Source organism: Halichoeres trimaculatus, unplaced genomic scaffold, assembly GCF_033239565.1.
Source record: "Halichoeres trimaculatus isolate MK-OKI-2021-1 unplaced genomic scaffold, fHalTri1.1 fHalTri1_scaffold_4, whole genome shotgun sequence".
Lineage (NCBI taxonomy): Eukaryota > Metazoa > Chordata > Actinopteri > Labriformes > Labridae > Halichoeres > Halichoeres trimaculatus.
This window is the reverse complement of record NW_027437182.1, coordinates 10,435,100-10,556,995: the sequence shown is the minus strand read 5'-3', so window position 1 is coordinate 10,556,995 and position 121,896 is coordinate 10,435,100. Positions and strand designations below refer to the sequence as shown.

The 121,896-nt window shown below is 40.3% G+C and overlaps 1 long non-coding RNA gene across 1 annotated transcript; it reads left to right on the top strand.

The window, feature by feature from the left end:
- Positions 1-792: 792 nt before the first annotated feature.
- Positions 793-89,833, top strand: LOC141789578 (uncharacterized). Its single transcript, XR_012598218.1, has 4 exons — positions 793-938; positions 7,822-8,071; positions 8,338-8,393; positions 89,764-89,833. It is a non-coding gene; the product is annotated as an uncharacterized LOC141789578 (long non-coding RNA).
- The last annotated feature ends 32,063 nt before the right edge of the window (positions 89,834-121,896 follow it).

Here is a 121,896-nt window from a genome sequence, read left to right as displayed (position 1 = left end):
ACATGTTTCAGCGACCAAGTCAAGACCCCAGAATCCCGTCTGCTCTTGGTTTACAGTTATAACTGCTTTTTCTAGGGTCTGGGAAATTAAGTTTCGTCAACAGCAGTTAATTTCAGCCATGCTATTATTTCCCCCAAACACAAAATAAGCTCATTGGTACAAAGGCGTCATGTAAACTTTAAAATTATGTATTTCAATCGAGTTGTCTGAATTTTTCTGTATTTAGATCTCCTCCTCACCTCTCAAAATAAAAACCTCTCTTGTTTCAAGTAATACAGGTAACAAACCCCCGCCAACTATTTACAAAAAAATAAACAAGTTTCTTTTTTTAGTTCTCTTATAAAAAGAGTCATTTGAATAAAACCTAACCTATTAAATTCTTTTTATTTACATGAAATGTATCTTCTTTCTACTTACGTCTGTAAAGCTTCATGTTTATAAACTTTGAGAGTAAACTGAGGCCACTCTCACTTCTGGCTGTTCAGAGGGATACTGGGCTGGCAATACAACTGCCCGGCTGTTAGCGACAATCCTGATTGGCCCCACTGCGACATGATTGATTAATTGTTTGCCAATAGGAGCTCAATACTCGAAGAAGCCCATTGGTCTCCAGAAGTAAGAAGCGCTTGCAGATTACACCTGTGACTCCAATGAGGTGGAAACTGAACATCAAATGTGGGAAAATTTGTTCAATTTATTGTAAACAAACGCACCCTGCAGGATGTATACGGAGGGGTGGGAAATAACTGTATCAGCCGACCACCGGGAAAAGTTTGGTTTGCTTAAGATGGAACCACCGTTCTTATCTAAAGCACAGTCTCCAGTATTTCTACACATCATGATCACACAATCATTCATATATTCAAGTGCCACCTTACGGACAATAGAGTATAACAAAAAGGGATCACGCGTTTAGCCGTTGTATGACCATTAAGAAGGTAGGGAGTCATCTGCATTATCTGAAAATGTGAAATTTGATGCTCTAGATATCATTAAAAAAAAGCTACAAGGTTAAAAATGAAACCGTCTGAACAACAAGACGATTTAACAGTGACACAAGTGCAATTTAGAATGAAAAGCGACGAAAGGCCACTAGATGAACTGAGCTAGCAAAGAACGGCCGTTGGTGTTTCGTTAAACTAGCCTATCACTACACTAGGCCTCCACCTGTTGTTGTTATACACCAGCTCAACACAGAAAGAGGAAAACTAGCTGTTTGTATCGTTGCAGTTTAAAAATACATTAATATATGTCGTTACAACAAGTTGCGACGTGGAAATTGCCACGTATCTACTTTGCATTTGCCGGTTAGCAGACAGTAACCCATGGTTGTGCCATCACAGTTGGTTATGCCTGCAGGCATAGTTAGCAGTTAGCAGGCCATGGGCTGCTAACTGCTAACTGTTAACCTTACTCTTGAATTTGATGTTAGGCTGAAACAGCTATTTTTTTTTAGACTTTACTCTTAATTTAGTTTTATTTATCATCTTCAGCCTCTGAGAAGGAGAACGAGTACATGAAAAAAAACAGCATAACACTTATTTTCCTGTCGCTTTAACTCTGATTTTCAGGAAAATACTCCTACTGTACTGTCAGTCTGTATTTAGTATTTAACCCAACAACCAGTGGTTCCAATTTTAACCCCATTTCTCACCAGCACTTCATCATAAGTCTTATCTTAACTGTAAACTAAAGTGCTAATCCTAAACCAAGCCCCACAGAAGGAGAGCTTTAAGATATTCTCATTTTGGTACGTTTGTATCTTCCTTTAACTGCAACAGTGCTTCAGTCCTCCTCAGTATGGAAACACGGAAGGAAACACGCACACACCAACATGTATGCACACTAATATCACTAACACACACATACACAAATCCAATGTCACCTCTGCCTCAGCCTGTTTTTTCCCAAAGGGTTTTATCAGAGCAGTGGAGGGCTGATTGGAGGAGGCAGCAGTAATGACTGCAGGTCATGAGGTCACAACCCTGTTATGATAACTAAACTCTGAGGTCAGACGCCTAAACCACAGCGTGCTCTGTCTGCTGATTATGTCTGATAACAGGATATGAATGCTGCCTTGTTATTATAACACTTCAATCAAAATTCATCATATATGAAATTTGGGTTTTGCTATTTTTTACAGCCAAATCTCCCACCCTGGTAGCAAATGAGCCTTGAGCTGGATATTTTCCCTTTATCTCAATTTAAGATGATCAAGTTTGGTTGTTGTTTAAAGCCTTTGAGGTGAGAGTATTGCAACAACAATACATGCATCATGACTCTAAATACAATTTGGACCAGAAGTTTATATAAAGGCCTTTTTATGTCTAGTATTTTGCAGGCAGGGTTGAAAAATCTCTTTTGGGTAATTTTACAGTGTTGAGTGCTGCCTTGTGTTTGATATCAGTAACCGGTTTATGGTTCTGATTTCTATGTATGCTTTTGGATCATAACTTTGCCTGTGTTAAGGTGATATGTTTATGGAGTCAAAGTGCACAGAAATACATTCAAAGTGGGGAAAAGTACGTATCTTGGATCTTGGCTTTATTTTCTGTAATGTGTCTGGTTTGATGTTTGCTGAAAACTTGCTCCTCCCTAGTGTGACATAATAAAAGAGAGCCCTTTAAAATATTGTTTGCAACCAAAAAATAGTGAATAAATGTTTTTATTCTGTTGAACCATGTTCATACATGCAGACAGACAGGTATGCTGGTAGTCAGGCACACAGAACAGGCAGACTGACATTCACAGACAGAGCACACATGTATAAATCTGGCATAATGCTGATTTCTACTTTCCCCAAAGAAGACTGCTAGGTTTGCAGAAAGGAAACAAGAATTATTCAATCAAACAGCTCTCCTTCCATATCCAGATTTGAGTCCAGCTGCATAAAGCTCGCCACATAATCCTTTTATCAAACCCTCCGATGGAATACTCTTATTGGAAATGCCCAGACGGAGAAATAATATTAAGGTCATTTCTATCTCTAGTTTATTTTCTCCTTTAAAAAAAAATCACCTCTGCTTTCCGTTTTTATCTTGAGACAATAATTACTTCAGGTTTGCAGGATAGAGACCTGACGGCTGATTATTTCTGCTCTCTGACCACTACGGGAATCTCTGCCCTCATCAGTAATAACTGAATCAAATTGTCCTTATTTAAAGCATCTCTGCGCTGTGGTTAGCCTCCGTCAGGCAGGTTGGAGGGGAAATGTAATGTGGGTCGGTTGGTGATGGTGGCTGCTGGTGCTAATATCTCTGAAGGGTGAGATAGAGAAGCTGAGGGAGCTGCTCTAGTGTCCTGTCAGCGTTTTACAGCTTCATATCTCTGCCCTCTGGATGGCTGTGTGAGGGTTTGAGTTGGTTTGTGCAGATCAGGATTTTCTTGTATTAAAACAATATTTCCGAGAGGAGGGGGATCACTTCACTTCTATCAGCTGTTTTACTCATATTGCATATTCTTTATGCAAGTACAGTTGGTTGCTGACATGCTCTTGTAATAGAACAATAGTGATGGCCCTTAATGTTTTCTTTTTATATCTTGCCCTCTGCTTTTGACAGTTAATGATTCAAGTGAGGAGTTTAGAAGCTGTTTCTACCCTCCACTTGAGCAGTAAACAAACTGCTGGACCACTTTCACTTTGACATATCGAATGAATTTTGTGAGATTCAAACAAACAGTTATAGCCTAAAAGATTAAATAAAATTGATTCATTAAAAAAAGTAACTATCAACTTTGATCATTCACTGACCTTTAACCTGCTACCTTCAGCAGATGAGGGATGGGTACCTTTCACATGAAACGATATCGTACTGATGCCCAATACCTTGCAATCAGTACCGGTACTCGACAGTACCAATTATTGGTACTTTTTTTTGTTTTTGTGGTAGAAAATGATCAATTTGTTTAATAATAAAATGTATTATTTTAATGTAACATATTTATTCTTCTACATATGACCTTATAATGCTGTGTTAATGTCAGGCATGGAAATCACCTACTCTTCCACTCCCTCACAGTCTTTTGTTTTTTTATTAATCTGTACCAGGTACTTTTGACACAATTTGGTCAGTACTTTTAAAAGTACCTAATTCAGTACCCATCCCTAGTATTGTAACTCTTGAAGTGGCACTCAGTGTTTCCTGGTAGGTCTAGTCTGAAAAATCTCCGCAACTGTTGGATGCATCACCATAAAGCAGGGGTGTCCAAACTTTTTTCAACGAGGACCACATTTGAATCTGTGAAATTCTTTCTAACAATAAAAGTAACAAATGAATGCTCTGCTTGATGAATATTTCTTTCAGTGATTTCTCTAAAAGATTAGTCATCAAATTCATGATTCAAGGGTTTTTATTGTGAATTTACTATGTATTTATACAAGGACTTACCGAAAAATCAAAATGTTGTTACTCTCTTCCAACAATATAAATAAAAAGATTAGAGTATAAAAAATTGTAAAAGATTCAAACACAAGAACATGAAATACAGCAACAGATAAGACACAAGAAAACTACCCTTGTACACGATGCAGTTAGTGCAGCATTGTAATGGTATAAGACACAAAGATGTGGAAACATACTTGTTTCATTATGACAGACTTTTGAAATCAAACCTCAACCTAACCCTCATTTGTCTGTTGATGTCAGATGATAGGTGGTCAGTTTTTTGTGAAGTTTTAAAGATCATTTTGACCTTCAAACAACATTTTTAGCTCAAAATGTTATTTGTCTTGAATTTTTAACATTTGTTTCTCACCATTTTCTGCACTATTTCATAACTTAAATCTAGTCACATGTTGTCACATGTGCTTTTGAACTCTGGATGTTCATGGACCATGATAGACACATTCAGAATGTACAGAGCTGTAGCTTCAAACAAGCATCCTATGCACAGTCCAGATGTAGTTTAATGAGATGTTACTGGATAGGCTTTGGTTTTGTTAGTGCACTTGACAAAAAATGTAAGGACCATGATTGATGCATTGTGGGATGAGTGCTCGGGGTGTGACTGGCCGCCAGACTGGACTTTGGACATGCCTGATGCAGAGTCCTGCACTGGGTTGGGTACCCGCAAAAACAGCTGATTTGCGGGTGGTTTTTAAAAACTTTTTTTTCCCGGGTTTGGATCTGGGTGGAAAAAATAACATGCGGGTCGGGTCGTGGGTTTTAGCTTGACACATCAAAATTAATATAAAATAATAAGAATACAAAAAAAATAAAAACGTAAGTTGTAAGCTGGTTGTAGGGCTGTGACCATATAGACTGTAAAAAACACGGACCTCATCCGTAACTCAGTACCATGATGGAAGGCTGAGCCACGCTATCCAGTTCTTATAATACATCCATGGTTGTGACATGATCACGGCTCTTAACTGCTGAGCGTCACTTAAGACTGAACAGAAAGTAAGTCTACTATTACACATGTAAAGGTCCTTTTAGAGATTAAAGTTTAAAAGCATTAAACGTAAAAAACGAGTGGTTTGTAGTTGTATGTGAGAAGATCTCCAGAGGGTTGATGATGGAGCTGAAGTCAGGCTTTTATTGGAAGAGTTGCTTCATTCAGGTGCGTTGTTTACTCACTGGCATCTGAACTATGGCGATATACCGTTCAAGTTTCAGACAATATGACCCGAAATTATTACTTTAAATAAGGTTAAGGGTCGGGCTGCGGGTCGGGTTTCAACGGGTCGGATCGGGTTGCGGCACTAATCGGGCTGATGGGCAGGTTTGCGGTTTGGGTGCGGGTTTGTACGTCCTCTGGTCGGGGCGGATCTTGAAAATTGGACCCGTGCAGGACTCTGGCCTGATGTAAAGCTTGTTGCAACATTTAAATTCCTGTTAGGGTTGATTGCAACAAACCCTAGCACCATCAAAATGTCAGATTTGATAGGATGAATGATAACATTGCTTCAGGAAATGATTTGTAAACAATGCTAGCATGCTAACATGAAGCCAAATCTTGTGAGCTCTTGCTTGTTTCTGCTGTTGTTTTCAGAGTGTGTACATGGAAAAGAACCTGGAGTAGAGTGCGGTCCTCGGCAAAGGCTTCATTAGAGATTAGATAAATTTAATTCATTCCTACTGTGAGACAAGAGCTGTACTTATGTTCACATCCTGTTCTTTCACTTGGTGCATTGCAAACTGCTTGTTGGCTTGGCATAGCAGTTATTCATTCCTGAGTCATACCGTCAGGCTCCTTTCAGAGTGTGAATCAGTTTTCGTTATATCAGAAGAAAAGACAAACAAAGCGGAGGCTGAAGTACGAGTTGCGAATTGACGAATGAAATTGACGAATGAATTTCTTTCTATAAAAGATGTCCAGTTGTTTTGAACTTTGTGATGCTTACTGTTTTATTTCCCTGACATGGCCTGGACCTGGACTCTGTGGACTCAGGAAATAGCTGCTCCCCCTGTCCATTAGTCTCTTTGAGCAGGAGAGGCTGTGCCAGGTCCTGGACCATTACTCCATCCTACACGCTGCAGTGTGTGATATGATAATGGGATAACAAGTCATAGTTCACTTTCCAATGGCTGCTCCTCAGCTCAAAGTATGTGTGTTTGTGTGTGTAAGCGAGGGCTCTGGAGCTGATTGTGTGTTTTTTTTTTGAGTGTGTAACTACAGGCCTATAATTATCCTCCTGAGGAAAACAAGTGCAGAGTGAGTGGTCCATTGTGGAAACAGGATTATAGCCTGTGAAAGAACAGAACGCTCCATGCTTTGTGCTGGCTAATGTTTTCAAGTTCAGTCTGAGCTGTTTGATTGGAGCTGGATGTGTGTGTGCGTGTGTGTGTGGGGATCTGTTTGAAGTCCAGTGGTCAGAGTTTGTTTCTTTCTAATTTCCATCCTGTCCGTTCTGCTGAATATAAAACTTTGTTGTCAAGGAATGTGGCCTTGTGTTGGGCCAGGGCAGGTGGTTATTAATATGACAACACACTCTCAAAGGATGCTGCACTTTTTCTTTTGCAATCAGGCATCTCATTTAGTTTGTTTTGACGAAGGTGTGCAACCTAGAGAAAGAGAGAGTGAGCATGAGGTGTGGAGACAAGGCGAGTGAAGAAAGAAAGAGAAAGAAAAGAGAAGGCAGGCTTTTCTGTCTCAGAGCTCCCCGTGTCAGTCGTGTAAGAAAGCCGCCAAACCAATAATTTTGTCAAGTTCTTTTTTTAGCGGAGCGGCTGAAGCGTCTTTGGATTGCCACATGTATAAAGGCAGCCCATATAAAGCCATTCACAGCACTGAATGAACACGCCATCTGTGGGGCTTTCTTATTTCCTCTTCTCTTTTCTTCCCCTCCTTTTTCAAGCCTTGTAATCAAATTTGAGCAAAATCAAATGGCGGGAGGATAGAGAGAGAGCAGTTGTGGGGGGTGTGGGAGGGAAGGAGGGTTCAATGAAAGTACCTTTTGTTGGTCTGAAACGAGCAAGTAATTTACAAAATGCCCTCCCTTTGTGCAGGGGGCTAAGGGAAGAAAGAAATCAGTAGCTTTTAGAAGCTAGGCCTTGCGCTGCGACGGGCAAGATAATGAAAGCCGTCTTGTGTTTGTGGGCTAGAGAGCATCTCAAAGGCAGACCGGGCCCCGGCTCAGGGTTAGCTCGGCTGCTGAAAAAAAAACAACACTCTCCTCTGTGTATGTGCGTGTATGTGTGAGTGTTTGTGTGTTTGGCAAAGAGCGGCAAAACAGGACGACTGTGCCCGGCTACTCTTGGCAGAGACACTCCGAGGAACAGACAGAGTTGTCGATGCTGAGGAGAGAAGAAGGATGAAAGAGTAGATTCACCGGCACTGAAGGCTGCTGATCTCCTCTTACCTGTTGTCCTGCTGCAGGTGCGTGCGGCCAGCCCCTACATTCAGAGGGGCAACACCTCCAGAGGGGAGCGATGAAGATGAAACACCCTGCAGGGAGCTTTGTGGTGACGGATAACGATGATCAGGAAAAGATATCAGACTGTTTCTTTCCAGGACGTCTTGGAGTGGGGCAGCTCATCGCTGGGGCACTTTACACTTTACCTGCATGGATCTGCTGGATTATTACCTGAGTGACACCTTGGCAGACTGCTGCAGTGGATTATTACAGGTCAGACCATTTGGAATAATGGTGGATTTCTTCTTGTCCAAACTAAACTTAGCATTAACTTGTTGACTTGAGAAAAAGAAACAGAAAATGTTGAACAGGTTATTTACCTGTGAGGCTGTCAAAACAATAATAGCTTCAACTGACTTATGAGTTTTATTTATTATCTTATTATTTCATGCAGAGGCAGTCCCTCTTAGAGATAAGATGATTAGTTAGCACAACATGTCATTAAAGTGTGTTTAATGTCCTCTGTCTCTGGCCTACAGGTCGTTCAGAGGGGACAGGCTGTTACCTGAAGTCTCTCCTAACGATTCGTTTACTGGTGAGTCCTGACAATTTTCAGTGGTCATTTAAGTGTTTTTCCCTTTCCTCTTCCTCCATCACTTTCTCGCTATCTCCGTTTCTATCTCAACCCTTGAAGTTTTTTCACTGTGTATCTCTCAGGCAGACACCACCTTAATTCCACTTAGTTATTGTATATCATAAGCCATCTTAGAAGTCTCGTGTCATCTTAATCTTGAAAAGATGAATTTCTTTCTTGCCTTGGCCATAAAGTACCTTGTCTTTACAGGTGAGTTCACTCTCTTAAAGTATGCAATGAAAAATTATCTTGTAATATTTGTTAAAGTGCTGCTGTCATTTAAAAACAACAATCCATGTATTAGTTAGTGTTTGAATTGGTTTTAATGGATTCGCTTTACAATTTCCCAAAGCACAATATGACTTTTTAATTTCTTTTTCAGAACCAATCATCAGTCCAAAGACTCTTTAAAGTCATTTCTGCTATTTAAGAAGCTATACGCTAAAAATGTTTAACATCAGACTGAATTTTGGGGGTATTTTTTTTCCTTGAAATGGACTGTTTCTCACTATAAGTTTTCCTTTTCTCTTGCTATGTTGCATTGAACTTTTAAAGTGCTTCTGCAGTGCAAAAAATTGTTGTCAGTATTTTATTCCTTTTTTTTTAGAACTTTCAACCTTGCAAGAACAAGGAGCGATTGCAGAATTTTAAAAAAGACAGTTATGTCTTTGGCGGGTTATCTTCTTTGCCAAATTTTAACAGACGTTGGAAATCGATGGTTTGTATTAATCGTGATGCGACGCTGCCATAGTGAAAGTGCAGTGCTGGTTTGACTGTTTTGAAAATATCCACTGAGGATGCACCAATCCAATGTATCAAAATCTGGATACAAACACTGATACCTTTGGCATTGGCCGATACTGATCTCATCTGATTTGATCTGATACCAGTTTTAATTTAACAGTCTCTCTTCTTTAAAATGAGCATGAAATGGAGAGTTGTTTTAGCAACTTCAGAAATTTCTAACTTTGTAAACTAAATTTGAATTGTTGGTATTTTTTTACATGGGATTGTCAATGTGTAATGAGTAAATCTCCAACTCTAACAGGAATTGCAGTTAAATGGTAAACCTCAGCAGTGGATGAGAGAGGATTTAAACTGTCATTGAAAGTCACTGTCAGAATATTTGGCGAAACAAAAGTGTAAAACACCTCCAAACTGCCGAGGAGTTGTAAATGTCCTTCTTCACATTGTTCTGGCTCTGCCTGGCAAAAATGCACAGACTTACAGATGCTGATGACATAATACTTGTGCATGTCTGTTAGAAACACAGGAGATTGTGGATCTGAGGATTGGCTCTTTGCTGCTGATTTCTGGTCTAACTTTATGAGTCTGTATCAGCACCTAATACCAGGAACATCTCAGCGCACCCCTCGGATATACATTTACTTAAGTGCATCAAAATCAATCCTCAGTTCCTGCTACATTTTAAATGAACTGGTTAAGTTTCCAAACAGCTGTCAAATGGAAACATAAAGCAGTACATGGGCTGATATTGTACAAAAGATGGACTGACTATTAACGAAAGTGTAAAAACTCCTTTAGTGTATCTTTCCCACTCAACTAAATACTTATCAAATCTTATCTTTGATTAGAATGGAGAATTTTCACCATCTTGAAAGTCCATGACAGACTTAACAGTCACTTCTGAGTATTTGTTTGTCCATATAAAATGTGCTAATCCCTGCTAACAAACCTCCAATGTATTCAAATCCAGGGACAAAAAGCTAATGATGACTCACTGGGCCCAAGAGTGACAAATCAAAACTTTACTACCAGGTATTCACTTATACACTCACCATTTACTCAAAGAATATTTATTAACAAGTCAAAGCGATTCATCACAAGCGCAATGCTCATCAGCAGAGTGTAAAGTTTTGTGTAGGTACAGGCAACAGAAAACACCTGCAAACAAACTTTTGTGATGCAGTAATAATTGGTAACCCACCCAGTACACTTCTTCCATCAGCTTGGTCAAGTCACAGGAACTTACCGGTTATACGGCTGTAATTAGAGCACTTGGTCTGCAATCTACACTCCCTGTGATTCATTTACATTACTTCTTACTAATGAAATTCTGTATGCACTCTGCTAAAGTTGATCTCACTATCAGTAAAGTTTCACACTTTCCCTCCTATAAATAAGCTAACGTCATTGAAATGAGCTGATTCCTCTGCTGGCATATTGAAATGTCAGAATTTGCACTGGAACAAATACACTAGTTAATATTCACTTGGAACAGAATGAGAAATAAGCTATCTTGGTGTTGCCACTCACTGATAGGCAGAGCCTCAGTCTGTCAAGACGGTTCTACTCACTTAGTCACACGGCATGCATCGCTGCTTTAATTGTTAGCAACAAACAGGCCAACCCCTCGATCCCCAGCACAGGTGTGTGAGTGAAGGGGGAGAGAGGTTGACACTAGCTTTGACTTTCTCGTCTCTGAAATTTAAGTCCCATATAGTATTACTTGAAGACTAATTTACTTCATATATTTCACAAGATCCTACATCTTCATTTCAGAGCTACGTTTGCAAGCTATAGATGTTAGAGTTGGCATAATTATTAAAAACTCCTTTGCATTAAGGAAACTTGGGGAAAAGAAAATCTATCTAAATCATTTAATTAAAATGTATACAATACTTATCGCGTTTGCAGTTCTTATTTTTTAAATAAAAGATTCCCAACCCACTGCTGTAACATCCATGTTACTTATGCCATGTGCACGCACTGATAGCACTGGATGCTAACAAACGTTAGCCAATTAACCCACCAACAAAATGAGATGGTGGTTGACTTCGAGCAGCGAGAAAGTCTGTGCTTCTTCTACATTTGTGCAAATGAGCATAATTTGTTGAACCTCAATCATAAAAATACAGAAGTGGAGTCATGTATTTCAAAACGGATGTTGATTTGGATGAAGACAGTGGGTGTTGATAGCTCATCTCTATTTTTATTTACCAACTATCAGTTGTAATCAAAATGACCTAGAAGCTGTATAACCTCACCAATGCTAACGAACCTACTGCTTGTGTGATGAATCAAACAGCTGTTTTTTTTGTACATGGTTGCTGTGTTGATTTTGTTCTTTTTCAAATAGATCACTCCAGGGTTAGATTGGAAACATGGAGGAAAAGATCTTCTCGTTTTTTTCAGCTGCTTGACTCATCAAGTGGTAGACTTGTTATGATTGATGCTGTAAAAAAACCATTAGGCAATTCAATCACCCCTGTTAGTCAGTGTAAAGATAGTGATAGGCTAATGCTACTCAGTTTCTCCAACCAAAAAAATCACAGCATTCAAGTTCTGTATTTTTGTGTAGGGTGTCTGTTTGACGAAAATACCCACCAACCCAGATGTTAAAGAGGCATTGCCCCCCTTGCTGCCCCAAGTCCAACTCATTGTAGCGTCCAGTGCAACTATCAGGCATGCCATTACTTGCATCATGATAAAAGGAGATTATGGGGTTATGACGCACATACAGTCCTGCAATGGTGTTGGCTTTAACCTGCTTTGAAATATTACAGTGTGACTACAAAAGACCCAAGGAAAAATGCACCAGTTTTCTTTTCTTTATTTATGACATGCCAAGCATATAAGCCATAGGAGTCAAAACAACCTTCGTAACTGCTATAATTGCCCAGCACAAGAATAATGCAAGTGTGCTTTCTAAGTGGCATTTCAAGGTTAAAAGTAGAATTCCTGTGACAGAAAAACAAAGAAAAAACATAAATAGGAATGTTTTGTGCAACTTTGACTGGCTATGACTGACTGACTATGACTTTTAGTACCATACCATGATATATACTAATTCCAGCTGTACTGTGTTGTTCTTTCACCTTCAGCAGAGTCACGTCATTTACCATATACGGTAATAGCCTCCTCTCTATTAAATCCTACTAGTTATTACTCTCTGCCAGGTTAGCAGTGTGTGTTGACCTGTACAGCTCCCTGAGGACCCTCTAATAACTGCTAATGGGCTGTTAAAGTAGCGAGAGGGGCCCCCACCGATCAGCACAGGATGGTCGGGTCTCACCGCCAATTACAGCTCATCGAACAGGAGAGGCAGAGGGTTGATTTCATCTGTGATCTGTGAGTGTGCACCTGTGTGTGTGTGTGTGTGTGTGTGTGTGTGTGTGTGTGTGTGTGTGTGTGTGTGTGTGTGTGTGTGTGTGTGTGTGTGTGTGTGTGTGTGTGTGTGTGTGTGTGTGTGTGTGTGTGTGTGTGCATCTGCCAGTCAGGCTCCTTTTTCACCATGCTAGCTGTGCACAAGCAGTCATTAGCAGCAGCAGCCCGTCATTAAGCCCATCATTTCCTCTGTCTGCCAGCTGACCTACTGATTTGGACAGCTTCTGTACTTAACCCATGAACTCTTTCCCTGCTCAACACATGGAGCAGTTGGTTTGTGTGTGTGTGTGCGAGTGAGTGTGAGTGTATTGTATGTGTTTATAGATGCAGCACAGCTTTTTTTCAGATGTAAAACATTCAGAATACAATGAGCTCATTTACTGTTTTATGTTATTTATGATATATTTCCCTTGTTAATGTAACTCTTTGTATTTGTACTTGGTTGTTGCAGATAGATTCCTTGTCTTTACTTATCTAAATAACCATGAGGAAATGTTAGTTCAATACAAACCAACTTATTCACTGCAGATTTAATTAATTTGATCTTCTATTTTGACCCTTGCTCAGATGAAGATTGTGTGACAGGGTACATAAGATGGAAAGATGTGGAAAGATTGTCCTTTTGTCAAATGTAATGTGCTTCCATTTTATGTTTGATGAGGCTTAGACAAAATTAATTTTTACAAAACTTCATAAGAATACAAAAAAGTCAGAATGCTGCTAAAAGATGAATCATTGTTTTCTAAGTACAAAAACAAAACATTTAATTAAGATCCTTGTTTGTTCATAGATTTTAGTTTAAATAGCTGTCCATGCCTGTCAGATCCCACTTTTTGAAAAAGGAGGGAGGGGAAGCTGATTAAAACATTTGCATCACTACATGCCATTAGCTTAGCCTTCTCAGTGCAGTTACTCCCACCTAAAGAAGGCCCTGTCTCTTGGGTCAAAGAGGAGTGAATGTGCAACTTAAAAGGAGTGCTATTTGAGTCATGGGGGCACATTTGTTTGCACCACAGACCTGAAATATCAATTAATCAATCTTCATTTATTTAGATCCAAATCTCAACAAATGTTATCTCAAGATGCTGATCAGTAACTTTAGATGTATAGGACATTTTAACTGCAGATTATTATTGATCTTCCCCACTAGTTATAAAATATTAACTGTGTTTTTTCTTTTTTAAATGTAAATTCTTCAAATGTATTAGGTGGAGACAAAAACCATAGCCAGTAATGTGAGCTATTCTCCTCATGTTGAGTGGCGGGGCAGCACCCTGGCACCCTCTATTGACTAACAGTTACTGCAGTCCAGTCATTTTTGATAGGCAAATCCATCAAAATATACATCTGGAAATACTGCAGCAATTAAAAAAAATATGTCAAAACATTACTTTTCTTTTGTAATTTAAAGTCAGAAAAAAATAAATACAAAGTTAGATTTCGTGCACAGATAAAACCGTTCATTAGTATAGAAAGATGAACAGTTTTTAAATAAGATAAACATGGCAGCTTGTATGTACTTAAACAGTATGGTCGTAGATAGAAAGCACTTGTCCGGTGGTTTTCCTGTAGCTCTGCTGTAAAATAAAGAGAACACGACAAACAATATGGAAAGCAGGACCCTTATGGTGGAAAATTATAATGCAGTTTAGTATGAACCCTGGACTGTTTTCTTTCAATTTTCCTGTTCATACTCTTTAAATCTGTGTTATAATTGTAAATTCCTTTTCTGTTTTTAAGGCAGGCTCTTTTTTCATTTTCAAGTAACGCTGAAAAAGAAATATGTTTGATCAAACAATGAAATCTGGTTTCTAGTAATTTCTTACTTTTTATATAAATTTCTCTCAGTTGTCATGGAGGCTCAGAGGAAATAACACAAAAGACGTGTTTTTTTTTTTTTTTAACATAAAAGCAATCAAGATACAGAACATCACATAGAATCACATTCAAAATTGAGCCTCTGTCAGGTGTGCATTTTGTGATTCCAACCTGCTCTGCAATATACAGGTAAAAAAAAATATATGTATCAAAATGCAATTTCTTTTTCACTTGACAGGGTTGTTTCCCCGCTGTCATGCTCCCACAAAGGCTTCCTGATTTCAGACAAACTCTGTAGCACCTTCACTTTGATGCTCAGTTTGTGTCTGTTTGCCTATTCCTCTTTGAAAACCTGCTGTAGAAAAAATGTATGTGTAATGAGGCTTTAAACAGGTGTGTTCTGGTCCCCCTCATTTAAATATCCACTAATACCTCCTGACTTCTCCACTTCTGGGATTAACCTCACGCTACTTTGTCTTAGCTGCCACTCACAGTGTCTCCCAGGAAGCCTCCGAGCAGTGATAGAAGCTGAAATTAGGGAGCTTTCTGCCCCAAAGCCGCTGCATTAAGGCAGCCCTCACCTTGGCCTGCGGGAGCTGTGTTAGCCGTACTGCTAATCCAAAAGCTAGTAAAAGTCAGCCAGAGACCTTAAGCTAACTAAAGCTACCTCTGCTCTACCTTGTCTTCCAGAGATAAGGTAATGAGGATACAGTGTGGGTTAAGGTGAAGTTTGGTGGTCGTGTGTTTGAGTCTCGGGTAGTAATGGATGACCAGTGAATATCTGGGTAAATACACTGACTCCCAGGTAGGAGGAGGAATCAGAGGGGTATTGTCTTAAAACGATAAGGCAATGAGAGGCTTACAGAGTTGTATCGGTGAGGTTGGAGAGACTCACACAGTAATACCTGCTATCTAGATGGGACACCACAGCTTGGGCCCTGAGCAGGCTAGGCGGTGTTAATATTCCTCTTTTGTCTTGTCCTGATAAGCTAATGAGGGTTATAGTGAGAGGTGATGAGAGTGTTAAGAGCTGCATTAGTGGACGAAGAGGAACAAGGGACATTCAGGCTGTTAAACTTCCTGGTTAGATACTATGGCAGTGTTGAAGCTTCAGGTGCTGGTCAGAAATCGGGAGTTGTGTCGTGCTGATAAGGAGGAGAGGGCAAGGTAAAAATTATGAGGGTGCTAAAATGAAAGATTCATTACCCAGGAATTGTCAGAGATTTACCAAAAATAACCTGTTTGAAAAAAGTCTTGCCCAAATCAGCCAGGCTAAGAAATTGTAAAGCATTTTCTTTTCTGTTGATATCGTGATAGTCTCGGAAGGGATGGAATTGATACCCCTTTCCAGGGATCTGCCTTTGACTTCTTCTGTCTCACACTAGTACCTATTTATGTCTGTAGCTGTATGGAGGTGTAGAGATAATGCAGCATCAGGTGAGTTTTTTGCAGTTGCAGAGATGTGGAAGAAGATGGCACTTAAGGGTTTGGAGGGTTAAGTTGCTAATATATGGAACATTTACCGCTGCTGATAATTATTTTGGTTATCTTATTTAATCCCACAAATTTTACAACCCAGTCTAAATGAGGGACGGGTACCGAATTAGGTACTTTTATAGGTACCGACCGAATTCTGTCAAAAGTACCGGGTACTGTTTCATGTAAAATCAAAAGGTACCATGTTTAGGTACCTAAATGCATACTTCTGACTGTGAGGGAGTGGAAAGGTAGCCAATTTTCCATGCTGGACATGAACACAGCATTGCAAAGTTATTTAATGAAGAATGAATACGTGTTGTCAAAAAAAAAAAAACACATGTATTTTATTACTAAACAAATTGTAATTTTTTACCACAGAAACACAAAAAAGTACCAAAAATTGTTACCACTGAGTACCGGTACCATATCGTTTCAAATGTGAAAGGTACCCATCCCTAGTCTAAATGCCCTCTTTACCTTTCAAAATTAAACCATATGCATAAAAAGAGTAAATTATGGCAGTAAATGGGCAAAATAAACAACATTCTAATGAGGCATCTCTTCTCTAAAGCTTAAAAAAACGGTTGTTTACATTCTTAAAAATCAAATTGTTGGTTGAGTGTTTCCCACTCATCTGCTTTAGACATAAAGACTCTATTTTCTTTTCCTGTTTACATCCCACACTAGTGGCCCTTCAAAAGCTTTATTTATGAGTATAGTGTAGATGAAGCAGCTGTGATTACTCCTTTTCAAGCGAACCTTTGTAAAACAATCACACTTTTCATCCTTACAAACTCTATACTTCATTCACAGTGTCATTACACAGCTTTTTATGCTCTTGGTATTACCTTGACTACCTTCAATTGGTGTTAAAGGTGGAGATGGAAGGGGACTAATTCAAATGTTCTTGGTTTTCTTGACTTGCATGACTTCTCTCAAGATAGCTCATGTTTCTTTCACTAAGTAAGTGGCTGGAGCCAGTGGCTTTATTCAGTTACTGTTGTATTATGTGAAAATGAGTTCTTACATTTCACATTTCGCAGTTTTACATAAACGGGAACTTAACTTGACTTTTTTCTTGCTTGAAACTTCTGGCAGTGATGGCAGCACATCACAACTATAAACTATTCATAAAAAGATGTTTATTAGACATATCAACCATCTGAGACATGCTCTTACCAGCTATGATAATCTCACGTGAACAACAACCCCTTTTATCATTAGATCCCCAAAATATATTTTTTTATTTTTGATTAGCTTGTTGTGTCTTTTCAGTTGTTTACGGAGAGACATGCCATTCTATGATAGCTTGCTTATAAAATTAACCCTGATCAGTAGAAAATAAGCTGTCGTTTCCCCTATTTACCCCATCTTTAAAAAAAAACCCATACACACAAACACCCAGAGTGACGTTGTGTAGTAGTCTTTCCCTCTTTCATGATTTGTTATTTCAGGTTATTGAAACCTCATTGTGGGAAATAGAGGGCTGCAGCACTCAACACTCAACCAGCATGGCGTGGATAGTGGATTACACATAATAGGCTGACGTTTAATCTGAGAGCAGAGAAGTGGATGGAAAGCCCAGAGAGGAGGGTAAAAATCAATTTACAGCAGATTTTTGTTTTCTCTCCTTTCTCTATGTTTCACCTTTTTTTATATCTGTCTTTTTTTTTTTGTATGGAGGATAACTACGGTTTCTGTCATTGTCTTTTCTTTTCGTTCAGCACATCGTTGTCTATGATGGTGCTGTAGAAATAAAATATGACCCTAACTTTGTCATACGTTCACTTAAAAGGAAACTTGATGCGTTGGATTTGAATCAAGAGTATGACATGTAATGAGCCTCAGTGGCCAGAGGACAAAAAGAAAGTGACTGATGAATATGTGTGTGTGTGTGTGTGTGTGTGTGTGTGTGTGTGTGTGTGTGTGTGTGTGTGTGTGCAGCCTCCAAGATACGGGCTGGGTAAGCAGTATGTGTGAGTGTGTGTGGATCTATAACTAATGGAGCAGATGATGAGGCCTCATGTAATCGCCTGCAATCCATCAAACAGCAAGCTGACAGCATCACAATACACAGCCTGGGGAGAGGAGTGAGGTGGGGGGGTGAACACACACACATGCAAGACTACACACAAACACATATGCATACATAAAGTGATGTAAACACGATTTTTGTCAAAGAGAAATTTGAAACTTCTACATTTCTTCCCTCTAATGAAGGGTTCCTGATTTAAGTGTTAGCTTGGTGTGTAGCATTGTTGGTTCAACAGCTGCTGAGAGACATCTGTGTACAAAACAGACACCTAAAACACACACACACACACACACACACACACACACACACACACACACACACACACACACACACACACACACACACACACACACACACACACAGGCTTTATATGTTCTCTCTAGTCCTTCATCTGAGTGCAATTACAGAAATGGGTCCAAAACAAATTGATGGTGCAATAAAAAGGTGTTTCTTGCTTTTTACATGCGAGTACATTTTTTCTTAATTTCTGCAGAAAAATAGTGTTTGCAAAGACATGCCAGCTGTGAGCTTGAATAGACCTGTATTGATTGGAATGTGTGTGTGTGTGTGTGTGTACAGGTGTCTGTATGAACCATCATTTGTTGTTGGTGGTAGCATGTGCATGTCTCAAGGCCTTCCCGCAATCTCTCTCTCTCTCACACACACACACACACACACACACACACACACACACACACACACACACACACACACACACACACACACACACACACACACTCACACACACTCACACACACTCATACACACTCACACACACTCACACACACACTCACACATGGACTGGCACCCTGCTCTGCTTTTAGAGCCATTACTGTCAAACAGCTGTTAGCACGTCAAGAGAAGTGGTGTTGATGGGAGAGTTGGAAGGAGGGGGAGAGGCTGAGGGATAAATGGTCAGGGCCAATAGATAGATAGATAGATGGACGGATAATTGGGTGTAGAGGAGAGAGGGAGGGGAGCGAGGGATGAAGTGGTGTATGGATGAATGGTAGGGTGGAGAGGGGAGGAGAAGGAGGGGCGGCAGGGCCTTCTCTAAGTGAGGACAGATTGATGTGGGTGTCAGAGAGGACTCCAAAGAGGAACAGCCCTTTATTTGACAGTCAATTATCAGATAGACCCAGTGGCCTCGTAGTCCACGGCTGTCACCCTCATACAGTACATAAGTGGGTTTCAAACACTGGCTCGGCAACCAGAGGTGGACGACTGAGGGATTAATGAGGACTGAAGAGAAAAACACTGGTTTTAGTTGTTGAAGGTGTGTCAGTGGGAGTTTTTTTAAGTGTTCTGTATCATGTTGGAGCATGTCTGCTCTTTTCTATTTTACCCTCAGAAGATGGTCAGGCTGTGTTAGGAATATGAGTGAAAACGCTCCCCTTAAAAGACCCAAAAACATGAGTTGTTTTACAAGATTAGCTGATATGTGAGGCAGACAAGTGGATGCCTTTTTGGAGGGAGTGGAGTTTTGTAGCTCCTGCTTTTGTAAAATATAAGTGAAAAAGTAAAAGACATTTTTTCACCCCACATACCAGATTAGGGATGGGTACCTTTCACATTCGAAACATTACAGTACCAATGTCCCCTACATGGCAATTGGTATTGGTACCTTTTGATTTTATGTGAATCGGTACTTGGTACTACAGACAGAATTCGGTGGGTACCTCAAAAAGTTCCTAATTCGGTACCCATCCCTATACCAGACAGACCTTATATGAATAAAAAAATTCATATTAAAACACACAAATGGTACTAAAAGATAAAAAAAAACAACAACACAAAGCCCAAATGGTAGAAGAGGTTAACAAAGAAAAAAACAGATGGTGAACTCAGACTAAGAAGAGCTGTCTTAAAGAAGGTAATGATGTAAAAAATATGTCACCTCTAGCAATAAAGTTCAAACTTTAATGATCTAAATAAAAATCAGATTGCAGAAAGAAATGCTGACTAAATCTAAGGCTAAATTAACTCTCTTGATGATTTCCAAGAATATTTTAAAGTATCAAAACAAAAAAGATTTGTTCTTAGATTTTCACATCTTTATGAAAGTTGACAATGATAATAAGATGATTGAATCTGACTCGACATCCCCCACTGATACAGACAGACTATATTTCCCTTTTTCTCTCCAAAATGTTGTTGTCAGCTGTAGCTGGCACACGATTATTCTGTGCACTCGATGGGGATGGGAAAGTTTCAAGCAGCGCACAAGTGTGCAGCGTCCTTTCAGACAAGGTCAGCGGTAGTGGTGTGTGTTGCTATTGGCTAGCTGTGGCGCCTTATGATGAAGCCTCATGTGTGCTATTCAGTGCTTGGCCTTGAGCTGGGATGCCACAGACAAGCACTGTGGAAAATAAAGAGAAAACACATTTATGCTGATGAACTGTCATGAACGGTGGACACAAGAGCAGATATATGAATAGATATCCTGGCATTACACTTATAGTCACACACTAAATTATTTTATCATGTTTTTAGCCAAAAGGACACTGAGTGTAATTTTGAGGCAAAACAGGAAAAAACAAACGTCTTTACGTTCAGTTTAACACTGCAGGATGAAATTCAGGCAAAACATTCAAAGTCAAACGTTACTTTATTAAAGGGGTTGCACCTGTGCACGCCTTGACTGTACCTGCGTAATGTGTCAGAGACCATGGAGGCATTTTTTGTGGCCTGCATTGTCCATTGACCCAGAATAGAATAAATATAATTTCCTCAAACCACCCTCTGACTTCTAAAAAGCAAATTACCTAGTTCTTGTTAAATATAAATGTTCATGCCTGGATTTCTAAAGGTACAATGCATCAACGATTCTCTTGGAGTAGAAAATCAGATGTCCCTCTGAGTCTCTGTCCATGGTGCTGAACACCATGGAGCCACTGCATGATCTGCATGACTATACCAGAAATTTACCGATAATGGTGTATAAACTAAAATGAAAATAAACCAGTCATTGACTCATCCTTTTTTTCATCTGTTTTTAATCAGATTTAAACTTTACAAAGGCAAGATGGTCTCACTATTACAGCTTTTCTTTTTTTAATGTATTTATGTACACTCTTGCTTTCATGCCTGCTAATTTGATTTCAATACTGGTAACCAATTTTAAGGGATAAGCATTTTGTTCAGAAGTTGCTGCTAACTATTCACTGATTGGTGAAATAGTTCCACTCCCACCCTGCAGGTGTAGGGAGATAAAGATCCATTAGATAACGGTGCAAATCTGTTGTAGGCCAGTTAGTTACAAGACCTTTGTGTACATTCTAGTTTTACTTAATAAAGTTTGCACTCAACATAGTTTTTTGTTGTTGTTGTAAATATTCCTCCCAAAGCTTTTGGCACAAACACTTTATTTTATTATTATATGTAAGTTTTGTTACATAATGGAAAAAAGCTAACTGGGGCTGGTAGAAATGCCTGGAAAAAACATTTTGAATGAGATATTTGTCACATAAACTGTTAGAGAGAATGAAATGATTAAATATTTAAAAATCCAATTTTTGAAATCAGGGCCATTTCAGATTGCATCTAGAGGTATAAGATGAGAGTCTGAGTGTGAACTGAGAGGGAGTTTTTTGTAAAAACAAAGAGCAGACATTCAGTATATGGAGTTAGTCTGTGAAAGAATGTCAAACTTATGGTAGGTTTAAAAATTATTTAAACAAAAGATTATTTCACCTACATAAATGGAGATTTTTAAAAACGAATAAAAAAGTGAAGAAATAAAAAAATATCCGGTTGGGTGGATCCGTGTAGCGGTGTTAAACGGAGCTGGTGTTGACGCGATGACAAGCATCTTGCAACAAGTCACTGGGTGCTTCCCAATGTGCCAAAATGCAGTCTCCTATCTCCTCTCTCCTCCGCGACACCGGAAGTACTTTGTGAGCAGCCATATTGGAGGACATTCCAAAGCGCCAAATGTGCTCGGAGGAGAGAGGAGAGAGGAGAGAGGAGACTGAGCTGGAGGAGGCATAATCGAGGAAACACAAGTGCAGGCTTCGCGGAAGTCTTTTCACTGACAGACACGCCCCCTTGTGACGTATCAGAGCCGGCCACAAAGCGTCAGCTGTCCACATGTGTGAAACGTGAGCACCATGGAGCAAGATACGCTGTTTGAGTGTAAAGCCTGGCTCGCACTTCAGGCATCTCGCCCGATTTAACCCAGATTCGGTCCTCCCCACAATCAGGGAAGAAATCTGGTCGGGGACTAAAATCAGCCCCGACGTTCGGCGAAGATTATCTTCTAGTGTGAGCTGTTGACAGATGAATCTTTAGCCCCACGATCGTCTTACAGACTCGTCGGAGCCGCCCCGATAATTTTCAAACATGTTTGATATTTATCTGGATGATTACAACATTCATTCTCACTGAGGATGACTATAGATAATTAGAAAGAGCCCCAGAGACCGGACAACAGACAACAAGGCTTATAGTGAAACTGAAAGGCTCTGGGTCAGCTGACTGCGCGCTCCACTGGCTCACTCCAGCCAGTTCAATAATGCCTTTAAAAATAACACATAACCACGCCATTTTCATGCAGTAGCAAACTGTTGTTTTGTCAGTGATTGATGTGAGATCATGCCATTATTGGCTGATACAGCAACAGTTTCACCTCTGTCCCTCTGCGTGCGCGTAATGGATGAAAGGCACCGCTGCAGACAGCTCTGCTTCTCTCTCCTCCTGTCCCACCAGTGCGCTAAGCAGTGCTTATAGCAGAATAAACACATTATTTATCAACACAAAGTGGCCCTAATATAAGAATTAAAAACTATCAATCTGGGCCTGGGAAAACTTGACATTTTTCTTGTTCATTCATGAACATATTCATGTTAAACTGATCTAAAAGTGAATATGAATTTTCCGTGGTCGAGCGCCCTGTTGTTTACATTATTTTCCTTAATTTAGTTTCTCCCGTGCGTTCAGACCGGTTTATCCAGCTGTGACGCCGCCATCACTACAAGACTGACGTCATGTGACGCTCCGGAGGAGAGGACATCTCAATGCTCATAAAATGAACCTCCTCGTCTCCTCTCTCCTCTCTTCGTTTCCTCGCGTCTCTGGCATGCATCTCTGGTGGGCGGGACTAAGACGCAAGTGGAGGAGGCCAGTGGAGGAGGCGTGGATGGAACTTTGGAGCTTTGAGAAGCACCCACTGTGTTTGACTGCGCATGCTCATAATGTTCTTCTTCTATGGTTTTCAAATTTTGCTAACCTGCCACTTATTGGCCAGGCATGGCATTGCAGGCTTCAGAGGCGATCGTTTTCAGTTTGGCCTCTTCGTATGGACAGAGATATTTCTGTGGTGTGGACGGAGATTTTTTTGTAAACAAGGACAAAGATATCCGATCAAAAAAATATCCATTTACGTGTGGTTCAGACCTAAAAAGAATAAAGATTACAGTAAATTAGCCCTCACTCTGCATTTTGCAGCAAGAGGCAGAACTTTTTCTTTGACTTTACTTGCAGAAATATGTACCTCAAAACTGTGAGGTAACACTTTACAATCACAAAATAACACAATACACAATGAGACACAATCAAAACCAAACAGGACTCATAAAAACACAACATAAGCAGCTTCATTGAGATCTGAACTAACGGACTGACTTTACAGTGCAGGTTTTACATAATGGAGATACTTTATGGCAACTGGGATAATGACTTTCATAAATAATTTTCTTCGTACAGGGGTCTCTTCACCTTTTTCCTGGAGAAAAAGCTGCAGCTGTGTTCCCCTGGATGGCTGCTGTTATCTAAATATTATAACTCAGGAGATGGAATTCTTTTTTAAGATGACAGGACAGCTGAGTTAGTTTGCATCCTTTAAACATACTTCCAATGTAACCAGTTTGACAAGTTTGGACACAAAAGTTCATCATTTCTTTTTGAAGCAATGAGAGTAGTTGTTGTATTGTTGGTGTTCATAGAAACAAATCTGTGGGTTCAGCTTTGTATCCCCTATGACTTTTCCTGTTGTGTAGTTTGAAGTGTGCTTTGAGTATTCTTTCACTTTAGCTTGATGAGGATACTTACACCAGATTGGTTGATCGTTTTTATTTTCTCTTCAGCTGTTCTTGTTTCTTTTCCCTGATTCAGAGGGACATGAGTGCTTTTGGGACAACATACTCTGTTTTTTTAACTTGAAGAAAATGATGTGATTGTGGAAGACATGATCGAGGCAGTGTGAAAACAACAAAAACATGTATCTATCAGCAGAAAAATGGATGTGACACGCAGTAATATTTATGTGATGACCCATTACTATCAGAAAGTTAAAAGATTTAAATTCCATTCTGTGTTTCCCTCAAAGAAAAAGCATCAGCCGCGCACAGGGAACAGAAACGTCTAGACGATCTGTAGAGTGAAAACATTTATAAGCAGCTCATTTTGAGGAGGAGATCCAATCAACAGCTTTTAGAAACACGACCAAATGAGATCACAAACACGAGGATACGGCCTGTTTTGTCCTGACAGCTTTGCAGGGTTAATGTTCATTATGTGGAGTCAAATCAGCCGCTTCTATACATCACACCCGCTAATGGGTCTTAATTGATCTTGGTTCATCTTCTCGTCACTCTACCACTTTCTTGTCCCCGTGAGAAATCGTGTTGCTCGTCATTACTAGCTTCTTGCTCACATTTCCCAGAGCTTTTATGTTTAAGATCTGGGAAGCACATTACGTTTGAGTATCAGAGCATTTAGTCCTTCCACTGCGTTAATATTTTCCAAAGGATTTGGACAAACTATGCGTTTGATAACCTGTAATTGTTTTGTGCCTTTGTTTGAATCTCAGTCAGACGTGAAGCAGCATTTTTAGATCTGCTCAGTATTCCTCTCTAATTCCACGCTCACAGTTCTGCTGCATGTTGCATCTGTAGCTCCTTTTCTCTGCTCTGATTTTGTGTGAGCATTTGTTTGTTGTGTGCACATGTGTGTGTGTGTGTTGTGTGTGTGTGTATCAGTGGCGTGCTATCAGTGCCCCCTGCAGTAAAACCAAAGGGAATAAAGAGGCGAGGAGCGAGAGAGACACAGCAAAGGAAAGATAGCGAGAAAGAGAGAGGGAGAGGGACGGAGAACAAGAGGATCGTTTTCATTATCTCCGGCACACAGAGGAACTTAATCACACTCGTACAACAGAGACAGAGAGACGGAGAGAGGAAGGTCTTATAGCTAAAGCGTGCAGCCCGTGAGCTGAGGTGTGTATGTACAAACCGTGCAGCTAGGCTCACTCCCCCTCACACATAAAATAATACATTAAGTGTCTCTTTTTTCTGAATAAAAACCAGAATTAACCTCATTCAGCATCTAAAACCAGACAAGAATGGAGACAGAAATCCCTGAAAAGAAGCATCATCAGATGTGAGGATCGTTGGCAGAAAAATTTAAACTGAAATGATTAAAAACCACACGCTTACCAACCAGAACTTTTATTATTTCTGCACCTGTTCCATCAAATTATTCAATATCTCCCTTGATAACTATGTAAATTAGTTCTTTATAAATTAGCCTAATGCAGTCAAGAGTGATGTGTGGGTGACAGTAAATATTTACATTACCTGAAGGCTCTTTTAACCACACTTAAGTGACAGCTCATCATTTATGATGGACCAATATTTGATTCCATACAGATTCCATTTCCCCAGTCATTTACCTACATATTTGTTATTTAATAACTAAAATATTTGAAAAGAAGACCGTGAGCACAGCATATATTCTTCAATTCCAGGTATTTTTGACTTTTTAAGTCTTAAATGTTTAGCGCTGTGACTGTAGACTCTAGTGTTGATGTAGTGCTTTCATTGGTTTGTGTTTGAGAGGAAGTGATTTGAAAACAATTCTACAGGAGCTTCTGTTCCAACAGCTGAATTTAGGTCTTCACAGTTTAGTAGATGACGTTTAAGCTATTTTATTTCTTCACATTTTTTCTCTCTGAGCTTAAAACTCTTGATCCACCTCCTCAAATCTTTTTGGATTTGCTTCATTTGAATTAAAAAAAATCAAGTAGATTTGTTTTTTCATTGTTTCATCAAATTTTAGGCAGACCAAACACATGAAGTACAGTTCAGTTTCCTGTAATGAACAGACATTTTTATTGACAACAGTGCAGTTTTTTTTAGTTTAACTTTTTTGAAATATTTCGCAAAAAAAAAAAGAAAGAAAAATAAAAAAAAAGAAGAACATGAGTAGGAATCTGTAATTTGCTGTTCAGCTTACAATCCACTTATCTGTATTTTGTCAATTCTGACATTACTTTGCTTACATTACATTTCTGTGCCTTAAAATCGACCATCATGAGTTTGTAATTCTCCTCCCTTTTGATCAGTTTTAGGATTTTGTAGCTGTCTCTGTGGTTACTGCTTGAGGAAGACCTCTCCTCTTCTCTCCTCTCCTCTGCTCCGTGCCTGTTAAAGAGGCAGCTGCAGCTCCAATAGATGGCATCACAGCACTAGACTTCAGTCATCCTGCTCTGCTGTGCTCAGCTCAGCTCTGCTGAGAGAGGCTGTTTATGAGCTACAACCACTGCTATGTAGCAGACTTCAATTTATGATACATTAAAACAATCTTTTGAATTTTGAACTCACAAAGATTTTTCTTTTTAAATAATGGAGATAAAAATTTTGATCTACTCTTTTAATTAATGTAAATTTAGGTCTGAAAAATTCAGCTTTCTTTGTGGTTTATTAGATTTATGTTTATGTTGGAGAAATAATGACGTTGTTTTATCTTAGATATAAAAACCAATTTTGATTTATACATTTGTCAGTGAGTCTATTTTGTTCCAGTTTATTTGTTCTCCTTAGAAATTTGAGGAAAAATGTAGTTTTTACAGTATTTTTTCACATTTTATAAATATTCATTCTTCCTCTTTAAATGTGTTGACTTAATTAAATATGACACATAAAATATGACTCCATGTCGTGTCTAATTTGCTTGCTAATTTTATTATGTAGTGGCCTGTTGAAGCCACTCAGTCCTACAGCTCAGTGTGATACCTCTGACAGTTATGACTCAGGATTATAACCTGTGTGTCTGTGTGTGTGTGTGTGTGTGTGTGTGTGTGTGTGTGTGTGTGTGTGTGTGTGTGTGTGTGTGTGTGTGTGTGTGTGTGTGTGTGTGTGTGTGTGTGTGTGTGTGTGTGTGTGTGTGTGTGTGTGTGTGACCGCACCGTGTCTCTGTAATGTGATTAATCTCACTCCATTATACCTCCCTCATTTGTCCCACAATGCACAGCTTTATGGGGAATTAACACAGGTTTTATTGGCCCGTGCAATAAATCAGGAGCACCTCTCCGCTCACATGAAATGTTATTATTTATCCCGAAACGTTGACAGACGAAAGCGTTTCTGTCAGTTTGGCTTCAGCGCAGCTGTCCTTAAATCTGCCGCTCTCGCTTTCAACTGAAGATATGTGTGTGTCACTTTAACTGTAATGTGTTTTTGTGTGCGAGTCCCCTGCTGGTCTGTTTCACTGCAGACACTCCAGACAGGAGAAAAAGATAGTCAGCTCGGATAATGGAACGTTTCTCTACAGCAAATGTATGAAAAGGGGCTCCTGAAATGACAAATGATTGTGGCCTAAAAACAGGCGGACACAGAGAGTGAAGGAGAGAGGGAGAAGGAAAAATGTATTCATTAGAAATTACATGTGGATGGGAAGGAGCGGCGTGTTGGCTTTCAGTGTGGCTTGATGTGGTGATGTGAATTTGTGTTTGGTTGCATGGAGAGATCGCAAAGAGGAGAAAGAAAAACAAACATAGGCAAACATTTATTTGACTATTTTTCATGCTAACACACTGATGTTTTTCAAAGGCTGTCCTGCTGTCTGAGAGACGAGGAATTCACCTTCCTTTTTTGCAGAATAAAAAAACGCTGTTTTGCTGAGATAACTTGTGTTCCCTTAGAATATTTTTACACATTGAGACAGAATCAGAATGTTATATTTTTGTCCAATCAGATCAACCATAATTAATAACTACAGCATAAAGCACGTTGCACCAATTTGATTCTTAAAATACTCTGAGCTTTGTGCAGGGTGATTTGCCTTGCAAGGTCTACATCACCCTGCAACTCTGCATTATCAAAAATGTGAAATCTTACTGGATTTAGTATTTTCCCCTCAGATAGGTTACATATGAAAACTACGGCCGCTTCCTTTAGCTTCCTTTTCCCGTCATTTGATTCTGTAACTGTTGAGAGCAGACCAGTAGTCTTTGTGATCTCTAGACTAATGAGACCTCTCCTCACTCACCTCTCCGTGGTGAAGTCTCCGTCTTTATGTCTTTAAGCTGAAACACAAAAGCTTGGCTGCAGCGTGGTGTGGCCTCGGCGGAGAGCTGTGCTGACCATGGGTTTGATAGGAAACAAAGGAAGGAGAGAGAGAGAGAAATAAGGGTAAAATCAAAGCAGCATAAATGCAAAGTGTAAATGATAGGCTGTATTAGCCAATTACAGGGATGTAGGAAAGGTTTGATTTAGCAGGTTGCACCTTTGCATGCATGGAAGGAAAAAAGAACAATGCAATCATGTCTTTGCCGCGCACCTCCACAGATAAGTCTCTGATTAGCACAGGGAGGAATATCTGGAATAATATGAAGCACCAGACGAGGAGGGAGACCTTCACAGGAGAGAACGGAGTCGTGTACTATCCTGCTAACATCACCGCTCAGCCTAAAGGTTACAGCGTGGCCTCAGCTTCTCGGCGTGAACACAGATATTAATACTCATGTAGAAGTATTCTCAGTGCTGAGATAAGGAGAGACATCCTCAATCACATTTTTTCCTCTTTCAGAACAGAAAAATATTTCTTTTCAAACAGATATTTCTGCTTACCCTCTTGTTGAAGAATATTAATCACAACACACCTACAAGAAAATATAGAGTCAAATTGTAACACACGAGTAAAAATAAATTAATAAATAAAACTGTTTTTATGTTCTGGATGAATAATCAAAGTTTTTATGTGAGCCAAGGTTTTCCTTTTTGAAAGCTCATTTCTTTTTATTGTCAGCAAGCCCCAAAACAGCTCCAACTACATCTCAACACTGACACATGCATTAAGTACTGTTTGCTTGGTTGAGCCACCTTTTTTTTTTTTAAGATCTGTTCTTCTATTTCTATGGTTTAAAGTTAGCGTGGACATGAAGTCATTTCCAAGTGCACAGTCTAGTTTTTACCAAACTAACAACGGGAAGTAGGTTTTTTTAATCCTTCATGTCACGACTCCAACATCATTCTAAAACAATCTGATAAAGAATCAGAGCTGTATCTGTTAATCATTTCATCATTAGTTTTAACGTTTCCATAGCTACTTACACTTTTTGAATGTTCTTACCCCATAAAATATATCATTTTAATAAATATATACCCAATTTGTAAATTATAAATAAAATGGAGTGATCACTCTGCTGACACTCTCTTCATCCCCCCATCTTCATCTTCAGGCCTTGGACACAAAGAGCTCTCACCCTTCTCTTCTGTTCGTCTTAGACATCCTTTTTTCCATCTCTACATTTCCCCCATTCTTTCCATTAATTCATGCATCCACTCATCAGAGAGGCCTGAGGTTTCTGACTCATACCTCTCTATTCTACCTTACATTCTCTTCATTCCCTCCTGTGCAGGCCATTACTGCTACAGACTACCTGAAGGTCAGCGTTTGTATCAGAATGTATCCTCACAGCTACTCAGTGTAATTCTGAGAAGGATGATGATATATATAAATTGTATCCACTGATCACTGAAAAGAAAAGAAAAAAATAAATTAAGATAAGGGTAAGATAAGATATACTTTATTGATCCCCTAATGGGAGAGATTCTTTTGTTCCAGCAGCTTACATTAAGAGAAAGGAGAATAAAACAGTGTCCTTCCAATGTTATAATAAAGTAAAATAAATAGATAAATAAATTAATATATATATATAAAAGAGTGAAATGCAGAATATAATACACATGTGTACCATGGACACTATCCTCTTATGTATAGATAAATAGTTCCATAAAGGGGAAGAATTGCATGCATTCCTGAGAATGGCTTGTTGTAGGATTGTCTAAGTAAAGCCGGATGAGTCATGTTTCACTTAACAGGACCAAATGTGCTCTAAACTGTGAGAATTATTTATTATTTGCAGAGAAGTATTTGGTGTTTCATGGTAAGGTGTTTAATTAAAAAGTTTTATCATGATGACTCAAGTACGACTGGAGTTCTGATTTTCAGCACTTGTGATTTAACATAGGCTTGTCCACTGGCACCTTAGATTTGGACTTCACTTGTTGATACATGTTTTTTTTTTTTTTTTTTGTATAAGGCCCTCAATGAAGACCGAGTATGTTTTACCCTGGATTTACGTTCATAGGTCATCTTCAGCAGCAAGTCCTAACAGGACTGACCAGGATTGACCACAAATTGATTAATGTAACAGGACTTAACTTGGCCTCTTCTTGAATTCATCTTTGGTGACAAGACTACAACACCGATCAAATGATTTTCTTTTTTTTAAGTGATATGTTGTACATTGATACCGCTATTCGGAGAGGATAGGACCGTCAACACAGGAGGAAACCGGGTGAAAACGTCCCTCAGCGCTCCTGGGTTGACCATTACCAGTTGGTCAAGCCTGCACTCTAATCAGGATCATTTTAAAGATCCTTACACTTGTTATGTACCTGATTAAATTAAAGAGGCTGTGGGGAGGACCTGTTTTAATTGGACTGCAGTGACAATTGGGGCCCAGAGTTGTATGCACACTGTCCGGAAGATGAGACTCTTAGCAAGGCGCGTGTTTGTTTTGGAAATGTTCAAGACAACTTTTTTCTGGATACGGTGCCACAAGGTAAAGTTTTTATTAACAGTTATGTAGCCTTGTTGTTTGAAACATGACAACAAGCAAACTTTGTACCATAGTTTAGCTGGCTATATTAAGCGCTACTGGCAGCACCGTGTTCTGAGACATGTCAGATTATTGGTGAATCCTGGTTAGCTATGTCCTGCCAGTCATCTACCAAGCAGAGCTAACGTAACCTCACTCTTCATTTTATTGATAGACTCTCAAGCTTGAGAAGACCACTGTGGAATAACTGCTGCATGTATGTTGGAATGATTATTACCACAAAAAGTTAAACTGTCCTTTTTCTGTTGGACAGTTTGGCTCCCGTGTCCACCACATTTATAAAATGAATTGAAGAAATCGTTTTCAGCAGAGAAAAACGCAGATCTCTCCTCTTGCTACTAAACTTCATCAGCTGGTGTGGTGTCATCATGGAGACTTTGATGTGCGGTAAATCAATCTGTTCCTGTCCAATCTGATCTGGAAGCTATAAAGTAGCATTTAGGAATAACATATATTGGCACTGATCTCATTTTGAAGTGTGGATTATGATCAGGCATATATCTAGAAGGGAGACTTTTTCAACATCACTTAGAAACTCCTCACAGCCCCTTTAAGATTTACTGGGAAAACAGTTTTAAGTGAAGAAGGAGCTATTAACTATTTTAGGATTTATTTTTTCTGGCTTTTTTATGCCTTTTAATTAGAGGATATACAGCACTGGATAGAGAAGAAACAGGGCCAAAGTGGGGAAACAGGCCAAAAGCTGGATTCAAACCAGGGCCTCCCACTTGAGGGCAAACCTCATTGAGCGCGACCTCGACTACTGGCTATTTGACTCTTTTGGGATTTAAGCAAATGTTTACAGATTTAGAGGAAATGTTGCAAATCACCATCAATCTTAGACAAGAAAAATGTTGGCACGAACTTAGCGTATGAAAAGCTGCAGCTGTGAATGTCTTGGATGAAACCACAACTTCATTGTCTTAAAACAGTGTTTGCTTAGTGCTTAACTCTATCACAAAAGTTCTGGTCCTTTTCAAAAATAAGGCTGTTGTCTGCTACTTATTTTATAAATCTTCAGTAGTACCAAAGAGGTCAGATCACCTCTAGAAATAAACACTGAGAAATGAACTCACTTGTCAACATGAATAAAAATATGAAGTAACTCTTCCCTCAGCCTTAAGCAGGGGTGACAGGCTTTAGTATTCAGGGTGTTGAAACAACAACAGAAGAGTCATTTTATAACGATGTTATGTCAACGTTAGATAATTGGATTAGCCTGAACGACATTAAGGTAAAGTGTATTAAATGATTCGTGATTTCCATCTGCTCGATGATGTCCTTATGTAATAAAACACTGCGTCAAAGCAGGTCTAAAGACACACATACACACTCTTCACACACTATCAGAGACTACAGGAGTGTGTGCTCTCATATACACTTAGTGTATTACTCGCAGATCAAATACAGGCTTCCCACCTACTTCCCTCCCCAGAGGAACTGAGTGTGTGTGTTATTAACCCCAACACCACTGCTGCTTGTCTGCCAGCATTAACCCCATTATCCTCTCCTCTTCCCCCTCCGCTCTCCTCTTCTCCTCTTTTCTGCTCTCCTCTTTCTCCTGCAGCAGTAATGAAGTTCAATAGCTGCAGTTTTTCTCTCTTTCCCTCTTTCATACGCTTATTCGTTTCTCATTTTCCCGCTCTCTCCATCTCTCTACAGTTGTCTATGGCAGAGGTTAGACAAGCACACTCTGTCACTCCCTCCCTCCCTCCCTGCCTCCTTTCCTCACTGGGTCCCAGAGGTGCTTTCAGCTTAACGAGGCTGGATATCTGTTTCCTAAAATCAATCGTCTGTCTTAAACGAACATCCCCGACCATCTGCTTCAGGGGTTTACACACACACACACACACACACACACACACACACACACACCCACACACACACACACACACACACACACACACACACACACACACACACACACACTTCCCTCACAGGAGCTTCAGTCCCAATATTTGCAGAGTGTGTGATCCAGCAGGCTCCTCAAGAGCCCCAGAGAGCCAATGTAGGGGTCCTCCAGGGGCCCCCTCAAACTGACTGAAACAGGGGCCTCACACTTGGCCTGCTTCCCTCCCTCCTTCCTTTCTTTCTTCTCCCTCTGTCGCTTTCCTGTTTGATTAATCTCTAAATCTGTGTGACACATGGATGAGATTCTGCCAGAGAAGTGTGTGTTTTTGTGTTAAAATGTGTGAGTGTGTGTTTGAGGGGAAAAAGTGAAATGCATGGCTTATCCCTTCAACAAGCTGTTGCATTGTGTTTGGGTGGTAACAGTTGCACAAGAGGATGTGACAGTGAAACCATCATGCCTCTATTAGACACTCTCACATCTGCTGACCTGATGACCCTCCAGCTCAGTGATGCCCAAACTCTGAAGGAAGTTTTTGATTGTTTTAAAACTAGCTTCTCCTAAAAAACAAAAACAACAGCACAACACAACAGAACACTACACTACACTATACTACACTTTACTATACTATACTATACTATACTGTATAATAGTATATTATACTATAAGAAATAAAACAAAAAGAAACACTATGACACAATAAGATAAGAAAGGATACGATACAATAAAATAAAATACAATACAGAACAATTCATAACAAAAGGATTCAATACAGCGTGATATGAAAGGTTAAAATAAGACATAATTTGACAGGATAGGATTCAATACCATTTCTGTAATATGGTATAGTATCAATTTTTTCAGTTTTTTTCTTTTTCCGTTGCCAGGCGCTGCTCAAGTAGCTGCCTGTTGCAGCAGCTCTCTCTTCTTTGTCCATTTCTTGTAAATTTTTTCGTCTCTTTTTTGTCATCTTTGTATTTGGAGTGGACCATTACTTTGTATGGTTCATTGTTGGTCATAGACACCAAACTTTTTGTGGCTTCAGCGATATTTCTACTACTTTTCTCCTGTGTTTTTCTGGAGATCCTACATGTAACCATGACTACATTGTTTACATGTGAAATTAGCTGTTAGCAGCCTGTAGCATGTCAATGCTTACCAGTGTAAGGCGTGAAGATTTCCCTGGTGAGGAGGAGGAGGTGAGGACAACGTGCTGGTTCTCGGTGTGAGCTGGGAGGTGACAATGTGGACCTGTCCTTCCATTCATCGTTGTTGGGAACGTGGGATCTATCTCAGGTGGGATGGACGAGCTAGCCGTGCTAACCCAGTGGCAGAGGGGCTGTTGGAGGGCAGAGTGGCATCGTGCTGTTCACGGACGTGGCTGACGGAGCTAACATCGGACGCTGGCGCCTCATTGGAGGAGCTTCGCCTGCTGTAAGCAGACAGGATCCAGGAGACAGAGACTGAACAGACTGCTGGGGAGTCTCAGTCCCCGACCCTGTGGAGGTGGAGGCTGGCTGGGCTGGAGAGTGGTGGACGGGCTGTCGTCATCTATTTTCTTGTGGACCTTTTTGCACTTTCAATACACTTTCTTACTTTTATTTTCTTAAATGCTGCTGTGACTCCTGAATTTCCCCTCGGGGATAAATAAAGTATTTTCTATTCTTTTCTATTCTATTCTATATGGGTACAATACAATAAACTAGCCTATGATACGATACCATAAGATACCATAGGATATAATACAATACAACCCCGAAACATTGGGATATGATACAACACAATAGGAAAGGATAGGCTAGAGTAAGATCCAATACCTTATTATACAATACAATAGTTGTAGATAGGATACAATGCAATATAATACAAACAGTATGTGATTGGATTTGGTACAATACAGTCTGATACAATCTGGTATAATTTGATATGATAGGCTAAGATACACTTCAATATGACATTAGATCCAGTACTGGAAATGTTACTGTGATCTGTACCACCTCCACAAGGAGTATTGGAGAAAAAAAATGACGTAATCAAAGTGAAATCAAAACTGTTTGTACAATTTCATATGATGTGATATGATATGATATGATATATGATATGATGTGATATGATATGATATGATATGATATGATATATGATATGATGTGATATGATATGATATGATATGATATGATATGATATGATATATGATATGATATGATATGATATGTTATATGATATGATATGATATGATATGATATGATATGATATGATATGATATGATATGATATGATAAATTTAATGCATAAGTCTGGTCAAAGATATGTTTTGGTTATGGTCCAATGGTAATAATGGTGGACAATATTCACAACTTAATTACTCAAAACAAAGTAAAGATACTCATGGTTGAGGAGTTTTTCTGTTTAGTTATTACTTGAGTTAAAGAAGTACAAATAAATTCAAACTCTCAGATTGTTGTCACATTTTCACAACACATGAGTTCAGTCTAGAGTATGCATTGATTACAGATTTCTAGATTTCTAACAGTTTCGGCCTCTTGTTTTGAAGTCAAATAGCTGCTATGAGAACAGTTCAGAAGAAATAAGACAAAGAATTATAGTGTTCATGTGGTAAAGATAAAGAGTTGAATCTTTGATGAGAAAAAGGATTGTTCAAACTGATGATGGTGTGGATGTGTAATGAGCCATCCTCCCTCCGTTTCTTCTTCTCCCTCCTTAAGAGAAAACATATTTCCATTTTAAGGCCTTAAACATGATCAAAGGATCGGCTTAATATAATCAGTTCAAAACCTCATTTATTACTCCCTCCTCTATCCTTCCTCCCCCTCCTCATCATCCTCCCCCCTCCACTCTTGTCTTTTGATTCCCCCTCCATCCTTACGACACCTCTGTCTCTCTCTCCATCCCTGTCCTATGCCCTCCCCCCTCCCTCCTCCACCACCTCTCCATTTCATCACCTTGCATGTGTGTGTGTTCAGAGTCTGTCCTCAGCTCTATCAGGCCTGAAACAGGTGCTATATAATAGTAAATTAATTAGACGGAGAAGATGCGCCTTGTTCACTGCAAAGCCCCTTGTGGCCTGCCAGGATCTCACACACACACACACACACACTAAAGCACACACACACTAAAGCACACAGCCACCGGGAAAAAAGCCATCTGGGCAGGGAGAAGTCCCATGGGAGAGTGTGTAAATGTGTGTGTGTGGGTGTTTAAGAGATTTTGAGTGATTGGCCGTGAAGTTGACTGCAGTGGTGGTTTTACATGACAATTAACCCTATTAGCCCCGTGCTCAGTGAAAGTATGTGTGTGTTTATGTGTGCATGTGTGTTTAGGCATGCCTGATATATAGAGGTAGCCTTTAGCGACCAGACAGACAAAGTATTTTTAGTCAATAAGGAAGCAGAAGGCAGAAGGAGCACTTCCAGGACTCAGATGAGGATGTAAGTTTGAGGTGTTTTTTTGGATAGGGATTCATGCAGTCTTTGAAAGCCAAGAAGAGCAAAGGCACCCAGTCAAAAAATGTTGTTCTAATGGCAAAGTCATTTTGACCCTATAAACGCACTTTTACCCATTTCAGACATTCATCTAGAGGTCAGAAGTTTTGGCTTCCAAAACAGGCTAAGGACAAACAGGAAAAGCCTGCCTCTTTGCCTCATCCAAACTCTAACAAAGCTATGCAAGTTCAGCCTTTCCAATATGTCAGCCATTGACAATGAGTTTCAAAACTCTGTATTAGAATCAAATGGATGATGTCACCAAAACAATGTCCAGAGAAACACATTTTACCTGGAAAAACTTTGCAGCTAACAGGAAATACGTTCATGGACATTATCCTGGGTTCAGCCTGTGTGGTATGAAGAAAACCTGTTGTGTGCTAAATGATAGTGTGATTTCCAGGACAAAACAACAATAAGGTGTTCCAATCAGCTCATTGTTCGAGTGTCTTTCCACCTTTCAGCTTTTTTTGCAACTGAAATGGTAACATTTCCTTTCTCCTTAATCTGTTGTTCACCACCTATGTCTTATCCACCCACTTTTTTCCCCACTCCTCTCTTAGTCCTTGGTCATTTTTAATATCCCTTTGTTTTTTTTTAAATCCATGATAACGCCAAACCTCTATGGAAATTGTCTTAATTATAGATAGTTTTACGCCCCAGCAACATCATTTAAGATCATTAAACTATCCTAAACACACTCTTGCTGTACATGCCATGGTTTCTTGTATTATAAGACATTCATCATTTTTAAAGCTCCAGGTAAGAATGGAGCAAAGCTAACAAAAATTGAAACTGCGCACAAAAGCATGCACATAAGAAAAACCCAAACACAAAACACTGATGAAAGCATGCAGAAGAGCTCAGCACCGATGTGACAGCCTCGTCTGGAATCAGCACAGACAGAGACGGACAGACAGAGATGTGAGAGACAAAGCAGACAAAGTGACAGTTGAGTGTTTGATTGACAGGACCGTCTTTTGACTTTGGGTGTAATTACTGCGGGGGTGGGGGGGTTGGAGATGAGGGAATATGGGAATACAAAAGAGGCTTGGGGGAGGACGGGGAAGGAATCTGGGGTTTAACCGATACGAGATTGAAAGGGTGATGCAAACTGTTGGAAGGGGGTGAAACTGGTAAGAGCCTTGATCGAAAATCTTGGTGTTTGACCGTCTATTTTGACAAAATAAAGAAATATAAAATAATCTTTACCTTTTACTTTGACAAACTTCAGAAATGTGTATCAGAAACAAGTGGGAGATGTCACTGTCCATATACTAAACAGTCTGCTTTTTAGGCTTTTTTTTTGGTAACTTCTTTTATCCAAGGCTTGATTCCATCATTCCATTAACTTTGGCTTTTGCTTTGTTTTTATTTGCACTGAATCTGAATTTTCCATCTGTTTCTTCTGTAGTAGTTGTTTTGGCCTTCATGTGTTCGACTTCTCTGTCTCTCCTTTGTGGGCAGTTAAAATGAATACAATTATTTACATTTATTGTTCCTATTTGAGGCTGTTTTATAGGGATTTTAATGAAGACTGGGGATATTTGGTTTCAAATCTTAAAATAATGTTAACCTCAGTGCATTATTTCTAATATTGGACCCGCACTATAATCAGTCACCCAGGAAGTAATTCAGAGTAACGCATCATTCCAAAGCTGAGCGTGCTTTAAACTGTGTTCGTTTTTTCCATCTGTGGGTTAGCGAGTCAAAATAAAGCGTCAATGATACAAGAACAACTGAGCTCCCAATACTGTGATACATCTCCACCTCATCTCTCCCTCCTTCTCTTTCTGAGTTCATTAGTTTCCAGACCGGTGCTCTTCCCGGATTACCATAACCTGTCAGCCGTGAAACACCACAAAACAATTTTCAGCTTGTAAAAAAAGAGAGAGAAAGAGGAAGGAGGAAAAAAATCAGCCCACCTCGCTCTGCTGCCTCCCACAGCCACAGGGAGGAGAGAGGGCGGGGAGGTTACGCTACCTGTATGTTTTTCTAATGAACACCACACTGAACTAATAAAAACATGTCAGCCTGGGAGAGATGCTCAGAGTAAAGGGGAGGATGAAAACACCAGCGAGTGGAACTGATGCAGACAAATCGCTGTGTTTCAAACTGGTGATAACTCGATCAATGTGAGCTTCATGATTTCACATCACATCTTTCCTTCTCTTAGCTTTGACTGGGTTAGGGTTAGGGTTAACCCTAACCCTTCTGTCCCATGATGCTTTGCACTGCTGATATATGACTCCCTGTCAATCACTTGATGTGCATCAGTTTGTTAACCTTGGACTCTGGCCTTTTAAAGGTCCACTCTTTCAAAACAGTCACTTTACAGTCCGTCTCTGTTTGTTTTAATAAAATCATCTCACCCTGGAAAATTAAAAATCTGAAACAACAGAGCTCAGCGTAAAGACTGCTGGAGGTGCTTTCCTGTCAATATTGGTCTATTAGTTTGGTTGAACTGCTCTTTTCTTCTGTTAAATTAAATGTTCTTTCAAAACTGGCCGTGCTTGTTTACCTTAATACCTACAAAAATCAGTGGGACCACATAAACCCTCTCCTGTGTGTGTGTGTGTGTGTGTGTGTGTGTGTGTGTGTGTGTGTGTGTGTGTGTGTGTGTGTGTGTGTGTGTGTGTACCTGTTTATCCTGTCTGATCTCTCTCTGCTTTGTCAGGCTGTAGGATTTCTGTCATTCACACACTGTTGGTCTGTCGTTGTCTGACTTCTCACTGCAGCCCTGGCTTTCTGGAAGGACAGTGTTAAGCATCCAGACAGTCACACAGGCTCTGACAACATACATGCAGTCTGATGCACACTGAAGGAGAGTGCTATCAGTGAGTCTTTTTCATAAATATGATTGGGCTTCACTTTTACAGGAAAAAATAAAAGCAAAAAGGGGGATTTTGAAATCTATTTATCCTTCCTTTTGAGTTTTCATTATTTAGAGGTCTTCACTGGAGCCCCGCTTAAAAGATGGGTATATCTATCTGTGTCTTAATGACTTAAGAAATGATGGATAACTCAGCGTTGTGTCAAGGAAAAATAAAGGTTCGAAAATCTACTGTCAGACGTCCTTGAACAAAATGGTAATTCTGTTGTATTTAGTTGATGTTTGGAAAAATGGCAAACATCCCTTTGTGATGACTAATTAATCATTTTAACAATGAAATTAATTTGCTACATGCTACATCTTTTCATAATTATGAGAATTTTTTAACGAGAAAACCAAATACTGTATAATTTATGAACGTAGTCTCTATGACATCACCAATCTGTTCCAGTAACAGTGTTTTGAAGCCTATTGTAAGCGAAGGGCATGTTGGAAATGTAGCACATTTGATGTTGCAATAGTCAGCTTTTTTGGGGCTTGGTTTGTATGTGGTTTTTGGTCTTTCTGAAGCAAGCCTCAAAAAGCAGAATCTCAAAACCCCCCTGCAGTTTTTAGCCTTCATTTCTGTAGGCTGGAGCTTGACATGGAGAAATGTAAAAATAGTTAAAAGCAAATTTGTTGTCTTATTAGTAGCAGTGCCATACCTGAATTTTTACCCTTGATAAAACAAGTATGATTACTTTTCCTACCCTGAAGATCCCAGCTATTATTGTTGACTATGTTGATATCAGAAGTCTCAACCTTTCTTCGCCATCATTGGTCAGTGAGTTAGAAGTAACATTTACCATATTGTCAGCGTTCTTATAGTTGAAGGTTTTGTTATGTAAGTGCTAACAGCTGATGCAAAGAGAGTTTTGGTGCTTGGCTGCTACATGCTGGGAACACTGAATAGCATTGGTTTGATATTATACAGAACAGTACAGATTAGTTCAGAAAAAGATGCCCGTAATCAGCTGAGAAAATGCATGTGCCTTACATAGTTTTCAACACAGCACGGCATCCGTGCGTCTCTGAGTGGATGTAAGGAATTTTCGAAGGTGCGTGACGCAGAAATTGGGTGCTAAAACAATGTCATTCATCCACATGAAGCCACACAAACCTCACAGACAGTCAAGCATAATCCAAGCGTCATACTGTTGTTGCTTAACAGTCTTTGCTAACACATTAGCATGAATTATCAGATGCTGAGTGTTTGTTGGGTTCTTGAATTAGACAGCTCTAAGTCCAAGGTTTTTTTGTCTGAGTGCAGAGTTTTTCATGATTATTTCATACATTTTGGTATCCTTATATTTTTTGATATGTGGATCAATATTTTTTGTAAAGCAACTTAATCTGTTTCTTTTAAGTAAACAATCATGTTTTACAAAAGACTAGTACACCAAGAATCAGCGAGTATTTATTTTCTCACTTTCTCTGTCCTCCTCATTTCCTCCTCAATGTGTATGTGTGTGTAGTGTGTGTGTGTGTAGTGTGTGTGTGTGTGTGCGTGTGTGCAGGTGGTAACAGTCTGAAGGTTCCCCTACTTACCTTGGTTTTAACAATAGAGAGCTGTGAATAGGAGCTGCTCACGTGGTTTACTATAATGGCCTTGCAGGGCCAGACAATTTCTGTGTGTGTGTGTGTGTGTGTGTGTGTGTGTGTGTGTGTGTGTGTGTGTGTGTGTGTGTGTGTGTGTGTGTGTGTGTGTGTGTGTGTGTGTGTGTCTTTGTGTCTTTGTGTGTGTTGAAGACATATAGAGACAATACATGTGCTGTTGGCTGTATAATTACAGGCGTAATCTTACTATGCAGATGGTTTCCTTCACCCGGGCGGGGCAGTGGGGGAGCTGTAGTGACATACAGGAGTATAGGTTGCAGTATGTTAAGACTAATATAGGCTTACTGTGGATTTTGCTGTTGTAATGGCGCCCTGTGACACATGGCAGAGCCTGGGAGAGGTGAAATTACAGTGTATCATGAACGTGTGGAAATGATGAAGAGTAATGGCCATGGAGTTCAGCAGGCAGGCAGGCAGGCAGGCATAGCACTGCAACAAGAAGGTACAAAAGGCATACTTCACTCAATTTCCCATCTCTGAAACCTTGACGTTGTTCCTGAATCAAAGCCATGTTGTAGGTCTGAAAGGTTTCATACTTGATTTTGACTTTCTAAGTCTGTGAAAGCATAAACTTGAAGATGAAAGAGAAAATATTGTTTGTGCTCAGCTCCACGAAAAGTAATAGACAAGAAAGCATTGCTAAGTTCTCGTTAAGTATTGATTTCCTTTTTTCTCTTTTTTTTTTAAAACAGCTGTTATATGATCACATTTCAAGTGTGCCTCTCTAGAAATGTTTGTCCCTAACGCTAGCTTCTGTTGATGTGAAAAATGTCTGATTGAATTGTGTAGGTGTAGGTGTAGGTCAAGTTAATGGATTTCAAGTACTGTTGTTTTTTTGTACAAGTATCTTATTTATCTATCTCTTCTTCAATAGATCTCGGTGTCACAATGTTGGATGCAAACTGTTAAGATGAAACACAATCTCTCCTCTTTTCTGATGGCTTTCTGCTCTCCAGCTGAATTGTGAGTTGGTGAACTTTGTTACAAAGAGCAGTCATCATGAAATGATGTTAGTGAAAAGAAAGTTTGATGTATCCGAATCCTCAAGTTTCAACACTTCAGTACATCGACTTATAGATTTTTATGTGTCTAAGTTGGTAGAACTGGGTGAAACCAATATACTTTTTTTAAGGTGACTGATGCTCAAACACTTGATTACTGAGACCCTGTGTCCTCATAAGGTTAACATGGCATTTTAGTTTTTCAGTGGAGAACTTAAACCAATCATTTTTTAATGATTAATAGGCAATGTAGTGTCCAGAAGGTAAGCAGAATATCTGTTTTATGTTACTCACAGCTTGGTGCTCTAAGACGTGAATCCTGGCTATGTTCTACCAGTGCTCATCTACCAACTCCAACCTCGCCAAGCAGAACTGACGTAGCCTCACTCTTCATTCTATTGATAGACTCTTAAGTTTGAACAAACCACTGCAGAATAACTGCTGCATTTGGGTTGGGATGAACATTATCACAAACAGTTTAACCCATGTTTATCACTCTGACTTCCAGTCTCTGCCATTACAACAAAATAACTGAATAAATCCAAGTAAAAGGACAGCTCTTGCTCCTCACTGCTGAACTTTGCTGGTCATCGTGGTGTCATGGAAATAACTTTAATTCTAGCCAAGCATATTGTGATTGTGATGCAACACTTCAGTCCTACTTTAATGTTATACTCCCTTTCAGCAGACTGTCTGCTACTATTTGGTGTTAGTTGCAGGTTTGTATGATGATTTTTTTACCTAACAGTGTTGAAAATTATGATGACCCAGTACATATTTGATATTCTGGATCTTAGTATCAAGAATATTGCCAGGATCTGGATCTTACTTTTAAATCTGTGAGAAATTATGGTGACCTTGTCTTGGATTGTTTTGCAAAACAATCCAACCATTTCTTGTGGAGCTATATACACATATCAATCAAAAAGTCAATCAATCAAATTGTATTTATAAAGCACTTTTCATGCACAGTGGTGGCAACACAAAGTGCTTGACAAATCAAAACAAAACAAAAAAACAAGGCAAACAACAACAACCACAAAAAACCCTACACATCTAACTAAAATGCTGAAAACAGCCCTATCTCACAATAATAATAAAAAATCCTTTTAAAAAATCCTGGTTCCAGACGGTGATCCGGATCACCTCCAAAATGTAATCACTTCTTCTTCATCCCAGTTGGAAATTTCCTGATAAATTTAACAAGATCTGTTCGTTACCTTTTGAGTTATGTCGCTCACAGGCAGACAAACAAACAAACAGACAAACTCTCCAAAAAACACAACATCCTTGGCGGAGGTAATAAAAATTCTATGCGCCATAAATGGATTCCATGGTTAGGTCAAACACAGATACTGAGAAATAACATTTAGAAAAAAAAAATGCAGATTATGAACAGGCAAATAAATAAAAGACCTCTCAGGGACTATCACAAAACCTTGGGGGCATTCATTGGGGCATCTTACACGTATACTTTTAAAGTGTCTGTATACCAACTCTTATACGAATGGGTTATGTGAAATAGTCTGGGTTTAGTCTTATAACTACTTGTTTAAAAGCTATTGGAAAAAAACCAAAGCAATAATAAATAGTGCCTCAGAGACAAAGAAACTGAGCAGTAGGCTAAATCTTTGTACTTCATGCTTCCTTCAGACTGGTGCCTCCATCACTGGTTATCTGTGAATTTTGTCAACAATGTATTTTGCTTTCTAATAATAAATGCTCTGATGCTCTCTGGTGGGTTAAGATCAGTGTCTGGCCTTCAGTGTTAGATAGAGATAAACCAAACACTCCTAACAGACTTTCTACTGTAGATCTCTGTGGCTCTCTCTTTTCCTTGCTGTACATCTCTTCCCTGTCTCGCTCATTGTCTAAGAAAGATTACAGAAGGGGGGATACTTTGATAGGGAGAGATGGAGGAGGGGGGAAAGCTGGAATCCTAAATCTCAGTATTTAGCAGCCAGTTAATGTACTGGGGGATAAAACGACGTGTCCACAGGCAGCGTCTTTATGTCCGATGTGTTTTTACCAGCTTCTCAGCAGCTTGGCAGTGTTTACACACTCTAATAACAAGTGGCGTCTTTCAGGGACCCTTCGGTTCATTCACCATTCAACCGCCAGTCCAGCTTTAGCCTAATCCCACCCCACCCCCTCAGCACACCACTCCCGCACAAAAACACAAGATTTCAATTTTTTCACTGTAATTGCCTGGTTTTTAATTCCACACACCCCATCAAGCCAAGATTGGAGCTCCAGCCAGATTTCAGGGAGGGGAGGTCATCCGGGGACTGTTGGGCAGTGAAGATTTGGGGGTGGGAGAGGCGCAGATTTGGGCGGCTTGGAAGTGGAACTGGGCGAAAGGGAAGTAGTTAGAAAGTGGTCTGCGTGGCTACGATAAAAAGTAAGAAATTAAAACGTCTTAGTTTTTGAACGGCGGCAGTGTTGTTGGTAATCTGCTCTGTGCTGTGTGAGAGGCCTGCTGGGGCATGGATGGAGGGATGGATGGAGGGGAAATGGCAGAAGATGAAGTAAAAATGGAGGAGTTTGTGGGCGATATTAAATGTAAACTTTCATCTTTGGTATAAGGCTGCTGTGTGGTCATTAAGCAGCTAACACACACATTAGAATACTTTGCTTCAGCATTGAACTGTTCACTCCAGTCAGCTCATGTGGAAGGGTTTGGATGGTGCTTTACATGCACACTGGTCAAGGGCTATTATTCATTTCTTTTTTGATCTTTCTGGGATATTTACATGGCTAAAACCAGTGATCATGACAGTGAATCTTTCTCTTTGGTCAAAAGATGAAGGACTGAAAACTTCAGTGGACTTGCATTTGGGACAGTAAGTTTATTAGCTAACATTGAGCCACAACTGATGTAAGCAGTCAGCGAACATCACAGTTTGGCAGGGACATGGCAGTAGAACTCTGTACGGAAAATAGGGTTTACTGTCATAAAATCAGACATTTTTTTGATAAAACTGAAATTTATGGCACATTGTCATGCAGAATACAGCCAATGCTTACCAAACTATCCAATAGCAGAGTTTTTGCTTCTTTCACACGTTGTGCAGATCTTTACAGGTAATGCACTCACATAGTGATGCTTTTTTTTTTTTAAAGGTACATTTATTTCCAGTGACTGTTGCTGATGTTATGTCCTTTTTTATTCATTATTCTACGATTTGATGAAGCAGTAGTGTTCTTCTCTTTCTATATAATGCAGTTAGCAAACAGCTTTTAGACATGCCACAGCCACCGTCTGGCAGGAATAACATATTTATACCTCGTTCTACAGTTCCTCAGTTCCACAGTTTCATTTGGAAGATGCTTTTGTCCAAAGCCACATAGAACACAAGCAAGAATTTAGACAGAAGGAAAAATCTTAGTCAGTGCAACAAAATGCTACAAGCTATTTGGCTGCAGGTGCTGTCATAAAGTGCAGGACGATTTTTTTTGTTCCCCATGTAGAATAATGTAGCCATAACTTACCACAGTTAATTGCTGCAAAAATATAGTTAAGTCTTCCACAACATTTGATGATCAGTGCTAAATATTCACTAAAAGCTGGGTCTGAGACCTTCTGACTCATTCTACTCCTGAGGACAAAGAGGAGAAGGGTCAGCTTCAGTGCCTAAGTGTTCCCCAAACAGATGAGCCTCCAGACATCTCTTAAAAGTAGAAATGGACTCTGTGGATCATATAGAGTTAGGTAATTTGGTAATACCATCCCGGCACAACAGAGGAGAAGTCTGGCTAGAGATTTAGAGCCATGCTGGGTTGGGAGCACTGGGCGTCTTTCACTGGAGATTTGTCCAAAACAAGTTTCTCTCTCACTCATTCACTTTGCCACTGTTGGAAACATGCTTGTTTAAAGTTATTGCCTTTGCAATGTTACCAGTTGATTAAGCAATTGTCTAACAAACAAAAAGCCTGAAATACCTGTTATAGTGTTGTTAAAGTTCTAGTTCAACAGCCGTTGTACTACAATGCTCTACTACCCAGATGTAAACAAGCAGAGGTGATAGATGGGGTGTCGTATCCTTTCATCAGAGCAATGTGTAACCAGTGTAGGCATGTGTATCAGTTAAGTGATCGGAAATTGGTGAGATGAAGTCTCTTCATGTCAGGGTGTGGACTCACCAAGCAGCAACCTTCGGTCTAAGATTATGAGACAATGTGGGAGTGCTAAAATCTGCTGTTTCTCGAGTGTCCACTTGAGGCTGGCTCCGGAAGTACTAGAAGTCACATACACACCAAGCCAAAAAAAGCAATTTTTACAGCAGAAAGAAACCTTTTCACAGCCTGGTACAAAAATGTCTCCCATCTGAATAACTAATTTCACTATCGGCACACTGTACAAGGGGTGAAATTTTTTCTGACTCAGCTGTTAAGAAGATATTAAGATTGCAAGTTCCCCCAATCAGAGGCACAGCTCAGCTCACATAACCAACAGGCACCCTGTTAGTGTGGAGACTTGGAGCCTGTGCAACTTCCAATATGGCTGCATTGACCAGTTTGCTTCAAAAATCTGTTTCAACAAACGACGAGTGACATCAGGGAGACTAAGCCCTTTTATTAAGCAGTCTGTGGGACTCACAGACACACACAAATAGCCAATTCAGAGAGAATATAATACACGTAACAAAGCTGAACCAAAACTTACAAGTACTTATTTTGTGTACGTTCCTTGGTTTGTTGTCATGTGGAGAATTGTTGAGTCCTTGTGGAAACATAGTCTTCTTTTCCTGTGATAACATGTGACTTACCTCTGTAACCACGACCAGCATGTTGTGTATTCCTAACATGCAGCCATCTGCTCCTCCTGCTGTGATGATCTGATTGTGTCTCTTCTAAACTGAATCTGCCCATGTTTAGCTGATGTGATACAGATTCACACGATGCCTCTTTATCTCTCTCTCATACACTAACAGCGCTATCATCTTCAAGTGGACAGGAAAAAGGCTTTGATTTCCTATTTAATTTGGGCTGGGATGGTTTCCAAAACTCACTTTTCCCTTTCTCACCTCCCCCCACCAGTCTCACTCACTCACTATCTCCCCTCTTGTCTCCTCCACACCTGTTAGCGCCCCACAGATGTGCTCTCTCTGCGGCGTACATTTGTTCGAAACAACAACACCATCTCCATCATCAAACCCAGGATGAGCTAAAACAATCAGGCAGCATTTAAGCCGAGCGCAGGCCAGCTGTACTGCCCATTACCTCCATTCATTCTCAAACACACAAAAAAAACCCAAAACAGAATACTCTTTTGTAGCTTGTGGACACACAGCAGCAAACGTTGAATACATCCACAAGAGAGTGGCTACTCGTCGTTCTCATTAAGGTTTGAGCTGCTCTCATTTATCTACCTCTGCTCATCATTAAGCTGCTTTGATCACACCTTAACGAACGATGCAGTGTCCTCAAACAAAGGAGGAATATTATGACAGTGACAGTGTTTGTCTTTGCTCTCTTCACAGTCTTTGATTCTTTGCTAATGAGGATGAAGGAAGCACTGATTAGTTGGTACAAGAAGGACAATCTTACTTGGCTGACATGATTTCTGTTAAGTCTTGAGAACAGAGCAGCTCTGCCATCTTATTGTCACCTAAACTCTCCAGACGTACAGAGCTGTGCTCACAGTGTGGTTGGTTTGTGAAGGGTACTACAGCATGCAGCTACAATCTTCAAGAATAAGAGAAAATTACATCTAAAAAAGTAATCACTGTCTTCTTTAAATAGTATCCATTTATCAGTTTTTTGTTGGATGTATGAGTTGAGTCATTACTAGCTACAAACCTGTAATCAGTTTTGAGTATTTTTTGACTTTCTAAACATGGAAGAAGTATCTGTGGTGATGTCACCCAGTGGTTTTTGAAAAGATGCTTTAATGATGGGGATGCTGACTCAGCCTGACGTATGCTCAGCATGGAAACAGTGAAAGAGGTTGAGCTCTAACAAAAGCCTCTCAAAGGACAGGTGTTGCAATGTAGCATCTGCTATAAACACTGGGACACTTGCATTGGATGGGAGCTCTCAGTTTGTCTAGAAAGTTTAGTGTCGCAGAAACTTGAGGGGTAATTGTTGAATGTTAACTTCAAGCTACAAAGGAATAACTGAAAAGTTGTCTTCCTTTCCTAGAAGCCTGAATCATAATGCTGTCTAGTGATGATTACTAAAAGACTTCAACATTGTTGTCTGAAGCTAATGATGGGGGTCTATGGCCTGGCAGAGATTGGGAACCCATGTTCTAATAAATAAATAAACCATAAAAAGATCATCTTTTTTTTTAGAATCTCTAGGGTTGTGCTGCAGGTGTAGATGGAGCTGTGTCACAGTCTGACTGTATATTCTGAGGACAGCAGTTGGTGAATTTTTCTTTCATTTTTTTTATTTTTGGGCATAGCGGCCTTTAGAAGAGGGGGAAGCTGAGGAGAGACAGGAAACGTGGGGAGCAGAAAGTGGAGACATAAAGGCAATGGATGAGGCTACGAGTCAAACCAGCGACCCCTGTGACAAGCACAAAAGCCATTGTCTCATATTTGGTCATTCAGTCTATAAACTGTGTAAATAATGTTCTTGAAGGCCAAATTTGATGTTATGAGACCTTCTTGTTGTTATCAACATTCATTTCAAACGCCCAATTTGGAGGTGTTTCGCCAACTGCAACAGAAAGAGGATTAGTTAATTATGCTTACTTTCCTGCTTCAAAAAATCAACCAAAGCACTTAGTTATTATCATAAGAGGTATGAATAAATATTGATACAGCAATATATTGAGATTCTTTGACCTGTGATAAAATATTGATATTTCAACTCTGAATATCATATTTCATATTTCAGGTATGTTGGAAGTACAATATGTCTCCAGCACCTCCACTGTGGTGGATGGTGTCAAAGAGCTACTCTGCTGTATGTTGCCCATAAACTGAATAATATGGTATATTTTATTCCTAAACTTGATGATGTGGGCTTTAAAGTAGTAAATATCAGTGTTTCCTCTCTGTGTCAGTTAGTTTAAAATCATTTTGTGTCACGTCTTTCAACCAATAGTTTTTTGCGACATTACTTAAATGTGTCAGTACTTTAGAATAGAATAGAACAGAATAGAATAGAATACTCTTTTTTTGATCCCCATAGGGGATTTTTTTATGTTAAGTGACATACTTGACTCACTTTATGTTTTCAAGTTAAGTGTATTTAAACACTGCATCTGACTTTCATTATTTTAAAGCCCAATAAAATAGAAAAGTTGTTTTCAATCAAATAGTTACCTGTGTAGAATATCGCAATATATCACAATATTGTGATATCGTGACCCAAGTATCGTGAACCAGGTATCATGATGCGTATTGTATCGGGAGGTTCTTGCCAATACTCACCCCCAACTATCATAAAATGTATTTTCTCAATTTTTTTCTTTTATTACTTTTCTATTGATAAACCAGACTCTCAGTGTTGTGGCTGTTAGGAAATGAAAATTTGAAAAACGTTATCAGTGTTTGAGGATATTAATGATACAAGGATAGTTTCCATGAGCTTGTTACTCTTATTGATATGCTTGTCTGTTATCCACCAACAGATATGGATCAATCAGTAGATTTCTGATACATTTATATACCAACTGTCAGTGCATCAATTTTTTTTACATGTCAACTTCTAATAACAAACTTTCTAATATGAAGAGAACATGATCTTTTACAAGTTTCCTCACAATGTGAGTGAATGTTTGTCATCCCTTCTGTGGATTTCAGCTCATTTTTTCTGGGTAGGGTTTGTTTGGTGCTGCAGAGCTGCAGGCCTCTGCAGGCAGTAGACATCCCCTGAAATAAGCTAAAGGGGAAAAAATCAGTCAGTGTTACAGTGGTGTGAAGATGTGGTCAGTGTGACACAGTGTACTTCATCAATTACCTGCAGGTCCTGACCTGCGCCACCAGGATGACCTGCAGGCCGGAGAGGTTAATAAACTATCTGTGCTTGGTGTAATTGACAATGAGAAACACACACAGAGTCACACACAGAGTCACACACAGCACAGAAAAAGGCAGACTGTGATGGTTTTCTCTCTCCAGCTCCTCCTCCTTTATTCTTTTTGTCCTTGGATTTCAGCATCTCTCTCTCTGTTGCTGCTCCAGCCTCCTACCAATTCCATACCAGAGGAGGCAGAAACCTGTGTGTGTGTGTGTGTGTGTGTCTGCATTTGTGCGTGTGTGTGTGTCTGTTGTGAATCATTCCTCATGCGAAGCCTTGGCGAAACTATCAGTGTTATCTGCTAACTTTACCACCTGTGTTAAATTGAAGGCAGTGATGTGGAAGAGGCGTCTCCCCTCCTTTTCTCTCTTCTCTCTCATCCTGTCTCCCCTTTTCTGCCCTGCCATTCATTCTCCTCCACCCTCCTGTCTTCCCTTCTTTTTTGTCTATTTCATCAATCCCTTTACCCCACCCCTTGCCTCTCCCTTTCAGTCCCCCTCTGTATCATCCTCCTGTTAGAAAGAGTGAGCGAGCCAGGGATTTGAGATGTCTATAAATGAGATCTGCTGGAAGGCTGAAGTTTTAAGGTTCAGTTCATGTGGGTGGTCACCAAGTTTTTCTTGCAACAGGATGCAGTGTAGTGTTGGTGTGTTTACAAAGTTGTGAAATTGAAATTTCACCAAAAGTTGGACTGTCATAATTTAAAGCACTGGTCTTATATACTATTTCTTCTTAACTATGTTTTATTCAATTGTAAAGCGACCTTGAGTATCCAGAAAGGCACTTTTAAATAAACGGTATCATTGTTGTTATTATTATAATGAAAGGCAACCAAGTGTTATCTTCAGCAGAACCTTAAGAGTACTGTAACGATTTTACTTTAGAAATTTGAGCTATGAGTGGAAGCTACACAGCTGCATAGAACCTGCACATTGGAATCGGGAGCTTCGGGCAGGATGACAGTCAACACATTTTCTGCCTGATAGACCCCTAAACTAGATTGCATCTTATTGCCAATGTGACTTTTGTTTCTGATTAATGGTGTAACTCTACAGAATATTCTGTCATGACTTCCAAATTTGTTGTAGTGTTTCTGGACTCAGAAAGATGAAAAGGTATATAGATGAAGAATAACAAGTCAGAGTCTGAGATTGCAGGTTTTTGTGTATGCATACTCTTAGGGCTCACCAGAGCTGTACTGAAACACTTCACATATACACACTTATCTCTGCATGCATTTAAAAAACACAGAATATGTGACACTCGGTGTTCATATGCAATGGTGTAGGGTGCATCAGTAGCAGAGCGGAGATTTGATATACTGGTAGTGCTCTGTGTGTGTGAGAGTGTGTGTGTGCCTGTGCATGTGTTACTCTGTGTGTGAGAGAGAGATATGCCTGCTGTGACAGAGCATGTACCATGACTCTATAGAAATCTATCTCCCTCAGTAGATTTCACCCCTCGCTTCATTTTCTTAATGACTAAAGTAGCACCCCTTCTTTGTCTGTGCGCGTGTTTGTGTGGGTGTGTGTGTGTGAGAGAGAGAGATCCAGAACTGTGAAGCAAAAACACACACACACTTTCACACACACATTCTGAGGTACATGTTTGCATACTTGATCTGTTTCCTCAAAGAGTTAAATATGGCTGCAGGTTTCTATTTTTTTTATTTCTATGAATGAATACATGAGGTCATGAGTAGGGATGGGTACCAGATTAGGTACTTTTATAGGTACCGACTGAATTCTGTCAAAAGTACGGGGTACCAATTCAAGTAAAATCAAAAGTTACCATGTTTAGGTACCTAAATGCACCTATGTGACTGTGAGGGAGTGGAAGAGTAGGCAATTTTCCATGCTGGACATGAACACAGCATTGCAAGAATAAATATCGAAGAATAAATATTTTTGATTGAAAAAAGGTTTTATTATTAAACAAACTGATATTTTTTTACAGCAGAAGCACAAAAAAGTACCAAAGATCGGTACAGTCGAGTACAGGTACCAATTGCCAGGTACCATTAAACAGTACAGTATCATTTCAAGTGTAAAACATATCCATTCATAGTCATGAGAAAATGAGAGTGTAGTGGGACTAAAATATATATCATTATCCTATGTGTGTCTAGAAATAAGCACTCAAGATATTAATATTGCAAAATCAACGACATCAATGATATAGATTTTTCTGCTTGCCCTGCATGTACAGTTGAGGCTATCACCTGATCAATTATCAATACCTGCACTTTCCACCTCCTTTTGTCTTATGATGTTATTTAGTTTGGATTAGTTTTCACTGAGTCTATAGTCATATTGTATAATATTCAGATATCTGGCATCAATATTGAGGTATAAAAGTTTGTCCATATCATTTAGCCCTCAAGTGTAGTTCACTGTGACTGTCTTTGCTTTTTTTGCTACAAACACTGATGTCTGGTTAGAATATTGTCCCCACCTCGAGTCCAGCTTCTACAAGAAGGATATCAAACAGTAGAGACATGCAGTAAGACCATCAGTGGGACAAAAGTGAGCTTCTGTCTTCTCATCTTCCTCATTTAAACTGCTACCTCTCCAGGTAATACGTGTAACAAAACTATACATTTCCTCTTTACCACATCAGAAAATTTTCCTCTAAACATCTTATTTTGAAGGATCTTCTTGAACAGGTTTCCCTCCATTACAGCTGCCCACATGTATCTGCTCTATAAGTGGAGTGTCTGTGGGTTTTGGGTGAGTGGGGGCAGGATGAATGTATTTGAGTGTGTTTAAATATATATATTAACCCTGCCACCCCGCAGAGAGAAAGAGAGGGGCAGCGATAGGGGTGAAATCTATTGAAGTGGTTCTGTAAAATAGACTTTGTTCAGGTAGTCACTTTGTTTTCATGCTGATAATATTCATTTAGGGAAGGAGATCTCTCTTCCTTTTCTTCTCAGCTCCTCTACCTCAACTTGCTCGGCCTGGTTTAGCTCCTGGCCGCGGGATTAGCCGGCAGAGAAAATGCAGGGTAAAATTAGCCTCCGGCTGTCCTCTGTGGCCGCGACCATTGATTTTCTGCCGCCGATGGAGAGAAAACGCCGGTGCTTAATGTTCTTAATACTGCCACAGAGAGGGATTTTTTTTATTGCTTTGGTTTTTATTTAGCTGCTTTTCTTTCAGTTTATTATAACCTTGTAGAGAGCTACAGCCCATCGACTGCTTTTATTTTTCTTGGATTGAGAAATGTCTTATCATGTTAAGTAGGCTTCAAAAAGTAAGTTGAACAAAATTGTGATAATCTTTTGTTTAATTTTGTTGCCATATGTGCAAGAAAGTGCAATAATGTACTCATAGATGTTCAGAAAATTTGGGTGAATGTAGTTTGTGTTGAACCATTCCAACATAAAAGAAAATAGTGGTCACACACTGTTTTTTGGAGTTATAGCAGTTCCTTTGTTAGGGCTGTTATGATACATTGGCTCACTAGACAAGACAATTTTGGGTTTACGTGAAAGAGATGTGGTGAAATAGTCTTTCATTCCAACAAAAATCTGTGAATTTTAGATATCTGGCATGGATGGTTCTACAGATTTCACATTTTCCTTCATTCTAGAAATGATCAAAGTTTGATTATAATTTTGTACAATTTCTGACTTTTCATTGAGCTTAAAGTTTAATCGCAAGTGAGCTCTAAGTCAGACCAATTTATTATCTGTACATGTGAGGTGTTGTGGACAAATGGGATGGCATCAATCTACTATCTCAATGAAAGACAGATTTCTGTTTGATACCAAGCTCATCTTAAAGGTAAAAAACACTTATTACTGTCGACACATACAACCACTTCTAATTCTATATCATATTTCAATCATCTCTACACCCACACTTCATACATTCCATTAAGTGATGGAGATAATTGCTCAGACATAAACCATATGTTTATCCCTCTTGTTGACTCTGGGCTTCTTTAGATCTTTGTGAAAACCAGTGCAGATGTCTGCCATATTTTCTTGCCAGCAGCTTAATTATTCCATTGTTGAACTAGTGAAGGCTTACCTGGTAAATTACTCTTGCGCTTGTGCCACAAGATGGTAGACCTGCTGAAAGCATCTTTAAGCGATAACTTTGTGAGGGAGTCAGTGTTCACAGTTAATGGTTCTTGGTTGATGGGGTGTTGGAAAGCCTTTTCTCTGCTGCCTAGCGCCAGGGGTAATGACATTAAAATTTAGCATAAAATATTTAAAAAATGCAAAAAGACAGGAAACTAGTATTTTTATCCTCAACCATCATGAAGATATTAGGAGTGAAGAGGATGGACAGCAGTGAGTAAACAGCTGGTAGTGACAGTTCCTGTGTCGGTGTATGAAATTTTGGCAAAAATCCCAAACATTAGCCACGGTTACATGAGGAGTTTTTCGTCTTTCCGAATGGAGTCTTTCCAAATGACTTTTCCGAAATCAGTAGTATACATGGAAAGGAATATTCTGGTCTACATGCGCTGCTGTAATCAAACAGAATAGTCAATGGGGCATGCGCAGAAAAACGTAAACATCACAAGATTTATCAAAGCTGGAGGACGACAGTTTGTTTATCATGGTGTTGCAATACTCGGTATTGCGAGTTTGTTGTCCGTCCAGTCTTGAAACTATGTTCAATTCTTTCAAAGATTGGATCGAAAACAAACTTTCCACAGCAGTCCATTGCTGAAGGCTCGCTGCCATTTTTAAAGTTGAGGAACGTCTCTAGTTGCCTCCTACGTCATATCTGAAAGAAGGTAACCTGACAACTTTCCGTTTGAGTGGATACATGATACAGCAATCGGTTTGGGGAAAGGAATATTCCACCCCCGTGAAACCGATTAAATGTCCATTCGGATTGGCTCCTTTCTTTCGGAATGAGGTGTATACAAAAGTTAAATTCTTTCCGTTTGAGCAAATAAACCAAATGCAAGTGGAATATTTGGGTCCATGTAAACGTGGCTAGTGTGGAAATTAGGTGCCACAGGATTGATTGTAGCCTATTTAAAAATGATGAGGGATGCAGCATCCTTCATAGTTTTTTTTAAATGCAGCCACTGCCGTCAAATATGATCTCTTCTGTGGGTAAAAACTGACATGTTGACAACGGAATCCTTAACTCGTGGCTCCAGAAAGGCAGTTGGCAAACCAATGTGTCACTACAGTTTTTTAGCTTAGGGATTAAAACTGATCTCATCTTTTATGTTGACATTATTCATTTTTTTATTTTTTGGACCCCCCCCCCCTTGCCGCAATCAATCTAGGATGTTGTATTATGTTGTCGTTATGAAGCATGTCCTTGGTGGCCTCTAGTGGTTCGGCTGTAGGCGGAGGTACTTGTGTTTAATAGTGCCTGGCTGTCCTGCTGTATTTGAAATTTGTGTATCATATATACGTCATAATCTCAGTGAAACACAAGTCAAAGATGAGGAAGGATCATCTCTTGCTCTGATCACTTTAGTGTATTCCATTTTTGCCTCACAAAACAGGAAATAAATTAACAAACCCAAATCATTAGCACAACTTAAGTCTTTGCATGAAACAGAAGCACAAGTAGTGGTTGTTGACCCTTTTGGGATGTAAACAGTTCCCCTCAGCTTACATGCACATTGGCGTTCTCCTTTGAGTACAACTGAAGTATTATTTATCACAACAGATCAAGTCAAGATGTAATGTGATCACATTCAGGGTCAGAGCAAGCCTTTCTAACAAACGTCCAATGAAGATTAGTCGATTTTCTATGGCATAAGTAATTAAATATGCAACCACGGTTAGATGAAAGGTGTGTAACTGGGTCAGGGTTAGTAAATACAACTTGAGAGTTACTGTTACATACAAATGTCACCCTTTAGAAAATACCAATGAGACATTTTGTTGTCCTTTGTGTCTTAAATTGGTTATATAAGCATGCATCCTGTCACTCATTTCACCTTCATATGGATTTGTACACATTTCATTAGTACTTCATCACTGTACTGGAAAGCGGTTAAATTATGGTCATTGATTTGGACACAAATAAACTAATGCAATTAAGCTCATGCTGAATGGTCTATACAAATATTCAAGCTGTAAACAACCAGCATCTGCAGATGTATTCATGGTGTCTGAAAAGATGTTTAGGACCAGCATATGCCGGCTTTCAGATTGTACACTTTGTGTTTGAACCAATATCGGACACTTTTAGATGGACAAATCTTAAAGTCATTGTTCTTACTGGTGCAGGTTTAATTGAAAAGTGAAACATTTAATTGAATTCTGATGATTAGATGACAGCAAGTCCTTGGGATGATAAATGCATGTCTTTGTTTGAATATCAATTTGTTTTAAAGCACAAAGAAGAAGAGTGAAAGTTCTTGATTTTGGAAAAGTAGTTGATAAAGTATGTGTGGTGTGTCCGTCAGCCATAACTTTGTAGTCAGTTTAATGAGATTTGAATGCAAAGACAACACATTTTCAAACTTCTTCCATTTATGTAAGGCAAGACCAACTTCCCAGAGTTTTTGGGCACATGCACAAACTTAAAGTGAAACTTTGTCTCAGAGGTTGGAATTTCTTCCTCTTTCCATCAGACCTCCATTTTTCACTCTGTGTAATCCCTGCTCTTTCTCTCTGTCTCTCCAGCCCCCACCATTACCCGTCCCTCCTCTCCTTCCAGTCGTGTCATCTTGTCTGTACCCCACCTATCTGTTCGGCTACATCTCCAAGATGCTGTAATTTCCTTGGCCCGGCTTGATGTTTATTGTGAGGCTGAAATTGAAAATGGCCTGTAATGGAGCGAGCCTCGAAGCCCCGGGACCAATTCACAATCTAAATGACTTGCTCCTTTTCAATGGCATCGACTGGAGGGCTCTTTGTGCAGCCTCGTACCTAATCAACCTCCGGTGTGACCCCCAGCTCTCGGGGGCCGCTGTCGGATTAATGATAAAATCATTGGTTCAAACAATTATTCGACCTGAAATGGCTGGCCATTTTACTCTGAAAATTAAAGAATGTCAAATTAATTTTTTTTTACGCCGTGTTGTAGCGGCGCCACTTATGGCTGAACTCTGCCCCCTAAACTCTTGATTTCATATGAAAGAGTGCTTTTACTTTATCTAGTTTCTCTCTCTTAGCTTTTTTTCATATTCCCTCAGTGCGGCGTTGTTGCAAATAGCTTCCCAGGTGTCAGAGTGGCAAGGCTTCAGCTATGTGCTTGTCTGTCTGTCCTTCTGTGTGCCTGTCTGTCTAACTTTCTCTTTATCTGTCTGCTCACTCATCTGTCTGCCTGTCTCGTGTACTCTCAATACAAATCCACTTTTATTATTGCTCAAAATACAACATAAAGTATATGAATACAACCACAAAATAAAAATAAATAAAGGGATGTTCACCTTGTTTTTCATTGCTGACAAGAACAAGGAGGTACCTCTATCGGTGTCCTCTTTGACTCGAGAAAACAACCACCACTCAAATTCTTAAGACCAAAGATAAAAAACAGTTAGAGCTTTCAGTTTGGCACAACCAAAAGAGGTTGGTGCTGTCTGAAACTTGCGTTGAACCAACAACCTTGTTCAACTTTGACCTGGTTTTATTGTCCAGGAGGAGAAATTTGTCTTTGAGCCAATTTGGGATACACTGCTTTTATCCTTTCATCAAATCATGTCCATCAATTATTCTGTCAGTCCTTTCATTCATCATTCTTTTTATCTATCCTTCCTTTCTTCCTTTCATTCATCCATCAAACTTTTCATCCATTCAATCCTTTCTATCCTTTTGTCCATCAATCAATTCTTTCATCAATAAATATTTTTATCCATCCCTCCATCCATCCATCCATCCATCCATCCATCCATCCATCCATCCATCCATCCATCCATCCATCCATCCATCCATCCATCCATCCAACGATAAATCCTTTTATACTTTATCATTCCTTTTATTCATCCATCCAATCATCTTTTAATCTAACCATTCTTTTATCCATTCATCCATCACACTTTCCCATCACTCCTGCAATAAATAAAGTTGGGCCTTGACCAAATAAAACAGTAGAGATCTCTAAGTTGGGGTTAGCCCAAGTAAAACAGAAGCTTTTCAGCTGGGTCTAGCCCAAATCTTTGATCAAAGGGAGATATAAAGGAATCAGCAAACAAGTGCTTGGTTCAATGCTCCGTCTCACTCATCTTAGCTTCAGAATAACAGAGTATATATACAGTGTGACAGACAAGATTGCACATACTCACGTAAACAAACTAAGATCCAATTATGGATCCTCTGAGACCACCAGCTGTAAGCAGCCCATAGGACATGGTGATGTAAAGCTAAATATTGATGAGACATATGGAAGGTGGACCTTGAGACTTGAGATCCCCTCACATTGAGTCTGTTCCAATCACAAAACATATAACATGATGAGTGTATAACAATCTAATACTGATGTAATTTTCTTATACCTACTCCCTTCCTCTCGTCCATCCCCCCATGTATTTTTGATTGTGTTCCCTAAACAGCTTGATTCAGGTTGTTGGGAAAGTGAATCTGTCGTTAACATGAACTTTTTTGGATCCTGAAGAGTCGGTTATTGTTTGAAGAAGTGAGAAGTTTTTTTTCTGTGCAAGTTCTTGCTGACAAAGGACAAGTCTATGGCAAGAAAAGGGAACCCTGCCTTTGCAGAGGACTAATGCTGGACTGCTCCCAAACCAGTCATCCTGATATTTTACCCTTTGCGGAAACACATCAATTTTCATAATTCATATTTGTTATTGCTGGATTGCTCTAAATTCAGTGTTCCTATGCCTGACTGTTTTCTGGAGTGAATGGCAAAGTGCTTTGTATGACCATGGAGTCTTGGTGATGTTGAAAACTCTTTTTGTAAGTTCTTTTTTTGGAAGAACATGGTTTAGAGTTTAACAGTTGAAACAAAGGTTATAATTTTTTACTTCTTACTTTCATAGAAAAAATAAATAAATAAGAGAGGTGGCAAAGGTTGAATAAGAGTCTGATGAAAGTGGATGCAGCTTAAATGAATCTATGCGTTTTACACCTGTATTCTAGAACATTTTTCGTCCATTTTCCCAGTGCATTCTGGGATTGTGACCCTAAACAGGGTAAGTGAGTCTCATACATGGACGGATTATGGATCGTGTGTGCGTGTGCAGCGAAACACTGATGAGCCCTGCTGTGCACTTCTGTCCCTCAAACACCACTTGATTACTGGCTGTGTATTTATCATCATCATCGTCATCATCATCATTATCATTATCAGTCTGCACCCCTCTCTTAAGTCTGAGACAATGGGCTCTCTTAAAAGGCTCTTATTGAACTGGAGCTCGGTAGCGGCCCGATCCTCGACGTTCTCGGCAGCCTGCAGTGTGGCTAGGTAATTACCCTGGGATTGATTCCCCTAACAGAGACCATTTCTTCACCTCCTGCAGAATCACTAAGAGGCTTATAATAAGCCCTGCTCACCTCCATAGCTTCCTAGCTAATGTCTCGGCGAGCCAGAGCTTCTATTGACTTGTTGATGGAGATGCTGGAGCTGTGCTGAAGGCAGCGGAGTGATGGGAGGAGACTCTCCTCACTGTAAAGACTTGAACATCAAAGGGCTGCCACTTCTGTTTTTGTGATACCTGAGATAATACACACATCTCAGAGACATCAATAGAAGGTTTTCCTGGACTTAAGACAATCCTCGACCTTTGCCCAGTGTCTCAGTTAGCTTACAATGTTGGTGACTTAAAGCAGACTTTATGAAAGTTTTGAGAAAAAACTGTTTTTCTGTTTGAGGTGGCAACCTGACTTTAAAAAGTTGTAGGGAATCAGAAGTCAGTCAGGTGACTAGAAAGACTAAAAAAGTTTGGCTCACACGATGCTCCTTTAAAACAAAACCGCCTTCATGGCTTTGCTAATTATCATTCTGAGGACGCAGCAATTTGTTACTTCCAATCTGCCAGTCAGCAGCGGGGCATGAAGAGGGCCGGGAGCCAGGGAGAACAGAGGCTTTCATTCATTCAGGGGGAAGCAGGAGCCACTGATGGAGGAGGGTGTGTTTGTGTGTCAGTGTGTGCGTCAACTACGGATAAAGGTATCTTCTTGGAAATCTTAGTCAGTCTTATCGGTCAGTCTTTAGTCATCAACGATTGATCAAGGTTCATTCTATAAATTTAACTATCATTTTCTGATCCATGTTTTTTGTGTGAACTTGCCAAAAACTGGTGTTAGGGATTATTTGTTCATGGCCATTTAGAAGCATCAGGTCAGCCTTTTTATTTTGTCTTCTTGGTTTTTATATCTTGATAAGTCAAGTTCAGTTATTTGAAATACCTTAGGTGTTACATCTTACTGAAGGCTTTGATATTTACACATAAATTCAACCTATTTACATTTGCCAACTAAGATTTAGATGCCAGAAATGTTTCTATATTTTGATCTCAAGGCAGGACATTTTAATTCACCTAAAGAACCTCAAGTGGCCATCTCAAGTAACTGCAAGTTGGCTTTATTTTCCAGCCCTGCTAGCTTATCTAGTTTCAGCTAGCTCAAACATCTGTTTCAGGGTGCTATTATGACCTGGGGGTTAATAGAGGTGTGAAAAAATATCAATACGGAAATATATCGCCATACTTTGACTTGTGATTAAATATCGATATTTCAACTCTTCTTACCAATATTTTTGTTCTCAATAAAAAATCATATTTTAGGTGAGCTGGAAGTACAATACGCCTTCTGCACTTCCACAGTGGTAGATGGCGCCAAAGAGCTACTCCGCTGTATGTTGCCCATAAACTGTATGATTAATATAATCTCAAAGTATATTCAAAGTATTTTAGTCCTAAACTTAATGATGTGGGTTTTGAAGTAATAAATATTAATGTTTTCTCTCTGGGTCAGTTAGTTAAAAATAATTTTAAGATAATTTTTACAGTGTAGTAGACTGATAAAATAAAAATTATAGTCATGTTTTCTGTAATAGTAGATTTTTTTATGAGTAACATTGGCTACACCAAGTGACATTTATCAGTTTCACTGTAGACAACATCTTTCTCTCAATAATTTTTTTGCAACATCAGTTTAATGCCACCGAAGTTTAAGTGACAAACTTGACATACTTTATGTTTTCAAGTTCAGTGTATGTATGAAACACTGCATCTGACTTTCATCATTTCAAACACAATAACATAGAAAAGTTGTTTTTAATCAAATAGTTAACTGTGTTGAATATCGCATTATTGTGATATCGTGATATTACCGTATTGTGACACAAGTATTGTTATGGGTAGCCTATTGTTAAGTTCTTCCCCATACTCACCCCTAGTGGTTGAGCCTTTAAGCTATCAGCCTGGGTCTGAGTCCGACTTCACACTCACCTTACTCTCACCCCTTTTCCTGCTCTATCCACTGACCTGTTCTCTGAATAAATGAAATTTAGAAAATATGACATAAAGAAAAAAACAACTATATCTAAAAGGACGTGTGTTGGAGAGGAGTGAGGCAATAAAACATTGCTGTAAGCCTCATAAAGGTCTAGAACTATTGCTAATGAATTAAATATTTTTTATATAGATAATTACATTTTTGAGTAGCGCTTTTACGCAAATTTTATCTGAAGTATGAGTTATCAGAATTTGTTTCCTGCTGATTTATTAACTTATCGTTTCACTTGTGCTTAGGAGCCAAGAAATGAAATGTCCAAAAAACTCAGCCTCTTCAGTATTGTGTTGTAACTCCATACAGAAACATGAATCAAAGGACTTCATCATTGTGCTATTTCAGGCAAAAGGCTGCACATTCAAACCTGTGAATGGACAATGTAAAGTAACTTCTCTGTTGGACTTGCCTTTCTTTCTTTTATATTCCTCATAACTTCTGCTCTCAAAGACCAACAGGACATGTGCTGACCCACATTTTTTTTATTGCACCAACAAACACCTGAACTACTAATGTCCCCATAGAAATGCACTCAGGCACAACATTTTATCTAATTTTAACTCTTATTTTGCATAAAAGTCCCCCTCAGCTACTCCAAGCTCCTCTCTTTTCAGGCGTGTGTTTTCATCCCTGCATTTGCAGCTCCGCCGTCTCCTGAAAGGTAAACACTTTCTGCCAATGTACCCAATTTTGTGGACAGAGCCCAAACTGCTGACTGTCAGTTTGTTTGTGTGTGTGCTGTGATGAATATGATGGAGCACAAACACCGTCTCCCGTGGAAATAAAACTTGATAACTGCTGTAAAAGTGTACCACTGGAGAGGACTCGCATTTTCATGAGAGTTTCTCCTGAAATCCTGCAAACCTTTTGTTGAAGCTTTAAGTGACAAAAATTGGCAAGAAAGTGTTTGAATGCAATTAGTTGTTGAATTAGGTCTCTCAGACATCCTCACTCTCTGTAACAACTGCTCTGTCCCCTCCCAAACTCTTTTTTTTTTTTCTCCCTGCACTCGTTCTCACCCATCCCACCTTCTCAACTGGGACAAACATTTCCCTAATGAGGGGGTCGGTTGGGAAAGCTGTGGGGAGTGGAGCGTGGATGTGACCTCTGGCATAGTTGGACACTTATTATTCATGGGACGGGGCCCTGTTTGTGAGAAGGGTGTGTGTGGGGGGGGGTTTGAACTCTCAGTATAACTCTTGCAGTAATGCTGAATTCAATGTATGAGAAGTTGAAGTAACATTTTCATGTTTACATCTAATGTTTGGATCTGTGTTGTGCTACTCAACTTTCTCTGACTGGGTTAAAACTGTTATATTTGTGTGTGTGTGTGTGTTTGTGTGTGTGTGTGTGTGTGTGTGTGTGTGTGTGTGTGTGTGTGTGTGTGTGTGTGTGTGTGTGTGTGTGTGTGTGTGTGTGTGTGTGTGTGTGTGTGTGTGTGTGTTGTTACTGGCAGAATCCAGGCTTGTGTGTGTGGGTGTTTGTGGGGGTCCCAAGTTTCTAAGGCAGCTCTGTCTGTCTCTAACTGAAGCACATTGTTCCACATCAAGGGATGGGAATGAGGCCTTTGGCACCACAGGAAGATGAACACACACACACACACACTTGCACACACTTACAGTTTAACAAGCGCACCGACTCGTCATGACACAACCCTGCATCTATTAATAGTCTGTGACAGTTCACTCAGCATCATTCTTTTACAGTGAACACATTTTCTGACTCAGAGTCCGTCTCCTCCTCAGTCTGATGTCAAACTGTAAATGTGTCACGGCTGAAGATTGTTCGCGTGAATCCTAAAGCTTGTGTCCCACTCTCAACTTTTCTCCATGACTCAGATAGCATGGAGAAGCAGGCAGCAAAGAACTGGGTGCTAGGATTAAGTAGAAGTTATGAAAGTCATTATGTTTACAGCCAATCACAGGTGAAGATCAAATACATCAGAATGGTTTCTGATTTATATCTAACAATGCTGATGGAGGAACAGTGTTGAAGCTTGCTGCAGAAACAGACATTTTTTAACACTATCTATAGTAAGTTACGATTCTTCCTGGGTGATACATTTGACTGTTAAAAGACAAGAATTAAGGATTACACTTTGTCCACAGGGGGGAGCGACAAAACCAGCACAAACTAAAAATTCATCACTGGAGCTTTAACAGAGTTGCAAAGAGGCACTCGTTGCATATTTACATTTTCATGCACATTCAAAACAAGCGCTATTAAGTAAAATAAGTAAAGCTTAAACTTTACCTACCTATAAAAATGCTATCAGTAGTTAGAGCATAGAAAAGGCTAATTTTTTTGTTTAGGGTTAGGGAAGTTCCCATACCAGGTATCGGTAGAGGGCCGATATGGCATATTTCAAAGTATCACTACTCGTCAAGGCTGCCATACCAGCAGCTGTTACTCAAAGCAAAAAAATCCTCCTGCCAGTAGTTGGTGCTACATTGCCGTAGTTTGACACCACAGCAAATGTGCGCCAGGTCCAGTTCACACAAGATAAATGAACCAGGGAGAGTTAACAGTTCAGCTGTTTTATTTTGTACTCCAGTTCATGTTCTGAAAAAATACTGAAACTCTAACAGTTGTTAATTTTTTTTCAATTTTGTTATTTTATTGAAAAAAATTAACCCAAAGATAATTTTTCTGTGTTTTGTTTTGGCGTTAATGGTAGAATGACTGTTCTGTCTTTGTTAGAAATGATCTGTCACTGTTAATAGATATGTAATCAAAAGTACTAGAAGTATTGGTGCTCAGTATTGGTGAGTACTCGAGGGAGAACTTGTACTGATATCGGTCTGAAAAAAACTGGTATTGAACACCACTAGTTTTGTTTAAATGATTAATTGTTTATAGTTAATTTATAGTTTTAGTGTTAGAATGCCAGTGTCAAACTGTCTACACTGTTTTGACATCTACAGAAAGGAAATGGAGACAGAAACTCTTGATGTTGTTTAAGATGCTGGTTATTGAGAAGTTAGTTCTTGATGTAAATATGGAAGGTTTGTTTGATCCCCCTCTCATCAGCTGTGCTCTACTAGCTTTGCGTGGAGTAATTCTGTTTCCTCTTTCTGTTGCTTGTGTTGACTTCACATATCCCCAGATGTTCAAAACTGACTATTTCTTTTCCAAGCTTTTATCTGCAAATAACAATATAATCAATGTCACATCTGTCACCACTCACTGTTTTAATTTCCAGAACTCCAACAATGAAGTTTTGATGTAAAGGTTTTGGATTTCAGTGAATCATCTGTCTTCTGCTGTGTCAATGAATTTGAGTAACGGCAGAACCTCAATACGCTAATATCTGACTTACCACAAGTCAACCTGGGATGTCATCATCAGCTAGAATTTTTAGCATGCTTCACTTATATCACTTCTTTGTAGTTCTCTCATAGAAATTCTGTGACGAAAGTTGGTGTGTAGTTGGTGTGTGTCTGAGTTGTGTACTGTGTGTGGAGCCAAGGGTTGGTGTAGTAGTTTTGGCCTCCCATCTCGTCACATGGTGGAGGATGGGTCAGCTGTGGGTGGCCTGTGTAAAGGTCAGCTGGCTTAGCAAGCAACCAGGAGGTCTGTTTGTGTGTTGTGTGTGTGTGTGTGTGTGTGTGTGTGTGTGTGTGTGTGTGTGTGTGTGTGTGTGTGTGTGTGTGTGTGTGTGTGTGTGTGTGTGTGTGTGTGTGTGTGTGTGTGTGTGAGATCAGACCTTTCTCTATGTGTGTACATGTGTATGTGTCAGATGTTGGGACACAGTGCTTCCTTTCTCCTCCTGAAGCTGCAGTGGCTTCTGGGTAATGGCTGACTCAACTCCCAGACACCATTGAATCTTACACACACACACACACACACACACACACACACACACACACACACACACACACACACACACACACACACACACACACACACACACACACACACACACACACACACGCTTCCCTTCCAGTAAACCTTCTCCCACAACTACCACGACCACCACCATGGCAGCAGGACATTCAGAGTAACCATGGCAATTTCTCTGTGTTTTAATGGCAGTCCTGCTGACCTGTGACATCATCAGCGGAACTGACGGTTGATTGGTGCCCCTGGTAACCATGACGCATGATGAGGAGGCCAGCAGTTAACTAGCAGGGGGAGGACTGGGTCAGTAACTGTGGGAATCACAAACTGAACTGGAAAGACTTGAAATTATACGAGATTGTGATGGCTGAAGGTTTCAAAGCTCGAAGTGAAGAAAAAATCTCATCCCAGCTTTAAAATCCAGAAATGAAAATGTAACTTTAACTTTAAAAAGGTCAGTCAGAAAGAGAAAGTTTATCATGCTGAGTGTGTCATAATACACAATACGATAAAGCAGGAGATGTTTTAGCAATATGTGGCTCACAGCCTCCTAGTTATCATAAAACAGTGATGGAGTGATAGAATACAAAACGCTCAGGAAATGATGTTTTTTTCACAATAGCTTATTTACTGAAGATCACAAAATGGGCCTCAAAAGGTACCTCCCTCTTTGGTTGTAATACTTTGAAAATAAAGTGTAGTAAACTATTAACGTAGTGGCAGGCTAGTTTGGTTGAAAAGGCTACTGACTGTAATACAACAAGTGACCAGCAGAGGGGGCTGGCACAACTCTTGGTGTATGAGTCGTGGGTATTTATTAATTAGGTGGTGCCCTGTTGGCAATGGCTGCCTCTTGCAGCAGCTCTGTCTTTTTTGTTCGTGTCTTGTCATTTTCTCTTCCCTTTTTCGTAATCTTTGTAATTGGGGGGGTGCGAGCGCCGGAGAATGAGTGCTGCATCTTCACAGAATAAGCGTTGGGCGATGTTTTACGCGTTGTTTCTTCTGTTTGCTATACAGAACGTTCTTGTCTATGTGTGTGTGTGTGTTAATTCGTGCAAGTTTGTGTGTATGTGAATGAGTTAGAACTTAACTTCATCAAGCGCTAAAGATCGGATGCTCTTTTGTGCACAGTGAAGTTTGGCGAAGAGAAATGTGAACCCAACAATGTACAAACAACATCCCATCATGAAAATTAGATAAAAACATAAGGCTATTTAGTCTGTTGGATTAAAAAACAAGGTAAAGACCTGATTTATGAGAGAGGTAACTCTAAATCCCTTCTGCTGTGATCTGGCGCTGTATATGTGTGCTGATAATGCTATGCTTTTGAGGAAGAGCTTCACATCTGCATAGAAACTGCACATTGCTGAACACAAAGGAGGGTCTTCATGCAGGGGGACACGTTAAGCTTTTTAACCTCTGGAAGCCCACCAGAGACAAAGTGCATATTATGGATTTAGTGGTATTTCCTTAGCAGGCCTTATCTGAGTTATGACTCCTTTTCCAGGAGTCTGCAAAAACAACACAACACCAGACACTCATCTGATCAAACCATGGACAAACTTCAATGTTAACTCAATGAAACTGTTTTAAAAAGTTCACTGCTGTAAACACCTCAGTCAAACCAGCTCCAAGTGGTCCAACTCCAGAGTGATGAGGCTGCAACAGAGGGAATAAAACTGAAAGGAAATGTACACTTTACATGAGGCTAAAGAGCAAAGATGCAACTTCAGAGTGGTTTTACCAGTTTGGACAGCTATTAGAGGGTCAGAGCTGTGCTTCAGTTGGGTGAACATTTTTTTTCCCTGTCTGAGATGAGATAAAGTGAAACCTCTGACTTCCTGTAAGCAGATGGGTTAGTGGGGTTCAGCATCCAGGTACTTTACAAATCCGTGGTGCTGGAAAACCTTTTAAACAGGGTTTTGGTCATGAAAATGTCCTGAATGATGAAGTCTTGTAAAGTGTCCCTTTGAAAGACTTTTTTTTTTATCAGAGATATGTTGAGGCTGTTTAAGGCAAAGACTGTAAATTAGAAATGGAATTAGCATCTTTGTTTATTTTTAACAACCAGCAGGATCATAACGAGAATACTACAGCGGGAGAAGTAAGCAGCCTGTAGCCTGTTCAACACATGCTCTGGAAGATTCTTCTTCCTGATCAGACCTGATCAACATGGCTGAGCCTGCTCTCTCCCGGTCTGTTTGTCTGTCTCTCCCTGTCTCCTTGGCCGTGCTGACGGCGACAGGAGACAGTGGCGTGCTGGCAGGTGCATGCCACCAAATTACCATCCACACGTACACACATACACACAGATACACAAAGCAGGCCTCTCCTGTGCTGAGAAGGCTGCCATTATCATATCAAAGCGTCTCTCACAGAGACGTGGCAGCGCTTCAATTTAAGCAATTAATGCAGAGAGAGACTCTGTCACACAGCCCAGCATCCCCCCGTCCCTCACCCTTCAACCCCCTACCACACACACACACACACACACACACACACACACACACACACACACACACACACACACACACACACACACACACACTTACAGATACACATGCAGGGCTCTCTTGTGGCACTCTGAGACAAACAAAGGTGTTGGGAAGCGAGGATCCATATTCTCAAGGCCAGTGTGCTGTTTTTCTCTCTCCTGGTCCAGCTTTAAAATGAAACAGCTCTTTTTCACTCAGAGCCCCAGCTTTGCCATCAAAATATCCACTTGAGACAGGTGAAACGCTGTTTCTAAGGTGAGCTTAAATTCAGTGGGTGCTCCCTGCTGAAATCTTTCTCCAATATATAACAGGATTTTAGTGACTCTTCCTCTTTGTTGTTGCGACTGTAAAACACTCGGTTTTGAGTCAGCTCTTTAACACGTTGCAATTTTTGGGGCTCTGGTTCCACATTTTGGTAGAGGATTTTTATGCAAACTTTATCACGTCTAAAACACCAGCAGTAATCCATCTGTCGACATACTTCACAGGATGCAGCTGTGTTGTGTTCTTCTCCTGCAGTCCTCATGCAGGCTACATGTATGATGGAAGGACCTTTGACGTGCAATCGATCCAAACAGACACAGGAGGATCCACTTCGAGCCAATCAACCAGCTTTTAAACCTGAGTATCCACCAATCAGTAGACTTATTGTACCTTCTCCCTCCTGTTTAGTAGAAATTGGCCCCTGTCATTTGAGCTTTTCAACCAAATCTCTTCAACATTCATCCTCCTCTTCCTCCTCTGCTGTCTTTCTTTTTCCCACTGGATTGTTGTGAAGTACTCTGTCCTTTTTTTTTTTTTTTTTTTTTTAAACCAAGGCGAGACACTTTATTAGACACAGCTGTTCAACTGAACCCAGCAAGGCCTGGATTAGCTGCCAAGAGCCTTTTTCTCTCTCTGTGTCTCTGTCTCTCTGTCTCTGTCAGGTGGGATGCAGAGTGATGAATAGGCAGTGATGGAGAGCAGCTATGTGAAGCTGTGGAAAAATCTTGGCTTCAGGCCTCATGATCTTTGTGCCACAAGTTTGGTGAAGAGACATGATTTTATCTTCTGGTTTGAAAAGATATAAAGCCCGTGTCTGGGTAGATCTTAGTGTGCTCCATTTCTCTGCAAAAGCCATAGGAAGACAGAAGTTGTGCTAGTCCAAAAAATCGTCCATGGCTACAAAGAAATCCTCTGTAGCTTTCTCCAGATCTCTGTTGTGATCAGTCAAAGCCCGCTGAGTGAATGAAAGAATGTAAACATGTAGTTCTCAGCTATTAACAGCCGTGGTTTTGTTTTCTGTCTGGAGCTATAGATAAGTCTTTAGCTGTGTATAATTAAAACACAATAGGACCGACGAACGTTCGACACATCCAGAGTGGAAATTGTAAACTCTGTCACTCACCAGAGGGCTCAGTTGTGTCTCAGTAATACACCACCATCATTATCATTACAGACACATAAGTTAAAGGTTGATAAGTAAAGCAGGGAAAGAATGAGTTAAAGTTTGCTGTTAATTAGAGAACATGATAAAGGTACACCTCTCCTATTGGTGGGTTTCTGTAGTGACATTTCTTCATAAGGGTAAAGCATTTTCAGGCAGTTCTAATATTGCATATTAAAAAATGACCACATTATGTAAAGTTTTTAAGAAATACTCAGAAACACACAAACGAAACAATGATGCTAGCTTCAGAAAGTAAACCTAGCACAAAAGTAAGTGTTTAGTAGTTTAAGTCTTTGTTGTAACAATGCGTCTTAGCAGTCTTATATCATTGGAAAGCCTGTTTATGTCTCTTTTAAATGGTGCCAAATTTTTAAAAAGCATGCATTTGTGGGATGAGTAGGATGAAAAATTTGCCAAATCTTCTCTGCTAAACTGCTCATTCTGCTGCTGAGTCTTGTTTGGTGATGACTGAAAGACGTGGTCAGTTGGTAATAGTGCTGCACGATTTGGGGAAAAGGTGCGATTTGCGATTAGGTGGACGATATTGCGATTGCGATTTAATAAAAAAAGTTGTGTCATGATGAGTCTACAGACTTGCTTGGTTATCATGGAGACAAATCTGAATTGCATGTGCTGACGTTGCGATTGCGATTGCGATAATCGTGTAGCCCTAGTTGGTAAAACTGATAAATGGCATTTGGTGTGACCAATGTGTCTCATAAAAACTGCCAGTTACTGCCAGATTTAACATGAATATGATTTCAGAAGTGTGTTACACTGTAAAAATTAAATTTAAAGTGATTTTAAAAAAACTGACCTAAAAATAAAAAGAAAAAATCGATGTGTCCCGCAAACTGACTAGCTCAGGACAACAAACCCATATTATCAAGTTCTACAATAAAATATTTAAGACACACTTTGAGATAGTTTTTTTCATAACAAATAACTTATTTCATCAGCACACTTGCATAAATTCTAGGAAGGTGGGTTATTTAATACTTACCACGCTTTTGTGGTTACACGTTTCGCAATTAATGGGACTGATTCTTAAACTGGCTTAAAATGGTAGAAATGTCCTAAAATACTGTGACATCAACAGAAATGCAAACAACACAAAAGCAAACATCGAATATGTTGTTTTAACAACTTCAAAACACACATTTTATTTGGACAACATACCATGATTTCTCACTATCCCTGGCTTTGGTGGATTGGATGATTAAGACCGAAGAAAAAGGACATACTGGCACTTTGACAAGTGACTTTGATTTATTTTGTACTGTCTCCATTGGAGATGTCTGTAGTTCTTTTTTGGCTAACCTGCCTCTGCCAATCATGAGGCTCATTAAAGGTCTGCACAGAGTGGCTAATGTTAGCAGAGCTAACTGTTGTGCCACTATCCTTCGTCCCTTCTTGCATACATATGCCTGTGTTGATTACAGGTGCTCCAAGTGCCTAAAATGTGCTTTTCCATTAGATACCATCAGTCACCTGATTGTTTGAGAGGGGTCCACCTGCAGACCTCCACTCTCAGCTAACTCTCTTGGAGGCTCCACTCTGAGACCCCCTCCACTGTCAGAAGGAAGTGACATAGGGATGTGAAGTTAAACAAAAAAGTAAAACAAACAAAAAAAACCAAACGGCGTTTTATTCAGCTAACAAAGAGTTTACCTTTAAATTAATTTTAAATTGGTCAATTGATCTGAATATCTCTGGACATATTTAAATAAAGATAAGTAAAACAAAATCACATGTCTCCTGGCGCCAATTTATTGTTTCGTTATACGTTATTGACTGAAGTAGGCCATCTAGTGTCTTAAAGTGGTAACAGCAATAATTTGGGCCAGCATGTAAGTTGTATTTTATGTTCCTGTTGGAAAACATTTGTCTTCTTCCAGACATTTAGAGACTTTAGTGTTAAGACTAACTGTGGTATGTTTCTGTGATGGTAGCTTAAATTCTGGTTTGTATCAACATCAGCTAACCGCTAGCATACAAATGCAATTTCCCATATACGTTAGTATCAAGTGAGTGTTTTTTTTTTTTCACATTGCTTTTGTGACATTAGAAGATGTATAACATGTTGAATGTGTTGAATAAGGATTTTGTGTGAGAGAGTTATGTACATTTCTTTGAGTGTTCAGTTCTGAAGTAAAACTTGAAGTGGAACGTCATGAATCAGAGTTTTTTGGGGGGACTGTTATCCATCTGCTAAGCAAGGATAGCTGGGGCGTGAAATAGTGCTGCACGATTTGGGGAAAAGGTGCGATTTGCGATTAGGTGGACAATATTGCGATTGCGATTGTGCTTGCGATTTAATAAAAAAAGGTTGTGTCATGGTGAGTCTACAGACTTGCTTGGTTATCATGGAGACAAATCTGAATTGCATGTGCTGACATTGCGATTGCGATAATCGTGCAGCCCTAGCGTGAAACAAACTAGGGAATGAAAATGAGATCATTACACTATATGGAGTTGCCCACCACACCAATTCTTATTGCAGACGTGCGTTTTCTATTCTTGATGTGACACTGTCGAGGAATCAGATTAATTAAAGAAATCAAAAAGCAGAAAATTTGGATGCGTATACCCAACGTAACTTTAAAGGCAACTTATATTTTGAAATTTTCCCTTCATATGCTAACATCACTTCCTTCTGACAGTGGACGAGTGAAGCCTCTAAGAGAGTCGAGGATGAAGGTCTGCAGCTGGACTGTTTTGTGGGATTGTTTACATCTGAGGGGCAAAGTATTGTAACACTGTGGCAGTATTCTCTTCTAGCACTGGGTGGTTGTATCACTCTTATGATGAGAAGCAGCCATATTTAGATGACAGTGAAGACGCTAATTGTTTTCTTCTCTATCCTTAACAAAAGAGCCTGTAAGGGGGATCTGTGAGGTTGTGATATCAGTGACTGAAACACTCTTGTTGCTTCTGATGACTTGACCTTAGACCTTACATATCTCTCTCTTTATTTCTCAACCATTGTTATTTCTCACTTTATCTCCGACTTGCTTTGGCTGTCTGTCTTTCCTGTCCTGTCTGTGTCTCTCTCCCTCTATAAGTCGCCCTCTGGTTGCAACAGCTGCTTGATGTTTGTGACAGGCGGTGCGATAGCGCTGACAGTCTGGAGACGGTTATCAGAGCAGGCCGCTGCGAGAGGCTCTGCTTGGCTAAATTGAAAATTGCAAATGAAAATCCTGCTCAGCACGTTTTTTAAATTCATCAGCCATTATGTCAGATGACCTTTTGGGGCGTCAGGCCTGGCTGATAAAACTCCAAACGACAACACTCAGCTCTGATCCAATTTTCAACACTGTCCCTTTCCTCTTCCCTCCTCCTCCTCCTTCTCCTCCTCCTTCTCTCGCTCTCACTCACCGTTCGACCCAGCTCCAGAGAAGATGATAGGCTTTCAGGAGAGCCTCCATTGTGCTGCAGATGAAGAGGTTTTGTTTGGAGGAGATGCTCCCTCTATCAGTGCGTGTGTGTGTGTGTGTTTGAATGTGTTTGAATGTGTTTGTGTCTGTGTGGAGTGTTGTAAGGGTTTTAGAGCATCCAGCGTGGCCTGGCCTGGCCTCCTCCTGGTCCGGCTGTTGTTGTCCAATCACGACGAGGATCAGAGGCCGAGAAGGTGCGAGCATTTAGAAATACAGAGGGAGAGTGGGAGAGGTGAGAGGGTGTAATAAACACTAAGAGTAGATGTCACTTTAAATGGCTTTTCCTGGGTGGGTCAGTGTGTGCTAACATTGACTGACGTGTGCGTGTGTGTGTGTGTGTGTGTGTGTGTGTGTGTGTGTGTGTAAGCCTGTGTATCATCTCAGGAGAGGAAAAGGGAAAGAAGGAGCGGAGCTGATCCTCTCGGTCTATCAGAAGCTCTATCCGTCTGTAATTGAATTCTCTCCCGCTCCCATTGTTGTCGTCTTTGTCTCTGGGGACGAGATGGTCAGATGTTTTTTCCTCAGGTGCTGCTTTATTACAGCTTCCATGTTCTACCTCACTGACACATCATAGACATTTCTTGGTGCCATTTCTTCCAAAACTTTCTCTTTTCTTTTTCTTTGGTGTGAGAGAATGATGTGAAGGTCAAGTGACCTGAAAAATACAACCTTTCATCCGCTTGCTTTGAGGCTTTCTCAAAGCTGATGTTGGCCCTAATAAGAAGTGCTTACAAATCCAGTCTTGAACCTCCTGAATCGCCCAGACTCACCAAAGCCATCCCCATAACTCCAAGCGTGAGGGCTTGATGTGTGGACTCAAATGACCAAATCTTTACCCTCCTTAGTTTGACTTTCCTGGCAGCTCCAAAGAAAAATGCATGTGAGAAGTCAGACAATCCAGTGTGAAGTCTGCTAGTTAAAGTCGGGTACAATCCATGAGTATGTTCTGGACTTTTGTGAGCCTCAAGGCCAATTTATACTCCCATTATATACGAAAATATATCCGCCCTTTTCAAACGATGTTTCTGTCACTGCTCACATACTTCAGTGCATCCTTTTGTGCTGGCATTGCTGTTAACCAATACATCCACTAGGGGGGGCAGCCCAGAGTCAAAAATTATGACAACAGTAAACACAAAAACAAACGTAGCGACTTTGCAGGAGGTTTTGCTAATGTACCGATTGGACAAAAGACAAAAAGGGAGGCAGTGTTGTAGGAGGTGGTGATGAGTAAGGCAGTTAAATATATTGCAAAAGTTCTGCCATTTTTTCTGTCTTATTCATGTCCCATTAAAGCTACGCTTCAGGTCGTAACAGCAACACTGCCCCCACAGTTTCCAGTGGCACTGTTCTATTTTACCAGCCTCATGTTTACACAGAAATGGCGTTAGAGCTGACTTAAAATGCAAACTTTTGAAAATGGCCTCCAGAGTGGAATTTTTCTGAAACGCTGCCACAACCGTTGCTGTGCAAACAGTAAGCTGGCTGACGTCATGGTCCACTTCACGTATATGCATACAACAGTACAACGGTACCGTTGTTACGATCATCACAGACTACTATTTTTGTGGTTGTGCTGCTAAATCACCTGACTGTCTTTCTACAAAATGTGCATCTATTGCACCACTTCTGCACTTAGCATTCACCAATACACCAGATGATCGGTCCAACTCTACTTCAGTGAAGATCTACAGAAAGCCACTTCTAGATAAGACAGTTAAAGCACCAACTACAGGCCTGGCATGCTTAATACAGCGTTTCCAGTCCCTCAGCATTTCTGTGTAAACACTGATTTTTTTTTTTACTGCGTTTTGGCCATGGACTGTATAAAACATGGACATAGTTTCCCCAAAGTCACCCGTCAGTTTCTGAAATGGGAAATGAAGCACATTGGCTATCACTGCCATATTGGTAGTGGCAAGGGCTTAGGCTATAGGGTGCCTGTCGGTCACATGACCTGAGCTGTGCCTCTGATTGAGCAAGCTCACAATCTTAGTGTCCTCTGATTGGGCGAGTTAGAAAAATATTCACTGCCCATACAGTGTGTGCTGATAGTAAAATTAGTGATTCAGACAGGAGACGTTTTTTGAGCCAGGCTGTAAATAGGTTAATTTCACCTATGAAAACGTCTTCTTTGGCTTGGTGTGTATGTGATTTCCGTTACTTCCGGAGCCAGCCTCAAGTGGACACTCAAGAAACAGCAGGTTTTAGCACTTCTGCATTGTCTCATATTTTTGGACTGGAGGTTGCTGCTTGGTTTTGGCGTTTCTGGATGAAACGTTGTCTTGTAAACAGAGTCTTAAAGAACAACATCTTGTTGGTGTATATACTTCATTTCGAGTATCAAGAGAAGAAAGTAACAGCAAAAATTAAACATGCCCCTGATTCTGACTGGTGCTGAACTGTCACTGTCATCTTGCAGGACATGGAAAGGAAGGACCCCTTGGTTGGTTGTAAGTTGCCTGCATGTACATTTTGGAACAACAGGTTCTGCTCAAGGACTCCAGTTAGATTGGTCAACTTTTGCTACAAAACACTGGTTGCTTCTCTTACAATTGTGCTCCTGTCAGAATTTAGTCTACAGAAAAGTATTGATACAATAACCGACCACAAAACAGCCATACAGTTTGTTGTTGTACATAGTTTCAATTTGGTGTCTGAATGAATGGGCTAAATGCTGCCCCTGTTGCCAAAATGGGTGTTTATCTTTGGATGCACAGGAACAGTCCATCCAAGAGTTTGACTTGAAAGCTGCTGGATCAACACTGTAGCTTAATGGAGGGAAAAGCATGAAAGGCTTTATTTCAACATTTTGATACATTAATTTTGAAACTACTGTTTTTCAATCGGAAGGTGTCTCGTCAGGACAAATACTTACCTTAGACTAAATGTATGTGCAGAGGTTACATGTTCGCTCTTTCTCTTACAAGTGTGTCCCAGCATGTGTCCACATCTGCCTGCAAGTGTGTGTTTGTGTGTGTGTGCGTGCAGCTGTCCCAGGTGTGCGTTATTAATCAGTTATCAGGGCAGTTTATTTGCTGGCTGACAAGTTGCAATTTCCCCCCTGATTCCAGGCCTCTTTGTCAGGTGGGAATTACTCTGAGAGCACATGACAAAACACTTCACCTCAGCACCGCTCCTTCTCTCTCTGGATTCTGCCACCTCTTCTTTCTCTCTTTTCTGCCTCTCCCTTCTTCTCCCTGAAACCTTTTTTAGCCTCAGCTCTCTTCCTCCTTCTCTCCTTTCTCCGTCTTTTCCTGTCTTCTATATTTATTTTTTCTCCCATGAACAACATCATCCTCAGCCCTTGGAGTAAAAAAAAAGGCGGACTGTATAATTAATCACACAGCTTGGTCTAATTAGAGATGAATAAGCGTTGTCCCTCTTGTCGCACACACACACACACACACGCACACACACACACACACACACACACACACACACACACACACACACACACACACACACACACACACACACACACACCTCAGCTTCTTGGGCCTAATAGCTGTTGATGCTGTATTAACAGCAAATGGTGCGATCCCCGCCAGAAGCCCTCTTGCCTTGATGAATCTGATGAATGTGACAATAATTAGTGAAGACAGATGAGAGGTAAATTACCATTGACAATGCAATGCTGTCTTGTCTGCCTCTGTGGAGAAAGAGAGGGAGAGAGAAAGGAGACATGTCAGAGAGTTTGGATCAGACAGTGAGAGTTGGAGAAAGTAGTTTGGTTTTATGCAAATTATTATTTTCATGCAAATCATGCTTCATTGGCTCGCCTTAACGAAAAACCAACTGGAAATTTATTTTATGTTCTCATAATTGCGAGGAAATTTCCCCCTCCTGCTGTTTAAGAAGATGTAGAAAGATTATGTAATAAAAATTACCATGTGACATATTGACCTCATTCACACTTGGTATAATACTTTTCGCTGACAAGGATTTCACCAAACATATTTGTTTGCTTGCGTTGATTTCAGCACAAGCGACAACCTCTGATGTAAAATTATGAGACAATCCAGAAGTGCTTAAACCTGCTGTTTCTCCAGTGTCCGCTTGAGGCTGGCTCCAGAAGAACTGGAAGTCATATACACACCAAACCAAAAACAGCTGCTTTCCCAGCAGAGATTAACATACTTCCAGCCTGGTTCAAAAAAAAAATCCTGTTTGAATTGCTAATTTTACTATTGGTACACACTGTACTGGGGGTGAATTTTGTCTAACTTGGCACTTTAGAGCAGGGGTCACCAATGTGGTGCCTGCAAGAACCACTCAAGGTGCCTGCTAGGCCTGATCCAAAGAACAGCACTGGTCACAATGACGCTCCTTACTACCATCATTGTTGTGTAAATCATTGTGAAATTACCATTGACCTACATTAAGCAGTCTCTTTACATAGTACTACCACTTCTAATATGATAAATGTTATTAAAAGTGATATGTGCAATTTGTTTGGATAGTTTTTATCAGACAAGTAGCCCTTCGTGCCACTCGGTCCAAAAAAGGTTGGTGACCCCTGGTTTAGAGGATATTAAGATTGTAAGCTTGCCGAATCAGAGGCACAGCTCAGCTCACGTGACTGATGTGTGCCTTATAGCTGTAATGGAAGCCCCCATCACTTTCCATATGGCCACAATATCTGATTTACTTCAAAAATCTGTTCTAGATACAGACATGCAACGTCGTAAAAACTACGTCAATTAATTATACAGTCTATGTTTCAGCGACATAAAAGTTTTAAAGCTTCTGTGATGACCTTTTGGTAGTCGTCTATTTTGGAGCCCCCTTTGGATAAAGTGGGACAACTTTGAGAGTCAATCACATCAGGAATCCTTTCACATGTACAGAAAGGCTGTTTCTGCGTCTCAGCTTCGCCAGGTTGACTCCATCAGTTCTTGATTTTGATTCCATTATTTTTGGACAGTAAGAAAGTAATTAATATTACAGGAAGTAGATTTAGCCTGTCATTGTCACTTTTGACCCTTCCCCTTTTAGTGTGGCAGCCTACCCGCAGCCATTTTGACTTTGATTTGAATACAGAGCCTTGTAGCTTCTGTGAGGTGTTTCAAGCATAATAGTATCAACATTGTTGTCCTTTTGATTGACACATTGTTTGAACATCTGGGTCGATCAATGGTTTTTCCAGGGCCAATATATCCCTGAGCATGACATGGCGTAAATGGCCCCCCTGTACATTTTTCAATTTTTTATTTTCCACCATCATCCTTCCAAATTCAGCCAAATGAAAAAATAAACAAAAAATAAAGAAATCAGTAACCACAGTAGTTACAATCACAAGCTTGACAGCTGAGGTAAAATCTTATATAAAGGGACTAGACTTGTTTTCCAGAATGTTTCAAGAACAGCATCAAATTTAATTACAGTATGGTTTGGATAAGGGGTTACTGTCAACGGTTAAAATGACTTTTATCTAGTTTTTATTTAACTTTCCTGTTAGGATAGATCAGCAAAATAGATCACAGACATACATCATTGAAATAATACTTGAAAGAATCATCAAAATTAAAAATAAACACAAGATGGATCTTGATACTATATCTCTATGGTGGGACAAAGTTATTCTGGTCTAGCAACAAAAGCATAGCATGTAGCATCAGTTTCCTAGATTCCAAAATCCTCCTGACAGCTGATTTTAAGACTTTGAGAGAAAGAGAGTGACAGAAAGAAGAGTAAGTGTAGCAAAGCATCAAGACTAATAATTGCTCTCTGCTAAAGGAGAGGAGCCAAAGATGATGAGGGAGAGAGATAGAGAGAGGTGGAGGGGAAAGACATTGTGGCCTAATTGTTTTCGTCAGAGGCAGTGGGGAGCTATCAGGGTAATAAAGTTAATTAGCAGAACAAACAAGCAGCAAGAGAGAGGGGGATAGAGAGGGAGAGAAAGAGAGAAAGGCAGATGGAGAGATGTGATAATGATGATAAATGGCACCAGATCTAACATAAGAAGAAAGCAGGAAAATCAATTACTCTTATTTCATCCCTCTGGTGGAAGGAAAACACAGAGTCACTGTTGAGAACAGGAAGCAAAACTCCTCCTCACTTAACTGGAGCTCAGTTACCCTCCAGAGACATCACATCGTTTTTTTACCGTCATAAACTTTATTTGACAAAACTGTAATATTTTGATAATAAATTGGCATTGAGGACTGAATTTACCCAAATCCATCACCAGGGGGAGATCCAAATGTTTTGACTTCACTTTGTAAGGGCTGTCATGTCCTTCATCTTTTTTATACAATGGATGTTCTCACTATTTAAGATCCAATGAGGAGGATCTGTTTTAATTGCTCTCCCTCACCTGGGGCCTCCCCACACTGTCGTAAATTACTTTTAGAGAGGCATGTGTTTGTTTTGGAATTAAATGGAGATCGGATCGAAACAAATTTTCCATGTTCAAGACAACTTTTTACGCCCAGGTAAGGTATTTATCAATATAGTTAAGTTGTGACATCAGGCAGACACAGCAGCCGGCTATATGTTAGCCCGATACAGCCTGAGCTCAAGGCTAATTAGCCTCAAGCTCAGGCTGTATCACTCTCCCGTTTAGTTTTCTTCCACTCTTCTGTCCTCCTTTCTGTTTGTCAGTTTGGCTCCTGTGTCTACCATCATTACAAAATTAGTCATAGAAATCATTTTCAGCAGAGAAAAACTCAGATCTCTGTGTTTTATCTCTTCTCGCTACTTCGTAGTGTTGTCATAGAGGCCTAGATGTGCCGTAAATCAATCTGGTCCTGGTTGACCCAAACTGAAGCTGAGAAGTAGCAATTTGAGATAACCTATAACCAGCAATGTTGTCGCTGATAATCTCATTTTAAAGTGTGCATTATTGGAGTGTGGATTATTAATCAGGCATGTATCTAGAAGGAAGACTTTTCAAGATCACTTTCAAACTCCTCACAGCCCCTTTAAAATTACCTGGTAGATATTTTCCCAAACTTAATGTACACACACTCTCTACCCCTCTTTTACAGATACTCACAATATAGACACCAGCCTCATTTTGCTGTATAATTTGCAGCATCTAAACCAATTAAAGCCGCCCCTTTTTTTGAATCCTGTGGATAACATTGTCTCTCGCCATAGCAACCCAACAGCATCTGCTGACAGGCCATCACTACGGTGATGTGGTGACAACCAGGTAATGGAACCTGTGTCACTGACATCACATGCAGAGGATACACTTCATTATAGAGGATCTGTGTGTGTGTGTGTGTGTGTGTGTGTGTGTGTGTGTGTGTGTGTGTATGTGTGTGTGTGAAAGGCAGAGTGAGGGAGACAGAAAACAGCTCTCTGCCGTGCTTGCATGCTTTCTCTGTCATGTCTCATTTCCAAGATGCTGTAATTCTGTAATTGTACAAGGCATGCTGAGAGAGGGAGTGTCTGTGTGTATACTTTTAGGTGTGAATCATACTCTGCAGTCGCCCTTGATCATGTAGCGTTAGAGTAACTCGCCTAAAGGAGGCGGGTAAAGAGGGTAACATATTGGTGCATAGATTTTGGGGGCATGAGACAAAATTAAGTCCATTATTTTCTTTCCCAAAACATCTTGAAGTGTTTGTCTTCAGATGTTTTTGGAATTACTGCAGTTTCCCAAGTTGCTTGAATCTTTTTCGTTCTTACCCATTTTCTCAGATAAGGTTTGTTTTAAACATGCTTTGTGCTACATGTTGTACTCTATAATACAACACACAGGACTTCATTTTCAAAACACACAAATTAAATTCTTAAAGTAACCTTGAAGACACAAACAGACCCTGTAAACATTGAAAAACATCAGATGAAGGTTTACATGGAAAGTTTAAAATGGTTTCCTCCTTAAGATGAAATATCAAAGCTCTCAATACACTGTTTGATTGACAAGTGGAATCCTCCAGTGACACACAGGTAAAAAGAAGTACACTTGTGTCCTTAAAATATCAGGGATGAGTTCTTTTTTGGGGGGGAAGCAGTCTTGAATAAAAGGCCTTCCTGTGTGTTTGAGGTAAAGGTATGGAGGATGTATCCTCACTTTGGGTTTGTTTGGTTCCGGTTGCCAGGATGTCCGGTCTGGTTGTGTTTGATTTGGTTGTCAGGCTGTGCCTTTGGACTGATGTACTGTTGGAGACCATCACCTGGGACATGTGATAGCTTATCAAAGTCTGAGCAGCCCTTCTGGTGTACAACACACACAAACACACACCCTCAGACACACATACATACACATATATACATTTCACCTACGACAAGTTTGGTGTGTCTTTGTTGTGTGTACTGTGCCTCTGTATGTGTGTGTGTGTTACTGCCGTTGCCAAGGAAACACTGTTTGGAAGGACAGTTTGACGTCTCGCCTGGCATCATGGGATACGGCTGTCACCTGACGATGCTGCCACCAAGGAGATAACCTTCAGGGTGACAGCCGAGACAAAGACACACTATCGCACACACACACACACACACACACACACACACACACACACACACACACACACACACACACACACACACACACACACACACACACACACACACACACACACACACACACACACACACACACACACACACACACACACACAGAAATGTATACAGCCAAACACACATACACACACGTATACGGGGCCACATACATGCATGACTGCCCAAACACACTCAGCAGGCTTCACCCGCTGAGCTAAACACAGTGAGATTGATCCTAATTAGAGCCAATCAATATGTTGATTGATAGTTTCACCTCAAAGAAATCGTCGGACCACAACAAAAAGAGGTCAGAACATCCTCTCCTGATTCTTTACAAACACTCTGGTAATCACAGGACCATGAAACAACCTCTGGGACTTCTGTCTGTCACGTGTCCATCAGTTAAAGACAGTATGATAACAATTACCTCATCGAAAAGCCCTGGGAAGAAATCATTTATTTTGCAAACACGCCTCATTTTTCTAAGCACAGGATGAGTTGTGTTAGGGACACTGACATGGTAGGAGAACAGGCACCTGATTGGCAACACCTTGGATTACCAGCAGCTCAAAACAAGATTCAATGGCAGAATGAGATGTTAGGCATTGGCAAAGAAGATGTGGCAGATTTTCATGGGCGTGACCCTCACACACAGCTCTGCTGTCTGTCACAGAAGTGCCTGTTCCTCCTAAGTTCAAAGGAGAAACAGACCTTCCCAGATTTACTGTCCAGAAGCATTTTTACATTAAAGAAATAATCTACCAAAAACTAATTGGTCTACTTTAGTACTACTTGAGTTTTTGAGGTTGATCATTTTTCTTTAACCCCTTCTAAGCATCCATGTTACTACCAGATGAAGGTTTTTCCTAATACAACAGGTGTAAAAGGCACTATATTCTACTTTTTGCCTGTAAAGTTTTTACTTCTTCTCAGTATTTTTTGTTTGCTCATTTCTGCACTGCTGTTGTGTGGATTTTCCTGTCATGATGGCAGGCTATGTTTTTTTTTGTCTCATTAAGTTTCTCATCATCCTGTTTTTTTTTTTTTAAAGCTGATCAATACGGAAAAGAGCACTCCATCTTTTAGTTTTGATTTCTGACTTTCTGTCACTTCTAAATTGTTTATTGAACAAGAAAGGAACCCGAGTGATTGAGTGACTTTTTGATGAGCAAAAAACATTCCTCTACTTGTGTACAACCCCAGATATTTATTTGTTGACCAAAAAACAAAACCTGTATGTGTCGTCACATCAAACCTTTTTAGGTTAACACCAAAACATGCCTTTTTGACCCCTCAGGGCGCAAACAGCTTCTTTTTACAGATTGTTAACAAGGCACTAATGCTAAAGATTTATGCAGCGTTAATCCAGACAGTAAAGGTAGTTAGAATTTCAAATGTCACACAAACTCACACAAACACACACACTCACACACACAGCACATGGTGACAGAACCCTGGCCTGAGGGCTAACAGTTGCCCTTCCAGGGGGGTTAAAGGAGGCTCTGTCGTCGTCCTGTGGTGCTGCACTGTCATGTAGATTTAACCCAACGATCATCTCCTCAGTTCTGCTTGCTTCTTTTGTTTTGTCCCCCCCAACTGTGTGCATGATTTGTGTGTGTTATAATAAGGACGTAACTCAGTAAGTAGGTAAGCATCCCTCCCAGCATTTCCTGTCTCATGGAGCTCAGGCGGTGTTAGCCCGGGTTAGCTGAGGCTTTAGCACCTGCTGTCACCACTGCAGTCCTACTCACTTGTCCAGACACAACGGCTTTAGCTGAGAGATGAGGATTACTGCTAGTAATGTGTGTTAAGAGCATTAGCTGTGAGGCTGGGTGGGTATTAGTTATTAGAAAGTTTCAGACAATCATCAAGAACAAGCTGTAATTGATTAAAGCTAGCAACACTGAACGAAAAGCCTGCACATTTTCAGCAAAAAGAGCTCCTGTATGCGGAGGAAAGTTAGACTCATATACTGTAGGAGAACCATGACATGTCTGTTTGAATGATTGAGTCTTAGTGGAGGAAAGTGGACTTTATCAGCTTATTCTAAATCCCGGAAACAGAAGTCATTAACAGACACGGCTGAGATTTTGATGACTATTGTTTTCTCTTTCATGAATACGTGTTGCTGCAACATGTTTCATCAGTCTGATAAAGATGTCTCCTATCCTTGCACTTACCGACTGCAGAGACTGACACCCAGCTCTCCATTTAAATCTGAGAAATACAGCTGAAGGTTGCTTACACAATGTGTATTCACTGCTGAACTCATATAGATTGAGTCTGATAAAGTCAGACAACTTCTCAGAGAAACATTGAGATCCTCATGGCATTGTGCAGAGAAGGGTCAATTGTATTCAACGCTTTGAACTGCTGTGTTAATAACCTTGATTTTCCCCCTCAGCACATTATCTCCGAAATGAAAGGAATTTTGTTGATGCCAAAATATGGCAGAAATATGACTAAAGAATTTAATATTCTGTCAGTCTGTTAAAAATCAGCACTTGATTTTCGAACTGTCAAGCTGCTAGCACAGCAAGGTTATAAGTAAATATGTAATAATGTGAATACCAGACTAGAAAAATGAAACTATTTTCCCCCATATTTCAAATTCGGATTCAAATGTAGCGCAAACTGATGTAACAGCTTTGTGCGATGTTAGGTCTTAGATTTAGAAAATTATTTGTCCTGATGCGTCTGTTCGTAAACAAACCTTAACTTTGGATGTGGAGTATTTGGTGTATCCTTGTTCATTTGACTCCAATACAGTGCACCCTTTAAAAGTGCAATCAAACTCAGTGACTGTGTCTACACAGAGTGGTTAACCTGTTTTTTGGGCACCAAGCAATAAAACTTTTACTTGAACAACGGTTGACTTTTAGTTTGAAGATAAGCCATATTAATCAAAGCCAGAAGTTGTTAATCATCTATGGAGGTGATTGATGACAGTTTGATATCGTCATTGGCTGATATCTTCACTCTCAAGTCAAATAACATCTGTGGGTATGCTTGTTCAGCAATGTTTGCTGCTTACCATGGGCATGTGCCATATTAGAAAGGCTAAATCAAGATCCCTTAAGCCCTGTTTCCATCAAGCAGTCAGGTTAAGATCATGGTTTGGTACGGGTTAGCTCGGTTAAGCCTAATCTTGTTACCTTGCCCCTTCGTGGTAGGTGGCGCGCAAGCCAGATGCTGTGAAACCTTAACAGTTAAATAATAGTGTGATGCCATAGCAGCACGACAGAGTGTAGCCTGCTAATAAATTCAACAAAGAAGAAAAAAAAGCAACGTGGTACACAAAGAGTAATGATGGAAGACATTCAGCAATTCTTTTTCTTTTTGATTTCCATGTGGCTCTCTGTTACAAATCGAATGCCGCCAGGAGAAATATAGCTCCTGTCCCACGGTAAGTGACAAATCTTTTGACCAGTCAGTGGACTGCAGTGTTGTAGCTCCATCTTCCAGGATCAGATCAGTTTACTCTGGCACCCCTACGGAAGGTCCCAAAAAGAGGGACGGCTTGTCTCGGTTATTTGGGGGTCTGTCCCGGGATTAGTCAGGGGACATGCCGTGAAATGTGCCGAGATGAACCGAACTGAACTGCTTGGTGGAAATGGAGCTTTAGGTTGGCCTAACAAGAGGCAAAGAGGTGGGCGGGCCTCAATTCCCCTTATTTACTAGCAAGTCAGCTTGTGAATCTCATGCAACCTCAGTATCTTCTAAACTACAGAGGAAAAACAAGTCCACTGTTTGTACAGTTTATTTCTTGTTTTAGGTTGTAAATATGTGTGTCAAAGTTGGTCAGTTTTCAATTTGTGTGTATGTTGTTTCTGGTACTTTTGGAGCCATCCTCAAATGGACATCTGAGGTACTGCAGTTCCTAGCACTTCAGGTTTTCAGCTCAAATAACACCACTTATTTAATAGATATTCAAGTCTCATCTGACATTAAGTTGTTTATCACCAAAAACCTGACCTTGCCTTTATTTAAATTCAAGTTTGAAATAAGGTATTTATGTACAGTTTTTTTAAAACATGTTGCCAAAGCCAATGGCTAAAACAAGGATTAAGAAACTTATCAACAATCAATCACATATTAGGGAAAAAAGTTTTGAAATCGATCAGAAATAAATCAAATGATGATAAAATAAAACCACTCAAGTCAGCAGGATCTGCATTAGCCATTAAAAAATGATATTGTTCAACCACAAGTCACCAGTGGCAAACATAGTTTCACTTGAAATGGTCATCCAAAGTATTGCTTATGTTTTCTTTGATCTTTTTGAGACCATTTTAATGTTAATTGAAAGATTTTATATTAACATCCAGCCCAAAGACAGTTTTGAGTGTAAAAAGTAACACTTGATAGTGTGAATGTCTAATCTTCATAACTCATTTCCATAACTTTTCTCCTGATTTACATTCACCCTCCTCTGTTGTAAAATAGTGTGATCACTATTCTTCTGGAGACACTAGTTTGACAGACACACACACACGTACACACACTATACACACAGAGACCCCTCAGTGAGAGTCAGCAGCAGACCAGGTAATGATGGCTATTTCAGTTTGTGTGCTCCTGATGTTCACACAGACTGTCAGTCTCACACTGAGACAGATAATCTCCTCTCCTGTCCTCTTTCGCCTTGTCTCCTCTTCTGGGAGAGGGAAGTGGGCAGAATACTCTCCTGTTGGGAGTCAGCGGTGTGCCACTCACACTCACCCTGAGGATCCTCACATGTGGGTGAGCATATACACAAACACACACATGTGCACAAACACAACTGCACGGAGAAAGAGTTGGATATTAAGAAAGAGCAGGAAGATGACATGCGTGAGTCAGAGAAAACAGAGCAACAAACAGACGATTAAACATGAAAGACGGGGGAGACGAGGTGAAAGGAAAACAAAATATATGAAGCTCTCAGAGCGCAGCACAACAAGGTAAGAGCCATGTGTGTTTTATTGTGCTGAATGTTGAAGTCCAAGATTCAACATGTTTATTGTTACTCCAGATACACAAATACTGTCATGTGGAGTTCATTTGCAGGGTGGCTCTATTTTGAAACATCAATTAAAATGTGTAAAAAATATTAAATAATGAAATATTTTGATAAAATTGTACTTTAAATGAAGATCAGTATGTTTAAAATATATACGTTGGAAAACCATAGACAGAGGTTTTCTTCATACAGCTCCTGCAGACTGAGAAGCTAACATCCAGTGATGTGCCAGGCTCTGCACACAAACCCTCTCCCACACCTTGTGCTCCTTTCTCATGCAGGTGCTGTAACAGGTGGTGGAGAAGCTGTCAGGTTGGCAGAAGTCCCTGCAGTGGGAAAAACCCATGTTGGGTTCATGTGAGTCACTCCAGGCTTATAGTAATATGGCCTGTATTCTCACTTGAATGCACTGCTTTTGCATGAAGTTCCACATCCGTGGCATATTAGTCACGCTTTTAAAGGTAGTAACTCAGGGAAACATTGTTTGCACATAAAGATGCAGAGGAAACGAGGAAGGGGTTTCCGTGTTTCCTGCTGAACTGCAAAGCGCCTCAGTGTGTAAAAGACACAAGACTAATCACTCTCATTGTGGCCTATTTCCATGGCAACTCTGCACCGAGCGGTAATTTAGCCTCACTAGCTAACGACACAGAGCGAGTCATTATCTTAGCGCCAGGCTAGGGCCTCCTATTTAAAGATTCACACCATGAATGAACAATTAGAGAACAGATTGCCGGCCTAAGTGGGGGGAGACGGGAAAAGACAGAGGGAGAGAGGAGATGAGGCTGAAAAGTGGTCAAACCTCTGTCCATCTATCCATCTAACCAGGAAAACCCACAATTACTTTATCACTATTAGTTTATTTCTACTCAATAACTATTTGTTATCCTAGATTTTTTTTATTTCAAGTCCCCGTGAGAATTTTCTGAGTGATCTTAAAGGAGTCGCGATTCTAGATATGCTTGATCATAACCCACAATTCAAAATGAGATTATCTGTGCCAAAATTGGTTATTTTTATATGCTGAAGAATCAGGCTGAATCAAATGAAAATGAAAAGGATCAAATGAAGAGCCCGGTTACGTTTGCTCTGCTTGGTGAGGTTGGAGTTGGTTGATGAGCATAGATAGGACATAATCTAGATTTACTAACTTGTTAGCGACATATTTTAGCGTACCAAGCTGTGAATAAAGTTATTCTAGTGTGGTACTATATTACTTTACAAATTGAGTTGACAGATTCACACATTTCAAACAATAGAGCTGTGTAACCATAAATAAATACATTACCTCATTGCTTTGTATGAGGATATGTTTTCTTGAACAAAGAAAAGAAGTGTTGAAAAGATCTGCTCTCCATTCATTTGTTTCAAAACAAATGTTCACCTTGTTAAGAGTCAAGTCCTTACGGTACTGAATGATAGTGCTCATCGGAAACAGTGTGCTAAGTCCTCAAGCCCCTTTTAAAATCTCTGACCCAGGAAATTACTCATAAATTTGAAGAATAAAAAATGACAAGTTGGCATCATTCTCTGATGCAGTATGTTGTCAGAATGTTGTGTTGTTATTTGTAAAATTTGACTGTTTGTTGAAGATACTGTGTTTTTTTACTGAGGGGGCTGAGAGCTCCATGCTGGCATCCCCATCATTTCAGAGTTAGGAGACTGTGTTCATTCTAGTGCTGCACGATTTGGGTAAAAGGTGCGATTGGCGATTAGGTGGACAATATTGCGATTGTGCTTGCGATTTAATAAAAAAAAGTTGTGTCATGAGTCTACAGACTTGCTTGGTTATCATGGAGAAAAATCAAGAAAAAAGCAGAGATGGATTACTGAGGATTTTAATTGTGTAATAATTCTCAAAATATCCAAACTTACTGTATACAAACAACAATGTACAGCACAACAGTAATGTTTTGTTTGTATTCAAAATAGCACATTTATGCCACTTTTGTTTTGCATGTTTTGAAAATTACATCTTGTTGCTGTGTCATTCAACCGGTAACCAAAATAACACCAAATAACAGAGGTAGAGTTTCTTTTCGCCATGAGCGCCTCACTTACTTCTTTGTGCTCCATCTTTTCTGATTAAACTGCTGTACCAGGGGGCCAGGTAGTCACATGACCAGTTGAAACAGTGACTGATTAGTCATCTCACGCTCGCTCTCTTACTCAGTCACACACACACACACACACAGACACACACACATCACTCACACAAACATGCTCATTTTTTCACACTTTTTAAAAATAATTGCACAATCGCACTTTTTTTGCGATTACGTAATAGCATGTGCTGACATTGCGATTGCGATTGCAATAATCGTGCAGCACTAGTTCATTCAGGTGGGGTTACCCGTCTTTCTGTCTTTTTGCAAGACTGTTGAAAGACTTGAATCTGACTGGACAAGACCTAAAAACAAGGATTTTGTTTTTCAACAACCAAAGTGTCACTAGGGACAACCTGATCCCTGTTGACTCTGTGGCAAAAATGTTAGGCCAAGCTGATCCAGAGAAATGGGGAATAATGACAGATATGAGAGCAGTCTGTGAAGCTAGAGGGGCTGAGCCAACTCTGATGGATAGAAGTGGATCAACATCCTGCCAAGGATCAACAAGACACCTTTATGCTGGGTTATGCTTACCTGTTATCTTCTGCATATGATCCTCACAAAACTAAGCTGTGCATGTGTTACAAGTGAAGACCATAGACTGGATAAAGAATGGACAGCGTGACTCCTTCAGAGATGCTGCTGTTGTGCAGCCCGTATCTGCGCAGTAGAGAATTTTTCAGCCAATCTGCTTAGTAATTGGTGTAGAGCAGGGTGACAAATAGATCAGATTTTTCTTTTGAGAATCGTATCTTTTTATGGTTATCTTTCCCAACGTATCTTACTATTCCCAATAAAACTACTAGGGAGCGGTTTTTGTGGCAACCTCACTCTGAGATGACAGCTATCTTTTTGTATATAGTCCATGGTGAAAATACAAAACGCAAACACTTAGGGGTCCTGGTAACTTTTTGTACTGCATGTGCACCCACAAATTTGGCTAGTACTGAGGCGATTTGCAAAACAATGTCTTGGGGCTGTTTACATAACAATGGTTTTAGGGTGAAATGCAAAAGTATTGTTGCGTTTCAGCCTCGTGTTTACACAGAAACATTGTTTTAGCCGACTTGAAATGTAAACTTTTGAAAACGGACGCCAAAGTGGATTTTTTTCTGAAAATCTGACGACACCGTTGCCATGTAAACAGTAAGCTGGCATTTTCAGTGGAAATGCTGACATCACGCTTCACTTCGTGCAAGCGAATACAACAGTACAACAGTACCATTGTTACGATCATTGCGTACTTTCATGTTGTGCTTGTGCTGCTGAATCTGCTGACTGTCTTTCAACAAAATGAGCATCTGTTGCTCCACTTCTGCACTTAGCATTTGCCAATACACCAGATGATCGGCCTGACCCTACTTTTGTGTAGATCTACAAAAAGCAGCTTCTGGACAAGACAGTTGAAGCACCAACTACAGGCCTGGCGTGCTTACTACAGCGTTTTTAGTCCCTCAACGTTTCCGTGTAAACGCTGTTTTTTTCTACTGTGTTTTCACTGCGCTTTAGCGTTTTCAGATGAAATGTTATGGAGTAAACGGGGCCTTAGCTCAAGCATTTGCCAGGGTATGTTTTAACAGCGCTGTGCCCATGTTTACATTTCAAAGTCATGTCAAACATCAAAGACATGCAAAGCAGTCAGTTTTGAATGTACTCAAGCGATGGACAGGAAATGGTGACGGCATGACATGTTCTTTTTTGGGTAGTCCTTTGGACTGGAACTCATTACAGAATAACATGAAAAGAAGTGTCACTTCATGTTTTCGAATATTAAATTTAGGAAGTGACTGACTACTGGTTGATGAAGGAATGAAGAGAGGCAGAAATGCAGAGATAAAAGAGTGAGGAGCAGTATTTCTATAAATGTTAAGTTGTAGATGAAAATATTTGGCTCATAGCTTTGATGCTGTTGTTATATGTCAGAAGATTTCAAACTTGTTCTTATTAGTTTAGAAAACTCTTCACCTGAAGTGTCCTCTCTGTTTACAGTTCACACCCATCATCTGTTCCTCCCTTCTTCCACACATCTCCAAAAACACCACAGCAATCCTTGTCAAGGTCAGTGTCTTATTCAAACTGTGCCGTGTGTGTGTGTGTGTGAAGTGTGTGTGTGTGTGTGTGTGTGTGTGTGTGTGTGTGTGTGTGTGTGTGTGTGTGTGTGTGTGTGTAACGTCTCTTTCTCTTACACTGTCAGTCCTTTTATGTGCCTCCCTCAAAAGAAGCTGTCAAGTTGTACTGTTTAAGGGCTCACAGGAGGGACAAAAAGCATACTTTGTTTTGTTTTGTTTGCCTGCCGCAGCATTCGACTGAATGAGCGAGTGAGCGGAGGAGAAAGAGAGGTAGGAGAAGAGAGAGTGTGTGTGAGAGAGAGGGAGTGGGGGTAACATGTAATTTACTGTTTGCCCCACTCTACTGTACATTGCTTTAGTCATGCTAATGCTGCTCTTTGTCGCGCTGGGGAGATAGCCATCAATCAGCTGTCAATTGGTCAACTGGAAGTAGAAAAAGACAGAGAGAGAAAGAGAAGGCCCCTTTCCCTCCCTCCTCGTCCTCTTCTTTTTCTCCTCTGCTACCTTGCGGACTTGGGGGTCCTGGGAAAGCCTGGAGGCTGGATTTGGAGCAGGATCTGGAGTCCAGGTGAAAGGAAAGGAAAGGGACATGAGGCTTGTGGAAATGCTTAAAAAGAAAAATCTGTAGAGATCTGTCTACAAGTTTTGAGTCGTAAAAAACATCAGTGTTTGATTTTCTTTCTGTTGTTGTTGCTGTTGTTGTTGTTGTCGTTGTTGTCAAAAATCACTTTAACAGACACATTTAATTGTGATTTGACTGCTCCGGAAAGCTGTCACTCACAGCTGCTGTCAGCAGAGTACCAACCCTTATTATGCTAGCTAATGTTAGCGCTAAGATAAGCTAACAGGCCCATTAGTGCCAGTTCATTTAGCTCGTTAGCAGCAGCCTCGGGACTGATGACATTCATTACATATGATTAGTGCACAATTAACATGTCTCAGTCTGACACCATGGCTCCCCGTGTTACACGACACTTTTAATCATGTTTTATGAAATGTTTCTACCGGCCTGATGTGATTTATGAGTTCTACATGACACAGCGTTCAGTACGTTAAACAGCTTACATTATCCAGCAGAGTCATGAAGACTGATTGAACTCTGAGGCTCCAGCTCTGGATTTTATTTGTCGACATAATTTATTTTGTCATATTTCTTTGGCTGTTTATATCCCAGGAATGCAATTTAAATTCAGCAGCAGCACATTCCAGTTGTCCAAGGTAAACTTGTGTTTGCTGATTCAGATTTAGAGATTGCAGACAGGACGGTGCTGCTGATTGAAAAGACTTTCAGGATAAACACAGCAGAGGTGTGTCAGATGTCAGCAGACTTCTTTTATTTGTCTGTGACTTCAGGAATGTGTTTGTAGAGAATGTGACATGAACTGTGGTGAGGAATGCACTAAGTGCATTTGAACCTGATCCCTCACCACTTTGAGGATAGTTACATTTTTAATATGATGCACTCTCTGAAATCTTTAGTTACCACTCAGCAGATTTTGACTTTTGACTAAAAAACCGTCCTCTGAGATGTGATTAACGGTAGGCCTGCACCACTTTATGGGGAGTGCAATAATATAAGTCAATATTGATACAAAGATCTGAAGTTTAATGAATAAACAAAGATTAAAGCCTGCAGATCAGCTTTGACCCACAGTTGCTGACATTTATCTGTCATATTACACAGAAAACTTCTGAAAGTGATGATAGTTATATTTGATAAGGCTTATGAAGTGATTTTTCATACTCCTATGCAGTCCAACAAATACATCAAACAGAAACTCATGTCGACATTTGACAGGAGAGGCAATGTGTGTCAGATATTGTGCACTTTTTTGAGCGAGGGAATGGGGAGACAATATTAGAGAGGCTGTATGGTAAATGAGGGAGATTCTTTTAGGGCTTTGTTATTGATGAGCAAGATACTTATTTTTGCAACACATTCCTCCTGAAGCAAAAAGAAATCTGAAAGGTTTCTTTTAGACATAAATTAATGTGAGGATAGCTGATTTTTAGCTTGTATTTCTTCTGATTGCATTAAAATCAGATCTTTGTCCACCAGGTAAAATGTAGTCATGTTGAATGAGACAGCATTGGTTGTGTACTTTACTGCTATTTATTGCCCAAAACTCGAGTGAGGTTAGGAATGGGTAAACAGTACAAACAGTAACTGGCAAATAGTACCATGTTTAAGTAACTAAATGCATTCTTGTGACTGGAGGGAGTGGAAGAGTAGGCAATTTTCCATGCTGGACATGAACACAGCATTGCAGGTTTATATATCGAGAAATAAATATGTTAATCTGAAAAAACTTTGATATTACACAAATTGATATTTTTCATCACATAAACACACACAAGTACCGGAAATTGGTACTGTTGGTTACCAATACTGATTGCCAGGTACCAAGCATCGGTACCATATGATTTCAAATGTGAAAGGTACCCATCCCCAAGTTAAGTCAAAAATAAAGAAATTACAAAAATTTAAGTTATAAACTTAAAAAATTGTGAGTTGAGCTTCTTTACAGTTTCACCTCTATGATCTTGTTTTCTCTTCAGCGTGTATACAAGATCTCCAAGTTGGCCAGTCCAACAGTCCAACGCTGTATCGGTTTTGCCTTTATTTCCCTACCCTTTGGTAAGAATGGATATCTCCATCAGAAGATAAAAAGATGGCGGGAAAAGTTGGACAAAACTTTGAGCGAAGTTTTCAGCGGTAGCAAAACTGGGGGGAAAATTTCCAGGAGTGAGTTGAATGTGTAAAAAGAGAATCTTAGAATCCTTTACAGTCAAACATCTAAGATAACTTACCATGAGGGTCCACAACAGACACACTCAAACACATTTACACACACACACACACACACACACACACACACACACACACACACACATTTACACACACACACACACACACACACACACACACACACACACACACACACACACACACACACACACACACACACACACACACACACACACACACACAAGCAGAGGTGTACAACAAGCAGTGCTATTCTCTTTATCCTCCCTATCACACTCACCCACCCACTGATGCACACATAGACTTACAGAGAGAGGGAGAGAGAAGAAGAGAGAGGTATTGATTTTGCTGTCTCCAGGCTGCTGAGAGTGTGTGTATGTATACTTGTGTGTGAGAGTGTGCGTGTGTATAAAAAGGGATTAAGGCCCTCGCTCAGCTGAGATACCATCAGCCATCAACCCTGCGAGTCCGCTTCGGGCTTTCCCGGCTGCCGCATTGTCTATTCTGCTCCGCTATGTGAAAAATGTTGAATATCAACAATGGCTTTCAGTGGTGTATTGTTGAGTTTTTGTATGAACTAATCTTGCCTCAGTGAAAGAGACCTAGGGCTTGGACAAAACGTCTAGAGCCACAGCATTCCTAGCTGGCTCTCCCCTTGAACACTGAGCAGAAGGCAGAGGAGAGGGGAAGGCAGGCTGGAGGAGAAGCAGGGACCGGGAGAGAGTGAGGCCGGGGTTAGGAGCTCCAAGGCTGGGTGTGGGAGAGGAGGATGCAGGGCCCTGGGAGGCGAAGGTGTGAGGGATAAGAAAGGTGAAGGGTGATGACACTAAAAGAGGAACGCTGGGCTAACTGAGGGGCTCAGAGAGGTCAGGAGGGATGCAGGCCAGGTTGGAAAGATGAGAGCATAGTGATAGATCTGACACACAAAAATGGTAAAAAAGTGTAGAGAAAGACCACTTTAAGTACGTTTAGGTTTAACCAGAGACTCAGATAAAGGTAGCAGAGGTGGGTTTTCCTTTTCCCTCCATGGATGTAATGCTGGCTTGGACAGCAGCTGACGTCCAATCAGACGACAGGACCGTGGGCCTTGTCATAATGACAACCATGACATCACTGCAAGGTAAGCTGGCTGAAGAATGACTGAGTGGCTGACCTTAACAGTCCTTTTTTCTCTGTATCCTGCTTTAAATCTTTTAGTTTTTTAAAATCATCTTCAAAAATCGACATCCAGCGGGTGAGGGCAGGTGTGTGCAGAATCAGATGTGTGAGGATGAGCTGAGAAGAAAGAGTTTCTCTGCAGGTTGTGCTTGTGTTTTCATGCAGCTTTATCCTTCAGTGAAATGCTAGTGGTGCAGTAGTGCAGAGGGAAGGTGTGTGAGTGTGTGATGAGGCTGCTGCAGGTTGGAGGAGAGAGAAGGAGCAGTGGAGAAGGGATGTTGAAAATAGTGATTATTTTCTTGTAACGTGACACTTGGACAAAATTAACTGTTGAAACACCTTGATTTGTATTTTAAATCAACATATTACACATCTCACCCATATGCACACAGGAAACTGACTTTGATCATGGCCTTCTATTTGGCATAATGAAGAGCTCCTTGTGCCTTGCATAAGGGCACTGCAGCACTCATTTGGAAGACATACTTCCACCTCTTTAAACCAGGAACTTCTAGTTAAATAAAAGATCTCTCAGCCTTTTGCACATGAATTTCACACCATACTCCAACTGGATACTACATAATAAACCATTACTTTAGCTGACCTGCAGCTTTTCCTGACCTGGCTCTGAAGTCACAACAAAAGGGAAACCATACCATGACAAACAGTAAACAAAAAGATTTACTGATTAACCACATTAAACCAAATTAACTCTGAATTTACTTCCTGAAAATAGGATGGAGGGGTTTGCGTGTGTGTGGAGTCGGGACTCTAACTAGTCCAGGCACACAGTAGAGTTTGTTTTGACCTCTTTTATTTTAAACAGGGTAATACATTACATACAGTGCTTTTGTTGTGGCAGGTTTACTTTGTGGCCCTCATAAGCAGTGGTTCCGTTTTGAAGGTGAGTCTGTTTTTTAATGGCTAAGTTTGCCTCTTACTCATGCAATCACTCTTTCAGGAGATTAGTTTAGGAATAAGACATTATTTTTTGCTTTGATGTCCATTTTTTAAACAGTATCCTTCAAAGTCTGAAGCAGAATTGAAGCTAATAGATGAAATACCCATAAGTGGTGCAGAGTTAGTATCCTGGGCTTTTCATTCGTTGATGCTGATGTGCTGGCTGAGCTGACTGCAACCAGGTGTCGTACCTCCAAGGGCAGCAAACAAGCATCTTATTGGCTTCAATTCTCTCTCAAAAAGATTAACAGTGAGAAGCAAGAATCATCCTTTTTCTGAGAAAAAAGATTTCTTGGATTAATTTTGTAGTAATGGTGGACACTGGAGCTAAACTGTTAAAGAGCAGATGAAAGCTGAACAGGAGAGTGGTAGAGCACGGGCTAAAATATGGGCTAGGCGGTTGGTGATGATGTTCATTCTAACCTACATGCAGAAGTTATTCTGTAGTGGTCTGTTCAGACTTGAGAATCTGTCAATAAAATGAAGAGTGAGGCTACATCAGCTCTGCTTGGTGAGGTTGGAGTTTGTAGATGAGCACAGGTTAGACATGACCAGGATTCCCTGATCTTGCACGTTACAGTTGTGTCTCAGAGCAGTGGGCTGTCAATAGCGACACATATAGCTCCATGTAGCTAAAAATGGAAAATGCATGCCCTGAAAAGAGTTACGTCTTTACCACAGTGGGTGATGGTGCTCATGGGAAATGGAGTCCTAAATCCGAAAAAAATAACCGACTCCGGCCAAAGGTGTCATTGCAACCAACACCAAATTTATAGTCCTCACAGAACCTCTCAGTATTTACAAGTATCAGTGCCCAGATTTGGATTTCTCCTTACTTCAACTCTTCTCCTTTTTTCCTCTCCTGACCTCCTAAAACCTTGTCTATAAAAACTTTTATTCTTTTCACATCTCACAGTGAGTTTTTGAAAGTGTTGGCTGTTGAAGTAAGGGAAGTACAAAATGTTCCTGATGGTGTTCTCATTGGCACTACAGGGTCCATACAGGTCAGTGTGTGTGTGTGTGTGTGTGTGTGTGTGTGTGTGTGTGAGTGTGTGTGTGTGTGTGTGTGTGTGTGTGTGTGTGTGTGTGTGTGTGTGTGTGTGTGTGTGTGTGTGTGTGTGTGTGTGTGTGTGTGTGTTTGGGGTCAGTGCCACGGAAACCTAGAATTGAGAGATGGTTAGCTTAAATCCTCACCTCTACTACACACGCTGCTATTCTCTGTCTCTCTGTCTTTCTCTATCTCTCTCCCTCCCTCACACACACCAACACACACACACACATACACATACACATACACCTACACACATACGTTCGGCCATGTGAACATGAGTGCAGTCTAATCGGTGGCCCCTGGTGATTTGTCCTCTCAGCTTGAAGTCCTGTCATTCCTCCTTGCCCTCCTCACAATTACAGCCCTGAACTGAACTAGAAAATCTGCTCCAATCTAGCAATTAGTCCTGAGGCCACTGGCTGTGTGTGTGTGTGTGTGTGTGTGTGTGTGTGTGTGTGTGTGTGTGTGTGTGTGTGTGTGTGTGTGTGTGTGTGTGTGTGTGTGTGTGTGTGTGTGTTTCTGTGTGTGTGTGTGTGTTTCTGTGTGTGCTCTTTGTGTTCCAGTCCTTGTGAGGACCAAACAGGCAGACTGAAGTTGCAGAGTGACTGTCTGTTTGTGTTCCTAACACATCAATACGTCATTATGGTTTCATATTTGTACCTTCTTCTAATGATGTAAACAAATTAGCCCACAGTGGAGATGATTATTCTCTCAACGATGATAGTGTTTCTCAAATTATCAAACCCACTTTCATCCTGAGACCCTGCTTAAAGATGCTGCTGAAACTGTTTGCAATCCATCTTTGTCCAGAATTACTTAAGAGGACAAACATTTGGGACAAGCTTTCTTTTTTTTGCAATTATCTGGAACTTTAACTTTAGCTCCAATTACAGTTGATGAACAGCACCATTTTCCACTTTTTTTGTGTTACAACATCAGAGAAGATAGTACGTCTGATCGACAAAAGCAGAGGGTGATGAAGCCCATTTGCAGTTTTTGGTGCTTTGTTTGTCATTAATGGTTGGAAAAAAATGGTGTGCTGACACATTTTATTTTAGGCTTATTGAAATACACAAAATCATTGTAATCCCCGTTGAAGTTTGACTTATGAGAAGAGGTTTTTGTTGTTTTCCTCATTTTGATCTCACTGCTTTTTCATCAAAGGGTGCTAACAAAATGTGTGTAATATTTTTACCAGGGAAGCTTAGGTCACACAGTTATTCAAAAGAATGAAGTGAAGTCTTTAACTTTGTTTTTACCTCTTTTTAGTAAGATTTGGTTTATTTGATAAAGAAAGGTGAACATAAAGATGGATAATAGATTTATTGCTGGATAGATAGAAAGAATGGATTGATAGATTCTTTGGTTGAAAGATTAATTGATGAAGGGATGGATAGGTTGAGAAAATAGATGTGTATTAGATAACTAATAAATGCATAAATACATAGCTAAATGAATAAAATATTATGTATCGATGTAAAATTGGATGGATGGGTGGAAAAATGAATAAATGGATACAAAGACTGATAGTAAAACAGAGATGATGGCTTTGTAGTTGGATGACTGGATGTAAAGATGGGTGGTGGAAATTTTAGTGCAATGGACAGATCGGTTTTAATGATAGCAAAGAAAAACAAAGATCTTTGGTTTGATGTTCCGAAAAAAAGAAATAAGACAAACTTCAGGGCCCTTTTTTATTTACTACCAAAAGCAGCATCCTATAAGTGCGACCAATAAACTTTGGGAAATAGAGAGCCAAGCTTCCTATTTGACAACTGTATTTTAGCCAGAAGATGACAGACAAAGAACAAAAAAATGCTTCAGTTTGCAATGCAAGCTCAAAACGTAGCAAGGCTAACAACTCATCATGTTTATTTCAGTGGGAAACAATGGAAGTGAGCAATATGAAAGTAAACAAAGGTTGTGGAGTGCTGGTTTGATATAAAGTCTCTCTAATTCAAGACAAATGTACACCACAGGGAGAGATACTACAAGTCTTGATTTGGTCACAGGACATTGAGTCCATCCTAACCTCCCAGCTTGCAATGTAATAGTAACAGATAGCTAGAATAACAGATTGCTTTAAAGAGTGCTACACATCTTCACAGAAGCTGCACATTGCTGAACGTAATGGAATCCTTCCACTTTCTTAACGCAAAGTTCTCTTCCAACCCTAAAGATTGAAAACTAAACGTGCAATGATGAGGAAAGCTATTTTTTTTACTTTTATTGTCAGAAATCAACAGACAATAAACATCATAACAATACTTTCCTGAGACTGGACCCTAACATGCATTTAATATATAATTTCAGTTCGAAAAAAGCTTTAAAGATAAGTTGACTTTAAGTTGATTTCTTACTGTGCCTTTGACATCTGTCCAAAAGTGATGTATGGTGAGGCAATCCCAAAATACTGTTTGTGTTTGATCTCTGACAAGTCAACCAATTCTTCAGCATTTGTTACTAACCTGACTTTCGGGAGGAAGGATTTTAACAGGGTTCTGAAGAAACATATTTTCATCTTCCAGTCGAACTCCTTTCAGCATTGGCTCCCCATCCCCTTATGACAACCAGAGCAAACATTTTCCTAGGTATCGTCTAGAGGTGTCCCAGTGCGATATTAATATCGGATATCGGTCCGATATCAGCAAAAAAACAAATATTGCTATCGTATCAGAATGCATCTAAAATCTCTGATATAGGCAGTCCATTCCAGACCCCGCTCCTGCTTTTTTTATTTGATTTATTGAGGTTATTTTCTGGGTCTTCTAATTTATTATTTATTTTATTCAATTACTAGTATATTCTTATGTTTAATGTTAAAATTTCTGTTACCCATTGGTTATTAATAAATGGGTCAGTTTTTCCTCATACCGTTGCTGACTACTGTTCTTTGTTCGAATAATATCACTTAATCAAGCCTTTTTTAACATGACAGACATACTACAAAATAAGTAACAAAAGTATGCATGTTTAATGCTGATATCGTATCGGATTAATATCGGTATCGGCCAATACTCAATGCTGCAGTATCTGTATCGTATCGGAAGTGAAAATGTAATATCGGGACATCTCTAGTATTGTCATCAAATGGCACATTTAGTTCCATTTACCATTGCTGTTTTATGTGCTGTGTATTGTCAGATACATCCGTCTACAGTTTTTGTTTCATCAAAGACACTTGTTTTTTCATTGCACCATCATTCTCTTAGTAAAATGTCTTTCTATGTTTGTCGGTTCTCTTCTAATCTGGTCCCAGTCCTTATGTTCCACTGTATAATTTCTTGCTTGTAGATAGATATCTATAGCGGTCACTTAAGAGTTGATTAAATTTACTTCTTAGTTGGGCAAAAGTTTTAATCACATCTCTTTCAAACAGCTGATTCACAGTGATTAGTTTATGCTCTGCCCATCTATCAAAGCTCCAGTCTACTATGAATGGAAGAAACTCAATATTCCTACTTATGGACATGACTTGAAAAAGGGCCACCATTCCTTTTATTTTTTTGTACCTGGTTCCAAACTGTGTGTTTAACCCATAGGTTTGTAATCTTTTTTTTCTGGGACTACAGCGTAAGAAACAGGAGACTTGAAAGGGAGATATCAGGCAATGAATATTCCTCCATAGAGACCCACTGTGTCTCTGATTCACAAATGATCCAGGCCACCATTGCTTTTATTGGGGCCACCAAATAATACACTGTGAAGTTAGGCAACCTAAGAAAGGCTCTTTAATTTTTTTTAAAGGACATTATGTTTTAAGTTTTTCACTTCAAAGTTTTCACATTGTGTTAGTGTTGAGCATTTCTATCACTTGGTGGCACTGAATTTTCAAGTGATGACATCACTGAGCAGCCTAACCCGTCCTCCTGAAGAACATGACTTCTCCTCACTGTGACATGCAGTGATCATAAGCCTTTAAAGAAAGAGAGTGAAACACAGCCTGGGGCTCAATAGGTTTTAAGTAATCCAGGGTCCTTACAAGTGTGCCAAATCCTAATGAAAGTGCGAGTGTGCGGGGATGAGAGGGTGAAGTGGACAGAGGGGAGAGGAGCGCGGTGTGGTCAGGGTGGGATGTGGGGTGGAGGAGGAGGGGGGGGGGTTCATGGCTGGGGGGAGAGCAGGCCTGGCCGGGCAGCGACAGAGACGCTTAGTGCCGCCTGGCTTCCTCCTAAAGACTCGGCCTCCTTCCCCCCTCCCAGAGTGTCTCCACTCTCTTCTCCACCACCACTCTCTCCTTCACTTTCCTCTCCTCCTTTTGTTCCCTTTTCTCCTCCACCCTCCAGTTCCTCCCGCTCTCTCTCTTTTCTACCCTCCATTTCTCTGACTTCCTTAGGTTCTTTTCCCCCTCTTTTCCACGTCTGGGCCATTACAGACACTCAGCAGTGGGTTGGGAGGCAGGGGTGGGATGAGGAGATTGAGGGAGGTGGGGGGGACAAAAGGCCCTGAGATGCAGCGGTCCAGGGAGAGTGGCTGTCTTTGAAAAGAAGCTGGACGGCGTCTTAATGCAGCGAGTGGACGGACAGACGGAGTAGACTCACTTCTTTATCCTCGTCCTTTAGCTGATGCCTGTTTGGGCCTAAAAAAAGCACATCATCCGCCTTGTGCCCCTTGCTTTACGCCTGATGTTTTATCAAACACATTAAGATGTGCTGAAGGGAAAGGTGGAGGGAGAGAGGGGAGTGTAGCCGAAGGCCAGACTCTTAAGAGGCTGACGGAGGAAACTTCTGCGCTCCCTGAGAGAAGGATATTTGGATGGGGTAGAAAAGTATGTGTGCATTTCTTTTAAAGGTTGCATCTCTTCTATTCTACAGTAAGACATCAGTGTGTTTCGGTTGCTGCTGCTCTGCTGTGCGGGGGTCACTGTTAAGGGAGAAAATATTGACAGGGAAATTAGATGCAGCACATTAAGAGAGCTAAAGTGCTGCTGACAGGTTTTATCAAGCTGCTTTCAAAGATGCTGCTCAGTGAATAAACCTTGCCAAAATAAAATACACAAGCGAGCTTGACTCTTCTTATCAGAAATGTTTTTCCACTTTGAAAAGTCTGTTTTTTTAATTTGTACTTTTTTTTCTCTCCGTTAAGAGATCAATAAAAAGCAGTAAAATAATTTTAAAAATCCATGACTCTAATCTGTAAGACACAAAATCAAGGACAAACAACACTTTTCTTCAAAAGCATCAGTAATAAACAGATGAGCTGAATGGATTTACTGTCCCTCTCCCATCTCCTATCAGCTATACTCTCCCTCCAATTACTGCAGTTTGTACTCGGCGGTATTATTTCACTCAGATGGGAGGGCTCCTTAAATGATTATTATCAGCCCACGTGTATTTACTGGCGTTGGCTGCCTCTTTGTTGTGGGTGGTGTAAGAATATTATTATGGATTTGGCTCTGAGAGCTTAGCCGGTCTGCGGTTCTGATATCAGCTGGACTTTGATCAAATGCAACAAGCTCTAAATCCACTTTAATCAGCGCGGCGTTAGTTTACCAACTTCACAGAAAAACACAGCCGAGGGATGTGTCTGAGAGTCTGGGGGAAAGATACTGACTTATTGACACTTGGGTAAATGAAGTTAAATAAAGCGAAAGTTGCACATGAAAGGATTTGGAATGAATGTTTTTTTTATCCGGGTTTAAAGCTTTGAAAGCCAATTGTTAAAGAGCTATGTGGATCATTATGAAACTTATATGAACCTTACAGTCATCTTTAACTGTGCTGTAGAGGCCTGACAACATGTGCGTGTTTCAGTGATGATTGATTTCTGAGAAGAGATTTCTGTGTGAAATCTTGTTCATCGTCGTAGAGGGAGAGAAATCTTGTCTCGAAGTCACAGTTCTGTGTTTTAGGTTTCACAGTAAAGAACTGTAAAATACACGGACATGACGAGGGTTAAACTCTTCTGCCGTCAATCAAAAGGAGCTGCTGTCTCCATACGGGAGTGTTTGTAGAGTTTGTCTGACAGGTAGTCATTTATTTGGTAGCATCATGAGAAGATAAAGAGGTCTGTTTCCGGGGCCTCACTGATCTCCCAGTTTAGATGTCTCAGCACTGTCCATCTCCTCTTTGTTTGATCAAAGCAACAACATATGGTACTTTCAGTGGATTAATAAGGAGACCTCTAACACTTGAACACAAATTCTGCTTAACGTATAGCTAGCTGTATGGGGCTTTATATTCTTTGGACCCGAGGAGTAAGTTTGTCAGCGTTTGGATGTTGCTGTGTGTGTCTGCTCTGCCTTTGTCACAGCTTACTCTCCTCATTTACAGGAGACGTTTATTTTTAGGTCCTTTTAGCATCTAAGAAGGACATGTGACATGTGACACACATGAAGTGACCAAAAGAGGCAGAGAGCACGTTGCAGACACACACACACACACACACCCTCTGGATTCTGAATAATAATTCATAAGAAATATTTAATTTGGCTGTACATTTTTTTAAATGGAAAAATGTTTATTTTGTCTTTTTGTGGTAGCAAAATGGGTTTTAACCAACTTTTTTTCACTGGCATTGTATCCAAGTAGAAAAGAAAATGTGGTGTCATGAAAGCTTTGTCGCTGAATTAGTGATTTTTTTTCTTACCAGACCATTTGATGCGTGAGTTGGATACATTTAGTGATAGATAATGTCCTAATAGACATAGATTTAATTAGAGCCTTTAAGATTACACAACCTGATTGGCAGCACCTGAAGCTCAAAACTTGTGAGTCGTAAGAAGGATAAGCTGTTTGGCATTAGCAGTGAAGATTTGGCAATGGGCACCATTTGTAAGGGAAATAAACAAGCTTTACGTTTTTGTCATATATAACACCAGATGAGACTCACAGCAAAGAGTTATTGTTACAACAAAGTAGAAAAAGACGGATATGGATTTTTCCGGGCTCATACTGATACCGATTATTTGTAGTAAAGGAGGCCGATGACCGATATTTGAAGCCGATATTAATTTGCTGACAAAGTGCAAATATTGGTGTCAAAAGTTTGAGAAATACAAACTCCAACACTTAACTTTATTCAAATACCTTTAAGCATGGGTTTATTAAAGAGCTCCCAGGCTCAGCAGCATGTTTTATAAAGTTAAATGAAAACCTAAACAAATAAATAGCTAAAGTTTTCTACATTAAATAAAGTTTACCAAAATTTCAATGTAACTGCTGTAGCTGTAGTAACTGCACTGCTGATTGGCTGTTTCCCAAGCCATGGCTATGCTTAAAACCAATCAGATGGTACTGTGGTCGGGACAGTGCTGGGGACTGAGTAGTGACTGCAGACAGCGAAGCGGCAACGCAGTTTTGAATTTGTTTCTTATCAGCCGTAGGATTAAATAAAAGGCCGATGCGGATGTGCCTCAAAATGCCAAATATTGGCCCCGGATAATAAACAAAGAAACAATCTACAAAAGAAATGTCTTTATAAGTTTATATAAAAAAAATAACTTTTCTGTTTTTAAGTTGAGTTGAGCTGCTCCAACTCTTGTTGATGAGCACAAGACGCCGTCAGATGCCAGGCTGCTACTGATGTCAACTAATCATCGCTTCCTTTCTCAGTACTAGTTTTCTCTTTTATGTTCTGTGCGACTATGTGCTTAAAATTGAGATAAAAACTGTTTTCTTTAGCACGACTTGGTGGTAAATTTAACTCTCTGTACACTGCCGCGGGCCTATTTCCGCAGTAAGACGAACATTTATTGAGTGTAATTTTGTTTCTGTCAGATAGTGTGTGTAGGACTGCAAGCATGAAGGCCCTGCACTGCCCTGCCTGGATAAGTCTGCCAGTGATGAGTTTTATCAGACCTCTGCTGTGCGTGTGTGTGTGCGTGTGTGTGTGTGTGTGTGTGTGTGTGTGTGTGTGTGTGTGTGTGTGTGTGTGTGTGTGTGTGTGTATTTGTGTATTTGTGCATATTAGCACAAGCTTGCAGAGACGATCAAACAAAAAGGTTATAAGAGAGGATTGGTGTATTGCACAACAATAGGTTTATGAGGCTTAAACTGATCAGCATACCTACAACAACAGCCAAACTCTCCCCCTCACACACACACACACACACACACACACACACACACACACACACACACACACACACACAGGCTCACACATATGTGCATACAGCGACCCCAATCAACCTGTGAATGTGCCAACAGTTTCTCACAAGCACACACACACACACACACGATCAAATTCAGAAAAGCCAAATCCAGCAAGCTCTCTCCCATAGCCAGCCAATTCTATCAAGTGCAGGCATACACACACACACACACACACACACACACACACACACACACACACACACACACACACACACACACACACACACACACACACACACAAGGCCAAAACCCAGTGACACCCAGGCAACCTCCCCATTTAACACTCACACACAAACTGAAAATGTGACCACACAGCTTAGCCCCCCAGTAAGACCCACAGAGCAGACAGTAGCTGTGCTTGTGTGTGTGTGTGTGTGTGTGTGTGTGTGTGTGTGTGTGTGTGTGTGTGTGTGTGTGTGTGTGTGTGTGTGTTCATAGCGGTCAGTACTGAGGCCTCTCCCTGTGGTTGGGGAGTGTGGATGGAGGGATGAGGAGGCAGAGGGAGGGAGAGAAAGAGGATTAGAGTGATATGGAGACAAAGAACAACAATAGTTTGTCACATTTTGTCAGAGAGGGTTTTATAGAAAAGCTGATTTGGAGTCTGCCACCAACAAACAATCATCGGAAATACGGGATTTATGACTCAATCAGTTTGAGCATTTGGAGGAAGTTTAACAAGGCCTAAGTGTGTGTGATACTCTCTAAATTTGTGTGTGTGTATGCAAACTTCATCAACACGCCAACAGAAGTATGTCCACATATTGTTGGATACTTTCAAAAGTCATTTCTGTCTCTTTCTATCAGTTTAAGCTACATTGGATGTTTGTACATTACATTATTTATACTTCCTGTAAACATGGAAGGTTCCACTGACACTTTTCTCTGCTCCTGTCTGGAGTACGCCAACATTTGTTGTTACTTTGGTGGCGCAAACGACAGAATGATTAAAAAAAGCTGCTTAACAAGAGAGCTCAATAAACTAGCTTACAAACTTTAGCCTCTGTAACAAGAGCCTGTGTTTTTTTTTTTTTTTACATTAACCTTGTGCAGTTTTAGGCAACTAAATGTGTGTAGATAGATTTTCTCAAGAACGCAACAAGGAGTATTATACCCCAACACACTGTACCGTACCATACTGCACCATATTCCCATGCAACATCTTATATCCTATTGTACCCATCACAATGCACCAGACCAAATCAGATCTTATCATGCCACACCATACCTTCCCTCAACGTACAGCATCATAGTGTACCGTACTGCAAACTATCCACATGCAACATACTGTATTGTTCCCATAACACTGCACCATACCAAACCATACTGTACTGTACCGTACTGCGCTACATTGTTTTGTTTCATACAGCATTGTATCATATTGTATCACATCTTATCATACCTTACCATACTGCACTGCACTGTACCACCTTACACTGCATCCATGCTGTATCCACATGTAACGTTTTGTAGTGTACACAGAACATTGCACTGTAATGATTCGTATAATATACCATTCCAAATGGTACCGTGCCTCACCGCATCACACTGCAATGCACTGTACCGTACCATATTGCATAGCACTGTACCGTACTCCATCAAATGGTTTTGATTCAACCAAATTAAACCGCATCCCATCGTATTGTATCCTAGTACCAAACGGCATTGCTTTTAGTACCACACTGCACATATTGTTTTGTTTCGTAAACAGTTGTCTAATCTGTCAATATCAACTTGTTTCAGGTAAACTGACCATACTGATATGTCTCTGCTATCACAACACTATGATGTGAAAGACTCACCCGTCCAACCATAATTTTGGTCTTGTCTGATGTTGTTGCTGTTAAACATGTTGAATGGTTTACAGAAAGCCCCCTGGAATCTGGGTGCAACAGAGAGCTTCTGTAAAGTGGACATCTGAGTTTTATGGAGTGATCTTTAAAAATGATGCAAATATGTTGTGGAGTAAAAAATTTTGAGTAAAGTTTTATGCATCGAAAAATGTATCTTTAGCATTCTTGTGGAAAGGGGTGAGATGAGAATGTGAGTTCATGTTTTTGACATATATCAGTCTTAACAAAACATTTTCTCACATGTGCCTTGAGTTTTTTTCAAATATAAAAATAAAACATGTGGCTAGTGTCAGCCTTAAATTGGATTTAGTATATTAATCAGAAAATAACTGCAGAGAAACGTGTTTGACAAAGGGTTGCTGGAGAATCCTCCCTCCTGCCTTGATTCCATCTTCTAACTGAAGCAGATAAACACCAGTGAGTTGATCAAATAGCCGATTTACTTAAAAAGGATTATTCCACTTTTACTTCTCTGCTTGCTAAATGAGGCGTCACTGCAGCACTGATGCCTCTGATATTTAGCCACTTTCATCATCAGTTTCAGTGGAAATGTCGCTGAAGCAGCGGGCAGCGGGAGCTCTCAGACTCGGGCAGCGTGCGGCGAGGAAACAGCAGGATCAGTCTGAAGTGAATGAAATGATTTAATGTTTCAGAGTCGGCCTCGCCCCTGGGGAATGGAACGATATGGGCTCCTAATTGACACCAGGTCAACCGCTTCCCTCTGTCACACACAAACACACACTGCTCTCTGTTTCACACTCTCTCTCGCACACACTTTACAGTCTGGTCAGTGCTGGCTGAAGCCAGGCAGACAAAGGCCTGTGCTGTCCGCCTGTAATGATGGATGACCAGCAGGCTCGTATTTTACAGGAATTTCACAGGAGTCAGAACGTTCCCAGGCTGAGATGCGAGTCAATAGCTCGCTATGGGGCTTCCCGAAACCTCTCCAACAACATGTTTTGGAAATTTAAAGAAAGAGAAATATTTTATGATTTTATTAGACCTGAATCAGCCATTGATAGAGCAGCAGTTAACGCCAGCTTAATGTGATTAGCAGCGAGTGGAATGTTTTATTAGTGTCACTAATGGCTGACTGACAGAACCATGGTGGTCAGTTTGGTTGGAGTGTGGAAATCGATTTTTGCAGCAGTGTGCTGGTGAAAGTGTCATTCATGGTGTAATACTTCAGTTTTTTATAGTGAATCCCTGTTTTAAAAATCTATTTAGGCTGTTAAAGAGTTCTGAAATCTTGTTTTCTACGGGCAGTAGGCTAACATTACAAGGTGCTATAGTGAGATTATGATTCTTACTTTTCAATTAACGTGAAGGCAACAAAAATCAAAGAGCCTTCTCATTAGTACTGAAAAAACAGTTTGCTGTCTTAACAGCCATTTTTAGAGTAATTTCTGGAAAATAAATTGATCTTTTCAATTATTTTTGGTATTAGATTCCCAAAACAAACTCCACTCAGAGAATATTTTCTAGTCCTGGGGGATAAATGTTGGAAGATTCTGAGTGTAAAAGACTTGTGAGCAGTTATTTTTTCCAGGGCACCTGACCATTAAGAGCAATTACACTGGTCACGTATCTTCAATGACAAGTCGGTCTAGGAGAGATGCAGGTGGCTTGTTTTCCTTGGTTTTCAATTCATAATTTCCTTCAAGCCAAAATACTTTTAAAAAGGAAATAGAATGTAAAGTTATTCCAACATACCACCAGCTGACCAAAGTCCTAGCTTAACTGTGGTACCCAATGGAAAAAGGAGGTAAACTGTGTCTTCTTGAATTTTTAAAAATCTTTTAAACGTGTGTACCCTAAGTTTGAGCTTGACCATAGTCTCTGAGGAAGACATAAATAAACAACCTTATCACTTTAAGTGAGGATCTGTTGAGTTTTGCAGAAGCTTTCAGTGAGTTGAGAACATTTTGATTTCTGTAAAACCTGACCACACTTAGATCTCTAAAAAGACTTCAAGCTAGGATTAATTGTTATTTTGAATGTTGGGTTTCCAGACACCAACTTCTAAAAAACTCAAGTCACTGTACTTGACTCCACAATCCAAGGAGCTCTTTTGTTTAGAGCTACATTTTGGAAAAATAATAAATAGATGTTGAAAGGACGAGTTTCCTACGTCTTCTCCACTGGACATGCTGCATGTGCCAAACACTTTGTAACAACACTTTAACTGTAACCAGAGGCTCAAACAGGTCAGGACTGAGGTCTTGGCTAGGAGACTCTTTGGGGGGGAAGCCTGTTCCCTTTTGAAGCTGACCTTTCAGCTGCAAATGTCTGGTCTCTCGTGATGTAGATGTCGGTTCTCGGGCCGGTTCTGGTTCCGACTGGTTTTAAACTCATCCTGGTTTAAACCAAAGGACCAAACGGACATTCACTATGTTTATGGATAAGCAAGCTTTGAACTCATTAAGGAGTCTCTCAGAGTTTATTTGTATGTCTGCAGATGGATTTCCAACATAGTTAAAGCATGGTGGGTATGTGGATGCTAATGGGTATAAAATACTGTGTGGCATCCAGAATGTCAAAGAATAACTTTTTACGCCTTTACAGTAAAAGCTGGTTTGTCTGCCTGGCCTCTGTCAAATTACCATCCCATATCTGTCCCTTATGGAAAGTACTGCAACACATGAGGACTTCACTGCAGCAATGAAACCAAGCGGATCAGCAAACACCTAAAGGCACCTTGTTAACTTTATTCATCAGAGCAGGCTGCGATGATTCTCTGAAGTTGTAAATTAAATCTGCTGAAGTTAACAGACCTGCAGATGTAAGCAGTGAGACGCAGAGCCAGGGGTGCAGGTGTCAGAGGCGACGCCACCAGATGATCAGCTCCCCTCCATGACATTTCCAACCCTCCAATTTTTTTTTAACCTGCAGCAAGAAAACACGTCTCGCACATGTGAGCAGCGCTGCGATGACATCTAATCAGATGCCAGAGGAGACGATGGTGTCAGCGAAGAGAAAACACGCTGATTCCCCACCGGCTGTATTGTCACTAAACGCCGCTCGTCTCTATGGACTGTAAATGATTTAATTTGAGCGCCAGATGTGGCGTTTAGATTCTCGCTGAAGGAGACAGAGGGAGGAAGAAGGAGAGAGGGAGAGGGAGGGAGAGAGAATGAGGAAATGACAGGAAGGAGAGGAACATTTTGGCAGACCGACAGCCAACAGCAGCCCGGGCACTTGACAGAGCTCTCAAACACCATGATTGTGTGTGTGTGCGTGTGTGTGTGTTTTCTCCACTTGTGTATCATGACAGCTGAATGAAAATCAATCTGCTTCTACATCTGCCATCTTGAGTGTCAGGGAGCGCAGATGGGCCTTCCCTGTCACACTGAGCTAGCTTGGCAGCCGACCAACTCAGGTCTTTCCACTTCTTCTTTCCTCTCGTTTCCAATCTCATCCTCTTCTTCTCCTCCCTCCCTCTTCCTCCTCCTCTTCCTCTTCGCCGGTCTCTTCTTCACTAATCAGATGCCAGACTCTGAAGAGGAGGTTTTTTCCTGCGTTGACGTCTCCAAGTCACTCTGACAGCAGATGTTTGGGGCCTTTTTCGACGCTGCAATCTGGGCTCTAATCACCCTCATTGACGGCTCCGAGGGCCCCTGTTGCAGCGCTGAATGGCAAATTAAAGCATTTTTAGATAACGTCGGTAATTGGCTAAATCGTTTATAAGCCCGGAGATCACACTTTTAATCTGCAGCCTAACATGACGGATCATGAAACTGAGGCGGATCCTGTTGGTGTGTGTGTGTGTGTTTTGTGGCACGTTTTCTTGCCCCTCCAACCTCGTTTTTTGGTCCCTTTCCTGATGTGTTACAGTAAGTTTGATGCTTAATGATTTGCCCATCAGATTAACAAACGCTAATCGTTCTCTCGGCTGCGGTTTGTCTCCGTGTCAGGCATCCCCTGCTATCCTCTCTCCTCTCTCTTCTTCATCTCCCGAGCCCATCTCATCTCTGGCATTAACTCCATTAGCCTGGTAATTGGCTCTTAAAGCATCGGCCTCAGACTCCGAAGGCCACTTAATGTCCATCTCCTTCTCCCTCTTCTCCCTTCTGCTCTCCAGTCGATCATCTACCTTCCTCAGTAAATAGCATTAACTAGTCCCGCATAGAAATCGGAGGCCATATTAGTGTTATCCTCCCCTCTCAGCCCATTGCCGGGCTTATGAGTCCCGATCGTTGGAGATGATATGGCTAAGTGGATATTTTTTTTCTCACATCACTCCAAAATGGGGCTCCAAATAACCCCCCAACTGTCACAGATGAATATGTAAATTCTGCGTATGGAGATCTCCTTCCGTTTTTTAAACCGAGCCAGAGAAACTAAATCTGTATTTAAAGGATGTGGAAGTGGAAATTCAGCTCATCATCACAGGCTGCCCCCCCTCAACACGGGCCGTGCTTTTCATTTCTTCATAGAAGATGAAATAAAATGTGACGCTATTTTTCTTTGGTGTGGAAATTCAGTCTGTGGAGGCAGATCGTTTTTTCACCCACTAGTTTTGTACTCTTCATTCCTGCAAGTTCTTTCAGGAGGCCTAGATTCCCAGCGGATCTTCAGTACTTGTTTTAACTTCAGTTCGAGGTCAATCTGTTTTTCATTGAGTAAATTATCTTAACGATCTATTTTCCTTACCAAATGGACAGCAGTATCTCCAGGATACTTGTCTTTTTCTGAATCTTTTCTGGAGATGTAAACAAAAGCCCTTTCTGTATGCGAGTTAAGTCTTTCTTTCAACACCAAGTTCTTGTTTGTCCCCACAGGCAGTACAAAAAAAATCAACAGATGGTTATTTTCCTTGTTGTCTGCTTTGCTTTTTAGATTAGCTTTAATTTCATTTTCATAAAGCTAATTACAGTAACATTTTAGAGTACCAATAAATTTCTCTAGAATTCATGAATACCACCTCATGCAAAAAAATTACGGGTAGATTTAACCCCACTTCTAAAAGTGAAATTTGACCCTGTCTGTTGACAAATGAAGCTACTGCAGCCTGGGGTGGGAGAAAAAAAACAATCAATATACGATATATCAGGATTTTATGATTGACAATATCAAAATCAGGGTTCTTTGTGAATTTTTTTTTTTTCCAAATTCAAATTCTTCATTTCAGTCTTTGTTTATGAACTGGATTTGAAATAAGTTACCACTTTTCTCCAGCAGAGGGTTGTATGTTTCTCTCTGAATCACGTGATGTACAATTTTGGGAAAAATATGGCTCCTGATATAGTCTGTAGACATTATCATCATCATTTAACTTTTTCACATGGTCTTGTGTTAAAAAGGCAAACTTATAATTGCAAAAATCTTAACATCGAAGAAGCGCAATTCAAATTGAATCAGCACCCCAAAAATCGTAAAAGAATCAAATTGTGAGAACAGCATATTGTCCCAGCCCTACTGGTGCCCTCTGTAATGGATTTGCCAAACTAGACTACAAACATTAACTCAAGATTGCTAAACCTTCCACAGTCATGAGTGTTTGACATCTGGAGTGGGCATTCCCCAGTGCAGTGGCTCTACTGACTCAACTTACCAGCCCACAACCACCAAAGTAGGTGCAAAAAAACAGTGACCCCTGCCATTGGAATATGCCAATCGGCCAGTCTGAAAACAGACAAAAACAAATAAACTAGGCCTAAGATACTTCATTTGGCTGATCTATTGAAAACTAGACTACCTATGTGCCCAAATTGCACGGTTTCCGGCACTATCATTATCCTGGCTTAGTCACCTCAGGGGTCCCCAACAAAGAACCTGAAAAATAGACCAAATGTTTTCTGTTTCATGTTTTATATTAAAGTTGACTCCTATTTTTGTTAGGGATGGGTACCGAATTAGGTACTTTTACAGGTTTCGACCGAATTCTCTCTAAAATACCGGGTACCAATTCACGTAAAATCTAAAGGTACCATATTTAGGTACCTAAATACATCCTGACTGTTGGTGAAGAGTAGGTGATTTTCCATGCAGGACATGAACAGGACAGCATTGTAAGGTTATATACTTATGAATAAATATATTTAATTGATTTTTTAATATATTTCATTATGAAACAAATTAATATTTTTTACCACATAAACACAAAAAAGTACCAAAAATTGGTACTGTTAGGTACGGGTACGGAATGCCACGTACTGGGCATGGGTACCGTATTGTTTCAAATGTGAAAGGTACGCATCCGTAATATTTGTTTATTTCATACACCCCCATGGGTGTTCCACAGCCCCTGCTTTGTGAACAACTGAGCTGGATTACTTCTGGACATGCCTCAGCACCAAGTTAGTATAATATGTCAAATTCTGTTTATATTTTGGCTTCACTTAATCCACAATGGGATGAGGTAGAGGCATGTCGTCCATGCTTATATCAAGTTAATAGTTATGCACAGAGTAAAACGCCCCCTTCAGGTACCTTCAACAGCTTCTCAGCAGTATCAGGACTTCTCGACTGACAGCCACACAAGACTGGGAGACAAACAACCCCATCACTCCCTTCATGTTCGATACTGATCCCACCAGAAGAAACATTTCTCTTGTTGTTTACACTCTCTGATGGTTCTCTAATCCTTTAGTGTGTTTTTCTTGTTGCAAAGCCTCTCTATCTGTTGGTGTCTCATCTGAGGGATTTTAGAAACAGACTAATTAGTTAGTGATAGAGGAGCTGTTGGTGTGAAATGATAGCTGCCACCACCCTCCACCCCCCACCCCACGAGAGAGACAAATCAATCAATAACCTGCTGATTTATTTCACGTCCTTATCGTCTAATTTAATTGCTGGCTTCTTTTGTATCTGTGGATTTGTGGGGGTGGAGGTGGTGGTGTAGAGGGAGAAATAAATAAGGAGGAGGGTGGAGGGATGTCTCAGAGTAGAAGAAGGGAAGAAGCAGCAAGTTTTGTTTGTGTTCATGTTGTTTTTTTCGATCAAGCGTGGTGGCGTATTTTTTTTGTTTTGGGAGGAGGCGTTTCGGGACACCGCTCTGTTCGACAGCCGCCATGGTGTTTACTGCTGCAACACTGCCTCCATTGGATCCGGAAGAAGCAAACACACACAGACACACTCACATAGAGAAAAAGAGACAAGAGCAACCCTTCAACAAATTATCAGCAAGAAAAAATTTAATTAGCAATATAAATGCCAGGCAGAGGACATTATGTGCAATTGTCTTGCTATCTTTCCAGAAATTAGTCTTTTAAAATGAATTTGCTGTATTAATCATCTCCTGAAATATTTTTTGATCACTGAATTAATAGTTTTGCGTTGGGGGGCTGTGTTTTTTTTAGGTATTCATTGACATAGGTGATTGCCTCTTAATTATGACAGCGTCCTCCTCCTATCCGCGCCTATTAATTCCTGTGTTGTGGCGTCGCAGCAGCCCGCTGCCTGGCCCTGTATCTACTAATTACTTCTCTAATTGAATTTGCTCTCTGTTGCCAGGCTGTTTTTTAAGTGGCTGTTTGTTGCCGGGGCCTCATTGTGTCTTTGTGTGACAGCTCGCTGCTCGCTGACAGGAATAGGATGCACGCTCTCTCTCCCTTTTCTGTATGTCTCCCTCTTTCTCTCCCTCTCAGTATTCATGTCTCCTCTTCTGTATCATTACCTATACCTCCCAGACCTATGTAGTGTTTCCAGTATAAATGAAGGAGGGAAATTAATTAATGGAAGCTGCTGAAACAATTACACGCCCCTCCTCACCCGCCGCTGCCGGCCTCCCTGCTGTCATTGGTTCAAGCCTCTGTAGGATTGTTGTGACTGAGAGCCCGCCGCTCTTCAGCCGTCCATTCAAGATGGCATGTCTTTGGCAGGATGATAAATAACATACAGGCAAGTTATTTAGCTCCTTTTCCATCTAAACAAAGCTCTTCAGGCCTCAGCTGGGTGGGAACGTTATTCTGGCTTGACATGAAGTTGGATCCTCTGTGTTAAACAGTTTCTGTGCAGTTTGGATCACAGACCTGTGATTGTTCAATCAGTAGTATAGTACCAGAGATTTAGACTGACTGGAAAGTATTATGATGTTAAATAAGATTGTCAAATCAGGAAGCTTGTTAAAACCATTTCTATGGAACTCCACAAAAAGACACATCATGCTTTTAACCTAAATATCACTTTTCACTACAATAAATCCAATCTGATTTTACCCAGAGTGTGCGAATGTGCTACAAAACTGCACAAAGGCTGCAATATGCAAAACTACACAAAAATGCATCTCTGTGTATGTGTCTGTAAACTCAACAACCTATCTCTCAGCCAGATTGTTTGGAGAGTTTTTGGTTTTATTCATCAGCTGTGTAAAGTGTGCATCCTTGTGTGTAGCATGTTTGTCTGATCGCATACACTCAAAGGGTATCCAGCTCACAGAGGGCAGAGTGACCAATATGGGTGCAAAGATGTTTGGGCATTTTGAACAATCTTACTCTTAACTTGCAATAAAAAAAATGTAATCTTTCCTGAAATTTTTGGAATAACTTTTATTCAGGTTGGATGAACAGGAACAAGCAATTTGCCAAACTTTTAATGACGTTTTTTTTCTGCGTTGCAATGGGACCAATTTCTATCAATATCTAAGAAGTACCACTACCTTTGCTCAGTGGAGGAATGCCTTTGTTATGTTTACAGACTTGCACTGTCACTAATAAAACTTTTGCGCAATATGTTCTTTAAAGCACTTTTTCACAGAAGTTACCAAAGTTTACAAAACTTAAACATAGATATCCACTTTGCACTTTGGAGCAATGCTAATATTTGCAAATTATTGTATTCTATAAATAGAGAAACACCTACTTTTAAACTCAATCTCTGCATGTACCTTGATAACCATGCAAATAGACCCATATTCCCTTGTTATTAAATCACAATCACAGTATTTTGGACCTTTATCATAATTGCACAATAGTACCATCCATCGTCTATAACTCCTATTCAACATTGTGCAGATGGTTTTTTAAGAAGGATCTTCATAGAAGTTTATTTTAATCCAGGGGTCATAAACACTCAGAATATATTCAAGTTTATTCAACATTGCAAAAGTGTGGCTAACACTAGCAGAGCTAGCACCACCAGCACCTTCAGTGCTCCTTTCAGGTTAAAGTGCTGGTTTACACATTGCTCTGGTTGAAGTGGTTAAATGCCAGTTAAACGAGTTTACATCCAGGTAGATCAACATTATATCATCATGTCAGTAATCATTACCTCAGAACACAAAATATGACATTTAATTGTTTAGTTACTTAAACACTTTATAGTTTGTATCATCGTTATAACATCAAATTAATGTCTTGGTGTGTTGAATTTCATCCAGACACATTATGTTCACTAATTTCTGGTCCGTCTGCAGCAGTCTCTGTCTTACACAATGTTTCCTTCAATGTTGATTTCTCAGCTCTGAAGTGGGACTCTGACCATTTAATGGACAATCCTCGATGATAACCTTGGTTGGCTGCGTTGGTTTTCTCTGTCATGTAGAAGTGTTGAAATGTATGCATCTCTTGCATGAAACCATGAAGGCTGTGTCTTTGTGCCATCCCCGGAGGACGTCTGGTGATTCAGTTACAGAGACATTCCAATCTGACCCTTCAGTCACTCAGAAATGGAAGCTGTAGTGTTCTTTACACAGGATTTGGTGTCCTTCAGGTTTTTATTTGACCAGAGAGTGATGCTTAGCGCCGCAGAGTCTGCTCTGATGCTTCAACGGGCTATCAAAGGAGTTTCTCCAGTGTGAAGACTATTTGTTGCAGTTTCCTTGCTCTTTAGCAGGTCAAGCCTTAGAAACACGGTTATTGGAACAGTCTCAAACCAAAGCTACTAAATCAGACCTGGGTATTTAACAGCACCTAGGGGAACTGATCTTTAGAGACTCCAAAAAAGAAAACAAAACATGGTCATAACTCTTTGGAGGATATCATACACTGCCTGGACAAAAAAAAGTTACCACCAAAAAAAGGTCACACACTCTAGCTATTCATTGGACTGCCTTTAGCTTTGATTACGGCAGGCATTCGCGGTGGCATTGTTTTGATAAGCTTCTGCAATGTTAAAGATTTATTTCCATTCAGTGTTGCATTAATTTTTCACCAAGATCTTGCATTGATGATGGTAGAGTCTGACTGTGCGCAAAGCCTTCTCCAGCTCATCCCAAAGATTCTCAATGGGGTTAAGGTCTGGACTCTGTGGTGGCCAATCCATGTGTGAAAATGATGTGTCATGCTCCCTGAACCACTCTTTCACAATTTGAGCATTGTCATCTTGGAATATGGCCGTGCCATCAGGGAAGAAAAATGTGGGCACTAGGCATGATGGGTGCATCACTTCATTGGCCTCTCTTCTTACCCTGATGGCCCATCACTCTGGGACAGGGTAAATCTGGACTTATCAGACCACATGACCTTCTTCCATTACTCCAGAGTCCAATATTGGTGCCCCCTAACAAATTGAAGCCTTTTTTCCGGTTAGCCTCACTGATTGCTGACTCCCTGCAGTCAGACTCTACCATCATCAATGCAAGATCTTGATGAAAAATCAATGCAACACTGGATAGTAACAAATCTTGTGACATTGAAGAAGCTTATAGAAACAATGCCACAGCGAATGCATACCGTAATCAAAACTAAAGGCAATCTAACAAAATATTAGAGTGTGACCTTTTTTCTGGTGGCGACTTCTATTTTGGCCAGGCAGTGTACAACCTTTGAATGAGGATCATTGACTGGAAAGATGGATGATGTGTCTGTATCTTCAGCTGCACTAAAAGTGATATCTGTGACATCTTAATTTTTTGGAGCTGGACTTAGCGCTTTTGGGATTAGCATTGATGTATCACCCCTTTCACTCCCTGAGACATATTTAACTCAAGGAAGCCAACTTTTGACCTATACTGGTGTCAACCAGTAGGGAAAGCCCACAATGCTTTGGTTTTGCATTTATAACACTGGCATGTTACCCATCTGCACATGCTATGTCATAATGAATAGTATTTGTCTCATTCCTAACACTAAGAAGAAGTTCAAACTTTTAAAAGCTCATTGCTGTCCCTGAGGACCCTTCAGCATCATCACCTCCATACTCCAATCCAATACCTTCCTCTTCCTAATTCCTGTCGTCTTTGTAAAAACTTTCTCTCCTCCTCTCTCTTGATATCGATTCCCTCTCCTCCTCATCATCCATCCATCCATCTTTCCTCCTCCTCACCTCCTCCTCCTCTCTCCCTCTATTGATTGGTCCTCCCTCAGTCTCTCACTCCCTCCTTGCTGCTATCTGGCTCAGTCTTTGTCTTCTTATCGAGGTTTCAGGGTTTATTCTGGCTGCTGTTATTGACAGGCCTCTCGCTTCACGGCCAACTAATGCATCCCTAATCCCACCTTTGTTACTCAGGAATGTTCTCCCTCTCTCTCAAACACACACACACACACTCTCTCACACACATTTCGCCAACACATAAGTGTGTGTGTAAGGTAAAAAGAGGCCATGAGGATGTTGATCCCAGCTTTCTATTTGTTGCGAAAGCCATCTATCAATCAAAAAAGGGCCTGTCTGCTGTCTGTGTTTTTGTAGATCTATGTGTGTGTCTACGTAAACGTGTGTGAGTGTGTGTGTGTGTTGGTCTTGAGTGACAGGCCAAATCGCGGCTGAGGACGTTTGATAAGCTTGTATTGTGGCTCCCCCCGTTCCTCCACCTCCCTCCACACCTCCACCTCGATAAGAAATACATTCGACTAGCGCTGATAACGGTGTCAGGAGCAGCAAAGCCCCACTCCAAAGACACACACAGATACGCGTACACACATTACGCCAAGGGAGAGGTGTCTTTCTTCACACACCTTGGCTGTAAGTGATACTCTCAACAAACAGCGACGACAACACCACTCACGAAGAGAGATCCAGATACTGCTCCTGTGTGTGAGTGTGTGTGTTTGTGGGGAGGATGATGTGTGATATGGCTGCAGGATATGCTATAGGCTTATTGAATAAGGTCTTAGTGATAGCACCTGTGTGCATATGTGTGTGTTGTGAACAGCAGAGAAAGAATACAGTAATAGGCTTAGAGCGGCTGAGGCAGAGTGTCGTACTTCACAAAAAACACTTTGTGTTTAAAGACTGACTGACAGCTGTCTGTGTGTGACTAGGTGTGTGTGTGTGTGTGTGTGTGTGTGTGTGTGTGTGTGTGTGTGTGTGTGTGTGTGTGTGTGTGTGTGTGTGTGTGTGTGTGTGTGTGTGTGTGTGAGTGTGTGTGTGTGTGTGAGTGTTGAATGTGACTCAGTGTGCGGTACTGTTGTTTTTATGCATGTTTGTCCTCATTTATTACAAGTTTTGAGTCAGATCTGCAGAAACAGTATTTGCTCAGCTGAAAGGTGAGCAGCCTGAAGTTGTTGTAATTCATTATATGACATTTTTATCTGATAAATCAACTAAACGAGCCTTACGAGCCTTCACATTGTAACACAGTAAGTGGGGATATGTTATTCATACCAAAAGGTTGAACAAAAGATTACACAGAGCTGAAAAAACACACTGCGTTTGTAGCCCGTCATAAGCTACTGAAAAATGGGTTTCAATACACTAACCTCCCTAATAAAATACATTGTTTAATTCTTGCCCTGTCTGTGATCAAATTTGTGACGTGAACTCAAATAGTGGTTACCCGTGATTCTAGGTGTGTGTCAGTGAGGAGTGGGAGGGGGAAAGTGTGCACTCATTAACAGTGTTGGGCATAATGGTGTTAAAAATAACAGCATTACTAATTCCTTTATTGTTTTCCAGTAATGGGGTTTTATAACTACCTCTGCCAAGGAGGTTGTGTTTTTTTTTGGAGAATTTGTCTGTTTGTTTGTCTTTGAACAACATAACTCAAAAAGTAATTTACGGATCTTTATGAACTTTTCAGGAAATGTTCAAAATGGGATAAGGAAGAAGTGATTGCATTTTGAAGGTTATCCGGATCACCGTCTGGATCCAGGATTTTTTTAAGGTCTCTTTATCATTGTGAGATAGGGCTGTTTTCACCATATGTGTAAATATGTACGATAGATGATCGGGTTGCTTTGCAAAATAATACAAGACAAGGTCACCATAATTTCTGATAGATTTAAAAGTACTATCGAGATCCTGGTAATATTCTTGATACTAAGATCTGGAATATGAAATATGTTCTGGGTCATCATAATTTTCAACACTGTCAGGTAACAAATTATCGTACAAACCTGCAACTAACACCAAATTGTAGCAGACAGTCTGCTGAAAGGGAGTATAACATTAAAGTAGGACTACAGTGTTGTGTGACAATCACAATATGCTTGGCAGAGGTCTGGGCTCTCTGAGTGCTTTTCTTGTTAATTTCTGTTTCAAATGTCACAACCTTGTACCGTTACCAACACATAAGTGATGTCGATTGGCTAAAGGTACGATACAGTTTCATGGTAAGCCAAGGTGGGTGTTGTTGTTACAAACCACAAAGGCAAGAATATACACGTGAAGTGTATATTATGTCCCAGAGCAAAACCTTCTTAAAAATTGGAATTCTTTACATATTTGAAGGTTTTTCAAAAAAAGTAACACAATCATTATTTTCCCTAATAAAAATCTACATTTAGAAAGGAGCAATTCAGTTACTAACGCTGTGTTCTATTCACATCTGAACTTGGAAGTAGGAAGAGGGAATGACGTCATCTCTGGGTTAAAAGCGTTCCAGTTGCCAGGTCAAAAAAACTTGCCACAACAGCAATATTTCTGTGCACAAACATTGAATAATACTATGAATATGGCTGATTTATTGCCACAAACACTAGTCAGAAATTCTAAAATAAACAGAGTATAACAGGAGCTGAATTACTGTTTACACCAGGTGCAGCCATCTTTGATTTTAAACTCGGGGTGGTGTGGATCCCCTGACTTCCTAGTAGGAAATTCTGACTATAGGGGGCATTCCAGTTGAAATTTCCCACTTGGAACTCTTAAATTTTGACTTTTGAGTAAAAATGGAATGCACCATGATCAAAAACTTGCAAAACTAATTAAAAAAAAAAAGAGTAATTACTTTAAAAAGTCATTTGCCCAACTATGCTCATTAAGTGTGGATCTGTCAGGAAAAAAATTGCACTTAAAGTTTTGTCAGGGTAACCGTTCATAGGAAAGTAAAATAAAATGGGCCTTCAGCTAGTAGCTCTGTAACAAAGTTCTGATCAGCAAAGTCTAGTTTGAGCTGAAAACTAAAGTATCACAGAAACCTGATCAATGTTAAGATTTAAAAAAATATGTGGGATTCATACTTACGATTGATCTTCGGTAAAGAAAAAATTCATCTCAGTTTCACTTCTATTAAAAGTTGATCTACAAATACACAAGGCAAACTGAAGTTGAAAAACTTAAATGTGTTTACAGATAGTGGGCTGTTGGACTTTCTCTCCAAGTTAAAAAGAAGAACAGGCATGGGAAAAAAATATATTGGGCACAAACAACATTTGCTCGAGTCGTTGGTCCATTACCACGGCAAGAGAACAGTGACCTGTGAAGAGATTTCATGAACGAGGCCAGAGCACGCAGAAAATAAAGAAGCAGAAAAGAAAGAAAAAGCGAAAAAGCTAAAGAAAGAGTGAAATTACCAGAGGGCAGGAGAAAAGAGGGGTATTGTGCATGTGCATTAACGGGCTGTATGATGAAGTTAGTTTTGTGCGCAGTGACTGGGGGCTAAGGAGTCAGGAGGAGAAAGGGGGGAGCGGGGTGAAAAATCAATGGCAAATTACACGCGCTTGGCTGGCCTATTGTACAGTATGGCCGCCATATCCTAAAGAAGCCACTTCCAAGATGATGCAGCCAAATGGTGGATGGACTCCAAGATCATTTTTATTGATTTTGAGGGGCCGTCAATAGGGAAGGTGTGGGAGGGAGGAGGTGTATGTGTGTGGGAGAGATTGGGATGTGTGTCACAGGGCCAATACAATACCCCCCTTCCACCCCCAGACCTGGTCTTTTTGTCCCTGTCCACACATTAACAACACACCCCGTCCCACTGCTTTTCATTTACATTAGTGCCTGGATGGGCGGGCGAAGGACACATGCTCAGAGAGATGGAGAGGTTTTCCATTAAAGAAGTGGACCGGCAGCAGATGCTTGTATTGTTTGGGTTCGGGAGTCCAGAAATATTTGGCATTGAGGCTGATGATGTGAAGTCATCTAGTTTTCCACATCAGAGCAAATAGGTGTAAAGCTGTGATGAGGATTGGATTTTACCGACGTCTGTGAGGAAGAGATTTTAAAGTAGTTTAAAATTATAGAAATGTTGGACTGCCAGGTAACTGTGCTGGGGTCTGAAACTCTGAAATTGCCCATAAAGAAATGCAGATGACTTCCAAATAAAGCTGTGTCACTCTGAATTATTGTAAGTCTATTGTTATGCTGATGATGTTGGCATATACATCTTAGAAATGTATGGAAAGAAATACCAAACATAATGCTAAATAAGACTGAACTAGAGATGGAAAAAAACTTAAATCCTGTCCTGTTTTTGTTTATCAAAGCTTTAAAACATCCCAGTCATTCATTAAGTTTGAACACTTCAGCTTTTTCACTCTGGATCTAAAGATGTGTTGAGTTTGCAGAAGTGTCACATTTGACTTTTCTAAGATGGTACTACTCGTTGTGGTTTAACTTGCTCTATTGGCTGACAGAACACTTAGCCTTTGTGTGTGTGTGTGTGTGTGTGTGTGTGTGTGTGTGTGTGTGTGTGTGTGTGTGTGTGTGTGTGTGTGTGTGTGTATGTGTGTATGTGTGTGTATGATAAAGCAAAGCAGGGTGTGATTTTGATTCTATTAGGCAACGTGTGTTTATATCACAGAGCAATGTGGCAGCGCTAAATGAAGCAGATGTTAAACCGTAGGAGGCTAAAACATGACAGCTTGTGCTCTCTGGTAGAGGGCAAACACACACACACACACACTAATCACACACACTCAAACACACATCATGATGATATTCACTGGAATGCACTTGTGAAATGATACAAGCAAACACGGTGAAGGTTCACGAGTATGAACATAATTTACAGCATCCAGAAGTGAACATGCATAACAAACACACATACACAGTCATTTACAGAGACAGATGTTAACATCTGTTGCATGTGCTACAAGCTGTTTCTGCCATTTACGGCATAACTGTATATACA